We start from the raw sequence: 144,179 nt of genomic DNA on the forward strand, positions 1-144,179 counted from the left end.
GTGCACATGTGGTGCATGGGGAGTGTCCCTGCTTCGGCAGGGTAGCGTGTGGTCTGCTTCGGCAGTGGTGTAATTGATCTGCTCGTGCTGAGGCAGGAGTGTCGTAGCGCAATATCTGTAGGCCCAGGCAGTTACCGCTATTGACACCTCGAGGCATGGCAGCGGAGCGCCCGGGAGAGCATCCAAGTAAGACTCAAATGGAGTGAATGGTGTGCGAGCGCCCAAGTCAGTCTCGCATGGGACGAGTGCCTGTGTGAGCGATAATGAGCGAGTACGCTTAGTACTGCCATCCCCCCAGAAGTAGTACTGCGAGGTAGTTCCTGGGGGAAACGATGGTGGAGCCCAAGGGAGTTTAGTCGGTATTACCGGTATGGTCGAGTCCGACACTCCAGTACACTTCCGTGTGGTAGTTTGGCAACTACAATGCACGAAAAGTGTCTCTGCTTACGGGTCTGCCGCCTCCGTTTTTTGCCGTTCATACAGCAGTGCATTGAAAGCAGAATTGTATTTGAATCATTTGTTTGAGAAACTACTTAAGTCCATTTTACACAATTTCGATAAAACAACAAAAAACTGTTTGCAATGATTGGAAAAATTACAATAAAATAACAATTTTAAAAAATTTGGATTGCAATTTTCAAGATTTTATTTTCAAACTCAGATATCAAAATGGAATCATATGATGATTTCTAGCACATCATTTAGACATGTCATACTGCATACCTTTGAACACCCCTCGACATGTCTTTTATTTACTTTGCTTGCCTTTTGTGACACCGCGGCGCTAATGTGTTGTCTTTCCAAATCAGCCAGAGTGGACTATATTGGTAATAGAGTATATTTGGTCGCATGCAGAGCAAGACTCAAGCCAGAATGATGGATAACTGTACATATACACATACTTTTAAAAAATTCCTTCAGAAATTGTTTTAACAATTCCTCTGAAACTTTTCCAGGTATTCCATAAAACATTTCATTCCCTCGGTAATTCTTCTAGTAATTCTTTCGGAATTTTCTCCACCATTTCCTTCCAAAATTCTAGAACAAATTTTAGGATATCAGATATAATTTCCTAAGGAATTACCGACATTCTTAAATTATTTCAAGATTTTTTGTGGACATTCCTCCTGAATTTTCTCCAGGGATTCCTCCAGAAAATCCACCAAAAATTACTACGAAGATGGATCCAGAAATTCCTCAAGGCTCCAAGCAATTTCTTTAGGTTCATTCCTTCAGAACTTTCTCCAAGACTTCCTTCGGAAAATATTTCAAGTAAACCCACAAATTTATTTGGGTATTGTTTAGCAAAATATAGTATTGCGTATTTATTTATTAGTCTGTTGGAGTACACTGTTGAAAGTAGATTTTCTCTATCCCTCGTGCTTCGCGTAAGCGTCTGTACTCTGTAATTTTCTCCGCCATTTGCTTCCAAAATTCTATGAATTGATGAATTCAAAAATTCCAAAATTCTATGATGTATGAATTCCTAAAGCAATTTCCAAGAGAACTCCTCAAGAAATTCCCGACATTCTTGAATTTCTTCAAGAATTTTGTTGGACATTCCTCCAAGAATTCCTTCAGAAAAACATTCAGAAATTACTACGGGAATAAATCGAAAAATTCCTCAAAACTCTAAGAATTTTCTTCAATTATTCCTTCAGAACTTCCTCCAGGATGTCATTTGGACATTATTTAAGAAAAACCAAGAAATTTCTTTGAGTATTTTTTATCAAAATAAATTAAACCCGTTTTTTTAGAGCAATTCTAGCAATTTAAGAACAAAGAGGAGTGAAGGATATGTTTAATTTGATGGGTCACGTGTCCTATCGTGCTCCAGCTCCAGAAGCCAAGTTACCATTTTTGTATTCGCATATCACGAGGCAATCACATTGATACTCCATGCTCAGAGAAGTTTAAAAAATCCTACCAGACTGGGAATCTAAATCCAACTTTCATAGTGTCGACTTGTAACTAGCCGCGAATATATACTAAATCAGCACTTAATCAATTAAGATATTCAAACCTTTAAAGAGATGATGAACCACCCAATGCGACCAGAATGAGATTATTCCACATGAAGTTACATATGAGATTGGAAGTTCATCACTACGCTCGTTGATTTGTAGGTCTGTTGCCAAGAAGTTCTTGAATGACCTCGCATTTAACACGCCAATGCCGGTAAAAGTAACAGAGATAAAAACAAATCTGCTAAAGATATAACAGCTATTTAATTAATGCCTGATAGGTTGCCTTGGTTCGGTAGATGCAAACACACTATATACTGTGATTTTTGTGTTGGCCAATCATCGGCGTGAAATACGAAATTCGGCGGCGTGGAGCCAATCGGCGTATGGCGCGCCGCCGACACCTTCACCGGCGTCGGCGTACGTCAATAAGTGTCGGCGGCGGCGGCGTGGCGCGGCGGCGCACAGGTCTACATCGCGTTTCGTACATAACACATGGTAAAACATTCATTTTTACTACTAAAATATGTATTTTAAAATTATGCAGCCAGGTTGCCTATTATGGCCACCCCCGGGTCCATAATACGCAACATCGAGTTTGTTTACATACGTATAATGGTCCCCCCATTTGATTTACATGTTCCATTTCCACATGTTCCTGTTGCCTATTATGGACCCCCCCTTCTGTGCTAGTAATGGACCCTCTAGCGCGTTTACATTCATAAATTAGTTAATATAACTAAATTTTAGTCTCCCAGTGCAAAACAATTGTATGGAACTACTACCCTGATAAGTGAAGCAACTTTATCCTATGGAAGTTTGCAGGAAATTGTAGATTCAAGCGTAAACTCTCGGTTTTTGTTCAAGGGGTCCATTATACGCACGGGGTCCATTACTAGCACTCACTCCCTATTATGTACAATACAAAGTCTTGGATTATAAATTTATACAATTATTAAAACTTTACCAATAGTTTTTTATTGGAATTGTTATATGTCCGTCATTACGCATTTTCGTCTGAGGTACCCACTGGGGTCAGCGAAGGTACCCCCGGGGGTACATGTACCCCAGGTTGAGAACCGCTGATGTAAACGATAAAATCGTTGGTGTCTCGCTCGATTTAGTATGACCTAATTTTACTAGCGTCTAACGGAAACCTTGTTCTGCGAGTACGTGGCTGTTAAAACAAATTCCATTCCATTTTATGCAAACCGCAGCTGGTGCTTATTTTATTCATATAAACAATCAAATAGATATATTCGAATGTCCCAACTACCGACAAAGTGACTATATCATCGATATAACTTAATCTTTTCAAGCATTTCGACGAGAAATCGATGATGCATTCAGCATACCTACTGAGTCTGAAACATTTTGATGAAGAATAACTGAATCACCAGAATGCTTAACCTGTTACACTTTGATCAAATCGCTTTCACGAAGTGGAAATGCCGGAGTGGCGTACGAGATGGTCTCTCACTCTGCGGACCAAAGTTCGATTCTCCATGCTGACTCGATTTTTTTTTTCATTTTCCATTAATAATATGAACTTGAAAATTACAGTGAAAATTTAAATTAACCTATAAGGGCCCATTCACAAATTACATAACGCTTTAGGGGGTGGGAGGGTGTCTGTCCGAGCGTTACGCCCCATACAAATTTTAGAACCCTTCCATACAAACACGTTACGAGGGGGTTGAAAATGATCTATTTTAGCGTTATGTAATTTGTGAATGAACCCTAACTTTATGTTATGTTGTATAACACGGAAGTCAATTTATTACATCTACTTGAACGAAAACTAGCAGGTTTTGATCGAACTGTGCTAGAAAGGTCGAGTACTCATTTAATATGTAGGGGAACTGTTCCGTTTCCATCTCACTAAACATTGAACATATATTCATCTCATCGCAAAACAAAGAAATTCAGCACCAATCTAGTCGCTTCCTTTTGCTAACACGAGTGATCAGTGGTAAAAAAAATCACAAAATAAGATACAAGCCAATTTCCTTTTCATTGCTTTGTTTTTGATGGGATGGAAATAGGAGCTATGGGATCAAGTGCCGAACCGTTCCCCTAGTGTTGGAATGTGCATATTTCCATTTTGTTCCTTTATTATAAAGACTTGCTCTGCTCTTTTCGAACTTAATCGTTTGGTATTATAACACTATTGGTCTACGATCCCTCCGTTCAAAAGTTGTTTTTTCAGTACAAGAAAGAAGTTTTCGTATACAATTTCTCAAATAAAGGTGATTTATTATTCTAAATGAACATATTAAAGGCATGCGAATAGGTGCAACATTCAATCAAACTTACTGTTCTTATAATGGAAATAAATTTGTCGCTTGTAAAATTTATCTAATTTAATCGAATAATAAATATTCATTTGTTGGGAATATTTGTGATTTCACATGTCGTTTAATTACCAATACTTTTTGCTGTATTTTTTCATATGGATTCCCAGAGGTTCACAATTCAGAAAAATATTCGCCCTGCCTTACGCCGTACCAATAAAATAATTCCATCGTTTAATCAGTGATATAGGGAGCGGGGACCCTCCTTAGCCGTGCGGTAAGACGCACGGCTACAAAGCAAGACCATGCTGAGGGTGGCTGGGTTCGATTCCCGGTGCCGGTCTAGGCAATTTTCGGATTGGAAATTGTCTCGACTTCCCTGGGCATAAAAGTATCATCGTGTTAGCCTCATGATATACGAATGCAAAAATGGTAAACTTGGCTTAGAAACCTCGCAGTTAATAACTGTGGAAGTGCTTAATGAACACTAAGCTGCGAGGCGGCTCTGTCCTAGTGTGGGGATGTAATGCCAATAAGAAGAAGATAGGGAGCGGGACTATTTGGGCAGCACTCCCTATTCCCGTCCGCAACGTTAATAACTCGACCGCGTTCCAACCAAATGTCTTGATTGTTTGTACATCACTAGATATCGACAGAAACTAACCATGTACTAAAAAACAAGTAATCCGGTTGTAATGCGCTCGAGTAATGAACGTTGCTGACGGGAATAGGGGGTGCTGCCCAAATGGTTCTCTACCCTACTTTAAAAAAAGCTTTTGATGGAGAATTAGTTAAAAATGAAGATGGTACAAATATGCGATTATATGCAAATGCAATTAAGCAATTTTCAATGTTATATAATATCATAATTATTATGATTTGCTTTTTTCTAATTCCAAAGACGTTCTTAAATTCGTCTTTTGGAATCAGCAAAAAGCAAATCATAATGATTTTGATATTATATTACATAGTCGTTAAATCTATTGTTTAAATTCAAAATCATTTCAAAATTTAAAATCGAATTTTATTCCATCATAACATTTTCTATCACTTTCCGAATATTTCCTGAAACTCACAAAACTGAATTAATTTACAAGCAGACAACGCAAGAAACATACACCCCCCCCCCTTTGCTGCCAAGCACTTCGGCGCCAACGACACTTTTTTGGTGGTTCTTGTGACGACCGCCAGTCAGTTGTCAAAATGATCTACCATGTATGCTGTGCCAATATGGACTAGTTGCTGCATTACCAGAAAGAAGGCACTCCAGAGGATTCAAAATAAAATTTTGAAAATGATTCTGAAGTTGCCTCCGTGGTATAGTACCAATGAGCTTCATAGAATTTCTAATATTGAGACATTGCAACAAATGTCCAACAAAATAATTTCCAATTTTAGACAAAAATCGTTGCAACCTTCTATTGTAACGATTAGCTCCTTGTACCCATAGTATAAATTAGGTTAAGTTTAGTTTAAGTTAAAAACATTGTAATTCCTACATGGTTCAATCCAGCCAGAGGGAAATCCTTACTGCCAGAGGCAATTGAAATGTATTAATAATAACTAAAAATGTAACATAGCAAATAAGGATGATAGTGTTAAGAAAACACGGAACAGCTCTAAGAGATGAATGCATGTATTAGATAATTAGCAAATAAAATTAGTAAAAAAAAGAAAAAAAAGTATAATTTTTGATATACGAAAAGTATTTCGACTGCCGTTGTAAAAGTTCATACTGTTTTTTGTGTTTTGTCATTAAAATGTCAGAAGGTGTAAAAGAAGCTGAGTATGGCTCTATAGTGCTTTGTTTAGATTTCGTCATTTTCGATTTTGTACACAACCCCTATGATTTTTTTTATAGCAATCCGTCAGGTATATCATTTCCAGGAATTCACAATCAATGTTGATAAGATAAGCTTTATTGAACTAGCTAAGTTCGGCTTTCTTTACCACACATTATTGCACGAGTAATGGCCCAAACACAATGCATACGTTTGCGTGCGTTTTGACAGTTTTCCCATGGGAAAACTGTCAAACCGCACGCAAACGTATCCATATGCTAGGAGAAGAATGAATTCTGTCATCAAAAGAAAAAGTAGAATCATGAAAAAAAATTCACAGCGAGGTATGGGATGCAGCTTTCAAAATAATTTTCAAAATTTCAAGACAAAATTTATTAACAAATAATTTATAGAATGAGGTTAGAATTTTGATTATCTACATTATACATATATTAATTTGATTGTTAATGACAATGAAGTTTTTTCTTGAAATGATTCTGGAGATGGTACTACTTTTAATCTTGATTGAATTTCTAATCCCGCCTAATAAATCATTTTCAAAAAAATGTCTGTTTGTAATTTTTAAAATTATTTTCAATTCCATTGGCTATATCTTGCCGTGTTAAATTTCAGTGATTCTACTTTTCCTCTGATGACAGCGTTCACCCACTTCTCCTCGCGTATTGTGTTTGGCCCATAACTCGTTTTGTTATCTGCGCTTTTATTTCGGAACCAGTAGACCCGGCAGACGTTGTCCTGCATAGTAGGCGAGAATGCGCGTTGTGAACCGCGCATGCTACACTTCCATATGAGTTTTTATTTAATTTTTCCACGAATTCTCAATTTTATTCGTGATATTCACGATAGGAAACTATAGTATAAACCTGGGACGTCGGTAATAATAACGAACAGATTTGCTGAAGGAATGAACAAAATCAACACAGCCGTTTTCAATGTATATGCGGATACGAACATTTTTATATAGATGATGAATAAGAAGCAGAAAAGATATGCCTGAATGTCGACATGACGAATGCTTATTGCGTCAGTTCTTTGAGTGCGCTACGTGACTGAGGTTCCAGTTGAATTAAATTGAAGTTCGATTCTAACGGAGTCATCTTCGGCTTAGTCGATTAATAGCTGAAGTCCAGGATTATCTATACTGTGGTGAAACAGAAGAGAGGTAATTGCTCGTCAGCATTAGGTATAACAAGTTACGAAAAGTTAGATATAGCTGTTGTTTATACGTTTTATATTTCACAAAACTGTGAAAAGATCATTTTGCATCAAACGTGTGAGTATGAACAACAATCATTGGTTATATATTTTGGAATTTTGTTAGCTGAACAAAAAAAATTGATTGAAATTTGATGAGAATGTGTCACTATTTCAACTATACATAAAATGCTAGAAGAATAAATTTAATGTATCTGAGAGGAAGAAACATAAATTATGTGTTTGCGGCTATCGGTGCGCTCGGAGAAAACGCATGACTAAGCTTCTGCGACAGAAAGAAATTCTGTTTCTCGTTTGTCGAATTGAAATCAAGTTAGCTTAGCTTAGCTTAGACTGACTGTACCTACATAAATTGATATTATCAATGGTTACAACTCCGTAATTGATCAGAGCGGGAGGTGGTGAAATGGCACGTCGATCCAAGTGAATAGTATCTGGGGTTTACCATCAATTCTCGAAGTGTACGTTTCCGCAGCTCTTGAATGTTGATCAATGGTGGCGCCGGCTAAGTGCTTCCTGTCAGTTGGGAAATGAAGGGAATATTAGTGTGGTTATAGATGCTACTAGAGATCGAGAATACATCTGCATCTCCATAATTATTACAGGAAGGAAGTTGTGTTAGTTGGGTGGGGTAACTAGAAACATAGATTGGGATTCACCCATAGGAAGGAGAAACAGATACAAAAAATCTCTATACATTTAACTAAACTTACGGTATAAAATTATTTTTACAGAATGATACCAGTTAAAAAGATTACCGTGCTGGAATTATGCATTTAAGTGTGTATGTCAGCCGAGCCGAAATCTGGCTGTCACGAACTGTCAGTGAGCCGAAAAAAAAGCTCTCTGCTGAAATTGAAATTTGGAATTCGCTTGAATAATCTTAAAAGACAATGAAATTGCTGGTCAAACTTGAATGTTATTTGAATAAAAAATGCTGAATGCTTGGGGTAGTATACCTTGACAATGGTAGTATACCAGCGCAATGATGTAAAGCTTTTGACTTGTAATTTTTTCTTGAAATTGAATGAAATGGGTCGTAGAGCAAACGTGAACGACGATAGAGCCGCTTTTCTGCTCTCAAGCGAGTAGCGGGATATTTTGAAATCAATCCTATAAGCAGAATTATTTTGCAGTTCTCCGGCTGTCAAACATTTCCCGCTCTTCGAAATTCTCTTTCCATGCTGCATGTATGCGCACGAATGCGCGAGACTCAACATGACTTTACGATGGTTTACATACATTTCTGCTCTAATCAGCTACTGAATCTCGTGAAATTTCGTAACGAGTGCTTTTTAGTTGCATTCCTACTAATTATCCACTCGAAATATAATGTGAATATATTTGTTACAAAGAATGCAAAACTCAATCTAAGTTTATTTTTATTTTTTCCCCAAATAATAACAATACTTCTCAATATAAGATCTAAAACGAACATAACCACAATCTTCAATGTTTGGCTCCGGTACAATAGAAAATTTTGGCTTCAGTTTGACAACCAAATCGATTCTATCCGCAGCAGGTAATAAGGAATAACAGCATGAAAAGATACTACGGCATCAACAGAATACATCGATAATAACAAATGGAGAGGAGGATTTCGATCTGAACAATTAGAAATTTTTCATAAAAAAATGAGAGATTGCCAATAAAGATGTAAGGGTATAAGCAATAAACAATATTATCAAAATATAAAAACAAAAGCAAATTAAATTGGTATTAGTTACTTACTTACTTATGGATCCTGTACACCTCCGGTGGTGCAAAGGGCCGACTTGAAAGATCTCCATCCTGAGCGTTGCCCGGCTATCACTTTAACCTGTTGCCAGGTTAGATTTCGGTCGACTTCTTTTATTTCTTTATTGAGGCTTCGCCGCCATGAGCCTCTGGGTCTGCCTCTGCTGCGATGTCCCGCTGGATTCCAGTCTAATGCTTGTTTACAGATTTCGTTTCCGCCCCTACGTAGAGTGTGGCCGACCCAGCCCCAATTCCGATCCCGAATTTCTGTTGCTATCGGCCTCTGGTGACAACGACGATGGAGCTCGTTGTTTGAGATCCAGTTGTGAGGCCACCAGGCCCGAGTTATATACCGCAGGCATCTGTTAATGAACACCTGCAGTCGTTGAGTGTTCTCCACTGATACACACCATGTTTCGCTAGCGTATAACAGCACAGATTTCACGTTAGAGTTGAAAATTCGTATTTTAGTGCGTTCACTTATCTGCCTGTTTTTCCAGATATTTTTTAAACTCGCAAAGGCAGCAATTACTTTCTTGATCCGTGCTCCTATGTCGATCTTGGTACCGCCGTCTGACGCGATTTGGCTACCAAGATATTGGAAGCTTTCAACATTCTCCACTGGTTGCCCGGCTACTGTGAAACTGGAAGGAGTCACCGTGTTTACATCCAACGATTTGGTTTTGTTGACGTTGATGACTAAACCTGCCGAGGAGGAGCGCTCGGCAAGGTCGTTGAGCTTACTCTGCATATCAGAGCGCCGTTGCGCGAGGAGTGCAACGTCATCAGCCAATTCGAAGTCGTTTAGGTGCTCCATGGTTATAGGCTGTCATAACAGCCCGCGGTTTGGTTCACGGTCAATCGCATCTACCAGAATCTCATCGATTACGATGAGGAACAGTAACGGTGATAGAATACATCCTTGCCTCACACCAGCTACGACCCGGATAGGGTCGGACAAGACTCCATTGTGCAGCACTCTACACGAAAAGGCCTCGTACTGTGCCTCGATGAGGCCGATGATTTTCTCAGGAACTCCCTTGGAACCAAGTAAAGGGACTCTTGGAATTCGTTGACCTGCTCCAGAATGATGCGGAGCGTGACAATATGGTCCACACAGGATCTTCCGGCACGGAATCCGACTTGCTGCCGCCGGAGAGTCGCATCCATCTTCTCCTGAATCCGGGCTAAGATAATTTTGCACAGAACTTTGAGAACGGTACACAACAACATAATGCCTCGCCAGTTATCGCATACAGTCAGGTCACCCTTTTTGGGCACCTTCACTAAGATACCTTGCATCCAGTCGACCGGGAAAGTTGCGGTGTCCCAGATATTAGGAATTAAACGATGCAGCAGTTGAGCGGATGTCATGAGGTCAGCTTTGAGCATCTCGGCTGATATGCGGTCGACCCCTGGGGCTTTATTCGATTTCATGCTTTGAATGGCTGCTTGAATCTCTAGCAGTGGTGGAGCTTCGGTATTGACGAGTGTTATACGTCGGATCCTAGGCAGATCATGCCGAGGTGGTGATGGCCTGGCTGACACTTGAAAAAGTTGTTCGAAGTGCTCAAACCAGCGTTTCAGTTGGTCAGTTGGGTCGTTCAATAACTGATTATTCACTGCCCATGCTCGCTTGTCCCGTCGACATGAGCATTTTACTTAAGACTTTGGCTCCTCTGGTTTTCGATCGCTCTATCGCGGCTTTGGCTTCTCTTCGCGCCTCTATCTTCCTCCAGGTCTCATCGGTGATCCATTGTTTTCTCTGGGTGCGTAGTTCGCCCAGATTGTTCTCGCTGGTGGCGATGAAGGCATTCTTGATGGCGGTCCATTGGTCTTTCACGCTGCCACCTTCCGGAATATCTGCGAAAAATTCTGCGAAATAAAATTCTGCGAACAGCTCTCCGTTTTCGCTCATTTCTCCGAGACCATGGCGTCCCATAATGCCCTCATGGTTCGAGTTGTCGGATCCGATCTTCGCATTGAAGTCGCCTAAACAGAACTTGATATCACCTTTCGGAATTCTATCTACGACGGCATTGAGTTGACTGTAGAAGTTCTCTTTGTCTTGCAGATCGGCAGCATCGGTTGGCGCATAACATTGGATTATAGTAAGGTTTCGGACCCGTGTTCTAAATCTGGCAACGATTATCCTTTCACTTATAGGTTCCCACTTCATAAGCGCAGAGTGTTCCTGAGCGCTTAATAGGAAGCCAACTCCGCGATGCCGGGGAGCGTGTTCACCTCGTAAACCAGAGTATAGCAGAACTTGTCCCGACGGCGTTCTGTGGTCTCCAAAGTTTGGCCAACGGACTTTACTCAGTCCCAGGATCTCAAGCTTCATGCGACGTGCCTCATTGGCAAGTTGTGCCAATTTACCCTGCTGGGCTAGGGTTAAAACGTTCCATGTTCTTATTCGTGTCCGTTGTTTCGCGCTAAGAGTCGTCCTTGGTGGACAAACGCTCGATCAGTCGGGTCAAATTTGTTTAAAGTCCCACCCAACACCAGGACTAGGCTAGTACGCTTTGAGCGGCACACGGTCGCTTTGATAGGGCCTGCTTGGGGACACTTGCAGCTTTTTATAGAAGTTCAACAGAGCCCACTGTCGAACCCCACCACATCCTAGTCAGACCCCACAGGACGCACCCTCTCACTCTAGCTGATGTCAGAAGGAGAACAGTGCCCAGGCTGCACTACCAGCTAAGTACGCAATCCTTAGGTGGCGGTCAATTGTCATCGGAAGACCCGTGGAAGCGTGAGTATTGGAACTTGTGAGGACCAGAGCTATGTTAGGCGCCCCTTCCCGGATATCAACTCACCATTTCGCAACACCCGGTATTAGTTAGGTTCACATTAAAATGATAATTTTGTGTTTATTATCAATCGGTTTTTAAATTTGAAAAGTTATCGCCGATGACAACTCGCCTATTTTTCACACCTGAGAAGTTATCAAATGATAATTCCAATATTGTGTGTACTACGATTGTTTACTATTGAGAAAATCGCTGATGATAGTTAATCACAGTAATCTGGCAGATGAATAACAATAAAAAGAAGAACATAAATTACAAAATACTGACATTCAGGTTTTCGACTTTTCGTTTCAGTGAGACCAATGCAGGCGTTTTTCGGGCCAAGGGAGAATCTCTATTCCCACTTTCAACGTTTCACGACGGCCATATTACAGCGCAAGTTACCGGTTTTCAGAACATGTAGGGGGAGATTCCCCATCGCCGGATACCTCCCGATATCGGACACTTCTAAAAACGGCTCTTGCAGGGATCCCTCCATCATTTAATGTAGTAGGGTAAAACGACCTATTATGGAGGGGTTAAGCACCGTGTCAAAAAAAAATTGATTTGAAAAGATGTTTAAAAATTATCCGTTGGTCTTTTTCCGTATTGCAGTAGTCGAATAGGTTGCTCGTTAATTATATGTTTGTAAATATTACGTCAATTGGGCTAAACTTATGTTGTTTTGTTTTATCACAACAAAAACAAACTACCGCAATAATAGGACACGACGCGTTGCGACATTTTTGCAATGTCAGTCCTATTGTTGCGGTATTGCATGTTATTCTTATGGAAATCGATACCACAACGATAGGACCTTAGCACTACCGCAATAATAGGCTCAAAGGATTCATTTTATTAATGAAAAATGTTTACTTTTCATAATTTTGAACGGGATTTTGTCAAACAAAAGCTGTTCTAGTCGTTTATTCGAAGAGTTTTAGCGTATCCACAATTGTTTTTGATGCTATTATATCCATAATGGACTATTTTAACACTACCGCACCATTAGGACATACCACAACGATAGGACGTTTTGCCCTACAGAAGAAAGATATTGAAAAGTCCTTTACCTGCATGGAATATAAGATCCCCATGTTGTAAGCTTTGTACAAAATTTGAAATTGAACAAAAATGTGAAACATTTTCTTTAGCATTGAAGCAAGCAAAAGCGTAGCCAGAGGAGGGCAGGAAGGGGGGGAGGGCGTCGCTCCCCCCCTATATGGTGTAAAGATTGAACGGGTACTGAAATGAATACCCTTAAACATGTGCACTTTACAATCCAATCATATTCAGAAATAGTGGCTGAAATTCAAAAGATTCCCAAAAACATATTAAAGTATCTAGGATCCATAATATATGAAAGTTCAAAACAACTCGAAATAATTCGGGAATTCTCCTTAAAAGCCTTCTAGAATCTCCCCTGGGAACTTTTAAATTCCTCCGGAAAGTTATTCACAAATTCCTCTGAAAATCATTCGAAAATCCTTCTCATGTAATTGTAATTCCTCCTTATCTAGAAACCCCTCACTAATATTTTTTTTAAGAAATTCATGAGAAATTTCCTTAAAAATTTTCTTTCTTTTCTCAAAGTTTTACTTCTAGCCATTTCTTCGGCTATTCTTCCAGAAAAATCTCCGGCATTTCCTCTGGGAATACATTCGAGAGTTCCTTCAAGAATACATATGGAATTTCTTCCCAAAATTCCACCAGAAGTTTCTTCACGGAAATCCTCTGATTTCGCTCTATAATTTCACTTGTAAATCTAAAAGAAAATCCTTCGAAAATTATTCTAAGAACTTCTCCGGGTATTCCTCCAGGAACTCTTCCTTTAATTCCTCCGGGATAACTTCCAGGAAACTTTCTGGGAATACCTTCATGAATTCAATAGCGAAACTCTCTAGAATTTCATTCTGGAATTCTTTTCGCAATTACTTCAGAATTTCCTTCAAGAATTTCTTTAGAAATTTCTCCTGGAATTCATCCAAGTATTTCCCCGGAAATTCATACAGGTATTTTTCCGGGAATTCCTTCAGGTACTTCTCCTGGAATTCTTACGGAAGTTCATTTGGAAGTTCATCCAGGAGTTCTTACGAGAGTTCCTCCACAATTTCCTCCGGATATTCTTCCTGTAGTTCTTCAAGAAATTCTTTTAAAAGTTCCACCAGCAGTTCCTCCGAGAATTTCTCTGATAATTTCTCCGGGAATTCCTCCAGAAATTACTCTGGGAGTTCCTCCTCAGAAGAACACCCGGTGGAATTCCCGGAGGAACTGCCGGTGGAGCTCCCGTAAGAACTCCCGGAAGAATTTCAGGAGGAACTCCTAGAAGAATTCCTAGAGGACCTCCTGGAGGAACTCCCAGAGAAACTATCGGGAGGAATTTCCAGCTAAATTTCTGAAGAAAGCCTAAATGATTTCCTGAAAAAAGTCTGAATGATTTCCTGGAAGAGCTACTGGTGGAACTCCCGGAGGAATTTCTGGAGAAACTCTCGGATGAATTGCGGGTGGAATTCCCGAAGGAATTCTCGAAGGAGTTTTCGGAAGAATTTCTGAAGAAACTCCCGGGAGAATGTTCAAAAGAACCCCCGGAGGAACTGCCGGTGAATTCTACCAGAAAAATTCTCGGAAAAAATCTTGGAGAATTCATCTTATTGACAAATCTCGTCTAGCTAAAACCTTTGTAGTGGTATGTAGCTGAACCATCATCATCATCAGAGGACCTCCCGGAGAATTTCCTGAGGAGCTCTCAGAGAAATTCTCGGAAGAGCATCTGGTGGAAATTCTATATAAATTCCTGAGGAAGCCTAAATTAATTCCAATTCTGGAGAAGTTCCCGGAAGAATTTTGAGAGTAATCCCCGTAGGAACTGCCAATAGTACTACCGGAATAATTCTCGGAGGAACTCCCGGCGGAATTTTGGAATAATTGGAGGAACTGCCGATGAAACTCCTGGAAGAATTCCCGGAGGATTTTTCGAATAAACTCCTTCAGGATCTCTCAGTGGTAATCTTGAAGTTTCCACCGGAATTCTTTCAGGATTTCTTTGTTTTATTGATCTAGGAATTCGTCCGAAATTCCATAGTTGATTTCATTTTCGGTATAATTTCTGTATAAATTTTCGGTGGAATTCCTGGAAAATTTGAGATTTTCACAAGAAATTATTCGAAACTTACACGGAAAATTTTATGGAATTTACATAAGAAATTCGAAATTTTTTCGCAAAATTCTCAGGAATGTTTACTGGAAATTCTGCAAAATTTGCACGTAATATTCTCAGGAATTCCACGGTCCATTTTTTTTAGAAATTGTCATGAGAAACTGCACGAAATTATCTGAAGAATTACCTGCAGAACTTATAAAGGAGTTCGTGGAGGATTTCTTTGAGTAAATAATGGTGGAATTTTCGGATCATCCCGGCGAAATTTATGGTGGAAGAAGACATTGCTAAAGAAGCTCCTGGAGGTAATTCTAAAAAATCCCTGATAGAATGCCTGGAGCAATTGTCGAAGAAATTACTGGATAAAGCTTGTTTGTTTTTTCTGCCTGTTTTATAATAAATACTATTTCAGAGAGGATTTGTTTAGCAATTCAGATGTATGGTTCTTGTTTTCTAAAACTCATGGAAGAATGCAGGATTTTTATAATAATTGTCATAGCCGATTTCATATTCTTTCTGAATACTAATTGCATTAATAATTTTCCCACTTTATTTAAAACTATTTGATAAATCATGTATTTTTAAATTAATTATTGTTTTATTGTGCCTTGCTACAAAATTACATCTTTCGTGAACATTCTCCAAGGCTCTCATGCAGACCTTCGGACGCGGAAACTCTTCTAGTATACTGTCCCCAAAGTTCAGCTTTTTTCTGGAGGTATGTTTTTTTAGGCGACTACCTGGCGTATATTTTTCGTTGCGACCAAAAATGAGCAAAAGATTTTTTTTATGAGCGGTACAGTAATCATTATTGTTGTTAAATAAACGCACAACGCGAACGTTGCATTGTGGGCGTGAATGCGTCACGTTCATTGGCGTTGCGTTTTAGTACGAAACGCTGACTTCAACGCAACGCGCAACGCGCTATTGGGATCCAGCCTTTATTGTTGGTTGTGGATTTGGTTTCAAAGTTTTTGGAACTTTGGAAATAGTGCCAAGCACTAATATTCATGTGTTTTTTAAACTACTATAAAACTACGATTCAGAAGACCTAAAAAAGATGCCCCCCCCCTACCCGAAATCCTAACTACGCTCATGGAAGCAAATGAAAAATATTACTATTCTAAATGATGTCTTTACTCATGTAATAGGTACTTGGTCATGTTTGGGCATGATGCAATAGTGTCCGGTACTCGGGGACACTTTTCTGAACTGTGAAAATTTCCACTAAAATTCATCATTTAAATACATCGTCCAAAAACGTGTTCAAATGATCAAATATAGTTTGAATGAATCATCAATGTATATGGGATACAAGTAAACATAATCCGGATAATTAGAGAGTTTTTCGTTAAATGGCTTATGTGTCCGGCACTGGGGGATCTCCCCCTATAGTTATTATCTATACACGCAAAAAAATGTTGCTGTCGAAACTACCATTCCGAGGGTTATGCAGGGTTTTGGTAAACGGTATGCCGCATATAGCGTGTAGTTTGATCGATGAAAACAATACTAATTTTTTTTAAATGCCACACAAAGCAGAACAAAATTTCGGTGATCGGCTGATCGTTCTGCTTACCGCACAAAGCAGAACAAAACTATGATGACCGGCCGACTATTCTGCTTACTGAAGAATACATATCTAGACGCGATATTTAATTTACACACACGCACGAAGCAAAACAAAATTTCGGTTACCGGCCGATCGTTCTGCTTACCGCACAAAGCAGAACAAAATTTCGATGACCGGCCGATTGTTCTGCTTACTGTAGGAAACACGTCTGGACGCGATCTCCGATCGTTCTACGTCCAATACAAAACACGAACAAATCTGCACTGCACTGATTGTATCATTTTACAATCTACTCGCCCACACAGCAGAATCAGATATTGCGAGAACAGAAAAAACTTCTAATTTTGCGGAGCAAAGAAGAAGGAGAAGACTGAGTGTCGGAAACTTCAAATGACATGCACTGTGCGAAAAGTGTCATTTGTAGACCCTACCTTCCTTTTTAACTCCTTCCAGCTTCCAGCTTCTTTCTCCAGACCATCTATATTTTTCGAAACTCCTACTGACACTTTTCGCATTCGCTTCGAAACACACAATCAACTTATAACACTTAGAGCACCTCCACGGGAGTCCTCATCTGGGGCCCTATTGCTATTTCCAGGCCTTTTTCAGGGACCCACTTTTACACCGGAGGTATCTAAACGGAAATGTAAAATAAGAACGCAACTCAAAATTAGCCGTGGGTTTCCAAATTTAGCGCCCCATATTGGGTTGCCAAATTTCCATAAGGATTGCTGACGTTTAAACATCTTTCTCTTTCAAGCGCGTAGGCAGGATAGGATTTGTTTTCATCGGGAAACGTTTCCCGATGAAAACAAATCCTATTCTGCTTCTGTACTTGAAAGAGAAAGATGATTAAACGTCAGCAAGCTCTATACAGGGTTGCTATTTTGTGAAACGTCACTTGATAAAAAATTGCAGAAAATCTGTGTTTTCTTTTTCTGAACAATTTCGATGAAGTAATAAATTGTAGTTCTAATAGATCAGCTGTAACTAGGAGTGATGCGCACCGGCACCCGCAAAGAGACCGAAATATTCATGGATTTTTCGCAAATGAAAATTCTACTGTTTTTGTTTTGCAGGTTATTCCAAGGAGGAGGTCTTCCAGGAATCCCTCAGAATGTTCCTTTAGTAATTATTCAGTATGTTCTTCAACTAGTTCCTCCAGAGAATCTCCCGCAAGTTTCTCCTTTCTGTCGTTCATTTAAACATTTCATGTAGGATGCCTGGCAGATTTCTCCGGGAGTTCCCCGGCAATCTTTGTGTTATGTTAAGAATCTTTAGCAGTTCTCCCAGAATAGTTTTAGGACTTCTTCCAGAATCTTTCGGGATTTTTTTTATTGGGATTGCCCAATAATATCTTTGGTGATTTCAATTGAAAACCTATTTTTTTTCAAGAGAATTGTTTAGATTTTTTCGGATTTTCTTACATTTTTTTTCTCCGCGACATCCTCCAGAGAAAAAAAAAACTGTGGAAGCATTCCTGCAGGATTTTGTCAGGAGTTTCCTGTAGGAAAACTGGTGGGAACTTCAGGAGGATTTTTTTCGACTTCCAGGAGGAAGGAAGTCCAGAAGGAATAACGGTGAAAAAATTTACTACGACGGATCTCCAGCTATTCCTGCGAGCAAAAGCGTAGAATTGCCTTCCAGAGATGGCGAATTCTATTCCCGATTCGGTCAAAAGGATGTTTTCGAGTGGGCTCCTTGGGCATAGTTGTTACTCACAATACATACTCAAGCAATGGCGGGCACAGAAAAGCTTTCAATTAATAACTGAGAAAAGGCACATAGAATACTAAGTTGAGCAGCTAGCCAAGTTCCAGTTAGAATGTAGAGCCATTGAAGAAAAAAGACTACTTTTAGCAACGCGCGGTGGGAACTCAATATGTTTACAAAGTCGCTATACCTAAAACAGAAACCATCAGTGGGAAGATGGGGCGCTATCCTAAAATTTCAGGATTGCTAAATAATTTTTCAATTTTAGGAAATAAAAATGACAGAGCAAAATAAAACTTGATCAGCCTTCACAAGCGACTACTGCGATCCCACACAAGAACAAGATTTAACTGAACAAAAAAACTGTTTTTGCCTTTCTCGTGGCCTTTAACCCACTGGATGCTGCGACTACTTCTGGGGGGGGCGCCGACTGGCTTGCTGAGATCCACTGCTACGTTGTCTCGATCCCTCGGCGGTCGTGCCGCAAACTTCCTCACTCGAATCCTCCTGACTTCCCCCGGCGTCGAGGGTGATCCACCAGTTCCGGTGAAGGAAACTTCCGCACTAATGGTGCCCCGACTACCGGCGGTTATCGCAGGGGACGCTTTCGCGCATTGCGCCGACTTCGTCTTCGGGTTGCAGAGGTGGTCCGACAGTACCGGTGGTGGATAACGTCCGCACTGGCGGTGCCCTACATACCCGAAGCACTTCCTTCTTCTTTCTTCTTTCTTCAGCAGGTTGACTGATCGAGTGCCGAAGTCGGTCCGACGATTCCGGTTGGCAGAAAACTTCCGGTTCACCGGCGCCCCGACGACCCGAGGCCAAACACTGCTCACTATGCTGGATTTTCCTCCGAGCCGACGCTTGTTTGCTGCTCCCTTCTCCATCTACGCTGCAGCTCTGACAATATTTGCCTCACGACTCTGCTTACCGCATTCCACGTATCTTCATCGTGACACATTCGCTCTGCGATGTTGTCCACGCTTAGGGTAGGCATTCCTCTACGTTGTTAAAAAAAACAATACTACTTTTTAGGGTGACTTGGCCAGAAGGGCCTCGCCACCTGGGGTACCCCTGACTTCTGGTCACGGCCACGGAAGTCGTCTGGGGTGGGTTACAACCACCTCTTTTCCCAGGGCCGGCTCTTCACTATTCAGCTAATCAGGGAACAAAGAAACTCTACACCGCGATTTCACTTTTAGTAACTATTTTTATTAGACTTACTGTGTGGCGTGTCTCGTGTAAGGTGTAGGGCTGGCCAGCGATGACGGGATGCTCGAGATAGAATGGGTTGGGCGGGGGAGTACTCAGGAGGCACTGCAGACCAAACGACGTGGTCCTTTCGGCCAAGATGGCTGCCGGTGAACGATGTCGCTCTACGACGCGGTGCGATTTCCCACTAAGGGGCAAGCGTAATTGGCCGTACAGGGGACCAAATCCGGCGCTGGTGGATGAACCACACTTCTGCGATCAATAACGATGGGTCCTAATAAATGTTGGACAGGGCATTTAAAGAAGGGTGATGCTACTGGGGTTTTCTTTGGTTTCATACCTGACTCAATATATTAAGCAATGCTTAACGATTGCTCGAATGCTCTGAATGATCCCAAAAACACTGGATGTGGTTTCTACCACTGTAAAAGCAGCAAAGATGCTGTCGTTTGAAGCTCAGGGAACTTTTTAACTTTTAACTCTCGTTCGGTAGACTTGATCCGATCACTATGACGGTTGGAGTCGAAAAGAGTGATCTTCTTACCCAGCAGCTAAGACTCCTAAGACCCCTCCTTTCCTCATGCAATCTCATCCCATTCCCTTTTCCTATATCCTTTCCGCAACTCCAATGCCTTCCCAATCCTTTGTCATCCCGTAGATTATTGTATCGTGTGTTTAATGTGTGAAGTGTGCTTAACTTAATGATTACATTATTTGATTTGACGGTTGATTTATTGGGAGTGGCTAATTTAAATATTTATTACAGCGGTTTACTCTCTTTGAGTTCATACTGAACAGCAGTATGCTCTTCTGCTCTCTGCGCTTTCTTGCTCTGGACTGGGGAAATAGGGTGAACGCACCAGAATGGTAACCACACTCCCTGTAAAAATAAATTGATTCATCAATTTATTTTGAACTTTGCCTAGGACTACTATCAATTTATTTACGGAATACCATTGTACAACTGTACTCCCAGGGTCGAGTTTGCCTTTCGCAATCATCGGAATCCGAAAGAGCAAATTTTTCAACGCTAAGTCTACTAAATAGAAATACTGCCCATTTTAGACAAACAACCATTTACTAACGTCTTTACCCTTTCATGCTCAATCGATCGGAACTTTCTCTTTCCCAAAAATTTATTATTATTGAGAGGATGTTTTATATCTCGACACTACCTGTTTGGTCAGAGCTGTGCGAAATAAAGCTGAGCTCAAGAAAACTATTGGCATTCTGACTGTGGTCTGAAGAGGTGATATTTTATGTCTTCGGTTTCTGATTTTAGGTGATAACTATGGACAATTTGGAACGGACTTACCACCGAAAGTAGGAAAAATATTTGCGCATGATATCTCTCGAAGCCAAACGGAGTTGTGGCATTTACCGGTTGTGACTACATTTACCAGTTATTCTCCTATTGTGCGAACTACATCGATAGTGAAACCGCGTTACCCGATGAATGGAACTAAATAAGAATTGATAGTGTACGCAAACTATTGAAACTGATTTTTAAATTGTTTGAACTAATTGCACGAGATCGAGTGCCCAATAATTTGACCTTGAACTTTATTTCCCCCTGATGCTTTTGGCGATTGCTTTTCAAAGTTAAAGGTATAATCGGACCTAACACTATTTCAAAAATTCAATACCGTGATTCTGCAAAACGAAATCAATTAGGCTTACAGCCTAAAAATAAGCTTATAAATACAAATTTGACCTATCTATTAAATATTCTTAGTAACTATTATTCCGGGCCTCCCGGACGGAGATCTGCGGCTGAAAAGATTCCAATGTTCTTGCCTGAGCTGTCTATGAGCTCGTAAGAACTAGTGCCACGGCGGGCTATGATTGTACATGGGATGGGATGTACATGGGTCCTAGCTTAGCATTATATGCTTCAGCCGCTGATGACTGGGTAAAGTTGCGTCGGAATACCTTCTCGCCGACCTGATAAACAGGGGCTGGCTTCCTGAATCGCAAATTATAATTGCGCGTGCTTTTCTCGTGAGCCTTTGCGAGATTTTTTTGCACCGCTTCAAAAACGACTTTGTCAATTTTTAGTTTTCGACTTATTCTATTTCTATCATCCTCAGCGAGATCCTGTGTATCGGCGTCAAGTCTATGTTCGTCCCCGTTCGCCACGATCTCGTGACCGAAGAGAACTCTGTAGGGTGTGAACCCTGTGGACGAATGGCGAGTATTATTGATGGTGTACTCAATCTCTGAGATACGAGTATCCCACAATCTTTGATTCGTTTTTACATACGATCGAATACAACAGTTGATGCTGCGGTTCAGCCTCTCGACTGGGTTCGCTTGGCTGTGGTGGCGAGCGTTCGTCCAGTGCTGAATGTGATATTTATCAAGAAAGGCTTTAAAATCTTTACTGAGGAAACAGCTTGCGTTATCCGTTATAAGAACCTCCGGAACGGAATATCTTCGTAACCAGTGCTGCTCCATCAATCGGATTACGATATCGGTGGCAATTTTCTTCACGGGAAACAAGATTGTCCATTTGGAGAAGAGGTCCATGAGAACGAGAAGGTGTGTGTTCCCAGACTTACTCCGCGGTAGCGACTGGATAAAATCCATAGCGAGGATTTGGAACGGTTTAGTCGTCATACGTTGTTTACCCATTTCTGGGTGTTGGGACACATTGGAAGGCTTGATTTCTCGACATTGCTGGCAAACGTTAACGTATTTCTTTATGGTTGTAGCCATATTAGGCCAGAAATACCGCTGCCGCACTTTGTCTAGAAGCTTTCATAGCCTATGTGAAACGCATTATCGTGCTCCTTTTTAAGGATATCTCTTCGAAGACCCTCAGGCACACATAATTTCCATTCGTATCGGTAATCAAAGACTTCTGTCTTTGCCGGTACGAACTTGAACAATTTTCCTGCCTCAACTCGATAGTCCAAATATTCTTCGGGGAATTTCTCGACTTTTGTTATAAGACCTTTATACCAGTCATCCTCTGATACCTCGAGCTCTTTGACAGCTCGAGAAACCGCATCAGGGATAATGTTGTCTTTCCCCCGCCTGTGTCTAATCTCAAAGTCGTAACCTTGGAGATCAATGCTCCACCTGCTTAACCGTGACGAGGTTTTCCACTTACCCTGCATTATGTGTGTAAGAGCTGAAGCATCAGTCATTACCACAAAATGCATTCCCTCTATATATGGGCGAAATTTTTCAATAGCGGCCAGAACCGCTAAACCCTCTTTTTCGGTAGCAGCGTAAGACTGTTGAGCTGGTGTCAATTTTTGGGAAAAATATGCGACAATTTTTTCGCCGTCTGCATGCTCTTGCGTTAGCACTGCGGCTATCGCATTGTCGCTCGCATCAGATTGTATCTGAAATGGCAAGTCGAAGTTTGGATTGCGTAATATCGGAGCTGATATGAGGCTCTCTTTGAGGCGAACAAACGCCTGTTCGGCCTCGTCATTCCAGGCTAGAGATTTTGGCTTTTTCCTGAGAAGATTTGAGAGAGGCGCACTTATCTCGCTAAACGAGGCAATGAAGCGCCTATAATAATTCGCCATGCCCAAAAATCGGCGCAAGGCGCGAATAGAACTGGGTCGTTCGTAATTGAGTATTGCGTCGACTCGCTCGGGGTTGGGACGAATCCCACCGGGAGTTAACAGATACCCGAGATAAGGTAGCTCGGTTACACAGAATTTTGATTTCTGGAGATTTATGGAGAGGTTTGCGGATCTCAGCCGCTTTGCCACCTCACGAAGACTACGAAGATGAGCCTCGAATGTGTCGCTCACCACGACGATATCGTCGAGGTAGACGAACACATTCGGTTCCAGTTCACCAAAGCCTAGCACTTCGTCCATTAGCCGAGACAAGCTGGCTGGACTATTAACCAGTCCAAATGGCAATCTGGTGAACTGGAACAGTCCTCTCCCAACCACCGAGAAAGCCGTATACTTTCGTGAGCCGATGTCAAGTGGAATCTGTAGAAATGCTTTGGTCAAGTCAATTGTCGTCATATACTTGCTTGCTCCCAATCGACTCAGTATACGGTCTTGGTGGGGGAGAGGATAGGCGTCCCTTCGTGTTCGTTCGTTAAGGCGACGAGCATCCAAACACAATCTTACTTCCCCAGAATTTTTGATAACTGGTACCGTACTGAGAGACCAGTCACTCTTGCTCTTTTCTATTACCCTCTGGGCCAGGAGATTTTCAATTTCGGTGTTGATCTTTCGTTGCATCTCCGGAGATGTGGGGTACGGGTTTATCCGAATGGGTGAAGAATGTTGATATTCCTCTTTAAGCTCGATTTTGTGCGAGATCAGAGGTGTGATATCCAGGATCTCACCGTCAATCGCAATCTTAAACAATTGTTTTACCTCCTCCAGTTGAGCTCTCTGCTCATCTGTGAGATCGGATTCTGATTCTTCAGAATTTTCAACTTCGTCAATTCTAACGAACCCTTCTCCGTTTTGCAAAGTAGGTCGGATATTAAATATTCTCCAGAAATCTTCGAAGCCCAAATGAGTCTTCTCCGAAGCTCCGGAGCAACCAGTGTTGGTACAATTCGGGTTTGATTTTGGAATGTGATTGGTAGGTACACTAGACCTTTCACTAGAACATTTTTCCCTTCTGCAGTTCTCACTGAAGTAGGTGTTGGATACATTTTTAATTTCAAAAATTTTATTAACTTTTCGGAGCCCATCCCCAATACTGATCGTTGGGCACCACTGTCCAAGAGCCCCACCAAATCTATTCCTAAAATGTTAACATTTGCGTATGGTCTACCGTCCCCTTGCATATGGACAAAGATTTCGTTTAAGTGATGTTCGGAGTCGTAATCAGTTTCAGAAAATGGTTCAAAACCACACGATGTCAATTCTCTAGATAGTGGTTCGGTACTGGAAGGATTTATGAGGTTTACATCAGCCTGCCTCCTCAAGCTGATTCCTTCTTGTTTTTTGGACAGTTCGGACAAGCACTTGTATAAACGTCCGGAAATCCACATACACGACAAAATAAACGCTTTGTCTCTGAACATTCCACATAGTGATGACCATGCTTGCGGCAATTATAACAAGTTCCGATAGGTGGTCTTTGATACCGATTAGGCAGAGTTTGCGTTTGTTCTTCTAATGGTTGGTCACCAGGGATAGCCCTTACTTCTTCCCTCTTCCCTTGTTCTTTACCTACTCTGCCTTGCTGATCTTTCTTCCTTGTCCCGCAGTAATAGGTTTCGTTTGATTCTGACTGTTAATAAAAACTCTCGTATTATTTCCAGAGCTACCAGATTTTCCTTTCGTCTGCGTAGTCGTTATCTCACCCACATGATTACGGTGACGAATTGGCATTTCGGTTTGCCTTTGAACGAAACTGAAGTTTTCGTCCACTTTCCTACCATACCTTCTTAGTTTGCTTAAGGTTTTAACCTCCGCTCCTGTTAAGGCGTTTTTATAATCGTGACGCATATTGTGCCAAACTATCCTAAATTTCCTTTTCTCAGACAATTGCTTTGTCATGGATTGGAAAATCTTTTGTATCTCATGGAAATAATCTGAAAATTTTTCCCCACGGACCTGACGTCGGTTAGTAGCTTGAATTTCTAACTGAAAATCGATATCAGGAGGAAGAAATTCTCGCTTCAATTCCTTCTTTAGCTCCGACCAATTTCGGAAATCACCATTCTCTACCCCGTCAATATACCAATCTTTAGCACGTGCGGAAAATAAATGAATGGCAGATCGAAACAATTCACGATCCGAAACGTCTTCGGACCGGCATCGCATTTTCACCTCTTTTAGAAATTCTGCTATTTTCCGTCCGTCGTCTTTCCCATCATATCTTAATTTCCATTCTGCTACTGGAATTCGCTTTGTCATTCTCCTCCGATACTTCTGTTTCTTATTTTTCTTCTTTTTCCTCCTTTCCTCCTCTGTTGAGTCGGTTGAACTATCCGAGCTCAAACTGGATGATTCTGAGCTCTCTTCAGTGTCTACCGAGAGAGTTTCCTCAGACGAGCTAGATCGTAAATTACCTTTTCTTCGCTTTTTCGTTTCGGTTTTTCTTCCGCTTCGTTTTTCCTTCTTGCCACTCTTCCGTGCCCTTTCCTCTCTCTTCGAAAATTCATTTGCTTCACTAGAGCTCTCTGTTAGGCTATTCTGATATTTCATTCTATTTCTTGTGCTCATTGATGGTTTTGGATTACATAATTTCCGCGCTTCCTTTGTTCTGCTCTCCTCTTCAGATATATCTGATGGAGACGCATGGTATCTAGTCTTCTCTGACTTTGATACGTCAACATTCTGTTGCTCTAAACTCTCGTTCAATTCTGTTAATACTTTTTCCAAATTTTGTTTTCTTCTTATTCGTAATTCCATTTCTTTTTTCTTTTCTTCTGCTGCCTTAATTTCTTTTTCTCGCGTCTGCTTTTGCTGTTCAGATGTGTGAATCACAAAATTTCTGAAAGCAGGCAACAAATATTCAAAATTTATTTCTTTTCCTTGCTCGTATTCATCCAATTTTCTTAAGATTTCTTCCGTTCGTTTCTTTGAAGCTTCTATTTCCTTCTTCCTATTGTCGATTAAATCTGATTGAACTCCCCCTACCGCCTCATCTAACTTATCCCCCTCATCACCACTCTCGAGATTCGCAACCGTGTCATTTAAGGTTGCGATCTCGGTGCGTACCTCTTGTAAAGCTGCTGTAATTTTATCACCTATTGGTTTCGTTTTGCTAGTTCTGGTATGTGTGTTGGGCGGTTTCGTAAAATGAGTTACTATAATCAGATCGATTTGATCTTCGATTTCTGTTATCTGTTGTAAATAATCATGTGCATCAGTGGCTCTCGCCAACTGACCTATTCTCACCCGATAATGCACGATGCGCGTTCTCATTTTTTCCTTTTGCCTGGCATCGGTTTTTGGATTCGCAAGTATCCCACCGATAATTTTGATGTGAGATCTGATAATTCTGATCTCTTCTTTCGCCGTTCGCCAAGTTCTGGCAAAGGCAGTAGGATTAACCCCAATACTTTTTTCCTCTTTCATTCTGTCTTTTAACTTACGACGTTTAACACTATCGTGATCATCGAAATGAAAAAGCAAATTTCTGATTAACAGCTCGTGTTCTACTTCATCTATCGCGAGATGAGATACATCTAAGTGCCTGTATTCAGCCTGTAAATCCATCGCCAAACCACAGTAAAAATCACAACAGATCAATCTCAATTTTAAATTTTACGCTAACTTATTGCTCGGGCAAAATCAATTCAACAATTAAATGTGTTTTCCTGAGTCAGAACCCATCGATCGAGAATGAAAATTAAATTAAAAAACCTACAATTTATTCGCGTGCCCTATTTAGCACAATTTTCGTTTAATAAATTTGCTCTTGTCGACGTACGCGCACTAGTAAAAGCACAGCTCTCGCAATAGCATCCGCAGAGAATGTGTACGCACTATGCAAGTCCAATTCGTTACCCTATTTATTAGTCCGAGCGCATTTAATTTATTCCTAATTCTTGAATCTGGTTTTCTGAAAACCTCAAAATCTAACCTTCACCACTCCCCTTTGAACTCTGATCAGCTCAGCTTTTTTTAGTATGGGCGCCAATTGTTAAAAAACAATACTTCTTTTTAGGGTGACTTGGCCAGAAGGGCCTCGCCACCTGGGGTACCCCTGACTTCTGGTCACGGCCACGGAAGTCGTCTGGGGTGGGTTACAACCACCTCTTTTCCCAGGGCCGGCTCTTCACTATTCAGCTAATCAGGGAACAAAGAAACTCTACACCGCGATTTCACTTTTAGTAACTATTTTTATTAGACTTACTGTGTGGCGTGTCTCGTGTAAGGTGTAGGGCTGGCCAGCGATGACGGGATGCTCGAGATAGAATGGGTTGGGCGGGCGGAGTACTCGGGAGGCACTGCAGACCAAACGACGTGGTCCTTTCGGCCAAGATGGCTGCCGGTGAACGATGTCGCTCTACGACGCGGTGCGATTTCCCACTAAGGGGCAAGCGTAATTGGCCGTACGGGGACCAAATCCGGCGCTGGTGGATGAACCACACTTCTGCGATCAATAACGATGGGTCCTAATAAATGTTGGACAGGGCATTTAAAGAAGGGTGATGCTACTGGGGTTTTCTTTGGTTTCATACCTGACTCAAATATATTAAGCAATGCTTAATGATTGCTCGAATGCTCTGAATGATCCCAAAAACACTGGATGTGGTATCTACCACTCTTAAAGCAGCAAAGATGCTGTCGTTTGAAGCTCAGGGAACTTTTTAACTTTTAACTCTCGTTCGGTAGACTTGATCCGATCACTATGACGGTTGGAGTTGAAAAGAGTGATCTTCTTACCCAGCAGCTAAGACTCCTAAGACCCCTCCTTTCCTCATGCAATCTCATCCCATTCCCTTTTCCTATATCCTTTCCGCAACTCCAATGCCTTCCCAATCCTTTGTCATCCTTTGTCATCCCAATCCTTTGTCATTTAATGTGTGAAGTGTGCTTAACTTAATGATTACATTATTTGATTTGACGGTTGATTTATTGGGAGTGGCTAATTTAAATATTTATTACAGCGGTTTACTCTCTTTGAGTTCATACTGAACAGCAGTATGCTCTTCTGCTCTCTGCGCTTTCTTGCTCTGGACTGGGAAAATAGGGTGAACGCACCAGAATGGTAACAACGTGCTTCCGTAAACCTCGGACAATCGAATAACACGTGCTCTGGAGCATGGCCACATCGGTGCAGATATTGGCGGAAACAACCGTGTCCGGATAGAAACTGAGTGAGGTGAAAGTTCACCTCTCCATGCTCCCTGTTCACCCACGTCAACACATTGGGGATGAGCCGGTGGGTCCACCTTCCACTGTCTGCACCATTGAGTCCAGTCTCATCGTCTCCCTCACATTTCTGGCACCTCTCCGTTGGTAGCACTCGATATCCTCTGCTAAGGTTATGCAGATTGGAATCATCCCTGCGATAACGCAAACTGCCTCTGACGAAATTGTTCGGTACGCACTCGCCACTCGAATGGCCATTAGGCGAAACACGCTATTCAACTTCCTGCGATTACGTTTCGTCTTGAGCGCAGCTCCCCAGGCTGGAACGCCGTACCTAAGTATTGAGGATGATACGGTCGCCAGAAGACGCCTACAGCTGCCTCTCGGTCCGCCAACGTTCGGCATGATCCTAGCAAGCGCACTGAACATCTTTGCCGCCTTCTCGCAGGAATAGTCGACATGGGTGTTGAAATTCAAACGGTCGTCGATCATCACTCCTAGATGTCTCAAACCCGCACGGACGGTATGTCGTGCTCTCCGACGAAAATCTGCATTCGCTGTATGATTCGGCAGTTGCTGACCAGCATCACTTCTGTTTTGTGGTGAGCAAGCTGCAGCTTGACCCCATTCATCCAGTTTTCAACTGCGTCGGTCGTCTCCGCCACCAGCATATCTACCTCTTCCAGCGACTCTCCGGTTATCGTTAGAACGACATCATCCGCGAATCCGAAGATCTGCACGCCTTTGGGCAACTTCAGCTTTAGCACTCCGTTGTACATGACGTTCCACAGCATTGGGCCAAGTATGGAGCCTTGCGGAACACCCGCCGTAACCCTAATCGACTTCTGCCCCGAGTTCGTATCGTAGACCAGAATCCGGTTTTCGAAGTAGCTCTTAAGGATTCTACACAAATAGCCAGGAACCCGCATTCCATGCAGCGCTACGGCGATGGCCTCCCAGCTGGCACTGTTGAACGCGTTTTTAACGTCAATTGTTACTACGGCGCAGAACCGATTGCCGCACCTCTTTTTCTTGGATGCTTTCTCTGCAACTTCAACGACCGCCTTAATTGCATCCACCGTCGATCTGTCTTTTCGGAATCCAAACTGCTTCTCCGACAAGCCGATCTCGCCCTCCGTGAACTGCGTCAGCCTGTTAAGGATAATCCTTTCCAGAAGCTTCCCCAGTGTATCCAGCAGGCATATGGGCCTATACGAAGCTGGACTCCCCAACGGTTTTCCTGGTTTCGGCAGTAACACCAGTTTCTGAATCTTCCACTTATTCGGAAAGTAACCATCTGCTAGGCATTTCTGCAGCACCATCCTGAACAAATCTGGAAACGCCAGTATCGCAGTTTTTAAAGCCACGTTTGGAATTCCATCCGGACCCGGAGCTTTCTTCTTCTTCAGACCTTTCGCCACTGATGACAGCTCGTCGTTGGAGACTTGCATACCTACAATGGTGACACGGTCTTCATCTTCGTACGGTGCAGGCGGCCACATCGTAGAATCATGCTGCGGGAAAAGACCGTCCACGATGATCTTCAGCTTGTCCGGACACATCTCCGCTGGCGTCGCTGGACCCTTGATTTTCGTTATTGCCACCCGATAAGCATTGCCCCAAGGATCAGCGTCAGCTTCTTGGCACAACTGCTTGAAGCAGTTGGACTTGCTGACTTTGATCTCCCGTTTGAAAGCCGCTCTAGCTTCCCGGAAAACTATCTTACGTTCTTCTCTTACCGTTTCAGACCTTGCCCTCTGAAAACGTCTCCTGGCCCTGAGACAGGCAGCACGAAGATTGGCAAGAGATTCGTTCCACCAGTAATTTGGGCGTCGGCTGTCCAATGGCTCCAGTTTTCTTGGCATCGACGCATCGCAAGCCCTCGCTAACGTTTCCGTCAGTTCATCTGCTTCCAGATTTGTTGCGCCGCTGTCAACTCGAAGTGCTTCGATGAAAAGCTCCTTGTCAAAGTCCTTCGTTTTCCATCTTCGCCCAGTAGTCCTTATCCCTCTCCGCGTCGTCGGTAGCCGTGTTCCAACACTATACCGGATAGCTTGGTGATCACTATGAGTGTAGTCCTCACAAACTCTCCAGTTCATGTTTCTCACCAGCGACGGGCTGCAAAACGTTACGTCAATGATGGACTCCCTGCTGTCTCTGCGAAATGTACTAACGGTACCTTCGTTGCACAGTCTGACTTCCAGCTTTGCAAGCGCCTCCAGCAAACTGTGACCTCTGGCGTTGGTCAGCCTGCTCCCCCAATCCACTGCCCAAGCATTGAAGTCGCCTCCGATGATTGCGGGTTTAAGGCCGATCAGCTTCTCCGTGAGTGCATCCAGCATCCGGTTATACTGCTCTAAAGTCCACCGTGGGGTGCGTAGCAGCTACACACGAAGATCCCGTTGATTTTGGCGACAACAAAACCTTCGTTAGAGCTGTCTACCACCTCTTGGATAGGGAATCTGCCCATCACTTGGATAGCCGCAATCCCCGTAGCATCCGCCACCCAGTTGCCGTTGTCAGAAGGGATCCGGTACGGCTCAGCAATAATTGCCACGTCGCACATTGCTTCTGTTGTCGACTGCCACAACAGCTGCTGTGCGGTGTCGCAATGATTGAGATTCAACTGGATGATCTCCATTAATCCCGGCCCGCCATCGCCTTCTTGTATGCAGGGCATTGGAAGCCACCCGTCGTATGGTCGTTTCCATCCTCCGGTTTGCAGAACAGGCATCGCGGTTGCTTCGTACAGTCCCTAGCAACGTGTCCTTCTTCGCCACATTTTCTACATAGACCGGATCTATCCGGACCTTTGCAGTTTCGTGCCTGGTGTCCAAACGCCATGCATTTGAAGCATCTCTCCATCTCTCTGGTGATCCGCGGAGTGAGTCTCAACGGGCACACCGACCATCCGACTTTCACCTTGCCCACCTCCACCATTTTGTTGGCAGCAACTGCTGGTAATCGTATCGCTGCTACTTGTGTACCACCGTACGCTTTCCTCAGCCGGATCGTCATCTGCACCTCACTCAGCATACATTGTGAGACAAGAGCCTCCCTCAGTTCGTCTTCCGACGTAATCTCGTCCAGGTCTCTGCACTCGACTACTGCCTCCTGTGTAAGAGCTTTTACGTTTGCTTCACTGCCCAAGGAATTGGCAACGAGCTCCCGGAAGGCCGAGCTTTTGATTGTTGGATCTTTCTTCAGCTCGAACAGCAACTCCCCCTTCTGGGTACGCCTAGTCCTCACTACTTTCTCTCCCAAGTCCTTGAGATCCGGGTTTTCTCTCACTTTCCTTAGGATTGCTGCATACGTCGTCCTGTCGCTCGCTTCGATGATCAGGGCGTCGACCTTGACCCTCTCCTGAGGAGATCGACGTTTTTCGTTCTTCTTCTGTTCCTTCTTCTTTTCCACAGTCACCTTCTGCTTCTTCCTTTTCTCTCGCTGGCTTTCTGCGGTTTGCCATTCACCGTTCTTGGCGCCATCCTTTAGTACGTTAGCACAATCGTGCACGTTCCGCTGCTTCTTCGGGACTTCCTGCTCCCCTGGCGAGTCCCTGCTTCGCTTCTCCGTGCGAGTATTGTGGATGCTCATTGGTGTCTGCTGTATGCTCCGCTCCCTCTCTCAGCGTTTTTTCAGCTGCCTCAGCTCTTTTTGAGCGCGTTCTGTTCGTGCTCGGCAGCTTTAACGGCGGATTTGATGCTCGTCACTAGAACCTTTATCTTAGCGTGGACATTGTGTTTGTCCTTCACGAAGTCATAAAGCTCGTTGACTCGCTTCCGCACTTCCATCAGGTTGGACCTCCCAAGTTGTAGTTCCTCCTGAATAACACTACTTGCCGATTTTGGTGTGGACACCCTATTCTCGGATCCTAGCTCCTGTTGGCCTGCCTGGTTCTCAGAAGTCTTGGCCAAACTGCTGGTACTTGCTACTGCTGCCTGCGCCATCACTGGAGATCGCTGCAGCTTCCCACTCTTTGCGAAAACAATCGCTCCGCCTGCTCCTTCGTTGATTTTTGTATTCGTTCTCTACCTGTTGTAGATAGTCGCCTTTTGTGATCCCATGGGTGCCTTTGTAAACAGTGAGGTCCATGCAAGGGTTGACTCCGGTGCCTTATAGCACCGTGTTCAGAGCCGGATCGACGTAGATCAGGAATGTTACATCTGAACCTACTACCCACCAGTCTAGGTGACAGGTGTTGAGCGTTACCGGAGGCCTGCCAGGTTGTTTACCGGGACGGAGGCAGTCGAACCATTAGCCTGCCTGCCGTTTCAAAAAGATGTCACTCTTTTTTACTCAGGAAACAAAATAGCTCAACTGTCAGCCCATATAGCCTAATCCTATCCAAAAACCGAGAATCGTCCAATGTCGTTTGCCGTGACCAGTATACCATAATCAGGATCTTACTGGTATGAATCCTGATGTGCCAGTTGGCACTCCTCTTGGGCTTGTGTGCTTTGAGCGGCGCACGGTCGCTGTGATAGGGCCTGCTTGCAGACACATGCAGCTTTTTATAGAGGTTCAACAGAGCCCACTGTCAAACCCCACCACATCCTAGACAGGCCCCCTAACTCGCAGTGGCCATGGGGAGGGGTCGTCAAGCCCTTGGACAAAGTCCCTGCTGCCCCTCTGTATGTGTGTATGTGTGTGTGTGTGTGTGTGTGTGTGTGTGTGTGTGTGTGTGTGTGTGTGTGTGTGTGTGTGTGTGTGTGTGTGTTTTTTTTTTTTTTTTTTTTTTTGTGTGTGTGTGTGTGTGTGTGTGTGTGTGTGTGTGTGTGTACAAAAATGTGAGACACACTTTTTGGTACTTAGCATTATTCGATTTGTTCGCAACAAGTTGCAGTCGACGGGGATTGCGATCTAGTTGTTTCCTATTGAAAATTGGCCCGATCGGTCATTGCGTTCCAAAGTTATTGAAAAAACATTGTTTTTCTACCAAGGGTCCCCCCTTGGGAAAAAAAATTTCAAAACGAAAATTTTTTTTTCAAAAATTGTAGCAATGCATTCAAATGACCGCAAATGCATATGAATTGACGGAAAAAGTAAAATCTATCCCCCTAAAGTGCTATTTCGACCTGTCTTATGTATTTTCTTATTCTTCAATGCGCGAGAAAGGCACCACCAACGCTAGTTGGATTGATCTTGGTTTTTTCATTTTTTTTTCAGATACGCAATGGCCGCTAAAAATGTGAAAGTGAAGACCACCTACAAGAGTATTGACGACGCAGGAGAACATGGCTTTATATATCAACGTTTCCTTGCGTATGGAATATACTTAAGGCTGATTCGTCTCAACCGTGGCTTCAGTTTCTACACCGAATGGAAAGACGCGGGCAAATTCGACGATATTGCGTTTGAAATCAAACGAGGAAACACCATAGAGCAGGGTTTCTATATACAGGTGAAGCATACCGCTGAACCGACGATAATCGATCACATCCAATTGTTTCCCAACGATGAAAAACAGAAACGTGATGGTGATTTTAGTATATACAAATATGTGAAATCTTATTTCATTTTGCGAAGGACAAATCAAAATAAGAAAAAAATGATCATATTCACAAATCGGGGTTTTCAAGAAAATACTGAGCTGCTGAAATTAGTGTCAATTGCCACTGACAAGACTGAAACAATAATGGATGAAGTTCTATTGGGTTCAGATACATCTGGAAAAAGCGTGACATTCGAACCAACTGAATATGGCTACAGTCAACTTTCGGATTATATTAATAACGATTTTCTGTCCCTGAAGGATGCCATAGGCAATCTCTTCAAGTATGGCATAGTTTCTGATATACTGAGCACTCACAAATACCTTTTACGTAAAATTCTCAAACAAACGACAAAATATATAACCTTCAAGGATGGGTTCAACGAGCACAACCCAAATCAAGGAATAGTTAAACTATTTCGAACAATCGAATCAGCATTAGAAGTTAAGAGTGCGAGTGTTTTACCAAAAATTGAACTTTTCAAAACGTGGCCCCATGCAGACGACTTAATTCCGATTAAAAATGCTATCGTTAAGTTAATCCAGACTGGAAATGTGCCTGACATATTGAGGGACTATAAAACTGTTTTGATGAAAATCATTGAAAAATCAGGACAGGAGCTGTGTTTTGCGAAATCATTTATTGAAAATAGTAAGCTGTGCACGATGTTGGAAAAAGAGTTGAATTCATTGGAAGATGTTGTAATTACACCAGACAAGATGTTTCTTGAAGAGAAAAGGATCAATCATAAAAGTTTGCCCACGGAAGAGAAGGATTTTCAAACTCTATTAGATGCTTTATTAGAGCTTTGTAGGGAAGGAACTGTGAATGATGTTTTAAAACAATACAAACTTCCATTGTGTAAAGTTCTGGAGAAAACAGAGGGCAATAAATACAAGTTTAAAGAAAGTTTTATCGTATCAGATATATTGTGTAATAAATTAACGCAAGAACTTGGAGATGTAAGCAAAATGACAATAACTATCAAGGAGACCTTTTTAGATAATCGTAATTCAAAGTTCAATATTCATAAAGAAGACATACAACTGCTGGTAAACGACATCGTTGAACTTTTTCGGACAGGAACTATTACTGAAATACTAAAACATCACAAATTTGCATTGAACAATATTTTTGCTGAACGCGAAGGTATTGAACAGTTTAGATTCGCAAAATCCTTCTATGAACATTATGAACTGTCGAAAGTATCAGAGAACTTAACTCAAGTCGAGGTTACACCGAAAGAAATGTTCCTGGATAAATGTTTGCCAGCAGAAGGTGAGGATGAACAATTGCCGTCAGATAGCAAAGAATTTGAGGGTTTAAAAGAAGCTTTAAGGGATCTATTCGAAACAGGAACGGTGGCTGATGTTTTGAAGGAATATAAAGTGCCACTCAGAAAAATCCTTGAAAAAACCGCAGATGGGAAAAAACTCAGATTCAAAACTAATAAGAACGCCGTTTTATGCAAACTGCTAGAGAATGATCTGGGAGATTTGAATACAGTTAAGATCGAGTTGCCGTCAATGCTGTTCGATACTAAAAATTCAAAATTTAAAAATTTTCCAATAGCTGACAACAATATTCTTCCACTTAAAACTGCCATTCAAAATTTATGGAAGAATGGTGTAGTTGATAAAGTTTTGCTCAAGTATCAAACTCCTTTGCAGGAAATTTTGGTGAAAAATGATGACGGAACAATGAAGTTCGCCCCGAGTTTTGATGATCGAAACAAAAATTATTGCATCCGGATATTGTACGAGCTGTTGAAAGCGGATTCTGTCGATATGAGCTCGGTAATAAAACCAGAAAGACTAATATTCAAAACTTTTGCGCTGCCTTGTTTTGACAGCGAAGTAGGGCAGCTTAAACATTCTCTCACAAAATTGTTCACGACATACGATGTGGACGATGTGCTGATCGATTACCAAGTCGCATTGAAAGATATTCTGCAGCCATGCTACAAAATTGAATTTTCAGAATCTTTCACGGAAACCAGTGAAGAGTTTAACATTGGATTGCTTTGCAAGAAGCTGAAGGAAGACAACATTAACTGCTCGGATAAGCAATTGTCAATTTATGTGAAAAAACAGATATTAGACGATGACAATTCCGGGGTAAGACATATGCCATTTTTTGTGGATAAAACAGATATACAATCCTTTTTCGAAAAATTCGTCCTGTTGCACAGTCAACCGCATGGTTTGTATCCGTTGGTGGTTAGTGAGCTTCACTTGCATATGAAAACCTGGATGAGAACTGACATTTTTGGGAACTTGAGAGACAAGGACAGCAAGCTAGCATTCGACGTATTCGAAGAAAGTTTCAACAAAGCATTGAAAGATGGGACAATAAAAAATGAGAAAAACGTTCTACATGAGAGATCGCTTGATGATTTGAAAGGGCAGTTACAAATTGAGTTTGAATCAAAATATCCGGAGTTGAGGAAACAGTTGTACATCAATAGACAGATTAGGTGTGGCATTCCGAGTTCCCCAGAGCACGATTTAGAGAAGAGAAGTGATCAGATATTGGAGACACATAAAAATCGTAATGGAGAAACTGCACTTCCAGTTTCAATGAAGTATGTGAATATATCTGATCAACAACTGGCCATTGATTTGAAAGATAAGTTCGAGGGCTATCCGTGCTTTATTTTGACTGCTGACCCTGGAATGGGAAAAACGATGCTGCTACATTATATAGCTCTTGAAATGCAGATTCTTGGCATGGGAACGGTTCATTTAGTTCATTTGGATAAAATACAGAAATCATTGAAGGGAATAGCAAAACACCAAGTGCTGAATATACTCCAACCAATTTTATCTCCTGGCAACTTCCAACGTATTCTGGATGTCACTACTTCAAAGAGAGATGAACCAATCACGATATTGTTTGATGCGTTCGATGAAATTCACGCCGGTAACAAGGGTATTGTAATTGAACTTTTCAAAGTTCTTTTGCGAGCGAAAAGTTTACGGCTAATAATCAGTGGTAGGAAGCACGTTGAACAGCCTCTGTTAGATGCTTTCAAAGCCAAGGCTTTTGATTTGAAACCAGTTATGCTATTGATGTGTCCTTTGGCAGATGGCAGCCAAAAACAAATAATGAAAAGCGTTTGGAGTGGGCTCGATTATCAAGAAGAACAGTTTAACAACTATTCCAATAGATTGCTAGGCAAAATTGAAGTAGTTATTCCACTGGTGGTCAAACTGTTGGCTGAGCTCTTTGAAGAGAGATTTAAGTGTTTTTGCAGAAAAAACGTAGAAGATCAGAAAATAGAATTGGGCAAACTCGAACGAAATCGGTTTGAACAAGTAAAAATTTATGAAATGTTTTTGAGCACTATTTTTAGAACGAACGGAGCAGTTGCACAATTTGATGAAACTTTCTGTTTGTATGATGATGCTGTTCGAGGAAAATTGCACGAACATTTGATGCTGGCAATAAAAACACTTGACGTGAAAGAATTGAGTAATATTTTTGGAAATTATGGAAATAGACTAATGTATAATATGTTTTGCCAAAAGTGCCTCCAGACATCTGGGAAGTCCATTCTCATTGAAATTGTTGACGGAGAAATCAAATTTACTCACCAATCTTTTGGGGAATTTTTAATTGCTAGACATTTATACGACAATCTTAGCGATCACAAGGCAACTCTATCAAATATGTTACAACGAAACGAGAATATTAAAAAAAATGTTTTAATGATGATTGAAAACCGTTATGTGGAAGCTAATGATGAAGATGAACAAATGTGGTTCCAACAACATCTTGAGGAAGCATTCGAAGAATGTAACGAATTAGCATTATTCGCGTGTGAAAGCAGATGTGCAGAGTTAGTGAACTTTTTTCTCAGTAAAAAAAACGAAGAACAGCTAAAGAGTTTGAAAGGCTATGATAATATGCTCCATGTCGCGACGACAAATGAAAGTATCGAAATTTGTTCCCTTTTGATAAATGTTTACAAGTTCGATGTCAACAAGTCATACAAAGCTACTTCTGCTATCTGTATTGCGGCTGAAAAGGGACATACAGAGATTGTTAAGTTGCTTCTATCCAAGGGAGCTAAAACCAATGCACTAAATGAGAAATGGTGGACACCTCTGCTTATTGCTGCTTCCGGAGGTCACAGCGAAATAGTGATTTCGTTGATTGATGCAGGAGCTAATATCGAACTACCAGAGCATATATTTGGTGAAACGGCAGTGCATGTTGCTGCCTTGTATGGAAAAGTGGATGTTTTGCGCATTTTGATTGAAAAAAAGGCCGAAATTGACGTTCGTAATTCATTCGGTAATACACCTCTTTATTTTGCTGCTTCAAACGGTCACACCGATGTTGTGGATCTATTGATTGAAAAAGGAGCAGATACCGAACTTACGGTCCAAAGTAACGGAACGGCAATGCATGCTGCTGCCTTTTATGGAGAAGTGGAAGTTCTGAATGCTTTGATTGCCAAAAAGGCCAACATTCATGCTAAAGATGAATATGGTTGGACGCCTCTTCACACCGCTGCTGAACGAGGCCACTTAGATGCAGTGAATTTGTTGATTGAAAAAGGAGCAGATACCGAACGATCGACTGAAAGTGACGGGACGGCAATGCATGTTGCTGCTTCAAAGGGAAGAGTGGATGTTCTGAACACTTTGATTGCCAAAGATGCCAAAATTAATGCTCAAAATAATAAAGGTTGGACGCCTCTCCACTCTGCTGCTGAAAACGGTCACATCGATGCACTGATTCTGTTGATCGATAAAGGAGCAGATACCGAACTGTCAAAAAAAAGTAGCGGAACGGCAATGCATGTTGCTGCGTCTAATGGAAACGTTGATGTTTTGAGCACTTTGATTGACAAAAAAGCCAAAATTGATGCACAAGATTATTATGGTTGGACGCCTCTCCACGATGCTGTTCAAATCGGTCACATCGATTCAGTGAATCTATTGATTGGTAAAGGAGCAAATATGGAACTATCGATGAAATGTGGTCGAACGGCAATGCATGTTGCTGCCTTATATGGAAGGGTGGAAGTTTTGAGTGCTCTGATTGCCAAAAAGGCCGAAATTGATGCTCGAGATAATTATGGCTGCACGCCTCTTCACTGTGCTGCTCAAAACGGTCACATCGAGGAAGTAGTTCTGTTGATTGATAAAGGAGCTAATATTGAACTGTTTAACAAAAGTGGCAAAACGGCTATGCATTTTGCTGCCTCAAACGGAAGACTGGACGTTTTGAGAACCTTGATTGAAAAAAATGCCAAAGTTGATGCTCAAGATAAATATGGTTTGACGCCTTTCCACTCTGCTGCCCAAAACGGTCACATTGATGCAGTGGTTCTATTGATTAATGAAGGAGCTAAATTCGAACTACCGGAAAAATGTAACAAAACGGCAGTACATTTTGCCGCTTCAACAGGAAGAGTGGATGTTTTGAACATATTGATTTCCAAAGAGGCCAAAATTAATGTTCAAGATAAATATGGATGGACACCTCTTCATTATGCTGCTCAAAACGATCACATCGATGTGGTGGTTATGTTGATTGATAATGGAGCTGATATTAACCTTTCGAAAAATTGTGGCAAAACGGCAATGCATTTAGCTGCCTCAAATGGAAGAGTAAATGTTTTGAGGACTTTGATTGCCAGGGAGGCCAGAATTGATGCTCAAGATAAGAAAGGTTGGACGCCTCTTCACTATGCTGCTCAAAACGGTCATAACGAAGCAGTGGTATTGTTGACTGAGAAAAGAAAAAATATCGAATTATCGGGGGAAGTGGCAACATAGCAACAAATTTCGCTGCCCCATATGTAACAGAGGATGTTTTGAGCACTTCGATTTACAATGTTATGAAAACTCATATGTGAATATGTACGTTATGTGTAAGATATTGACTTGGAAAATGTATTGGAGGTAACCACTTTCCCTTCGATGGGACTCGAACCCATGACCCTACAGAGCTTGACGAGCGCACTTTGATTGCCAATTTGAAAAAGTAGTATTGGATAAAAGAGGAAAAACAGCAATGCATTTCGCAGTCTTGAATGAAAAAGCGGACACAGAAAAAAAATAATGTAAAGTAAACAGCGCCTTGAACTTGATGTGCGGAAATTTACGCTCTTTTACGATTAAATTACCGACTTTCCATCATGATCATCAATATAATAATTTTGACCGATATTTATTTTGAATGCCAGTTAGTTGCTAACAATTAACTGGAAAAGTGAAGTTGATAGCAAGGGAGAAAGAAGTTTGCTGCTCTTGTAAACTCTCATTAATCATTCTAACACGAAAACGAATAATTAGTACAAAATTGTGTAAATAATTCATTATTTATCTGATGTTTCCATCAGAGATTACAAATGATACGACAAAAGGAAAATCATGAGTCCAAACCGATAATTGAAGCAAGTTTTTCATTCATGAAAGACATTGGCGTAAATATGGGGGGCCGGAGGGGGCCTGGCCCCCTCCAGACCTACTTGTGGCCCCCCCCAGAAAATTTTGAAAAGTAATTCCAACTTAGTCAGTTTTTATTTCATTTACATATTTCCTACATATTTCTTAATTTTGATTATGAATTCTATAAACATATTTTTGCCTTTCTCGTACAACTAAGTTGTACCGAAAGGCTATCATTTCACTCCGAAAACGAACTTTTTATAGGAGCCTCTGAGACCCATAGTATTATATACCAATCGACTTAGCTCGACGAGCTGAGCACATGTATGTCTGTCCGTGTGTATGTATGTGGGTATGTGTGTGTGTATGTTTGTGTGTATGTGTGTGCACAAAAGCTATAAAAAACATTAAACAACTTTTCGTATAGTAATCCTTAACCGATTTTCTCGCAACAAGTTTCATTCGAAAGGGGACAAAGCCTTGTTGATCACTATTGAATTTTATAACGATCGGTCATTACGTTTAAAAGTTATGAAGAAAATGGTACATCGGATCATATAAACCCCATATAAGGTTGGTGTCTTAACTAAATGCGAGAAAGGCACCACCAACGCTAGGTGGATTAATCTGGGTTTTTGTTGCGTTATCACATCTATGACCATTTGTTCAGCAAAGCATCGAAATATTTAAGTTGGACCCCCGGGAACATTTTCTCGATTTTTAAGCTAAAATCAATGCCGCTTCTAATTCAGTTGCTAGCTTAAAATAATAAATTTGTTTGACTAGTATTCTGGTCGCAGAAACATAAAAACATAATTGTATTAAGATATACATATTTCTGTTCAATTAAACTACCATCCGCTGCAAAAAAGACTGAAGCAACTACATCAAAATGAGCACATGTACACAAATCCGGTCAATGAAATTTCGAACGACCATTCTTTCGAAAATCTTCGAGTTAATTGCAAGGTATGCCGCAAAACAGTTGATCAAATTCCTATGGAGCTTTTTGCTCTCGCTATATAATTCTGGCACAGAAAGATATAAAATTATAAAACTTAAGAATCTTTGTTACAATGACAGAAAAATCAACAACGCATTCCATTGAAAGTATTAGGACAAAACATAGGCAACCTTCGCACTCACAACAGAGATTGCATTAAAGAAATATTTTTATAATCCTCTAAAGATTTTGTACCATTTAATTTTTTGGCGATTTCATAAGGATCATCGGAAAACTCTTTTGTGCCTGCTTTAGTTAGAATTTGCTTTTTAGGATAAAAAATAAATTAGATTTAGAAACCAGTTCGTATCAGAAAACATTTCTTTTGCAGCACAATTCAGATCGATTTGGTTGCTTCTCAAGTCTCTTTGATTTTTGCAGAGAAATCTATCACCTATTTAGAAAACCATAATAAAGCCTCGTCCTAACGTCAGTAACTACAAAAACCCTATGTTATTCTGGAAATTGATTTATGACTCATAATTGTATGACTCATGGAATTTATGACTCATGAAAAACACTTTAGGATTCCAAATTTGTGTTCTTCGGTACGTAACTATTTCAACACATAGCATACATTTTGAAGTTGCATGAATACTTAAATTGATTATGACAAAATTTCGTGGAATTTATTCCACATCTAAAGAGTTTCAAAAATTTCAAGTTTCAAAAAAATCGAGATCTTTATGCATTAAGTAATCATGGAAATGCTTGAAAACTTTCAGAAATATACTCATATCGAATTTTATTTATAGATATTTCGAAAAATATTCTTGAATCTTAGATTACACACTTATCCACATTTAGTAACATGGAGAAGACAAGTTGACACAGACACAGCGTTTTGAAGCAATCACAGCATCATTGGAAATCAATTGTATTATTCGCGATTTTTTTATGTTGGTTCTAGGACGAATGAGCGATAAACTTAGTCAAACAATTTCTATTGCAATCCATACGCACAGTGCTTTAAATCGCCTTTGAAAATTACATCCCACCAGCTGGTGCCATGGCCCCCCCTAGACCGAGACTCTAGTTACGCCTATGATGAAAGAACAGATACCTTGGATTGTAATTGTAAAAATTATGATTTAAATAAGATTATTGAAAATACATTAAACCAGGAGCAGGGAAGTATGAATCATTTGTTGAGTAATAAAGCGGATATTGAGATAAAATAAATGCACCAGCTTTAAGTGTTGAGAAACTCCCTCAAAAATAGGGTGACCATATGGTATCCTAAAGAAGGACATGTCCTCCTTTTTCAACAAAAATTGCTTGTCCTCCTTTTGACTAAAATGTCCTCCTTTTTCGATATTTTGAGAACAGTGTGTAAATGAATCCAGTGTGAAATTTTTTTCTATTTCACAAAAAAAAGAAATGATACTCTTATTTCTAGATAACACTTCCATATCTAACAAGCAACAGATATTTTTCAGTTTTCGCGTATCAATACTATAAGAATTATGATTCCTGTCCTGTAAATCAGCGGTTCTCAACCTTTTTCATAAGAGGTACCCCTTCCAACTTTTGCATACTTTGAGGTACCCCCCCCCCTTTTATGGTATAAATGAAAATAAGTATAAATAAGGTATATGAAAAATGGACCTGAAAACTAACAGGATGTATAACTCTTCATAAAGTTGGTTGATATTTTCATTAGTACGTGAAATGATTTTTATTAGGCTTTTACATTCCTACAGGATTTGTCTCCTAAAAAAAAGCTTCTGCGCATCTTGAAAAGAGCCTTCCGAGCTTCTTGAAGGGAGGCTTCCGAAAGGCGACTTTAAAGCCCTTGAAAGGGGGCTTCCGAGCTTCTTGATGGGAGCCTTCCGAAGAAGGCTTCCACGCCTCTTGAAAGGTGATTTTCGAGCCGCTTTCAAAATGCTTCTGAGCCTCATGAAAGTAGGCTTCCAGAATTCCAGAAAGAAGAATTTCAAGCCTCTTAAAAAAAGCTTTCAAGCCTCTAGAAAGGAGGCTTCCGAACCTCTTAAAAAGGGGTTTCCCGAGCCTCTTGAAGGAGCCTTCCGAGTATCATGAAAGAAGCTTTCCGAGTCTTCTGAAGGTAGCCTTCCGATCTTTTCGAAGGGAGGCTTCCGACCCACCTAAATAGAAGCTTCAGGGCATCTTGAAAGGACGCCACGGAGCCTCTTCAAAGTAGGCTTCCGCGATTCTTGAAAAGAGTCTTCCGAGCCCATTGAAGGGAGGATTCCGAGCCTCTTGATTTGAACCTTCCAACCCTAGTAGCACATTTGTTCCGTATGGGTTACTGCAACTCATATGTGACCAGATTTAGTCACAATGAAGTTGCTGAAACCATTTTTGTCTAACTTGTACTGCTCGAGAAACTTTTGAAAGGCGGCTTCCGATGCTTTGAAAAGAAGGCTTCTGATCATCTTGAAAATACACTTCTGAATCTTTTGAAAGGAAATTCCGAGCCTCTTGAAGGAAAGTTTCCAAAGCTTACGAGTCTCTTTAGAGGATCCTTCCGAGCATATTGAAAGAGGATCCTTCCAAGCATTTTGGATGGAGCCTCTCGAACTTTTTGAAAGGAGCATCCCGAGCCCCTTGAAAGAGCCTTCCGAGCCTCTTCAAAGGAGCCTCCCAAACCTCTTGAAAGGAGGACTCCGAATCTCTTTAAAAGAGGACTCTCAGCCTCTTCAAATTAAGCTTCCGAACCTCTTGAAAAGAATCCCTAGAGTCTCTGGGAAGGTGGCTTTAAAAGAGGCTTCCGATTCTCTTGCAACTAAGCAACTGAGCATTTCGGAAAAAAACCCTTCATGCCTCTTCGTACCTTCAAACTCAAGATTTTAGTTACAAAGCATATATAATCCAATATTTTGTTTTTATGCAAGATTAGAAAATTTTCAAAATTTATTCAGTAGACGTTTTCTCCTTTTGATTTTTTGTCGCACTGCCCTTCATACACTGTGCTGGTTGTGGAGGGCAGGAGTTTCGATTTACTGATAGCTATGCATATATGTACAAGACAAAGTTTAAAAATAAAAATAAATTACCCAATTATTAAAACTTTATCAGTAAGCTTTAAATGAAATTGTAATACATCCACCATTACGCTTTGTTGTTCGAGGTACCCCTTGGGACCAGCGAAGGTACCCCCAGGGGTACATGTACCCCAGATTGAGAACCGCTGCTTTAAATGATTAATAATATATCAATTATTGATCTCCACACTTTATCTAAAGGTGATGATTCCTATCCACAAACTTTTGACGAATGACACAATTCAACACAACTAGGAGGAATGACGGCTTTGGCAGATTTTGTTCTATTATTGTCAGGGGGGTTTTCTATAACTAATTATGCTCAAATTTAGCTTAAACATTCTTTGCATAAAATTTGGTCAACAAAAACCCCCCTGACATAATAGAATAAAACCTGCCAAAGCCGTCATTTCCGCTATTCGAAGTTTGTATTGTAAAGACTCGTAATCAAATTGCACAAGTTAAAGATAATTACTTGAAGAGTCTTACTCGACAAATCTTCCAGCATGTTAAGTTTTTATCGCGAACAACCAGCGATATTTTGTTTGAATTTATTATGCTGAAAAAAATTAGAAGATTGTCGCTTCGGTTCCCTTTGTTCTGCTGTCCGGAACATGTTGGGAACCAAGCTGTCAAATCGTATGGATTTTCCTTCTTTGACATTTAGCTCCCCTATCCTCGCCAGCAAAAGATGTTCCGGACAGAGACGACAGCGACAATCTTTATCTAGTAACTAAAATATCTTTTGAATGTCCTCCTTTTTGTTAAGATTTTGGTAAAATGTCCTCCTTTGTGAAAATTTCATATGGTGAATAAAATCCTCATTTCAGTACTTCTCAGTTTTCTTGTGAATAATCACGCAAGATGAATTTTGGCCTAAACGAGTTTTGCGAATACAAAAGAGATACTTTGTCTTACTTCTTCTTCTTCTTTCCTCTTCAATGGCTCTACATTTCAACTGGAACTTGGCCTGCTTTTCAGTATTCTATTAGCATTTCCTGAGTTATTACTTGAAAGCTTGTCTTACTATCGTTTCCTTCAAAATAAAAATGCCTAAGTTTTGAAGAACTCTTGGTTATAAATGAGAACCGTAGCACACCGGCCCTCCTTGGCCGTGCGGTATGACGCGCGGCTACAAAGCAAGACCATGCTGAGGGTGGCTGGGTTCGATTCCCGGGGTGTCAGGCCATTAGGCCGAAGGCCATTTGGCCGAAGGTCATTAGGCCGAATGGACATTAGGCCGAACGGTCATTAGGCCGAATGGCCATTAGGCCGAATTTGCAGAAAGAAGCAAGAAGTGAAAAATGAGAAGTTCTCTCTTCACCTTACCTCTTCTTACTTCTCCCTTCTTGCATCTTCCTTCTTCTTTCTTCCTTCTTCTTTCTTCCTTCTTCTTTTCTCTTTCTTCCTTATTCCTTCTTCCTTATTCCTTATTCCTTATTTCTTCTTCCTTTTTTCTTCTTCTTTTTTCCTTCTTCCTTCTTTCTTCTTCTCTTTTCCCTTTCTACCTTCTTTCTTCCTCCTTTTTTATTCTTTCTTCTTCCGTTTTCTTCCTTCTTCCTTCTTCCTTCTTTTTTCTTTCTTCTGTCTTCTTCCTTCTTCCTCCTTCCCTCATTCCTTCTTCCTTATTCTTTCTTCTTATTTCCTTTTTCCTTCTTCTTTCTTCTTTCTTCCTTCTTCCCTCTTCCTTGTTCCTTCTTCTTTCTTCCTTCTTCTTTCCTCCTTCTTCCTTATTCCTTCTTCTTTATTTTTCCTTCTTCCTTCTTCTTTTTTCCTTCTTCCTTCTTTCTTCTTCCCTTTTCCCTTTCTGCTTTCTTTCTTCCTCCTTTTTTATTCTTTCTTCCGTTTTCTTCTTTCTTCCTTCTTCCTTCTTCCCTCTTTCTTATTCTTTCTTCTTTCTTCTTTCTTCCTTCTTCTTTCTTCCTTCTTCCTTCTTTCTTCTTCCTTCTTCTTCCTCCTTTCTTCTTCCTTCTTCCTTTTTCCTTTTTCCGTTTTCCATCTTCTTTTTTCCTTCTTTCTTCTTCTTCCTTCTTCCTTCTTCTTCCTTCTTCCTTCTTCTATCTTTCATCTTCCTTTTTCCTTCTTCCTTCTTCCTTCTTCCGTATTCCTTCTTCCTTATCCCTCATTCCATCTTCCTTCTTCTTTCTTCCCTCTTCTTTCTTTTTTCCTCTTGCTTCTTTCTTCCTTCTTCTTTCTCCTTTCTTACTTCTTCCTTCTTCCTCCTCCCTTCTTCCGTATTCCTTCTTCCTTATTCTCCATTCCTTCTACCTTCTTCTTTCTTCCTGCTTCCTTTTTCCTTCTTCCTTATTCTTTCTTTCTTTTTTTTATCTCCCTTCTTCTTTCTTCCTTCTTCCTTCTTTCATATTCCTTCTTCCTTCTTCCTTCTTCCTCCTTCCCTCATTCTTCTTCCTTCTTTTTTCCTTCTTCCTTCATCTTTCTTCTTTCTTCCTTCTTCCCTCTTCCTTCTTCCTTCTCCCTTCTTCCATATTCCTTCTTCCTCATTCCTCCTTCCTTCTTTTTGCTTCCTTTTTCCTTTTTACTTCTTCCCTTTTCTTTCTTCTTACTTCCTTCTTCCTTCTTCCTTCTTCTATCTTCCATCTTCCTTCTTCTTTCTTCCTTCTTCGTTCTTCGTTCTTCGTTCTTCGTTCTTCCTTCTTCCTTCTTCCATCTTCCTTCTTCCTTATTTCTTCTTTCTTCTTCCTTCTTCCTTCTTCCTTCCTCCTTCTTCATTCTTCATTTTTCCTTCTTTCTTCTTCCTTCTTCTTTCTTGCCTTTTCCTTCTTCCTTCTCCCTTCTTACTTCTTCCTCCTTTTTCCTTCTTCCTTTCTACTTCTTCCTCATTGCGCACTACTCACTTCTCACTCCTAGTTCTCATTCGGCCTAACGGCCATTCGGCCTAATGACCGTTCGGTCTAATGACCATTCGGCCTAATGGCCTTCGGCCTAATGACCTTCGGCCTAACGGCCTTTGGCCTAATGACCCAGCATCGATTCCCGGTGCCGGTCTAGGCAATTTTCAGATTGGAAATTGTCTCGACTTCCCTGGGCATAAAAGTATTATCGTGTTAGCCTCATGTTATACGAATGCAAAAATGGTAACTTGGCTTAGAAACCAGTTAGTAACTGTGGAAGTGCTTAATGAACACTAAGCCGCGAGGCGGCTCTGTCCCAGTGTGGGGATGTAATGCTAATAAGAAGAAGGAGAAGAAGAAGAAGAAGAAGTTTGTCATTGGCCAGACCGCATCGTGCTTTCGTGCTGTGCGGTTCTATTTTCTCTCTTTGCGAAAGGATGTTTTTAATACTAACCGAAGCTATTTTAATTTCAACAGCGCCTTCGTTTTACGTTGGATCCGTTTGCGGAAGTAAAATTCCGACAAGCGGTGGTAATCCTTCAGGGACACCGTTCTGGGAAAAAACTCTTAGAAGGTCACGTCTTCACGCTCAGCAATGAGCATTAACAAAAACAAGAGGAAGGGGGAATCTCGGAATTCTCCACTTCCATCAAAGAAACAAGGTTCAAGACAGCCCAAGCGCGGAAAAAATGTAAGGAAGCTAGTGATATTCCTTCTAACTCTAACGTTGACATTATTTCTTCTCCTATCGAACTGAGCAATCAGTTCGATTTGATTAATGACGAATTTGAGAAAATCGAATCTACCTCTAGCCCAGGTGATTCGATTCATGCGAAAAAGCAAAGGATTCCGCCAATTGTGGTATCTGTTGCCGAGTTTTCTGGCTTCCGGAATGAGATTTTGAGTAACCTTCAGGGGATCAAGGTTTCATTTCAGATTGCTAGGAAGGGTGACTGCCGCGTTTTGCCGGGATCCTTTGACGATCGCAAACGTCTTCTTCAGTATTCCAAAACCCCACCCAGTGCCGTAAGTGCCAAAAGTGGGGTCATGGAACCAAACTTTAGTCTATGCTGTTAAAATGACTAAATACTGTGATTGGTTAGCTCGGGAATGTATGTCGGACATGTTCTGCCCGTAATGGAACTTTTTCTAATCAGTCTAGGAATTATTCGCCCTTCCGGAACCGGCTATAAGGGATCTATATCCCGTGATGGCCAATTTGGAAAGGAAATTCCAAATAAGGCTTGCGACACATCATATGTCATAATTTTGCGATCAGGAGCTCGAAAATGACCTCCAGGAATTGATATGGCCAAACCTGGCCACATTGACATGGTCTTGGGCACCCGGAATCCGGTCCCGGTGGACCACTTTTGGGAAAATTCCAAATATGGCTTGCGACACATCATATGAAATAATTTTGTGATCAGGGGCTCAAGAGTGACCTCCGGGAATTGATATGGCTACCCCACGTATCGAACATAAATTATTTTCTTCGTTCGAAGCCAAAGTTTTTGAAACCTTGGGAGTTTCTGTTGAAACAAATTTTGGACAATTTTCCTTCATTGCAGCCTACTTGCCTTTTTAATGCAAGGGGCAGCTAAAGAATTGGTTGAAAGCTGATCTTCAAATTCTGACTCGCAACAAATCTAAATTCTTCGTAATTGGTGACTTCAATGCCAAACACCGTTCATGGAATAATGCCCAAAGCAATTCCAACGGCAACATTTTATTTGAAGATTGCTCTGCGGGATATTATACTATTCAATATCCCAAGTTGGGCTTGTTTTCCATCCACTCGAAATCCTTCGACAATTGATTTGGTTTTAACTGATTCAAGTCAGCTGTGTGGCCAATTGGTAACTCATGCTGACTTTGACTTAATCACCTTCCTCTGACATTTGAAATCTCACAAGAAGCCATTTATAATCCAATCAGCTCTACTTTTAATTATCATAGAGCTGATTGGGATTTATATAAAACGTATATCGATAGGAATTTTGATGTTTATATTCCTTTGGATACCAAAAGTGAAATGGACAATGCGCTCGTATCTTTGACAAATTTAATTGTCGAAGCCAGAGGCATTGCAATTCCTAAATGTGAAATTAAATTCAACTCCATTATTATTGACGACGATCTTCAGCTACTGATCCGTCTTAACAATGTTAAGCGAAGGCAATACCAAAGAACTCGCGATACCGCGTTGAAAGTTATTTGGCGAGATTTGCAAAATGAAATTAAAAAACGTTTCGCTATTCTGAGAAATACCAACTTTGAGAATAATGTCTTGAAGTTGGATCCCAGTTCGAAACCCTTTTGGAAATTAACAAAAATTCTTAAAAAACCTCAAAAGCCAATTCCAGCGCTTAAAGAGGGAAATCAAATTTTATTAACAAATGGCGAAAAGGCTCAAAAACTTGCTCAGCAGTTCGAGAGTGCCCATAATTTTAGTCTAGGTCTCACTAGTCCAATTGAGGATCAGGTTACACGGAGCTTCGAAGACATTCTCAATCAAGAGAATGTTTTTGACCCTTCGTTGGGAACTAATTTGGATGAAGTGAGATCTATTACTAGAAAATTTAAAAATATGAAAGCCCCGGGTGATGATGGTATTTTCTACATACTTATCAAAAAACTTCCTGAGAGCTCTTTATCCTTTTTGGTTAATTTATTTAACAAATGTTTTCAATTGGCATACTTCCCAGATAAATGAAAAAACGCTAAAGTTGTTCCTATTTTGAAGCCGGACAAAAATCCAGCTGAGGCTTCTAGTTATCGCCCAATCAGTTTACTTTCTTCAATAAGCAAACTGTTTGAAAAGATTATTTTAAATAGAATGATGGTTCATATTAATGACAATTCTATTTTTGCTGATGAGCAATTTGTTTTTCGCCATGGGCATTCAACCACCCATCAGTTATTAAGAGTATCGAATTTAATTCGACTCAACAAATCTGAAGGATATTCGACTGAAGTTGTTCTTCTTGATATAGAGAAAGCATTTGACAGTGTTTGGCATGAAGGTTTGATTGTAAAATTGATGAATTTTAATTTTCCTCTGTACATCATTAAACTGATCCAAAATTATTTATAAGATCGCTCACTGCAGGTAAACTATCAGAATTCTAAATCTGATAGATTACCTGTAAGGGCTGGTGTCCCCCAAGGCAGCATACTGGGGCCCATATTGTATAACATTTTTACTTCGGGCTTACCTGATTTACCACCAGGGTGTCAAAAATCTTTGTTTGCAGATGACACAGGTCTCTCAGCCAAAGGGCGAAGCCTTCGTGTCATTTGTAGTAGATTGCAAAAAAGTTTGGATATTTTCTCCACTTACTTGCAAAATGGAACATTTCCCCGAATGCTTCCAAAACTCAGCTTATTATTTTCCCACATAAGCCGAGAGCTTCTTATTTGAAACCTTCTAGCAGACATATTGTCACTATGAATGGGGTTCCAATTAATTGGTCTAGCGAAGCTAAATATTTAGGACTTCTGCTAGATCAAAAATTAACTTTTAAAAATCACATTGAAGGCCTTCAAGCCAAATGTAACAAATATATTAAGTGTCTATATCCACTTATAAACAGAAAATCAAAACTTTGTCTTACGAACAAACTTTTGATTTACAATCAAATTTTTAGACCTGCCATGTTGTATGCTGTGCCAATATGGACTAGTTGCTGCAATACCAAAAAGAAGGCACTTCAAAGGATTCAAAATAAAATTTTGAAAATGATTCTGAAGTTGCCTCCGTGGTATAGTACCAATGAACTTCATAGAGTTTCAAATATTGAGACTTTGCAACAAATGTCCAACAAAATAACGTCCAATTTTGGACAAAAATCGTTGCAATCTTCTATTGTACCTTGTACCCTTAGTATAAATTAGGTTAAGTTTAGCTTAAGTTGAAAACATTGTAATTCCTACATGGTTCAAATCAACCAGAGGAAAAATCCTAACTGCCAGAGGCAATTGAAATGTATTAATAATAACTAAAAATATGACATAGCAAATAAGGATGATAGTGTTAAGAAAACACGGAACACCTAGTCTAAGAGATGAATGCATGTATTAGATAATTAGCAAATAAAACCAGTTAAAAAAAAAAAAAAAAAAAAAATCAACATGTTTGTAGTTCACTGCTAAAATTTCAGCTCAATCGGGGTCATCGGGGAACAAAGTTACAGCTTGTCAAAGTGACCATTTTGTATGAAAATCGCCCTCCTCTGCTATTATTCGAAACACAGGTGTACGTACCCTACCCTCTTTGTTGGCGGATAACAGGCGGTAAAATACAACGCGATACCGGGTTGTTAGCAGCACATGAAGACACATACGATTTTGTGATGCGGTGCAGCTCTTGATTGTTTACACAGTAGCAGAGCATGAAATATTCACTTTCATGAAGCACATTCACTCCGACTTTTGACATTCGTGTTGTGATTATTCAAAACATAGAATGACTTACTCAGTTTACTTCTTCATAAATTGATTACCACTGAGTATGGTAACTGCGCGCGAAAAAAACAAAATTAGCCTTGACTATATTGACATTTGGCGCTAAAAATGCCCCTCAATTGAACGTCGGGATTAGACCTATGCGTGTATTTATTTAAATCATCAAACATGTGTTCAGTTTAACGACTATTTAATAATTTGTGATATTCAAATAAATACTCACTGACCCATATTCATTCTGAAAATTGATGGTGCAAAGCCAAATATTAATATGTTTAGAAGTGAAGTGACAAAGAAGGCCGATGGGCTTCATAAAAATAATCGAAAATTTAAAGCTCTGCACAGTAGTAGTTATAGTTACACTTTCGGTGTTTCAACCAGCCCTATACTTCCTGCTCTCCTGACAAATATTTCACTGATAAGGTCGGTTAAGTTGTAACCTCACTTTCTACTGTAAATAGTATGATTTTCATTAGATTTTACAATACACGGTATCTTCGATTGAGACTCTTACTTCATTATTTAGAGTATCAATATAGTAGATTAAATGTATGATAATACCCACAGTAGGCAATTGAAATCAATTATAGTTAATTTATGGTAGACACAAATTATTCCTCCACACGTTATCCATGATAAACGATTTATACCCTTCGCTGTCACCTATTTATTTGGATTATTATTATTATAGAGTTTTGGCACTTCCTCAGCAAGCGTGCTGGGAATTTTCACCTACCCCGGGCAATCTGAATGCCAAAGGGGATTAGGCTCTGTGGATCTCATTCGCCGGTTGACTTAAAATCCTATAATAAACGTTTGCACCGGATGTATTAGTTATGGTGGTTCAGGAATCTTCTTACGATGCTGCAAGTTCCAAGAACCACTGTCTTTTGGATGCTATGGAGGTTATGAGATAGTTCCAGCTCTCCTAAGGATCTCAGAAGAGATTTCAGGACGATTCCGGTTGCTGAGATAACAACCGGAATTATACGCACGTCCTCCAGGTGCCACATCTGCTTCAACTCCTCCGCCAAGTCGTGGTACTTCGTTATCTTGTTGGAGAATGTTGTTTGGACATTATGGTCTAGCGGTACAGCAATGTCGATGAGGGTTACCTGCTTCATCCTTTGTCGTAGACCACAATATCGGGCCGATTGGCACGAATGAGGACATCCGTTATGATCTCGCGATCCCAGTACAGCTTCACGAAACTATTTTCCAGAACCGGGACAGGCACATATTTGTAGTAGGCGACAAACTGGTTAACCAAGTTGTGCTTTAAAGCAAGCTGTTGGTGCACAATCTTGGCTACTTCGTTATGACGACCGAGATAGGCTGAATCAGCTAAGGCTGAACACCCGGACACGATATGTTCGATCGTCTCTCCTACTGAATTGCACTTCCTGCAGCGGTCCTCCACGTTTTCGTGCAATATATAGTGCCGATAGTTCTTCGTCGCAATTACCCGGTCCTGGATGGCTACCATGAATCCTTCTGTTTCCGAGAAGAGTTCACCCCGCACCAGCCACGTATTCGACGCCGCTTTGTCGATATATTCCAGCTCCAGTTGATGGGGGTGCGTCCCATGTAACTCCTTCTGCTTCCACGATGCGATCATCTCGTCGACAGATTTGATGTCGCAATTCAGCTGATAGTCCTCCTGCGCCAGATGCAGGGCACTGAATCCGTGGTCAGCTTCACACACAGCGCGATAGATTTCGTGGCGGTTCTGGCTTTCCACGAAGTATCTTCGCAACTGCTGGATCTGGGAAACACATAGTGTTTGTATATCGGTGACACCTCTTCCTCCTACTGTACGTGGCAGGGTGACTCTCTCAATGGACGATTTTGGATGGCGCATGCGATGCTTAGTGAACGCCACTCGTACTGCTCGTTCTAACGCCTCCAAGTCAGTCTTGGTCCACTTCACCACCCCGAAACTGTATGTCAACAAGGGCACAGCAAACGTGTTTATCGCCTTCACCTTGTTGCCGGCCGACAAGAGGCTCTTCAAAATACCGTTGACACGATGCAAGAACTTTTCCTGCAGCTCTTTCTTGATCGTTGTATGGCGAATTCCTTTCAGTTGCAGGAAACCTAGGAACTTGTACGTTTCGCCTTCAACCATGTTTCGAATCTCCTCCTGTTCGTTGACGCGGAAACTGTCGGCATCCACCAGGTGACCCCGGTGTAGATGTATGGATCGACATTTATCGATACCAAACTCCATCCGGATGTCGTTGCTGAATACCGTTACAAGCCGCAGAAATTGGTGCAGCTTCTCCACAGATTCCGCAAACAGCTTCAAGTCGTCCATAAAGAAGGTGTGGGTAATGTTTGTACTCCTTTCCCCACCCTTCAAATGATAGCCATAGTTGTGTTGGTTGAGTGCTCTGCTAAGAGGGTTCATGGCAAGGCAAAACCATAGAGGACTAAAGGTATCGCCTTGGAATATGCCCCTCCTGATGCTGAGAGTCCTGGACCGTAACACCTTTTCTCCGTCGGTAATGTGTAGGGATGTGCTCCACATCCCCATAGCGTGCTGCATTAGCCTGATGACGTTACCGTCTATCTTATACAACTGCAGTACCTTAAGAAGGTACGAGTGAGGTACTGAGTCGTATGCCTTTTTATAGTCGATATACGCCATGCTCAGGTTTCTTTGCTTGTGGGTGGCCTGCCCAACAACGACTGCATCAATGATGACCTGATCCTTGCAGCCTCGTGTGTTACGTCGACAACCTTTTTGTTCCTCGGTCATTAGGTTGTTGACGTCGCAATGGTTCTGCACCCTCCTCGCTATTACCGATGACAGCACTTTGTACAGACTCGAAAGGCACGTTATTGGTCTGTACTTGGCTGGGTTCAAAGTGTTCCGATCCTTCGGCAGAAGATAAGTGACACCCCTAGTGATGAATTCCGGTAGCTGCCCGGGGTTATCTAGTACCGTGTTGAAGCATTCCGCCATCCGCCCGTGGACTGTTGTGAGTTTTCTATACCAGAAATTATGCACAAAATCGGGTCCTGGTGCAGCCCAATTCCTGGTATACCGAGTAGCTTCACGTATGTCTTGGGCGGTCACGTTGATAGCGGTCATGTCTCCAATTCCACCACAATATTGCTCTTCTTCTGCCATCCACACCCCATCGCCGTTGTGTATGACGGGGTTCTCCCATAGATTGGACCAAAACTGCGTGACTTCTCCAATCTCCGGAAGGCCCTCGCCAAAGTCGGCTTTGTCGTTTCGGATGTGGTTGTAGAACTCCCTTTCGTTGATGTTGAACATTCGATTTTGCTCCTTCCTCTTCGAACATTCTCCATAACGTCGCAGTCGTTTAGCAAGAGCACTCAACCGCTGTACATGGGTGTCGAGGATCTCAGTTATGTTCGCCTCGGTGAGATCACGGAGTTCTGTGGGTTTCACAATTTCAGCAACATTCCGAACTAGCCTGGTTGATCGATTCCCCTGCTTGTACTGTGTTAATCGACCAACCTTTGACCGCAGTGTGGCGATGCGGGTCTCCAGACGTCGCATCCACGCGGGTTTTCGTGCTTTGGGGCGTGCGCGTCCATCACTCTCACCTTGTGGGCGCGTTCGCAATCCCAACGTTCTTACAACAGCCACTGCAGCCGAATACACGATAAATTGCAGCTCCTCAAGGTTCTCCACGGTTTCCAAGTACTGTGGCAAAATATCCTGGTTAAGGATGCTTACTGTACTCGTCAACCGATAGGAGTACTGCAACTTGGGTATCCGGTGTCGGGACATGGGGTCTGTCCCACGGAACTGTGTAACTGCTGTGCCCATATGATTAGCTAGTTCGTCCTTCAATTGCTGTCGTTGCAATTCCACTGTTGGTCCTGGAGCAGCGGGTGCAATCGAATCGCGACGGTTACTTGCGATTGATGCATCCAACCCAACAGAACTCCTTCTCGACGTATCGCTCGATCTTGCCTCCTCCTCCTCTCATAGTTCCCTCTGCACTTAAAGCTTGATTTACTCTACGTCTTCTGAAGTCAGCATATTATGTGACATAATAGCTCTCTGGCGTGTGTACAACTTGTTCTGGTCAAGCTGGGGTGCAAACCGAGGAAACCTCTCATTGAACATCTCCAGCATCGCCGGTCTGCCGGACATATCCGTCTCCATCCTGGTGCAAACGTAGTAGCAACGGATCACGTACTGATTCATCTCCCTTGTCCACATGATCCGTTGCCGTCGGCGGCCCGCTAACGTGAGTGATTGACGTCGATCAACCACAGCAACATCAGCAGGTGCAGCATTGCCTTGGTGATTTCTTCTGCTGCCGTTTCTGTTTTGCCTTGTCGGCACGGGCTGAGCCCGATGACTAGAGGGTCGCTGTTGCACCTCTCCTCCTCTAGCCGCTGGCCGCTCGCTCTGTCCCCCGTTCCAGGACCAGCTCCAGTAGGGGCTCCCTCCTCGGGCAATCGCATGGGTGGTATTGTTCTTGAGCGTAACTCCATATTTGGGTGTGCTTTCATTCCCGGAAGCTACGGGTTCTGTAAAGTTATTTAATTCTTTACAGTGCTAAATAGCTAGGTTCAAGCGCCAGTGCTCGCCCGAGGGTGGTTTTTCATTGGTGCTTAGGAATTGGGCCTTCAGCTCCCACCTACTCGAAATGGTGGTTTTTCATGGACGCCCAGGGTATTTCACCTGAGCTCCCACCTATTTATTATTATTATTATTATTATTATTATGTATTTATGACACTTTACCATTTTCATGACATTCGTGTCGGGATTTATTTGGATTGGTGGTTGGCACTCGTGAGAGTTCAAGGCAGTATACATTTCAATACATCTCGGAGCGTTTGCAGTGCTCCCAGCGGCAACATACTGCCCCCCGTTAACACTGGCCATTTGGTCCAGTTTTACCATCACCATCTACCTCCAATATTGCCAACTTAGCCACAGGCTTTCGTATAAACCCCCTCGCAGTTTCAACTATAGCCTGACGGCATCTCCCATCTCTCCCCGTAATCACTTCGTGTATACGGCCTCGTTCCCAGTTATTTCTGGTAGTCTCGTCGATGATCACCACCAAGTCACCTACGGCTACAGCTTTCACATCTCCAAACCACTTCGTACGCCTGGTCAGGGTTGGAAGGTACTCTCTGATCCATCTCCTCCAGAAAGTATCTAAGTGGAGTTGGATTTGATCCCATGATGTCCGCAAAACGGCCACTACGTTGCCATCTGCTGACTGATGTACTCAGCTTGAACTGCCCAGCAGAAAATGATTCGGGGTCAATGTTTCGCTTTCTTCGGAAGTGATCGGCAGGTACGTCAGCGGACGGCGGTTCACTAATGCTTCGCTTCTACCACTAGCGTTACTAACGTTTCGTCGTCCAGCTGTCCATGACTGTTGAACGCAGCATCCATGGCTGTTTTGATTGAGCGTTCCATTCGCTCCCAGGCACCACCCATGTGGGGTTTGCCGGGAGGAATGAAGATCCATTTTTTTGTAGTGCTGGTGAAGGTGGCTGCTAGTTGTTCAATCTGCTCCTCCAGGAGGCGATTTGCTCCTCGGAAATTGGTCCCGTTGTCAGAGTAGATCGTCGCTGGTGACCCACGGCGGACAACGAACCTACGGATGGCTTTGATGCAAGACTCTGTACTGAGACTGTGTACCACCTCAACGTGGACATCACGAATGGTGAGGCAGGTGAATACAGCAACCCACCGCTTCGCCGTACCCCTACCAATTTTCATCAACAATGGTCCGAAGAGATCGAGGCCCGTGTGGGTAAGTGGCCTCTGGAACGATGCTAATCGTGCCGATGGTAGCGTAGCCATTCTTGGCATATTCGGTTTTGCCTTATAGATTCTACACCATTGACAGGCTTTTGCGACCTGTTTTACTGCGACCCTTAGTTGAGGTACATAGTATTGTTGGCGCACCTCATTTACCACGGTTTCCATGTTGCAATGGCGAAATCTTCGATGGTAATCGTCCAGCAGAAGAAAGGTGAATCGATGTTTCTTGGGAAGAATGATAGGAAACTTGGTACTCTCAGTTACGTTCGAAGTTGCTGTGATGCGTCCATCAATTCTGAGTATCCCGAATTCATCCAACATTGATGACAGCCTGTACAGAAGGCTCGATTTTTCTAACTGCACTTGTTGCTCCTCCGACCTTTGTTGATTTCGCGTGAGGAGAACCATTTCATCCGGGAAAGCTTGCCATTGCGTTAGGCGGATAATCGTCCGTAAACCATTTCGCAGTTCGTCCGACTTCAAGTACTCAGTGATCGATTCTTCACCCTTTGGCTTTCGCCTCCAATTAATGATGCTGCGATGGATGTATGCCGCCGACCTAATTAGCCGCGGTAAGCGAGAAAATCGCTCCAACTCAAATATCATAACTGGCATAGTCACTATGTGATGCGTATGACACGGACGCAGATCTTCAGCTGTAGACAGCAAAGTGGTTTTCTGTTTTGGCCATTCATATTCCGGATTCTTCAGGAATTCTGGTCCGCTGAACCAAGCGCCATTCACATCTTGAGCGTAACCTTTACCCCATTTAGTGTCCAAATCTGCTGGATTAAGTTTTGATTGCACCCATTGCCATTCGCGAACTTCGGATGCTGTCAGCAACTCGCCTACACGACACGCCACGAACTGTTTATATTTCCGAGGATCAGCACGTAACCAAGCTAGAACAGTTGCTGAATCACTCCAAACAAAACGTTGCTGAATCTTCACGGTGTGACTTTCTTCGACGAACTGCATTAAACGGATTCCCAATACTGCTGCTTGTAGCTCTAATCTAGGTACCGATAACGGTTTTAGTGGTGCCACCTTAGTCTTTGCCGCAACTAGATTGCATTCCACAACCCCGTCCGGATTCGTTATACGGAAATACGATACAGCTGCGTAGGCCACCTCACTGGCGTCGACGAACGTGTGCAGCTGAAGCTTCTGATAGTGCTTTATGGTCGCGTTCTCAAAGTAGCATCGAGGAATCCGGTTCTCGCTGATGGTTGGGATCAAGCCTGTCCACTTTTTCCAGCGCTCAAATGCTGCATCATCAATTTGTTCATCCCATTGTGTTCCATTCCGCCAGATATCTTGCAACAACACTTTTCCGTGAACAAGAAAAACACTCCACAAGCCTAGGGGATCAAAGAAACCCATTAAGCACTTCAACACTTGCCTTTTCGTGGGTCTTTTCACCTCATCGATTAATTTTTGAATTGGTTCTTGTACTGATGTAGCTAAGCAAAGTTCATCTTTCTTGGTCATCCACAGCAACCCCAGTATACGTTCAAACTCCTTATTGTCTGGACCGATGTTCTTATCAACGAATGGCTTTATTTCACCTAGACTACGCAGCACTTCTTCCTTGTTCGACAGCCAGTTCCTCAACTCGAAACCTCCGTTTTGATGAATCATCCGCATTTCTTCCGACACACGTATGGCTTCGGCCACACTACTGTAGCTCTCCAACGAGTCGTCAACGTAGTGGTTGTTAACGATACCTTCAACTGCTCGCGGATACTGGTCGTCAAACTGTTTCGCATTCTTGTTCTTCACGAACTGAGCGGATGCTGGAGAACACGTTGCTCCGAAGATAGCCACGTTCATAACATAGATTCCTGGCATGTCTATAGGGTTATTCCGCCAGAGAAACCTTAATGAGTGACGATCTTTCTCACGGATACGTATTTGGTGGAACATTTCGCGTATGTCCGCTGAAACTGCTACTCCAAACTGCCTGAAACGCATCAGGACGGCTGGTAACGATGTCAGTTGATCTGGTCCTTTAAGTAATAGCGAGTTCAGAGCTATACTTCCCACTTTTGCTGCTGCGTCCCATACCAAGCGGACCTTTTCTGGTTTTCGCGTGTTTATTACCACTCCCAGGGGTAGATACCAAATCCTATCTCTCTCTGCGTTTGCTAGTTCTGCTTTTGTGGCCCTATGCGTATATCCCTTTTGCTGGTATTCTAGTGTAGCCGGCACGGAGCGATCCGTATCAAAAAGCATGTGGCTTAAGCGCCACTCCACAAGGGAGACCACGGCCCAATTTAATTTGCCCGGATGAGACTCTCTCAAGGTGAGTCCATTGAAATTTTCCCGATAAGGATTTATGGATCGGTCCAGACAGCAACAACGAAACGTGCAAAATTGGGTCCACCCTCACTTCCATCCATACTTTACAGTCACATCACACACTCAAAGAATCGGTGAGAGTCCACCAGAACCTAATACACTCTACACACCCGTTTCAAATCACTCAGAGACTGAGTGAAATTGTATTGCCGTCTCTTTTTTTCTCACTGAAAAGTTACTCAATTTTCGTAAAAAGTGGAACTACTCAAAATTTGAGTAGTTCCACTTTTTACGAAAATTGAGTAACTTTTCAGTGGGAAAAAAGATACGGCAATACAATTTCACTCCGTCTCTGAGTGATTTGTAACGGGCGTGTAAGCTTGAGTGCCGCTCTCATCATCGGCGGACTCTCTCCTCTCACCCACAACCATCAATGAGTTGGAAGCAACATAACATAACAAACCACAGTCAAACTCGCAAAGAGAACGGGACACGGAAAAACAACAAACAATATCGCGCTGTGACGTTAAACACAATAATTATTAATCAACAGGGAGACAAATAGAACTTTTATTGAGGCTAACACATAGCATATTTATTAACTTAATACTAACAGGGGCACATGTTTGTTCGGGGTTTGTGTTTTGTTCGTTTTAGTGTTTGTGTTCGTTCATAACTTCTTACTCCCTAGCTTGTGTGCGGTTTTCTCTTTCCTATCTATTTCTACTCTACTCTCACTCTCATGTGCTCTGTGCTTTACGTTTTAACGTGACGTCACGGATCAGCGGAAACTCTGGATCGTCTGCACTCCTGCTACTTGACAGTACTTGGGTGGCGGCGGAACGGCTCACGCACGCATTTTCACGGGTCCGTGATGGCGGACCCAAGCGATAGTCGGCAGGCTTTCCGACTCGCGAAAAATGGTTTGGCTTTAGCAGCACATTTGGGTCATCAGTCTACGACTGGCACAAAAAACGTTTCCTCCGCGGCGCCTTCCTCGGACGCCGCACTCCAATCAAAAAAAGATGGGAGACTCACCGTATCGATGGGTCGATGACCGTTGGGCGGGGTCGATGCTCCCCGGGCAGGCAACGCTTGGCGATTGCTTCTCAATGAAGCGTGTTGTGAATCGCGATGGCGGTTTGCCGACGGGGTCACTTGATTGCCGGTAGCTTGACGGACCGGCTGGTGGATTCCGTCCACTTAGAGGTCCCCTGGCCTCCTCGGACCGATATAGTGACGGATCGTCCGCTTCTGGCCGGTTGGCGACTGCCAGGAATCTTTCGTCCGTAGGGGATAAAGCGCGCGCTTGGGTGCGCGGAATTCGCTGCGGGTGAAATATAAAGCCAATCTGGCAGAACAACACATAATGAGCACAAGCACCGTTTCGCACATCTAGAGCACATTTTTACCTTTTACCACTTTAATTACTACAACCGCACACGAATAACACGCACACTTGATTTGCCTACAGCAACTAGAGAACGAACAAATAATTTATTAATTAACTGTATTTAACGCCACTTTAAATTATCCTACTTGTAACAAACGAAACACTAACAACAAACGCGTACTTCCAACTCCTTGGAGAATCACGGACGAAATGATCGAGTCTGTGAATCCTCAGATTAAGGAAGGTGGGACTCGGACACAACCGGAAGTACGTCATTTCCCGACCCCTTTGTGTACAATCGTGGCTTTATCGGCACGATTGATAACTTGACCAGATAGTCGCGCTGCTATCCCTTTCCCACTTTAGCCAGGAAACAAATGGCCTCGACCTTGGAAAGCTTGGCTGCTTGATTAATGCTCGCTTGCCTATAACAAGGGAACATTATATTTAAGTTTATTGGCGATTGATAGATTTGTATACTTACAATCTAATTTATTTACAAAATCTATTTACAAACTATATACAAAATTACTGAATGCTACACTAGTAGCTGGCGTTGAAGTTTGTCCCGCAACTTAGGATCTCTATTCATTCGCTTCTCAAGGCACTGTAACCGACGCAGAGCCATGGGGAAACTGTCTGGTAGCTGGATTTGATCGCATTTCCATAGTAGCCCCGTCTCGAATCGGTTTCTGTTTCTAATGGTTGTATCCTCCAAAATCCGTTGCGCGCGTTTCTCTTCTTCTGAAAACATTTCTACCTTCAATGTAGTGGCGACTTCCTCCATTGTGAAGTAGGGACACGGCAGGTATTTCCGTCCATCGTCGTAGGGGCCAAAACCAACGAAAGCAACCTACATTTGCTAGAACTCCACTATAGCAGAACGTTTCTCCTGAGCTTACGATTTGCTACGCATTAGTTTTTCAAAAAAGCGTCTTTTTCATTGGTTTTCGAGACTATGACGAACAGACGAAAATACCTGCCGTGTCCCTATAGTTTCACCGTGTTGTGCAGATCTTCATCGCTGGTACACCCACACGTGTGGAAGTTTAGTGGTCGGGCTACGGTCCTTTCTGCATGTCCTCCGTATACACACCAACCCAATCTTGTTTTTGCCGCAACTGGTTCACGACGATTACCTTCCTTCACTTTTACTGGCAGAATCAAGTTCAGATTGTTCACTCCTATGAGAAACCGAGAAACGATATCTACATAGCTCTCCACTCCTAAAAACATGCCAGGACCTACCAAATAATCCAGCAAAGTTTATTAGACCCTAAGTTATGTGTGTGTGTATGTCATCCTCTATCCCTCACCCAACTGGGGGTGTTGGTCAAGTAGTACTACGAATAATTTGATCAGATCTCATGCTCCGTAATGGTGCCCTTTTTGTTACAAAGACTAGTACTACAAAAAGGATTCACTTCTGAAGTAAGAAAGGTTTATTCAGAAAGTGTAGGGTATGGGATGTACTAGTTGTTCGTAACAGGTACAGCAAAACTTCACAAGGACGCCCTTATTCGTACTAACTACTTAGGGAGTAGAAGGCCGAGAAGAGCCACCGTTGCCAACTAAAGCGTGAACCGAATACCTGGGACTCCCACAATATCCGCGGCAATAGCAGCAAACGATGCCCTGTACGTATTTAATGGTATATTTTATAAATTTATAAAGCAATTAAACAATTATAGTAAAAAGTTATTAATTGGAACGTGCTCACCGGTTTATTTCCTCCACTATCGACATAACTTCTGTTTTGAACAAGCGAAAATCCCAATCGAGTCTATCAATATTATTTCGCTCTTTGGTAAAAAATCACCATCTTGAATAACGCTCTCTACAAGTAAATAAAAATTGAGTTTATCAGTGATTTTGAATAATTTACGAACGATCATGTTACACTTTTTTGGCAGCAAAAGCAAAATTGAAAATAGAGCTTGGTATCAGTCTCGATTATGGAGCTCAACAGGGAATGGTTATGCGACTTCATTGCTACTAAAGTCTAATTAAACGATGCATGCAACGAAATCAGATTAAAGCGTATTAGATTTATATAAAAATTTGGAATTAATTTCATATCAATGACGGATGCAGAACAAGTGATAATAGAACTTTATTAATAACTCGAATTCCATGAAGATAGAGAGTATGTAGGTAGTTTGGGAAAGATTGTTAAGAAATAACGATTGGAAACATCTCACGAAATTCTGGATCTGTCGTCTTAGGCTCTGTTGCTTTAACACATCGTTTGGTTGTCGTAAATTATTTGGAAAATTATACATAAAAGTTTTCTATCAACAGATTTTACTATTATTTGCTACTGTTTTGTTTTCATACGGAATTTTATTTATGTCTTTATTATCGAGACTTTCAGCCCAAGGCTGGCTCGTCTCGATTATGCGGAATCTACTTCTAACCTAACCTACTTCGAACTAGGAATCTAGTTTATACTAGATTTACTCATGTGTGGATCTGTTTCATAATATTCCTTAAATTATAATAGATGAATCAAAATAAATAATAGTTTGCACAAACGAAAGAAATAATAGATTAAATATAACAAAAATAATAATAATCAATAATATAAAATGTCGATGTTCCAACTATGAAAGTAGAAGTTCCATGAGATGAACCGCTATTTTTTGGAACTGGGGTATATTCACACACTGACGTGTCTGATCCACGATGAACTTCCTTCAAAAGCAATATAAAATAAAAGAAATATAATACAATCCATAAAACAAATAATAAGCAATACAAGGCAGAATAAATTCTATAAAAAAATGACTTATTAAAGTTTTTCATAAATCGACTCAACTACTATTTGCTACTTTTTATTGTTTCCATGTGGAATTTAATTCAAACCTGGAATTTAAAAGTTAGTTTTATAATTAGATTTCCTCATGTGTATATTTAATCATAATTTTCCTGAAAATATAATTGATTGATACAAATTCCGAGAATCTAAAAATATCCATGAAATTATGATAAATTATTTTGATTATAATGGAAGTAAATGGAAGAATTGTAAAGCTTCATAACAGTATAACTGCATCATATTATATAACAATAATAATAATAGTTAAGATCAACTTACTTAAAACTGAGAATCGCAATATTTGTTGGGCTTCCAAGGGATAAAAATTATATATTAAATATATAGTTTCATTGAAGAAGGGTGCGAAAACCCCGTTACAATAATAGGAGGAAAAGAACTAATTTGTGTCGATATTACAATATAGATTGTCCTCGACTCTGGCCGTTCATTATAAAAGCCATAATGAGCAATATAAAATATTACGATGTGCTATGATAACTTTGATAATTTTTGTAAATTTCAGCCTATATATAACAGGTTGTGTTGAAGCATAACTTTATGAACCAGTTATGAGCATAACAATATTATGAACATGATAAAAAAGAACATAGAATGAAAATAAAACCATAGTAAAAATAATTATTTTAACTAAGTAATTAATATAAGTGATCAGTATTTTAAATATGGTAATGCTCATATAGTACAGTACCTCATGGTACTTCTACGTTAATCGAAATGTTGTCAAATTTCTCTAATCCTCTATTCACCTGTATAATGCGATCAAATAAGGATACTTTACATGGAAATGCAAATATTGCGGACTACCAGTTAGTGGGTTTAATTAAATAGAATGAAGGTCCATATATGTTTCTGAAACAATTAAAGTCAATATCATTCTTTGATGTAGAACCAACTTCATCATCCACACTTGACCAAACAGAAACAATGATTCATATTGAATTCTGGTAGGTAAGTTATGCCTCACTCCAATATAGTCCCAGATTTAAATTAATAAGGATGAATCAATAATAGTAGAATCCCTATATATAATGAATATAATATGAGCTTGACTATCCGTAATTTATTGCATAACTGCAAAAAAATATGTTGATTCAGAAGATGACGATTGAATTTAATGATGAGTTATCCCACAAACATAATAAAAATAGATAATACAGTTTCCACAGACATCACGTGTCTCCATTTTATCTCACCATTTTAGTTTTAATAAAACTTTCATAAGCTATCGTTATATGTATAATTGCAATCTCATATACATGAGAATCCCATAAAGTATGGGTAAAGATTGTAAAGAATTTGAAGAAATATTCTATAGATATGATATGGAATTTATGATATATGTAAAGTATGGGTGAAAAAGGAGCCTAAGATTTTTTCGTAATTCGTAAGTATTTTGCCTGCTTGAAAGAGAAAATTAGACTTTTAATGATTATTTATTTAAAATTAGTCTCATCAACCGAACGCAATACAAAAGATAAGAAAATTTAGTTACACTTGAATCCCACGCAATGGATGAGTAATGCAAAAAATATATGGATCTACAAACAAAAGCGTAAAACCTCTTCCCGCTACGTCAAATTCATTTGATCCGCGTTTGACTCCTTTTTTATGGACGATTTTAAAGCAAAGGGAATCTGTATAGTTGTTGATCTTTATATCACTCATAATAGACACATTTTTTTTGTCGAAAACCCCACATGTTCAACTACGACATTGTTAGTATCTAATACAAATTCAATTTACTTACCAATATAAAACCATCGGTAAAATGTGGCTGGCGAAAAATATCTGTCGCGCAATTTCAACAACACACGACCACAGGATCCTCTAATGAAGTTACCTAATTGTACCTTCAAAGTGTTTTTAACGTCAATTTACGCAAAGACTCGACGGCAGCAATCCTATTGGCCGAATGCCAATGCCTCAGTACCGCTTCCCTTAATAATGCTGCCGGAATTATGAGCGCTGATAATTGCTGCCCTCTCGACCAGGTGGATTGTCGTTTTCTGATTTTCCTCGCTTAGATTAGAATTTTTTGAGAGATTCTTGTAGTCAGCGTTCCCGCTTGACATACGCCCCGTGGAATTTTGGAAGTGGAGTGGAATCATTGTGCGTTGGTTTCCCTCACAGTTCTATCAGATTCGTCAAATTTGAATCTTTGTTTACAAAAGCAGATAAGTCGTCCAACTGTCTAAGGCTAACTGATCGACTTGGTACACTGGTCAAAGTACTGCCCTATTGATGACGGTATGCAAATCATTGTACGAACTCTGAGAGAAAGCATGGCGCCATTTAACAAAACAATGGTAGAACATTGGCATGGCATGGCCCTCTGGTTCGGTAAATTCTGCTGCATAACATCGTGTGCGGGCCGAACCCTACATGGATTGGATAGATCGTAATGGAACACATATCACCGTTGGGTGGGAGTGTACCAAAACTGCAATCACTGTGCACTTTCCATCCATCCTTCGACGCGCGTATCATTAAGTTCCAATTAGTGGGAAACAGGGTTACCCAGTTCTTGGCGTTCCGATGACAACAGTAATCACATCGTAGATGTGACCCGTTGCAGTTCGCTGGTCAAATCAAGTGCAGTCGAATGCATCCAATTGAACAAGAGCTGATAGTTAGGCTAGCGCGCAGTACCAGTGGTCAATATAAAACGATCCGGATCAGCCTTTGGCGCCAACAGTTTGCATTGAAACGGTGACCATGTGCGGTTGCTGAAAGGGTTCCGGCAAAATGAGACAACTTCAGCTGATTCTCGTAGTTTTGTTGTTCCAATTCGGTGGTGTAGTGTTGGGAGGCTCGTTTTGGAAAAGCACATTCAGACAGTTGGTCTGGGAAGCGAAAGATCTGTACAAAATATGTTCGACGAAAAATGATTCTCGGTGGGAGTGCTTGAGAGACGAAAGCTTAGCTGCGGTGGACGAGTTTGCAAGTCGTGGGAGGATACCGCTGGTGGATGGTATCAACTTGGTTCGAGTGACAAGTGATAATGAAAAGTGAGTGACACTGAAAGGAGGGGGTGCTCTGATATGTGAATGTTTAGCAATGAATCTTCCCCGTTTGTTTCCATCAGATCGAAAACAATGGCACAGGATGCATCGAACAGCACGGAAGCTACCAATAGCCATGGCATGTCATTCAATCATGATGCTGAACAAGATTACAGGAGCGGGCTCCCTTCGAGCTCGAGTAAATCATGGACCACACGCGTCTTGAGAGCCCTGGATCACATGTTTCAAACGCATGTGCTGCAGATTGATTTATTAAATCCTGTTGACGGTGGGAAGCAGTGGATAAGCAAGAAGGACGCCAACTGGCTGTGGAAGTATTACCGGAAGTTGAATAATCAGTCTGTCGTTGAAGGTGAGCGGTTATTATCAATAGTTAGGTGGGATAAGGCATAAGCGTATTAGAAAAAAATCGTTGGAATTGTGGAGAGATTAACGCTTTAGTACACGCTGGTGTTGTAATCCGTTGAGACGTGTAGTATCTTAAGTATATGGCAAATTACTAGAATTTCAGTTTTATTTCGAAAACAGTTGTTCCTACTGATTGCGAGAAATGCGTCATCATCATTCAAATTATGTATACTAAATTTTAAGGAGGATGCTTTTAGCATTTCTTGATCTTTCAGGGATCTTTGAGGATTTAGTGGAAAATCCATTCAAGAATTTAGGCAAAATCCTTTCAAGCTGTCAAGTTTATTCTTGCAGGATTACGTGGAGACAACATCTTTGACAGTTCGTGTTAAAATTTTCTTACAATTTCGAACCTCCTTCAAGATTTTGTTGAAAAGCTAAATTTCCAGGATATCTTAGAATATTCGGGATTTTTAAATACAATCCATCCAAAGTCTATGTATTCAAGCAAAATCCTTTCAAGTGGTCGAATAGAATAATTTCAAAATATTATTGAAAATCTTTTAAGGATTACAGTGGAAATCCTTTTAGTTGTTTCGAAATTTTCACCATGAGCTCATGGAAGAATGGTAGTTGGAAATCGATAAAATGTATGGGAAAACCAGGTATTTCGGAAATTTATGAAAAATTGTAATGTTTTAGAAGAAAGTAGTGATAAAGAATGCAGTATGAGGTAAAAAGATGATCTCCTACACTTAGTTTGCACTGATTAGTAGTTTTATAGTGATGACATTGTGATTTTACTACCACTGTATTAACGCCATCTCTTGCATTGAACGTTTCAACTGGTACCTTATTGCTGCAGGAATTGAAATGAGAAATGCTTAAAGAATTTTTGGAAGAGTTTCTAACGGAAATGTCGAAGGAATTTCCAGATGAAATTTCCGACGGAACTCTTGAAGTAATTTCTGAATGATTCCTTAAAGAATTTCTAAAGGAATATTCGAAAGCCTTAAGGAATTTCTAATTATATTTCCGTGGGAATTTTTAATTAATTTTCTCAAGAATTCCTGGGTGAAATTATGAAGGTACAGTCTAACCTCCATGAGTCGATATTGAAGGGACCATCGGCTCTTGGAAATATCGAGATGTGGAATAGAAAATCCTTGGAAAGCTCTTTGGAGAGACCATCACAGTAACCCAGACAATATTTTTTAATATGGAATAATTTGCTTCCATGAGTCGATATCGAGTCATAGAACATCGACTCATGGAGGTTTTACTATATTCCAAGTAGGAATTTCCCTAGAGTTTCGGGAGGGATTACTGAAAGAATTTGTTCTAGAAAATCCTGGAATACCGTGGGGCATCGAAATCCGTACATTTAAGCAGCTTATTATATGAAAAAGTCACTAGAAAATAAGAATCGAATGCAAATGAAACGTTTGTCATTGACACAGGTGCTTCCATTTTTGAAGTGTTTCACATTTTATCATTATAAACTACGAAAAACATGATAAAATAATCAACTACTCCTGAATCGAAATCCGACCACCGTCAAAATCCGAACAGCTATTTTATAACTAAAAATTTAAATTGACATAATGACGTTTGACGTTTGACGTTTTTATGACGTTTGTCATAATTTTGGTCGGCGGCAGCGGCGTTTTCGGCGTCACGCCGATAGCCATTTCAGCCGGCGGCACCGGCGGCGTGGCGTTTTTTATTGCGATTGTTTCTTTAATATTTTGTTTTTGGTTTTTCCGGACCATTTTCAAGACATTATCGGGAGAATCTTTTGAATTTCGTCGAAAAATATGATGAACTTTTCTTAGTTTTCTCTCTTAGTTTTTCAATATTATTATTTAGGAAACTATTTTTAGATTTTCTATAGGAACTACATGGAAGTTGTCACGAGAAATTATGCCGTTTGGCCGAATAGTTGAAATACGTTTCCTCACGTTTCCTTATGAAGTGAGAATTGAGTAGTGAGAAGCAAGAAGGAAGAAAGAAGAAGGAAAAAGAAAGAAGAAAGAAGGAAGAAGGAAGAAAGTAGATGGAAGAAGGAGGAAGGAAGAAAGATGAAGGAAGAAAGAAGTAGGGTGAAGGAAGACGGAAGAGAGAAGGAAGAAAAAGAAAGGAAGAAGAAGGAAGAAGGAAAAAGGGAGGATGAAGAAGGAAGAAGGAAAAAGGAAGTAGGAAGAAGAAAGAAGAAGAAGGAAGAAGGGTGAAGGAAGAAGGCAGAAAGAAGAAGGAAGAAGGATGAAAGAAGGAGTAGGAAGAAGGGCTAAGGAAGAAGGAAGAAGGAAAAGGGAAGAAAAAAGATGGAAGAAGGAAGAAGGAAGAGGGAAGAGGGATGAAGGAAAAAAATAAAGAAGAAGGAAAAAGGGAGAATGAAGAAGGAAGAAAGAAGAAGGAAGAAGGAAGTAAGAAGTAGGAAGAAGGAAGATGAAAGAAAGAAGAAGGAAGAGGGAAGAAGAAAAAAGAAAGAAAGAAAAAGGAAAAAGGGAGAATGAAGAAGGAAAAAGGGAGAATGAAGAAGGAAGAAACAATAATGAAGAAGAAAAAAGGAAGAAGGAAGAAGAAAGAAGAAAGAAGGAAGAAGGAAGAAGGAAGAAGGAAGAAGGAAGAAGGAAGAAGGAAGAAGGAAGAAGGAAGAAGCAAAAAGGAAGAAGGAAGAAGGTTGAAGGTTGAAGGTTGAAGGAAGAAGGAAGAAGGAAGAAGGAAGAAAGAAGAAAGAAAAAGGAAAAGGACGAAGGAAGAAAAGAAAAGGAAGAAGGGAAAAGTTAGAAGGAAGAAGGAATATGGAAGAAGGAAGGAGGAAGAAGGAAGAATGAAGAAGGAAGAAGAATGAAGGAAGAAGGAAGAAGGTTGAAGGAAGAAGGAAGAAGGAAGAAGGAAGAAGGAAGAAGGAAGAAGGAAGAAGGAAGAAGGAAGAAAAAGAAGGGAGAAGGAAGAAGGAAGAAGGAAGATGGAAGAAGGAAGAAGGAAGAAGGAAGAAGGAAGAAGGAAGAAGGAAGAAGGAAGAAGGAAGAAGGAAGAAGGAAGAAGGAAGAAGGAAGAAGGAAGAAGGAAGAAGGAAGAAGGAAGAAGGAAGAAGGAAGAAGGAAGGAAGAAGGAAGAAGGAAGAAGGAAGAAGGAAGAAGGAAGAAGGAGGAAGGAAGAAGGAAGAAGAAAGAATGAAGAAGAAGGAAGAAGGAAGAAGAAAGAAGGAAGAAGGAAGAAGGAAGAAGGAAGAACGAAGAAGGAAGAACGAAGAAAGAAGAAGGAAGAAGAAGAAAAGGAAAAGGAAGAAGGAAGAAAAGAAAAGGAAGAAGGGAAAAGTTAGAAGGAAGAAGGAAGAAGGAAGAAGGAAGGAGGAAGAAGGAAGAATGAAGAAGGAAGAAGAATGAAGGAAGAAGGAAGAAGGTTGAAGGAAGAAGGAAGAAGGAAGAAGGAAGAAGGAAGAAGGAAGAAGGAAGAAAAAGAAGGGAGAAGGAAGAAGGAACAAGGAAGATGGAAGAAGGAAGAAGGACGAAAAAGAAGATGAAGAAGGAAGAAGGAAGAAGGAAGAAGGAAGAAGGAAGAAGGAAGAAGGAAGAAGGAAGAAGGAAGAAGGAAGAAGGAAGAAGGAAGAAGGAAGAAGGAAGAAGGAAGAAGGAAGAAGGAAGAAGGAAGAAGGAAGAAGGAAGAAGGAAGAAGGAAGAAGGAAGAAGGAAGAAGGAAGAAGGAAGAAGGAAGAAGGAAGAAGGAAGAAGGAAGAAGGAAGAAGGAAGAAGGAAGAAGGAAGAAGGAAGAAGGAAGAAGGAAGAAGGAAGAAGGAAGAAAGAAGGTTGAAGGTTGAATGAAGAAGGAAGAAGGAAGAAGGAAGAAGGAAGAAAGAAGAAGGAAAAGGAAAAGGAAGAAGGAAGAAGGAAGAAGGAAGAAGGAAGAAGGAAGAAGGAAGAAGGAAGAAGGAAGAAGGAAGAAGGAAGAAGGAAGAAGGAAGAAGGAGAAGAAAGAAGGAAGAAGGAAGAAGGAAGAAGGAAGAAGGAAGAAGGAAGAAGGAAGAAGGAAGAAGGAAGAAGGAAGAAGGAAGAAGGAAGAAGGAAGAAGGAAGAAGGAAGAAGGAAGAAGGAAGAAGGAAGAAGGAAGAAGGAAGAAGGAAGAAGGAAGAAGGAAGAAGGAAGAAGGAAGAAGGAAGAAGGAAGAAGAAAAAGGAAGAAGGAAGAAGAAAGAAGAAAGAAGGAAGAAGGAAGAAGGAAGAAGGAAGAAGGAAGAAGGAAGAAGGAAGAAGGAAGAAGGAAGAAGGAAGAAGGAAGAAGGAAGAAAGAAGAAAGAAAAAGGAAAAGGACGAAGGAAGAAAAGAAAAGGAAGAAGGGAAAAGTTAGAAGGAAGAAGGAATAAGGAAGAAGGAAGGAGGAAGAAGGAAGAATGAAGAAGGAAGAAGAATGAAGGAAGAAGGAAGAAGGTTGAAGGAAGAAGGAAGAAGGAAGAAGGAAGAAGGAAGAAGGAAGAAGGAAGAAAAAGAAGGGAGAAGGAAGAAGGAAGAAGGAAGAAGGAAGAAGGAAGAAGGAAGAAGGAAGAAGGAAGAAGGAAGAAGGAAGAAGGAAGTAGGAAGAACGAAGAAGGAAGAAGGAAGAAGGAAGAAGGAAGAAGGAGGAAGAGGGAAGAGGGAAGAAGGAAGAAGAAAGATGGAAGGCGAAAAAAGAAGAAGGAAGAAGAAAGAAGGAAGAAGGAATAAGGAAGAAGGAAGGAGGAAGAAGGAAGAATGAAGAAGGAAGAAGAATGAAGGAAGAAGGAAGAAGGTTGAAGGAAGAAGGAAGAAGGAAGAAGGTAGAAGGAAGAAGGAAGAAGGAAGAAGAAAGAAGGAAGAAGGAAGAAGGAAGAAGGAAGAAGGAAGAAAAAGAAGGGAGAAGGAAGAAGGAAGAAGGAAGATGGAAGAAGGAAGAAGGAAGAAGGAAGAAGGAAGAAGGAAGAAGGAAGAAGGAAGAAGGAAGAAGGAAGAAGGAAGAAGGAAGAAGGAAGAAGGAAGAAGGAAGAAGGAAGAAGGAAGAAGGAAGAAGGAAGAAGGAAGAAGGAAGAAGGAAGAAGGAAGAAGGAAGAAGGAAGAAGGAAGAAGGAAGAAGGTTGAAGGTTGAAGGTTGAAGGAAGAAGGAAGAAGGAAGAAGGAAGAAAGAAGAAAGAAAAAGAAAGGAAGAAGGAAGAAAAGAAAAGGAAGAAGGAAAAAGTTAGACTGAAGAAGGAATAAGGAAGAAGGAAGGAGGAAGAAGGAAGAATGAAGAAGGAAGAAGGAAGAAGGTTGAAGGAAGAAGGAAGAAGGAAGAAGGAAGAAGGAAGAAGGAAGAAGGAAGAAGGAAGAAGGAAGAAGGAAGAAGGAAGAAGGAAGAAGGAAGAAAAAGAAGGAAGAAGGAAGAAGGAAGAAGGAAGAAGGAAGAAGGAAGATGGAAGAAGGAAGAAGGAAGAAGGAAGAAGGAAGAAAGAAGAAGGAAGAAGGAAGAAGGAAGGAAGTAAGAAGTAGGAAGAAGGAAGATGAAAGAAAGAAGAAGGAAGAGGGAAGAAGAAAAAAGAAAGAAAGAAAAAGGAAAAAGGGAGAATGAAGAAGGAAAAAGGGAGAATAAAGAAGGAAGAAACAATAATGAAGAAGAAAAAAGGAAGAAGGAAGAAGAAAGAAGAAAGAAGGAAGAAGGAAGAAGGAAGAAGGAAGAAGGAAGAAGGAAGAAGGAAGAAGGAAGAAGGAAGAAGGAAGAAGGAAGAAGGAAGAAGGAAGAAGGAAGAAGGAAGAAGGAAGAAGGAAGAAGGAAGAAGGAAGAAGGAAGAAGGAAGAAGGTTGAAGGTTGAAGGTTGAAGGATGAAGGAAGAAGGAAGAAGGAAGAAAGAAGAAAGAAAAAGGAAAAGGAAGAAGGAAGAAAAGAAAAGGAAGAAGGAAAAAGTTAGAAGGAAGAAGGAATAAGGAAGAAGGAAGGAGGAAGAAGGAAGAATGAAGAAGGAAGAAGAATGAAGGAAGAAGGAAGAAGGTTGAAGGAAGAAGGAAGAAGGAAGAAGGAAGAAGGAAGAAGGAAGAAGGAAGATGGAAGAAGGAAGAAGGAAGAAGGAAGAAGGAAGAAGGAAGAAGGAAGAAGGAAGAAGGAAGAAGGAAGAAGGAAGAAGGAAGAAGGAAGAAGGAAGAAGGAAGAAGGAAGAAGGAAGAAGGAAGAAGGAAGAAGGAAGAAGGAAGAAGGAAGAAGGAAGAAGGAAGAAGGAAGAAGGAAGAAGGAAGAAGGAAGAAGGAAGAAGGAAGAATGAAGAAGGAAGAAGGAAGAAGGAAGAAGGTTGAAGGTTGAAGGTTGAAGGAAGAAGGAAGAAGGAAGAAGGAAAAAGTTAGAAGGAGGAAAGAATAAGGAAGAAGGAAGGAGGAAGAAGGAAGAATGAAGAAGGAAGAAGAAAGAAGGAAGAAGGAAGAAGGTTGAAGGAAGAAGGAAGAAGGAAGAAGGAAGAAGGAAGAAGGAAGAAGGAAGAAGGAAGAAGGAAGAAGGAAGAAGGAAGAAGGAAGAAGGAAGAAGGAAGAAGGAAGAAAAAGAAGGGAGAAGGAAGAAGGAAGAAGGAAGATGGAAGAAGGAAGAAGGAAGATGGAAGAAGGAAGAAGGAAGAAGGAAGAAGGAAGAAGGAAGAAGGAAGAAGGAAGAAGGAAGAAGGAAGAAGGAAGAAGGAAGAAGGAAGAAGGAAGAAGGAAGAAGGAAGAAGGAAGAAGGAAGAAGGAAGAAGGAAGAAGGAAGAAGGAAGAAGAAAGAAAGAAGAAGGAAGTAAGAAGTAGGAAGAAGGAAGAAGAAAGAAAGAAGAAGGAAGAGGGAAGAAGAAAAAAGAAAGAAAGAAAAAGGAAAAAGGGAGAATGAAGAAGGAAAAAGGGAGAATAAAGAAGGAAGAAAAAAGAAGAAGGAAAAAGGAAGAAGGAAGAAGAAAGAAGAAAGAAGGAAGAAGGAAGAAGGAAGAAGGAAGAAGGAAGAAGGAAGAAGGAAGAAGGAAGAAGGAAGAAGGAAGAAGGAAGAAGGAAGAAGGAAGAAGGTTGAAGGTTGAAGGAAGAAGGAAGAAGGAAGAAGGAAGAAAGAAGAAAGAAAAAGGAAAAGGAAGAAGGAAGAAAAGAAAAGGAAGAAGGAAAAAGTTAGAATGAAGAAGGAATAAGGAAGAAGGAAGGAGGAATAAGGAAGAATGAAGAAGGAAGAAGAATGAAGGAAGAAGGAAGAAGGTTGAAGGAAGAAGGAAGAAGGAAGAAGGAAGAAGGAAGAAGGAAGAAGGAAGAAGGAAGAAGGAAGAAGGAAGAAGGAAGAAGGAAGAAGGAAGAAGGAAGAAAAAAAGAAGGAAGAAGGAAGTAGGAAGATGGAAGAAGGAAGAAGGAAGAAGGAAGAAGGAAGAAGGAAGAAGGAAGAAGGGAGAAGGAAGATGGAAGGAGGAAGAAGGAAGATAAAAGGAGGATAAAAGAAGAAGGAAGAAGGAAGAAGGAAGAAGGAAGAAGAAAAAAGGAAGAAGGAAGAAGGAAGAAGGAAGAAGGAAGAAGGAAGAAGGTTGAAGGTTGAAGGTTGAAGGTTGAAGGTTGAAGGAAGAAGGAAGAAGGAAGAAGGAAGAAAGAAGAAAGAAAAAGGAAAAGGAAGAAGGAAAAAAAGAAAAGGAAGAAGGAAAAAGTTAGAAGGAAGAAGGAATAAGGAAGAAGGAAGGAGGAAGAAGGAAGAATGAAGAAGGAAGAAGAATGAAGGAAGAAGGAAGAAGGTTGAAGGAAGAAGGAAGAAGGAAGAAGGAAGAAGGAAGAAGGAAGAAGGAAGAAGGAAGAAGGAAGAAGGAAGAAGGAAGAAGGAAGAAGGAAGAAGGAAGAAGGAAGAAGGAAGAAAAAGAAGGGAGAAGGAAGAAGGAAGATGGAAGAAGGAAGAAGGAAGAAGGAAGAAGGAAGAAGGAAGAAGGAAGAAGGAAGAAGGAAGAAGGAAGAAGGAAGAAGGAAGAAGGAAGAAGGAAGAAGGAAGAAGGAAGAAGGAAGAAGGAAGAAGGAAGAAGGAAGAAGGAAGAAAGAAGAAGGAAGTAAGAAGAAGGAAGAAGGAAGATGAAAGAAAGAAGAAGGAAGAGTGAAGAAGAAAAAAGAAAGAAAGAAAAAGGAAAAAGGGAGAATGAAGAAGGAAAAAGGGAGAATGAAGAAGGAAGAAACAAGAATGAAGAAGGAAGAAGGAAGAAGGAAGAAGAAAGAAGAAAGAAGAAAGAAGGAAGAAGGAAGAAGGAAGAAGGAAGAAGGAAGAAGGAAGAAGGAAGAAGGAAGAAGGAAGAAGGAAGAAGGAAGAAGGAAGAAGGAAGAAGGAAGAAGGAAGAAGGAAGAAGGAAGAAGGAAGAAGGAAGAAGGAAGAAGGTTGAAGGTTGAAGGTTGAAGGATGAAGGAAGAAGGAAGAAAGAAGAAAGAAAAAGGAAAAGGAAGAAGGAAAAAGTTAGAAGGAAGAAGGAATAAGGAAGAAGGAAGGAGGAATAAGGAAGAATGAAGAAGAATGAAGGAAGAAGGAAGAAGGTTGAAGGAAGAAGGAAGAAGGAAGAAGGAAGAAGGAAGAAGGAAGAAGGAAGAAGGAAGAAGGAAGAAGGAAGAAGGAAGAAGGAAGAAGGAAGAAGGAAGAAGGAAGAAAAAGAAGGGAGAAGGAAGAAGGAAGAAAAAGAAGGGAGAAGGAAGAAGGAAGAAGGAAGATGGAAGAAGGAAGAAGGAAGAAGGAAGAAGGAAGAAGGAAGAAGGAAGAAGGAAGAAGGAAGAAGGAAGAAGGAAGAAGAAGGAAGAAGGAAGAAGGAAGAAGGAAGAAGGAAGAAGGAAGAAGGAAGAAGGAAGAAGGAAGAAGGAAGAAGGAAGAAGGAAGAAGGAAGAAGGAAGAAGGAAGAAGGAAGAAGGAAGAAGGAAGAAGGAAGAAGGAAGAAGGAAGAAGGAAGAAGGAAGAAGGAAGAAGGAAGAAGGAAGAAGGAAGAAGGAAGAAGGAAGAAGGAAGAAGGAAGAAGGAAGAAGGAAGAAGGAAGAAGGAAGAAGGAAGAAGGAAGAAGGAAGAAGGAAGAAGGAAGAAGGAAGAAGGAAGAAGGAAGAAGGAAGAAGGAAGAAGGAAGAAGAAGGAAGAAGGAAGAAGGAAGAAGGAAGAAGGAAGAAGGAAGAAGGAAGAAGGAAGAAGGAAGAAGGAAGAAGGAAGAATGAAGATGGAAGAAGGAAGAAGGAAGAATTAAAAAGGAAGAAGGAAGAAGGAAGAAAGAAGAAAAAAGGAGAAATGAGATCAATTTTTTTTAACTATTCGGCCAAACGACCCGTTCGGCCAAATGGCCTGACACCGAAAATTTATTAGCTTCGGTAACTTCTGCAGCCATTGGAAGTGAAATTTTATCTTCGGAATCTTCTTCTTCTTCGTTGGCATTACATCCCCCACTGGGACATTGCCGCCTCGCAGCTTAGTGTTCATTAAGCACTTCCACAGTTATTAACCGCGAGGTTTCTAAGCCAAGTTACCATTTCTGCATACGTATATCATGAGGCTAGCACGATGATACTTTTATGCCCAGGGAAGTCGAGACAATTTCCAAGCCGAAAATTATCTAGACCGGCACCGGGAATCGAACCCAGCCACCCTCAGCATGGTCTTGCTTTGTAGCCGCGCATCTTACCGCACGGCTAAGGAGGGCCCCTAACCAATATCTTCGGAATCCGAGAATCATTATTTGGTTGCTGTTAGTAGTTGTGAAGGCGCATCAAGACGCGTATATCGGTTCCTTTTATGAAACCCATTATAAATGGAAGATAGTTAATTGGAGACGAATTCATTCAGAATTCCTCATGAATTCATTTTGAATGCCCCCAGGAATTTATTTTGAATGCCCTCAGGAATTCATTCTGAATTACCCCAGTAATTTATTCTGAATTCCCCCAGGAATTCATTTTGAATGCCCCCAGGAATTCATTTTGAATGTCCCCAGGAATTCATTCTGAATTCCCCCAGGAATTCATTCTGAATGCCCCCAGGAATTCATTTTGAATGTCCCCAGGAATTCATTCTGAATTCCCCCAGGAATTAATTCTGAATTCCCCCAGGAATTCATTCTGAATTCCCCCAGGAATTCATTATGAATTCCCAATTCATTCTGATTCCCCGGGAATTCATTCTGACTTCTGGGAATTCATTCTGATTTCGGGAATTCATTCTGATTTCCCCTGAATTCATTCTGAATTTCCCCGGAATTCATTCTGATTTCCCGAATTCATTCTGATTTCTGGAATTCATTCTGAATTCCCCGAATTCATTCTGAATTTCAGGAATTCATTCTGAATTTCCAGGAATTCATTCTGAATTCCTGCCAGGAATTCATTCTGATTCCACCAGGAATTCATTCTGATTCCACCAGGAATTCATTCTGATTCCCCCAGGAATTCATTCTGAATTCCCCCAGGAATTCATTCTGAATTCTCCCAGGAATTCATTCTGAATTCCACCAGGAATTCATTCTGAATTCCACCAGGAATTCATTCTGAATTCCACCAGGAATTCATTCTGAATTCCACCAGGAATTCATTCTGAATTCCACCAGGAATTCATTTTGAATTCCCCCAGGAATTCATTCTGAATTCCCCCAGGAATTCATTCTGAATTCCCCCAGGAATTCATTCTGAATTCCCCCAGGAATTCATTCTGAATTCCCCCAGGAATTCATTCTGAATTCCCCCAGGAATTCATTCTGAATTCCTCAAGGAACTATCAATTCTATACTTTCGCCTCTAATTCTATCATGATCATGTACGTCTCAGTTTGGAAGATGATATTAGCATTTCCATATCATTAAAAAATATTTATTTTGTTAATTTTTTTGTAATTGGTTATTGAATCGATTTATTTATGAAAATTAGTTTCTTTACTTGAAATTTTTTTTGAATTGCAATTGAAAAATTTGAATTGCAATTTTTGCTTTTAAAAATGCTAATTTATTTTAGTTTTAAGGAAAATTCTCAATTATTTATGGGAATTTTACATTATTTGTGAAATTTCTATATTTATTAATTGCTCATACCCTGATTTCTTTATTGACATTTTCCCATTTTTTTATGGAAAATTTCTAATTCTTCATAGAAGAAATTTCATTTTGCTGCCGAGTTTGCTCTCGTGCCATAAGAGGCGGAAATTTTCAACATAATAATTTCGCGTGATATCTGATATAAAGTTCCGTTTCTCCCCTTCACGTTGCACACACGAAACACTCAAACACACGACGTTATTATTTGAAATTTACATTTCATAAATCATCCAATTTCGGTATGAGAATACATTATTTATTTTTCTTGCTATTTTTTTACAAACTGGATTTCTAGAAACTCATAATGTTAATTCTTATTTAGCATAAATTGTTGGATGGTTTCAATTCGAATGGCTTTCATACAAACAGTGCGGTACGAATTGCAAGCTACATATTGCGACTTGTAAGTGCTGCAAAAAACGTGGAACGGAATATTCCAGCTGGTTCTCAGCGGTCAACGCTTGGATTTACTAAAGAATCCTGATATCCTAAAGATTGTAACTGGAAAGAATCATGACAATTGGACCAAGAACACCTGAGATATATCAAGGCAAAGTTGCCGTTTCACGCTTTCTGCAGGAGTTGCTACTTCCAGTGCTAAAAGTTAGTCCAACACTCTACCAATTCCCGTAATGAGATAATTTTCCAGACTGATTAATGTCATGAATTCTCGAACAGCCGGCTCTCTGTTGGCATTTTTGAGACAGTTTTGTACTTATCTGAAGCTAAATGAGAATGATTGACATTTGTTTTCGGTTGCGTCTGTGGTTTTTCCAACTTTTGATTCGGCATGCCAGTGCCGAGTGTGACGCCGGTCAAAGCAACGCATTTGACATTAAAATAATTGCATTGCAACATGGTATCAATTTTGGCGACAAGTTCAGATGCCGTGTTTCGCGATGTGTTAAATTATTATTACTACTGCTGACGTTGATTACGTTCGGCGCGCAAATACCCCTTGGCGACATAGAAATTCAATTAATGGGAAATCGTTATTATGTATTCGCTAATTTGATGTGCCCCTGTCCATCCATCGATATGGCGCTGATGGTGTTTGCCGGTCGTTCAAATTTAGGGGATACAATGTTTTGATGGACTTTGGACATTGCGAGAAAGCTATGCAAACTGTTTTAATTCTAAAATAAAGAAAAAACATGTTGGCATTTGACCCATTTATCATGAAGACATATTTAACTTATTCGGTGTCAGTCAGCCCTTCTCTCCCTTAGGCTTTCTTTGAATTCAATTATGAATGGAGGGCAAGGGGCAAGCTGTAACAAGTATTGTCTTCGTTATAAGATTGCTTAGCTAGAGGTCGAAGATTGGCTTCAAATTGAAAAGTTCTTCTACTAAATCGGTTAAGGTTGCAGCCAGCGTGAATTAGAAATGGTTTGCTCGTGGATTGAAAATTATTTGAACGGTCACCCTTGAAGAAGTTAGTAAGAGTCAGTTGTGCCGCTCGTATTTGGATTCTTTAAAGTTTTTCCTTAAGATTATCGAGCAATGGAAAGCATGGGATAAACGATGCAACATTAATTATGCAACGTTCAAAGTGATCTGAGCAGAAAGTGTTATGAATAGTCATTTTCCCTTGCCGAGCTGGTGCGTGGAGAAGATTACCCATCAGCGTGCGATGATCTACATATATTTTTCCAACTCATGAAAGTTGCATCTGTTTCCCATCCATTCCACCCGCAGGGCGCCATCGCCGCCATCGGCACCAGATGATACCGATGATGATATTCGGTGTGACGGTGTTCGGCATGTTTGCGATTCCGATGGGATTCCAGTTCCTGGCAGCGCTCAGCGGAAAAGCGTTCCTGATGGCGAAGCTCGCCCTGCTGCTGGCATCAATCAACGGACTGAAAAGGGTAAGCCTTGCGTAAGTATGTCTCCTGAGTACGTATGCGAAATCTGCGATATTTTATTGCATTCCTAAATGGGAGGGGAAAACATGTGTGGAAGGAAATCAACGTCGAAGCACACATGTGTTGCTTATGGGGTGCAAGCTAATGAAAACATTACTTGAAAGTACATTTTTTCACATTTATGTCGGTTAGAAGAGTGTTCAAAATAATAATATAATCTATAGACAAAAAAGCTTTTAGTATTTACTGCAGATGGATGTAATATCTTCCACATCGTTGTATTACTTTGGCTTTTTTTTGTTTTTATTTTGTCTGCTTTTTGCCTTTCAAAAATGATTTTATTTACGTTTGTCTTCTGTATCTAATTTGTTCTCGGCATACATTTTAACTTGAGTTATGAGTTTTTTTTTAATTTTTCTCCATAGTTGTGTGTATCCTCAGACGCCTTAGTTTTTATTATATTTTTTTTTACAAATCTTTACTTTTTTTCGGTTTGTTTTCAATGAGCAGTTTGGCGGTCGGCCCAGCAAATTAAACAATTTTTATATTTTCCATCATTACAGGTAGCAGCAACTGGCGTTCACTACGGCTTTCACACCGTAGATCCTCACCACCTACACCACGCGCAGTCGGTCTTGTACGATCGCGATTCCACATACGGACCTCGCCTTTTACCTCCTATTGAATAGCAGCTAAGATTCAAACGTAGAGTAGGAAGAAATTTGTTCGGTCTATCCAGCTCATCTTCGCACAACGAAAAGGATCAAACCCATCAACCGGTGATGACCACAATGATGGTTCAACAACCGACCACAACAATGACCCCAGCTCCACAATTTTATCACCTGTGGAATGCAGCTGGTCATGGTCCCCCGGTACAGCCCCCACCACCACCGGCATTGCCACATCCTTACCATCAACAGTTCTACCCTCCACCGATTTCTGGACATCTGACCGTTGCAGTGCCGCCGCCCCCTCCTCCTCCGTTGTGGACACCGGTTTCACACTATCTGGCGTTCATGTCCACCACGATGTCGTCGAGCTTCCATATGTACATGAACTTCATTAGAAGCATCTACGCCAGCTGTCGGTACTTCATGTCCGAACTGTTCTGGTCCAACGTGCAAACGCTGATGCCGTACTTCTCGCCACCCTGGATGACGCTTTGGTTCAATGGGAATGGCGCGCAACATCTGCCCCCACCTCATCATCCTGCTCCTCCACCCCACCACCCAGGGCACCCGGAGCACATTCATTCGCAATTTGCCGGCTACTGAACCCGAGCAACAGTTCTAGTTTTATGATAGCTCTGATGACCTTGATTGGATTTAAGGGGTTGCGATTGGATGGATTTAAGGATTAGTGTAAAGCCAATATGAAATAGGAACGTTTCTAGGAAGATGAACTGGAGACACCTTCTCAAAGATTTGATGAATTACGCTCGATATTACGGCTATTGTTTGAGTTGATAAATTTACTATATTTTTGATATACAGATTTGGTAGATTATGACAATCTTCAAACGTTAGTAGAAGTGCGCAGTATTCTGCTGGATGTATTATGTAGCTGACTACAATAAACAAATACGTTAGTAACTCCTTCGTAACAATTCGTAACGAGGAATGAAAATCACAATAATAGATAAACAGCCCACAAAAATAGAAGAATTCAAAAGAGTTAGCTGAATGTTCATTAATGAAAGATTCAGAGATCTCTTTTACAACTTTCCATAAATGGAGAGAGAACTTTTGAAATTGTCAGCAGAAAAGAACAGATGTTCCACTGTTGGGTAGGTTGGAAATGACTTTGCATTTGGTGACACTTTTCGAATATGTTGTCTAAAGAAACCCTGATTGATCCACCCAGCGGTGTTTGTGCCTTACTCGTACATCAGATATACTAAAAAAAATTGTGTGAGAATTTCTTAGCGTATTTTTTTTGTATATAAATCGTATTTTGGCCATAACTTTTGATTTTTTGGGGCATTTGAAAAAAAAAATGAATTGACCTTTCCCGTCAGAAATTATGTCTCGTTTTGTTATCTCAGTCGATTATCTGGCCTATTTAAGGTCAACTATCCCGAAGAACCCATATTTTTTAAAGTCTTAAACTATTTTGAAAATCGAAATCAAAAATCTAAAAAGGGCTGCACGTGTGAACCAGTCTGGAAAAATCACCCGATATTCGTTCAAAGTGGGGCATATGTTGGGCTAATCTTGAAAAACAGCGATTTCAATTTCTCGTTTTAAATTATTTTAAAAATACTTAGAGGCGTAAAAAATATGGGTATTGTGGGAAAGTCGACCTTAAATAAAATAAAGAAGCGATTAAGCGAATAAAATTGTTTGACGGGTATGGTGGTAAATTATGGTTTATGAATGAACTTATTTTTTAAACCTAAGTTATTTTTTTAATTAGTCAAACCTCCATGAGTCGATATTGAAGGGACCATCGACTCATGGAAATATCGAGATGTAGAATAGAAAATCCTTGGAAAGCTGTTCGAAGGGACCATCACAGTAACCCAAAAAATATTTTTATTATAGCATAATTTGCTTCCATGAGTCGATATCGGGTCAAAGAACATCGAATCATGGAGGTTTGACAGGGTTTTTTTTATTATTCCTTTCTTTATTTGTTCAGGCTTTTGTGTTACTTAACCGCTACTGTGCTGAGATCTACTGTGATATTCTGCTGTACAGAATCCACACAGAGTCTATTTTTAGATTTCCACTACTCATTATCGTTGTCGTTGCCAGTCCATCTCATCGTGTGTCCATTGTGTCCGTTTGTCCATGTCGTGTATCCAATGATCGTTATATTGTTCGATTGCCATTTATCCGGGTAACGTTGGAGGAATGCCTCCGAGAAGAACAAGTTGTCAGTCGTCATCAGGCAGCCGTCACGGTAAGGCGCGCCACCCAAACGCAACCGTATAGGCTGCGGATCCGGCGACTGACGATGGTTTGGTGGAGGGGCTGGGCATCGAACCCATGGCCATCCGCTTGTAAGGCGAACGAGTAGCCAACTACGCTACAAGGTTTGACTGTATATTGAGTTTATTACTGATAAAACCGAACAGATTCAACAAAGAAGGTGATCAGTAAAAGTTGCCTAAGTCCAGATCTGAGGTGTTTCATAGTTCAAAATGATTTCTTATTTATCGTAGTATGGTAGTAGGTATTCGCATTGGTGTTTGGGATTCATGTAGAAAACATGTGCCGTAGATCTTTAGTAACAGGTATGTAATTTGTTTCCTATGATTCATTGAAAGTGTTATTTAAAAAAATAATTTTAATATATTTCTCTAATAAGTATTTGTTGGAAACCAATGTCAAGTAAAGATAGAACTCAAATACATTATAATCAATGCATTTCTCAGTTGTTCTTTTTTCCTAGTTGTAGTTATGCTATCGTTGATGATTAAAATGAAACTTATAGTAATACTATTGCTTTGAAACAATGATTAGTTTAACGATGATTTGCAACTTTCTGTATGCTGCATTTGAATAAAATAACAAATTATTGAACTTCATGATTTCTTCAATGATTTAAATGTGAAAGAAATTTCTCTCATAGTCGATTCACTTCTCTTTTAATTTTTCGCTTCACATTTATCACTTCTCACTGTCTCATTTCTCATATCTCATTTTTCACCTAAAACTTTTTCAAAGAAATTTTTCCCAAAGTCGACTCATTTCTCACTTTTCATGTTTTGCTTCACATTTATCACTTCTTATGTCTCATTTCTCACTTCAAACTTCTTACTTTTCATAGTCACGTGAGAATTGAAAAGGGATATGTCTTACATTGAGAAATGAGAAAAGGGATGTTAGAGATAAGTGAGATATCTCACTTCTCACTCCCTATAAGAAGTTGGAAATTAGATAAGAGGTGTAAGAAATGAAAAGTTCAACTTCTCATTCCGCATTTATCGTTTCTCAATTCTCATTTCTCACTTCTCCCTTTTTACAGTGAAAAGTGGAAATTAGGAGTGCAAAGTGAGATGTCCTCCCATTTCTTACTTCTCATTTCTGAAATCACAAATCACTTTACACTTTTCACTTTCACTTTTTTTTTCATATGGTCTATTTGGTCAAACGGAACTCACGATTTGAATGCCCCATACCTATTTTCAAAGAAAAGATTCATTGCCTCAATCCGGGTAAATGCCTACAAGGATTAATCACATTCACTATTGCCTTATAATAGGAAAGAACCTAAAAAGGGGTTACATGTACCGTTGCCTTAATCCGGGCAGACGTCTACCTAAAAAAGGGATAACATCTCCCATTGCCTTATTCTATTGTCTCCTCAGTTTTCATATGCCACCGGGCGTGCATGTGCATTTAACTTTTTTCTCGTCGCGAGACAGCGAGGGTAATTGAAGTGTTTTATCCCATCCCATAGATCGCATCGCATACCGGAGTGAATCCAGATAAATTATCCTTTCTACCTAAAACGATACCCTATCCCAAGAGAAGATGCAGAGGTATGCTCGGTATCTAGTAGCAACGTGGTGGCGTGGTGGACCTCTTTTCCCGAGCAACTCGTGGGACCAAAATGGAAAACCAAGGCAATTCTTCAACTAGTGGTAGTAGTGTAGGCGACAACCTATTCGCAAGAGGTGGGTTGTTCAGGTCTCCGCCTAGGAGGCCAGAGGCGATAGTCGGCAGCTCAGTGCGCAGCGCCATCGTGGGTCACTTAACCTTCCTCTCGGCTAAAATAACGCACGTAGGAGGTTATTGACGGCCCATGGCTTGTGGAGGCGATGAACCGCAAACGCGATGGGCTTTCGGCCTTCGAGGTGGCGACGGAACAGCTGGACGCCATCATCGACTTTGCGTCATTGAAGCATAATATCAGTAAGGACCTCAAGAGGAGCTTCCTGAAACTTCGAAAGTCGATGTTGGACGCCAAGCTGGAAACGGCGGTCGGGACGGCCAAGTGCGAACCCGTGAAATCCGTGGAGTCGAGGTCTACCCAGACTGAGGCCCAAGAATTCGCGCATTTGGGCAAGGTCGAATCGACCGAGGGCGTGCCAGCGAAGACGGTGGTGCCAAAGTCTACCCAGACTGAGGCTCAAGTAGTCGCGGGCACGTCGGGGGTGACAGCTCCAACGGAGCAGACACAAAAACGGGGGAGACTGTCTCCAGGGGATGAGCTCCCTGGGGGCCGCTCCAAAACGCGGAGGGTTACTACCCCGAATAAGGGTAGTGGGGCTGGGAGGCTGAACCCCGGCCAGGTACCTCCAAAACCGGGGGAGGAAGGACCTGGAAAGGTCCGTCCACCCTGGAAAGACGGTGGTAAGGGGTTACGGCAGGCTGAGAGCTCTCAGCCGCCCCAGACCAGGGAAATAGAGGGGGATGACGCCTCCTGGACCCTGGTCAAGAACAAGAGGAAACTGGAGACGTCAAGGGCCGAAAAGAAGGCCCAGGCGAATGAGGGTAGCAAGAAGTCTAGGGTAGGTGCCAATCGCTCCAGGGGCGATGCCCTAGTCATCAAAACGGACGAGGCTAAGTACTCGGACGTCTTGAAGATGATGAGGAGTGACGTCAAGCTCGGTGAACTCGGCGCCGACGTACGTCGAATAAGATGTACTCGGATGGGCGAGATGATCCTTGAGCTAAAGCGGGGCGTCTCGCAAAAGGGCGCCGCCTACAAGAAGTTGGCAGAGGAAGTCCTAGGCGAGACGTTCAAGGTGAGGGCACTCACGACGGAGGTGAATCTAAGGGTTAAAGACCTGGACGAGATCACCGAAGTCGAAGAGCTCATCACGGCACTGCGGCGACAGTGTGATGGAGGCGTCCACCGCAGCCATTCGGCTATGGAAAGGTCTGGCACAGGTCTGACACAGGTAGCATTGGTTCGGCTACCTGCAGCGGACGCCTCCAAGGTAGTCAAGTTAGGGAGCGTCAAGGTGGGGTGGTCGGTATGCCCTGTTGGCATATATGAGCAACCCGAAGTTTGCTTCAAGTGCCTGGAACCGGGGCACAAGCAATGGGACTGCAAAGGCCCTGACAGAAGCAAGCTCTGTCGACGCTGCGGATTGGAGGGACATTAGGCACAATGCTGCACGAACCCTCCCAACTATTTGATCTGTTCCAGCAAAGCTGCGAACAGCAAGCACCCCATGGGGGGTTTGAAGTGCCCGGCGTTTAAGCGTGCTGCAAAATCACAGTGCAGGTAACGCAGCTAAACCTGAACCACTGTGATGCAGCCCAGTAACAGTTGTGTCAGACAGTTGCTGAATGGGGGACGGATATCGCCATCATAGCAGATCCCTACCGGGTACCCGGCAGGAACGGTAATTGGGTCACCGATGGGTCTGAAATGGCGACGATATGGACAACGGGGAAATACCCAGTCCAAGAGTTGGTGTCTTCGACACACGAGGGTCGATCGAGCAGTTCGGTCGAACGCTAGATTGTTTGACGGCTAACTTGATGGGGCGTAGGCCGGTGGTGATAGCGGGAGACTTCAACGCTTGGGCCGTGGAATGGGGAAGCCGATCCACGAATCAACGGGGGCAGATCCTACTGGTATCACTGGCCATGTTGGATGTGGACTTTGCTAATGTCGGCACCAAAAGTACCTACAGCTGGAACGGTGCCGAGTCGATTATTGACGTTACGTTCTGGAGCCCAGGCCAAACGAGTAGTTCGAACAGGAGGGTAGATGATGGCTACACTCACAGCGACCACCTGGCGGTTCGCTACAGTATCGACTATACGACCAGCATTCAGCGGACGGAAGAAGGGGCGAGGCCGAGTCCTCGTATGTGGAAGACATCATACTTCGACGACGAGGTGTTTAAGGAAGCGCTCCGCCGCGAGCACAATACTCTCGGTCTGAGCGGCGAGCAGCTGGTAACAGTACTCTCGCGTGCATGCGATGCCACCATGCCTAGGAAAGTCCACCCTAGGAATGGGAGACCACCGGCTTACTGGGGGACTCAAGCAATTGCGAACCTGCGCCGCGCCTGCCTACGGGCAAGGAAGCGGATGCAGCGAGCATGCACAGAAGAGGAGCGTGTTGAACGACGGGTGGCGTTCGTGGCTGCTAGAGCCGCTCTGAAGACTGAGATTAGATCAAGCAAAAAAGCCTGCTTCGAGGGCCTGTGTCAAAGTGCCAACGCGAATCCATGGGGTGACGCCTCTAGGGTCGTAATGGCCAAGACACGTGGGGCGATGGCCCCTACAGAGAGGTCTCCAGAGATGCAGGAGAGGATCATCGCGGGGCTCTTCCCACGTCACGACCCAAGTCCCTGGCCTCCCTTTGTGGAGCTGCCGCGGGCCAGGGTGGCCGACGAGGGAAGAGTAACTGTGGCGGAACTTGTGGGGATTGCACAGTCCCTTCGTGTAGGTAAGGCGCCAGGACCGGATGGTATTCTGAACCTGGCCATCAAAGCGGCCATTGCCGAGGCTCCCGAGATGTTCAGATCTGTCATGCATAGATGCCTGGACGAGGGAGTCTTCCCTGAAGCATGGAAAAGGCAGAGCTTGGTCCTATTGCCAAAGGCGGAAAACCACCAGGATCCGTCGGCATATAGACCAATATGCCTGCTTGATACGGCGGGGAAGATACTCGAGAAGATCATCCTCAACAGGTTGTTGATACGCACGGAGGGTGCGGATGGTCTATCGAGTAACCAGTTTGGCTTCCGAAAGGGTAAGTCGACCGTAGACGCTATCTTGTCGGTTACCAAATCCGCAGAGATAACTATCCAGCGTAAGAGAAGGGGAGTTCGCTATTGTGCAGTAGTGACTCTCGACGTGGGGAATGCTTTCAATAGTGCCAGTTGGGCAGCTATTGCAGATGCGCTCCTGCATCTTGGAATTCCCGAGTACCTGTACAAGAATCTCGGAAGCTACTTCCAGAATCGAGTACTGGTATACGACACGGAGGCGGGTCGGAAGTGCGTTGACATAACCTCAGGGGTTCGGCAAGGTTCCATACTGGGTCCGGCGTTATGGAACGTCATGTACGACGGTGTCTTGGGGTTGAAGTTCCCGGTGGGCGTGGTAATCGTCGGCTTCGCTGACGATATTACGCTGGAGGTCTACGGCGAATCGATCGAAGAGGTGGAGTTGACTGCAGCCCACTCGATCGCAATTGTGGAGGAGTGGATGAGTTCCAGGAAGTTAGAACTGGCTCACCACAAGACTGAGGTGGTTGTTGTTAACAACCGAAAGTCGGAGCAACAAGCGATGATAAGGGCAGGCAACTGCACGGTCACCTCTGAACGCTCCATCAAACTCTTGGGGGTAATGATCGACGATAAGCTCACCTTTGGTAGCCACGTCAATTACGCCTGCAAGCGTGCCTCCACAGCTATAGTGGCATTGTCCCGGATGATGTCCAATAGCTCTGCGGCTTATGCCAGCAAGCTTCTGGCTAGCGTTGCTCTGTCCATACTGAGGTATGGGGGGCCAGCTTGGGGCACGGCCCTGCGTATTAACTGCTACAGAACGAAGTTAGAAAGTACGCATAGGCTCATGTGCCTAAGAGTTGCTAGCGCGTACCGTACCGTGTCGCACGATGCACTTTGCGTCATCACCGGTATGATGCCTATTGACATCGTTATCGGTGAAGACATAGAGTGCTTCGAAATGCGCGGCACGAGAGGCATCCGTAGGACTGTCAGGTTGGTCTCAATGGTCAAATGGTAGCGTGCATGGGACAGTTCCACTAAGGGTAGATGGACATATAGGTTGATACCGGAGATAGGTACGTGGGTCAAGAGGCGCCATAGGGAAATCACTTTCCACCTGACCCAGGTTCTTACAGGCCATGGTTGCTTCAGACAGTACCTACACCGGTTCGGACACTCGGCCTCGCCCGAGTATCCGGTGTGCGTAGGCTTAGAGGAAACGGCGGAACACGTGTTGTTGCCACATGTGGTCTGGACACTACCCCGAACAACCTAGTCCGGAGGATGTGTAAAGATGAAGTTGGCTGGAACGCCGTTTTATCGGCTATCGTCCAAATCGTCTCGGAGCTACACAGAAGGTGGCGCGTGGACTCGAGGAATGGCTAGTTCAGGCGCAAATAAGAGGTGGTCCAAGGGTTCGGAGTCGGCTTCATGGGTCATACCGGTGCCCTGTGGTCGAACTCGATTCTTTTATCGAACAAGTGGCCGCGTGAAGAACAACATGGTATCGTCGCTTTCGCGGCGTCGGTCAACCGGGCGGGTTCCGAGCCCGAGGACGGAAAGGGGTCCTCGTCAAGGCTGGGGCAAGCGTAGGCACCGCGTCGGCAAGTCCCTCTGTGTGCTAGCGAATAGGCCCTATCGCAGAGAGGTCAATTTGGGGTGCACGCGGCATCATCATTCTTGATACCAGTCGTGCAGAGGGAAGCAGGCGCGAAGTCGACCCTTCCCACCCTCCGAGGACATAGGGCGTGGTAAGGCCACCTGGAAAGCCGGCAATGCGCTGGCACGATACCATGGTGTTCTTCTAAAAAAGCGAGTCACGATGTTTGATGCTGCAAGGACACGCAGCTAACCTCGAGGGTGCGTTATGCATTGGCCCCCCTTTGAAGCATTACTTTCTGGTTGTACCGAAGGGACGATGTGCTTGGCGACAATGGAAACGGTTTAGCGGGTCGGGGATGCAGTCCTGCCTCCCTCGTTGGAGGTGGCCTCTAACCCCGCACTTCCTGGACAACCCAGGATGTCTGTTGAGCAGATTCCCTTTCCATTATTTAGGAAGAAAAAAAAACACTCAGTCTTCTCCTTCTTCTTTGCTCCGCAAAATTAGAAGTTTTCTCTGTTCTCGCAATAAAGCGAGAATATGAATAAGCGCGACTATCACAAATAGACAGGGTTGCCATATGCATTTTGATCAGTACTGTACTGTACAGTTCTTATTATATTATGAAATATCGGAAACTTTTCGATTTGAGCGTACAAAGTTTAGTAAAGAAATATTAAAAAAGAAAGAAATTCCTGTTAAAGCAAACATTTCTTTAGAAACCATGGCATGCAATCAACAAAATAAGCTTTCCTCTATCTGATAGAATCTGTCAGATAAGGGAACTATGTAATTATGAACCAAAACGTTTATATTCTGCGGAACTGACAAAACTATGCTTGTTTACAAATTAATATACGTCCAAATCGCAAACATTACATTCCTGTTCCTAGGAACTGTGGCTTAGGTGCTATTGGTCGTTAGGAATAGGTTTCCCGAAACATGTGTGTTGAGAATAGGATGGTTACTTCATCTGAAACAGCCGCATGTCGAGTATTACATTGTAAGTGAGAAATTATCAAAATCATAATTAACAACCATGCATAATCAAGCTAGATGGTAATAGGGTAGAGCCACTATATAACGTTTGTCTTAAAAATTGCCACAAAATGCAAAACATTCTAAATTTCTGTAGATTTTATTTTTTTATTTCTATTTCATAGAAACATGCCGTTTAAGTTGCAAGAATTTTTAATTTAATTTTCGCCAGACGTTTTAAATTTTTGCCACCCCCGCAGGGTTTGCAGAAATCGCTCTCAATAGATAACGAACAACGATAAAAGAAAGGCAAAAACTGTTCCGAATCATAACAAGCCATGATAACAAATTTATCAAACTTGTATAGAAGTGCGAAAAAACAGAATCGGATAGGAAGCCCCTGTCGGATTTCATTTTTTCTTTTCTTCACAAACAACACTAAAAACACCATTTAGAACAAATATATTTTATATTTTTTTTTCAATTCTTTTTTTTTACACTTTCCACACCCGTTCTCCATAACTATCGTCACAAAACTGAGCTACCTTATTTATTCTACCTCTATGATCAAGTCAAGCGAATTTCTCGCTCCGCTCAAATACCTTTGTTTCTCTGGGCTCTCTTGGAGTAACACTCTAATAACTTTTCAAACATCATAATATAGACAGAATTATTAAACTTTTTCTTTTCGCGCATATCATGATTTTTCATTATTATTTCCATTTCAATTAACTAATAACCGAATAATCTAAATTTCTATTTTGTTATTCCAATCTATTTTTTTTATTACTGTACTGATCTCTACAGCCCCCAAGATTTTTTTATGTACAGGTTATCCGACTTGTTAATATCCCCAACTCAGTTATCTTGGATTTTTGTATAGAATTTATGCTCGTTTGTTTACGTTTTGCACTGAAAATGTATGTTTCCCCCCGCGCTGGTTATTCCCATCTACCGACGAAGTCGGATAACCTGTACATAAAAAAAATCTTGGGAAGCCCCCACCGAAAAATGGTGATTCTCGCTTTGTTTTCGCTCATTTCGTGTTGGTTACAGCACAGCTGTGTAGAACAAGTTAAATTGCATCATCAGAGATAGCGTATATTGGTTCTAAGTTTCAGGGTTCGATCAATTTTCCAGCATTTGTTAAATATAGAGAGGTAAAATATTGCGCAAAATCTCTAAAAAAAATCTATTTGTTTTACCAGGGTGGCGAAACATAGTACATCTACCCTACTTTCCTGTAATGTAGGAAAATAATTATATACATTCTTGCATTTGACCTCAATATTAGTTATGGCATAGCACATGAGGAGGAGTATATTAACAGCTAATATAGAAGTCCAGTAAATAGCTCGAGGTACTGTACGGAAGAAAATAGTACCATCTGAAGCTACTCACAAAGTATCAAGAACCAATAAAAATCCATTTCACGTTATCATTCGGTAACCCGCAAAACGAAAACGACTAATAAATGCTCCCGAGACGTGCAATGCGTACGTAAGCAGTCTGGAGTAATCATTTCTCCAGCTAGGATGAAAGTTTCGGATGCACTTTTTTCTTGTAGGGTGTATGGCTCATTGAAAATTTAGTCTCACTTCCTATCTATGTTCATAGCTAGTGGGAAGAAGCCGTGCAGTTCTTCCACCCAAGAACCAAATAACCGGAATCCACAGTAAGCTGCCACTTTGTATATGTTGATCCAACTATAAAATCCTGCTATTAATAAGCTTGACACACAATCCAATTTGGAAGCTGGATGACCAGTGAATGAAAGACCATCGTAGATGGAGAGAAAACTTTTCAGAAACAACCCATTCCCACTTGCTCGGCGTTATGATTCATTTTAGTAACACTTTTTAAGCTGTTCGCCATAAAATTTACTTTAATTTCTGCACCATTGGGTTACTCGTTCAAAGCACTGAAAAGGGAAGCTCAATTAGAATGATCGTCCCATATTTGCTCGATTCACGTTCGGCCGAATTTTAAATGTGTTATCGCAATAGATTAGTTAGATTAGTTTTGTTGAAAAAGTAAAGGAGAAAAATAAGAAGCGCGCAATTGGCGTAGGTTCCGATCCTATGCAAATAGCAAATTCCCAAAAAAAATAAAGATGGGTAAACTCTAGGGGTATGTGGCATTTTCATCAATCAATTGGAATGGAAACGATTACATTATGTATGCTTTTTTGCTATCCTATAAACAAAATTTAGTAAGGTGAAATAAAAACTAGTTTCGTAAAAATGAGCAGTTTGTATGGATGTTTAAAACATCACATTTTTAATGAATTATCTAATATATTCTAATTCTTTTAGAAGTTTTATAAATATTACCGCGAAACTTTTACACTCCAATTTAAGCAAAAAATTTGAATCATCAAGCTCTAACAGCTCACAAAACTGTTGGCATATCGAATATCCCTTAAAAAGACGCGCTTGCAAAAAAAAACTTCTAACACATGATGTCCTTTTCCTTCGAATCCTTACTCGCTGGTTAACGATAACGGTCACGTCCATGACTACAATGACCGGCGGGAGCCTTTTGATTGAAGAAGTTTAATTTTAGCACCGATCCCACGCTGGAGTACGATTTCGTTTGCAGTCGGGGAGGACTTTCCTAATTTTATAGCACCTTGTTGGAATTTGCTCCCCCGCTATTTCTTTGCCGGAAATCATCGCGGGCGGAAGAGTTAATTGGAGTTGACCGAATATAACGAGGCAGATTAGAACCTATCGTTAATACTTGCTTTTGTGTTCGGAATGGTATAATGTACTGGCGTATAATCATGAGTAGAGCTTTTTCTCAACATGGGCGACATGCGATTTACTTTATGGTCTCTTCTTCATTGGCATTACATCCCCACACTGGGACATTGCCGCCTCGCAGCTTAGTGTTCATTAAGCACTTCCACAGTTATTAACTGCGAGGTTTCTAAGCCAGGATACCATTTCTGCATTCGTATATCATGAGGCTAACACGATGATACTTTTATGTCCAGGGTAGTCGAGACAATTTCCAATCCGAAAATTGCCTAGACCGGCACCGGGAATCGAACCCAGCCACCCTCAGCATGGTCTTGCTTTGTAGCCGCGCATCTTACCGCACGGCTAAGGAGGGCCCTCAATTTACTTTATGGTGTTGATCTGCTATTTAATTTTCAGTTATAAACCTATATTTAGTTTTACTCAGTTAGAAACTCAACCTGATATGCCTCTTGTCATCTATCTACGCTCAAGTCCATGGCGACAAACTCTGAAAGTGCGCTTTGATCTTTCACGGAAAAATATTCTATCACGTAAAAGTCTTCCCTGTCTATCCATGCCATGGTTTCCCCCTCGAAGCGACCGGGTTGGATATCGTTCCGCAGCTATCTACCGGACTGCAGCGGGCAGATGGATCACAGTTGTCAGATGAACATTTAGCTTTCCTGTGCTATTTTAACTGTGTTGAGACAAACTCAATACATTCATCTATCAAAAAATTTAGAGAATTTTTAATCGAAAAGAGCTGCGTTAAGCGGTAATAAGAAGTTCATCCTACAGTTAACTAAATTTACAAGAATGCCTATATTGTGCCGTCAACGGTGCACCCTGCACCGCCGTCCCTTGCTTGAAAGTACTTCACGACGAAAGAAAAACATTTGAACTACAAAGAAAACATTCCAACAAAGTCATTTGGGCTAATGCGGAATGAAGCTCGAAGTGGTGATATGAATGAAAGCGTGGGGCAAACTTTTCCGCGTGAGTGCAGGATTGGGGGAGGATTTCGTTCGGTCTATCCCGGCTGAATGTCGACTGTAATTCGTTGAGTCACCTTTATTTTCACTTTCTATTTCCACGCGCGGGGCTTATTGCCATAAAATAACTTATTTATGAAGTTTACAATTTGGAATAAGCTGAACGACGAAGAGTGGACGTGATACAGGATGAAGTGAGCTTAGTGAATGATTTGATTTGTGTAGAGATTTTGATGGATATACATATTTTTATATAACAGAGGGAGCTCTTGATGGAATTTTTAAGAGCTTTGAGTAATTTTTCTCTTGATTGGGGCAAGCTGTGATAGTATTAACCACTGGAGGTGCGCGTCACCGGCAGCTGGAAATTCAAAATTTTGTATTAGAACAAATTTTTCTACGCGGTTTTTGGAATTGAAGTGGTTCCATATACGTGGTTTTTTGAAAAGTCCACGGAAACCAATTTTCGTTGAAGTAATTTACACGTGGTTTTTTTTAGATTTCAGTAAAAATGGACTTCAGCTTAAAAATGTTGATTTATTTTCATTATTATTTACATGCAGAGATTCTTGGAAGCTTAAAAGACGCGTTTCCGTTGGAATATTTTCTAAAATTTTCAAGGTAAATAAATATTTAAAATCAATTTACATGTATCCATAGATATAAGAATTGGAAGTGATTTAAATGCATTTCTAGAAATCAAATAAACAAACTATTCTCTTTCAACTTTTACATACTTCCCATAGTAGATACATTTTTCTTATCTTATTGATTCATATTGCGAAATGTCAAACGAAGAATGCGCCGATTAACCATCTTTCTATAGTACATCAAAGCGTGCAATAATCACCGTTTAGATCAGGCCTGCCCAACCTTTTCACATCACGGGCCAATTTTTAGAATTCACACTTGCTAGCGGGCCAGAAAATATTCGGTACATAACTTTTTTTTTTAATTTCAAAATCATCAGTGTTTTTTTTTTCATTATCTAAAAAACTAAACTCGATTGTTGCATGAGGAATCCATTTGAAACATTTCAAGAAAATTATTCAAATCGGTAAACGGTGTTGATAAAATGGGAATTTAGTTACTTTACCAGCATATTTGCATGAACTGTTTTCAACGGGATGAGAGAAATGTACCAGATTTCAGCAACCCACTGTGCCAAAGTGCTTCATGTTCAAGTCATTGAGATGTTTGGCGATATCTGCTAGAAAAGCCAAGTCACTCATCTATTCAGGATCATTCAGCTCGAGTAGTGGTTTTCCTTTATCTTGTAAAAATAGTTCCATTTTCCTTTCGAAAAAAAATCTCTCAAGCATGGTACCAAGGCGTAGTTAATGAACTTCGCAATAATACAGGAAGTCTTCGTATTCGTCATTTCCGTCAACATAATTTATAATTTGCTGGGGTCCTCCTTAGCCGTGCGGTAAGACGCGCGGCTACAAAGCAAGACCATGCTGAGGGTGGCTGGGTTCGATTCCCGGTGCCGGTCTAGGCAATTTTCGTATTGGAAATTATCTCGACTTCCCTGGGCATAAAAGTATCATCATGTTAGCCTCATGATATACGAATGCAAAAATGGTAACCTAGCTTAGAAACCTCGCAGTTAATAACTGTGGAAGTGCTTAATGAACGTTAAGCTGCGAGGCGGCTCTGTCCCAGTGTGGGGATGTAATGCCAATAAGAAGAAGAAGAAGAAGGTGGTTAAGATCCCTAACGTTGATAAAGTTGATTGTCTTAATAACAAACGTCAATACTTGAGGAATATTGATAGTTTTCGCATATCGATTCTATTGGTGAATATGCGGTATGGCATATAATTGTTGCACAGACTGTAACTTAAAGTAGTAACCTTAACCTATTTTTAAACGTAGTCTTACTAATATTAAAATCGAAACAGTCGCTCACCATATCTTTGTGATTGCTTTTCCATGCTTAGAATTGTCACAACGCCATTGTTATTTCCTGTCATTGGTTGCTGGTGCTGCATCAATCGTAAGGGCACTTAAGTTTTCCAAGGAGATAGTTCATTCGCACAGGTCTTATCAGCCCTCAGTGTTTCTCTTTAGTTGTTCCCTGCATAGGGTTCGAAGCTGCCAATTTCTCTGTCATTCGGAAATGACCATCAATTCCTCTCATGAACACAGCCAATTTTGCAACGTTTCTTTTTTATCTTTATTAGAGAAGCTTGCAGCCCTGGGCTGGCTCACCTCTATGCCACGTTTTTCACGTCAGTATTTTCATCGTTTGCGAGAGAATTTCACGTAACGTAGCTTTCAAATCTTCTGCAAATCGTAGCTTTCAAAACTTTCACTCTTCACCGTGTTCCGCGCAAACTAATGCTTCTGAAGGAGGCTATTTCCTTGAGTCTTTTATAGCCTATTCAGATTACGCCATTAATGACATAATAATTGGCGTTTCAGGGTAAATACGCTTTATGATGTCATTATTTACGTAATATTCCATACATTTTGCGCTGTCAAAAGATACCCGCTAAAAAGAGTCATGAAGAATTTATTACGAACAATTATTACGAGAGAGCTTTCGTTCTAACTGGGAAGCAGGGAGAAATTCAACAAAACAAAACTGCCAAGCGTCACACTCTCTTTGCCAGAGAGAAAATTCTCTCTGTTTTCATTTCGTTTTGTAGTTGACAGTCATGCTCTTTCTGTCGCAGCAGGGTCGACAGGGTCTGAAGAATAACTCGGATTGTGATGGTTTTGTGGAAAGCATTTTATATGATGAAAAATAATGATGATAATTATTTATTCTCCACTTATTCAACATGAATTGTTTAAAAAACAGATGCTCTCTAGAATTAACATGAAGTATTTAACTTAAACCTACACTCAGGAAAATCGACACATACTTTATGGCAAAAATCCATGTATTTTGAAATATGCATATCATGTGTCGGCACATACTTAATTGCATATAAATTCACACATGAATACTATGACCCACATGGATAATATGTGTGAACACTTATGCAATGCATGTGGGCGCATGTAATATATGTGTCGAAACTATGGAATCCATTTGACTACCCCCATTGCAAAAATCCATGTGTGAACTCATGAATATAATGCGGAGTTTTTTGTGAGTGTAGATTTAATAGAACAAATCGAATAAATTTTCAAAGTTCAAGGGCCAATGCGGAAGACAATTTAAAACGTAGGAATGGTTGTAAAACGAATATATTTGATGAATAAACATGATTTCATAAACTGTTTCAATTCTGCTCCTTGAATGGCTTAATATACTTTGGATTTCAACATTTTTCACGTGGGACAACTGTACGATTTGAATGGGATGTATTTATAAAGTAGAATAACCTTAAATAAACCATGGATTGGTAATGCATTAATTCATCCAAAATCCAGTTTAAATTATATCACATTCACACGATTCGATTTTGTTAGAAGCTGTATCATTGATTGTCGAGTAGAACGCATTGGTTCAGTTTCCATTTTTGAAAAAAAAAAACTAAATTGCTGAGTTGCCCGTCATACATGGAGATACTGGTGGAAATACATTTTAGTTCGATAATATTTCTTGAGAATTGGTCCAATCGTCCTTTTTTATTTATTTGTGAGAATTCCCAAAAGTATCTAAATTTTTCTATCAAATCTACGTTCGATCATAGTACAGAATCATAGTTTGATTCCCCGAAGAACGGCGCACCCAACTAATGAATGTAGCTTCGCTCATTATCCTTAATGAGAGCTTCAAATATTCTTCGAAAATCCCTTTTCATATTTTTTTAATATTTTTTTTTCGTAGAAACTTTGTTCAGAAAAAAATGTTCGATTGTCGTCACACAAATGCTTGATTTCGCAAATTAAATTTTAAAACTCTCCTTGAATTCAACCCTGTATTAGCGTGCAAATGAGGAACATGGAAACGTCAAGATATATTATCTTGCTGCAGTCTGAACACCTCGTAATAATTGGATACCCTCTCACTTAACAAAGTCATAAATAGCCCAATCTGAATAGGCTATTAACGATGTTGTAAACAACAACCTAAATGCTTTCCTTAACAAGCTCTCCGTCCTGGAAAAATTTCATCCGTTTTGCCAAAACCCTACTAACAGCAAAACTGGCCCGTACTGCATTTTCTGACTTCGTATGTTCTTGAGTGAAGAGAGTTGTTGTTTCTATAATCCATTGTACCAATAATTTGAATCAATGAATGTAAATTTAATTTGATTGAGCGCCCTGTTCTACCAACTTGTGTTTCGTACCTCAAATATCATATTTCATAGAATGCTTGGATTCAGATTTTATTCTTTCAATATAGCAAAACTTTCTGAACAAATTGAGCAAACCGGTCTTCCTTTTTTCAACGTGAACGTAAACTACTCGTGACAAACTTTATTGGAAACGTTTCAAGCTTTGATTAAAAACTTACGTATTAAATAATTAATAATAAAAAAGAACTTCCCGAGCCAGCTAGAAAAACTGGTGGGCCGAATCTGAGTTTATTTTTCTTACGCGCCGCGGGCCACAAAAAATGGAGCCGAGGGCCCGCGGGCCGTACGTTGGGCAGCCCTGGTTTAGATCTTGAAAACCATGCCGAAGCAAAACCGAAAAAGTGCAGTTAGAGTGCTGCTCTGTGCACGACTCTTTGAGAGCCCCGAACACGACCCGCACTTACTCGCCTCTTTCAATCTGAACGGGCTTGCTCCTAACAACGCGTGCTGCACGCAAAGAGTTTCGTGCCGCACCATATTCCTGGCACACCTACATCCTGTAATCGTCGGGGGAAGGATCGTCAGTTGGCTAGTTTTATATGGACGAAAATTGCACACGTATATCGCGCATGAACAATTTTATTGCTGTTTTTCTCATAAATGTGAGTGATGACGAATCATGAATGCAGACAATATTTCTACAGACGTTCTAGATTTTCCAAACCATTCTGGATTTCACGGCCTTGGTCTACCAGGTCAATTACGCTTGGTACGGAACCAATAGCAACCCGTGGTGCCTATACAGGCCCTTAGAGGCCATGCGCATAATTTATGATCTAGATATGTCCAAACCAGATGTTCTCCAAATCATTCTGGAGTTCAGACGAATTGATCTACCAATATTACAGGGCTCGATATCGAGCTAATAACAACACATACAGGGCTTATAGGTCTTGTGCATCATTTACCATCTAGATATGTCCAAACCGTATGTTCCAAGTTCTCCAAACCATTGAGATGGATCAATCTAACTTGTCAACTGCGCTCAATTCAAAGACAATATCAACTCAAAGTGTCTATACAGTCCGTTAGAGGTATGTTCAAACCAGATGTTATAAGTTCTCCAAATCTAACCAGTTCGAGTTCGAACCAGTTGGTCTACCATGCCAACTGGGCTCAATATAAAGTCAATAGCAACCCATGGTGGTCATCCAGACTCTTAGAGGCCATGTGCATGATTTACGATCTAGATATGTCCGAACCGGATGTTCTGAGTACTCCAAACCATTCTGGAGTTTAGACGAATTTTCAAAAATTGACAATGGGAGTTAAGACAAATTTTCAAAAATTGTACAATTAGTGTAATATTTTCAATTATCGCACCCCTTGACTATCGTTTTCAGGCGTTAGTCAACTTTTGTGACGCAAGATGGTGTGAATGTGCTGTCGCTTGCCTAATATATTGGGATTCACGAAGTGGACTATATTGTTAATATACTATATTTGCCATGGTGTCTATAAATGCCGTTAGAGGCTATGTGCATGATTTACGATCTAGATATGTTCAAACCAGATGTTCTAAGTTCTCCAAATTTATCTGAAGTTCGAACCAGCTGGTCTACCAAGCTTACTGGGCTCAATACAAAGTCAATAGCAACCCATGGCGTCCATACAGGCCTTTAGATCCCATGTGCATGATTCACGATCTAGATATGTCCAAATTATTCTGGAGCTCAGACCAATTGGTCTACCAAGACAACTGAGGTCGTGCACATGATTTGCGATCTAGATATGTCTGAACTGTCGGGGGCAGCAGGGACTATGTCCAAGGGCTTGACGATCCCTCCCCAGGCCATCTGCGAGTTGTGGGGCTTGCCTAGGAGGTTGTGGGATTTGACAGTGGGCCCTGTTAAATTCCTATAAAAAGCTGCATGTATCCGCAAGCAGGCCCCACCAAAGCGACCGTCTGTCATTCAAAGGGCACAAGCCCAAGTCCAGGTGTCAGTTGGAACACAAAACAGACCTGACACGATGGACCTCCGACGAGACAGGAGGTTTGCGCAGTCCCAATAAGCCGCCTGGAAAACCATTAATTACGAGCAATATAAGATATAATACGACTCGATATAATTCGCAAAGACCTAGGCGACGAATAAAGGATCACGATTGGAAGCTTGGAACTTGGAACTGCAAGTCGCTAGGTTTCGCAGGTTGCGACAGGATGATCTACGATGAATTACATCCCCGCAACTTCGACGTCGTGGCGCTGCAGGAGATTTGCTGGACAGGACAGAAAGTGTGGAAAAGCGGGCATCTACCATAGCTGTGGCACCACCAACGAACTGCGAACCGGCTTCATAGTGCTGGGTAAGATGCGCCAACGTGTGATTGGGTGGCAGCCAATCAACTCAAGGATGTGCAAGCTGAGGATAAAAGGCCGTTTCTTCAACTATAGCATCATCAACGTGCACTGCCCACACGAAGGGAGATCCGACGACGAGAAAGAAGCGTTCTATGCGCAGCTGGAGCAGACATACGATGGATACCCACTGCGGGACGTCAAAATCGTCATCGGTGTCATGAACGCACTGGTAGGAAGGGAGGAAATGTATAGACCGGTCATTGGACCGGATAGTCTGCACACCGTATCGAATGACAACGGCCAACGATGCATAAACTTCGCAGCCTCCCGCGGAATGGTAGTCCGAAGCACCTTCTTTCCCCGCAAAAATATTCACAAGGCCACATGGAGATCACCTAACCAAGAAACGGAAAACCAAATCGACCACGTTCTAATCGACGGTAAATCCTTCTCCGACATCACGAATATCCGCACTTACCGCAGTGCGAATACAACACGCGTCGAAGACGGACGCCGCGGCTTAACATTGGGCGGCTACAAGACGGTAGACTAGCCCAAGAATACGCGCAGCAGCTGGAAGGTACTCCCAACGGAAGAGTAGCTAGGCGCAGCGTCTCTTGAAGATGGCTGGAGAGATATTTTATCCGCCATTGGTAGCACCGCAACCGCTGCACTTGGAACGGTGCCCCCGGATCAGAGAAACGACTGGTATGACGGCGAATGTGAGCAGTTAGTGGAAGAGAAGAATGCAGCATGGGCGAGATTGCTGCAACACCGCACGAGGGCGAACGAGGCACGATATAAACAGGCGCGGAACAGACAAAACTCGATTTTCCGGAGGAAAAAGCGCCAACAGGAAGATCGAGATCGTGAAGAGACGGAGCAACTGTACCGCGCTAATAACACACGAAAGTTCTATGAGAAGTTAAACCGTTCACGTAAGGACCACGTGCCACAGCCTGATATGTGTAAGGACACAAACGGGAACCTTCTTACGAACGAGCGTGAGGTGATCCAAAGGTGGCGGCAGCACTACGAAGAACACCTGAATGGTGACGTGGAAGATGAAGATGGCAGTATGGTGATGGACCTGGGAGAACGCGCGCAGGACATAATTTTACCGGCTCCGGATCTCCAGTAAATCCATGATGAGATTGGCCGGCTGAAGAACAACAAAGCCCCTGGGGTTGAACAACTAGCAGGAGAGTTATTTAAACACGGTGGTGACGCACTGGCTAGAGCGCTGCACTGGGTCATTACCAAGATTTGGGAGGAGGGAGTTTTGCCGCAGGAGTGGATGGAAGGTATCGTGTGTCCCATCTACAAAAAGGGCGATAACTGGATTTTAGCAACTACCGCGCAATTACATTGCTGAACGCCGCCTACAAGCTACTCTCCCAATTTTTATGTCGCCGACTAACACCAATTGCAAGTGAGTTCGTGGGGCAGTGTCAGGCGGGTTTTATGGGTGAGCGCTCTACCACAGATCAAGTGTTTGCCGTACGTCAGGCATTGCAGAAATACCGCGAATACAACGTGCCCACACATCATCTATTTATCGACTTCAAAGCCGCATATGATATAATCGATCGGGACCAGCTATGGCAGCTAATGTACGAAAACGGATTTCCGGATAAACTGACATGGTTGATCAAGGCGACGATGGATCGTGTGATGTGCGTAGTTCGAGTTTCAGGGGCATTCTCAAATCCCTTCGAAACGCGTAGAGGATCTCATTTCATTTCATTTATTTAGTTTACATCTAAACAGATAACACTGAATCAACAATTTGACGCCACAATACACGGTTCGAGGCCGCATCTCTCCATCTTCGATTGCGCCCCACGCTCGTCAAGTCGTTTTGTACCGGTCTGCCCACCTCGCTCACTGCGCTCCACGCCGTCTCACACCTGCCGGATCGGAAGCGAACATTATCTTTGCAGGGTTGCTGTCCGGCATTCTTGCAACATGTCCTGCCCATCGTACCCTTCCGGCTTTAGCTATCTTCTGGATACTGGGTTCTCCGTAGAGCTGGGCGAGCTCGTGATACATTCTTCGCCGTCACACACCGTCTTCTTGCACACCGCAAAAGATGGTCCTAAGCACCCGTCTCTCGAATACTCCGAGTGCTTGCAAGTCCTGCTCGAACATTGTCCATGTTTCATGTCCGTAGAGGACAACCGGTCTTATTAGCGTCTTGTACATGACACATTTGCTGCGGTGGCGAATCTTTTTTGACTGCAGTTTCTTCTGGAGCCTGTAGTAGGCCCGACTCCCACATATGATGCGCCTTCGTATTTCACGACTAACATTGTTATTAGCCGTTAGCAAGGATCCGAGGTAGACGAATTTCTCGACCACCTCGAAGGTATCCCCGTCTATCGTAACACTGCTTCCCAGGCGGCCCTGTCGCGCTCGGTTCCGTCCACAAGCATGTACTTTGTCTTTGACGCATTCACCACCAGTCCAACTTTTGTTGCTTCACGTTTCAGGCGGGTGTACAATTCTGCCACCTTTGCAAATGTTCGGCCGACAATGTCCATGTCATCCGCGAAACTTGAGTCTACTGAACACCGCAACATCTTGCTCGAGGGACAGTTTGGTTTCCGATATGCCAGAGCTCCCATAGAATACAACGGTAGAGTGAACCTAACAGTGATCAGAGCGGTAGTGGCTAAACTCCAACGAGGCCTGGATGCTCTGACAGAGTACATCACCAGCTGGAAGATCTGTATCAACGCGGCAAAGACCCAGGTAATCATTTTCCCCCACTCTAAATCCCCTAAACATGTTCCACCTGGGGACTATAAAATCATCCTCAATGGCACGACTGTAGAATGGGTCAATGAGGCCGACTACATTGGCTTGACCCTCGACAGCAAGCTTATTATTATTGTTAAAACTACTGTACCCTTTGATCAACCGTCGGTCGTCATTGTCCCTGAAAAATAAGCTTGCTGTCTACAAGCAAATCATCCTCCCTGTGATTGAATACGGCAACAAATTCCTGTGGATGATCCTCAACACCCCTCCCAGGACTAGAACATCCGAGGTCCACTGTCTGGCCGGGATAGAAACCTTACATGAACGTTTTGGTAAGTGTAAAGAAAAGTTTATGGTCCGTTGCTTGCATTTGGATCAGGCTCCAATTAGGACGCTAGTTCCAATCTAGGTTACCAAATTATAGTGTAAATAGGTAACCTAATAAAATTCAAGCTCCAAGAAATTTCGAACAAATAATGCCTTGATTAGACTACCATGTAGGATTTTGCTATAATGAACAAAAAAAGAAACAAGAACAAATTTTAAATTAAATACATTATAACAAAGATGAAGGGCATACGGCCAACCACTTGACCTGTAATATTAATGTATCAAACGCAAATTAATGTGAATAAATTAGGGTAAAATGCCCAATAGTGGACCCCCTAGTAGCGGAATTTTGCTCTTCCTGTCATAAGGAGTAGAAATTTTCTACATAATAATTCTGCTTAATATCTAATAACCAGTTCTGCATCTCCTCTTTATGATACATACATAAAACACTCAAACACACGACGTTTTTCGTTGAAATTAACATTTTAAAGTCTGACTGAATTTGCCCTATAGTAGACCCCCTGGGGGTCCATAATAGGAAATTGCTTCCCTATAGTCGACACTTCATTTGATTTTCATGTTTCGTTTCGGGACGTTCTTCTTCCCTATTATCAAATATATTATATTAACAATATGGTTCACTTCGAGCTTTTCCATACAACGAAATGGCGAATCATTTTCCAGTGATAACAACATCATCTAGCGAGCAAAGAGGACTCTAAATATGTTTTCTTATTGTTTATTCTAGAAAATCTTCCTGCTAATTTACAGTGACAGTCGTGCTGGGGAAAAGTTATCATACGACAGTGCAGGGATGTCCATACTTTTCTGAATAAATCGATCATCAAAAGATCGATTTTTTTTATTTTACACGTATTTCGATGATATAGAGAAAAATTAATTGTGATCCGACTGCTCCAACAGAAGCTGTTCCGCATACAAGAAAATGCTTGCGGCGCGTTAGAAAATATTGATTCAATTTCTTTCGGGTGGAAAATAATTGAAGGCATTAGTTAGTTTTTCGCAAGATTTTTTTATCCACAATTGCCAGCATCCAGGTGCTAACATATATGTGCGGAAAGCAAGGTGTTTACTAAACGTTGCACCAACAATTTGCATGGCGAAAGCATTACACGGGGGTTTCCTTAACAGTTCGTACTTTTCTTGAAAAAAGTATTTGATGTTAGTTAAGCAGGAAAGTATTCACAACTTTACCTACCAAATATGTTTTGAAAAATTTGTTAGATTTTAATAATAAAATTAATATATTTTCTTGAACATTGATTCCAGAACAAATATTTCTAGTGCTCTTCATTTAAATGCATCAACATTCGTTTTGAGTTAGAATTTCAGTTTTATATCTATGAATTTGTATCCATGCTTTCACGGAAAGCAAAATTAATAAAAATTAGTCGAGCTTTTCTCTGCATCCTCTGCAGTGATTTGACCGATTTGCAAGATTGTTTGCGAATAATTTGTCACAGGCCTAGGGGCTTCCTAATCATCAATTAGTGATATGCACCAGCCCGAAAATCGTCGGCATTTCAAATTCACAACTTGTTTTCTACCTAAAGATCCAAAAGCCAAAATCTGACCTTATAATAGTTGTAGAGTGCTGCATTTTAAGTCGATTGTTCAGTATAAGTAATTGAAAAATCTGTCATTGTTTCATTGTTATGTGCTTTATAGTTCGTCAGCTTGTGCTCTTGAAAAAGTACAGGAAAAGAACATGGTTTCCAAGATAACCTATTTTAGCTTCGTTGTATAATCACATTGGACAGTGTCAAAAGGGCGACGTCTTACGTCAGTTCTTCAAATTACATCTCCAACCCCACGGACCAAACTTTGTTTAAATAAAAAACAATCTAAAATACAATTTCCTATTCTATGCCATATTTTTATTTTAAGCATATGACGATGCAGAGGGAAATTCAACAAGAATGCAACTAAAAATCTGGATTGTCTTCGGTATACAGTACTCTGAACATACATTTTCCAAAACTAGATGAGTTTTCTTTTCGAACCCTGGCAGAACAAAAGAAAACGGTTGATATTTCACAGAGTTATAATCCTTAGGATTTTGATACAGTGATGGCTGTCCCGATCATTTTGTCCAACCCCATGTATGGCATTAAGAAATGCAGTTTTTTTCCACTGGTTGAACAATTGGTATCTTTTGAATTAAATTACTATTATAATGAGATCAGGTGCACAATATGGCATACCACAACAAAAGGTTGTTATAACTTTTTTATTTTGACGAAGTGAACAAATTAAAAGAAAACATATGGGCTCAATGGCTAAAATTATTGTCATTTATTGCATTATTTAATGAAGAATATAACTTCTGTTGTAAAATTTTTCGACGATGCAGAATAAATACTCGTATTCATTTGCAAAACCCAGTCCCAACCAGATTGCATTATTTGTTATATAAAAACACATCTTCTAGCTTTCCTCTATACGCCTTTTATATATGATGAAAATGGATTTCAATTTCATAATATTCCTTGAAAATTGAGTTAATATGGCCAATAACAGTGTGGTATCCTACAATGATGTGTAGTGTATCAAAATCAATTTGATTTATTCACGAATTCTTCCAGAAGTACTTGAAGTATTTTCGTGCTACGTTCGTTTATGTTTGAACCGTGTGATCAATTTGGCTAACTGCAAACTGAATTGCTAGTTCCGAATTTTAGCGCGTTTCAGATCTAGCCTCGTTAGTTTCATGAACCCGTCTTTACTTAAAATTTTCATTTAGGTTTTACTGTCCCACTGTCAAATTTCAGCTGGATTACTGTCACATTCTATAGAAATTTGAGTGCGATTGTGTTGCTTTTTCATGGCTGTTGTATTTTGTCGTGTTCATATCCTACCTTGACTCAATCAACAAAACAATCTTTGAAATGTGAGTTAAATAGTGACAAGGGTTATTTCAAATGGTTTTGTGGATGAACAGATGAATAAATAGATTCAAAATGTTTCATATTTGTAAATTTATTAAGTATTTTCAGACCGTGAGATCATTGTTTCTCAATAAAAAGTAATAAATCATAATTATTTTATTAGCTTGTTACTAACTTAACCAAAATGTTCATCGGGAGTTGATAAACGGATGATAAGCCGGGCAGACCACATGTTATTCAACTATCTTGATAACACTACCTTTGTCAGAAGTTTTCGTTTTGTTTTCGACACGTGAAATGTCAGCAGGGAAATACAAAGACATGCTACAAGCTCGTAATCGGAACTAAATGCTCGCAAAGTCCATACACATATAAACAGTAAAAATGCGTGAACTCCTGTGTGTATAAAAGTGGCTTTTTCAAATTGATACTTTCCAAAAGTATAACCTTGTTTTTTTTTGTCTCAGTCGATTCTTTGACTAATCTATTGTCAAATTTCCGAGAGAATCATATTATTTAATGCCTCTAAATATTTTTAAAATATATAAAAAAAAAATTAAAAATTAAATGAGCTTCAGAGTTGGCCCAATGTAGGATGAAAACCGGCAAACAGTAAAGAAGTGTGAGAACACAGAGCGAGTATAAAGCGAGATGTGAATGAAGAATATTTTCAACGTGTTTCAACGTCTATCATTTTCGATAAGGTGCACACGTGTGTAAAATCGTGCAAAATCAAATTTATTATACATATTAGCAAAAACATGTCTACTAAAATTTTGCCAAACATTTGATTTTCCTTTGGCATTCGATTGACTTTAATAGATTATGTGCACAAAAAACATCAGGCGTCCCTTTTTTTTGAAATGACATTTTGAAGTGTGTGTGTTTAACGATCCTCATATTTTGGGTTGTTTCGTTTCAGCTTGTATCGATCCTTTTGGGCACGGATGGCGCCACATGCGGGGTCGCCAAAATATCGTGAGAGTGAATCATATTGTTAATATAGTATATTTGCTTTCATGCTCTGATATTTTCGAGAATACGATGATAATTTGACTATGATTACATAGTTAGATTCTCGAATATTTCCATAAAAGCAGAAACTATGATAGCTTAAAACCGAGATTTGCTGTAGAGATAATGCAAAATAACGGGATGAAAAGGTAGCAATAAAATTGTCTTCTTTTTTGTTGCTGACAAAAAAAAAATCGGATCTTTGTCATTATTATTATTATTAAAGTTTTGTCGTTGGTTTCGCAAGCGCATCCAAGAAAAATTGATTCCCTGATTATACATATTAGCAAAAACATGTTTACTACAATTTTGCTGAACATTTGATTTTCCGTTGGCATTCGATTAACTTTAATCGATTATGTGTACGAAAAAACATCAGGCATCCCTAGTTTTTTTCTGATGACATTTTGAAGTGTGTGTGTTTAACGATCCTCATATTTTGGGTAGTTTCGTTTCAGTGTGTATCGGTCCTTTTGGGCACGGATGGCGCCACATGCGGTGTCGCCAAAATTTCGTGAGAGTGAATCATATTGTTAATATAGTATATTTGCTATTATGGACCCCACAAATTATTCCTATAATGGACATTCCGTGTTTATTTTTTATAGAATTGTAAAAAATCATCTAATTTTACTTTACATAGCATTTCCAATGCATTTTTATTTTTGAAAATCGAACAGACAAACTAAACAATAACAAAAATAAGTGTAACAAAACATAACAATATTCATTAAATATGGACTCAAAAAGTATTCGGTTACTCAGATTTTGCGCACTTTTCCAACGGAAACAAGAGTTGTTGAATGGAATTCAATATATAGTTGGATTTCCCTGTGTATCTCTGACGGCTTGTAGTCTTTTTGACATGGAACTGGCCAAATTAGCCGTGACGGGAGACCGGATTTTCTCCCATCCTTCTCTCAATGCTTATTTCTATTCGTTGTTGTTGGTAATGTGACTTTCACGAATTTTGTCGTTCAGCACATTTCAATGGTGCTCAATTGGTTTTATATCTGGACTCTGTGGAGGCGTTTTGAATTGATTGGGGCATTATAGAGTAGCTACAGTTTGCTATTTTGTACTATGTGCTTGGGATAATTATCATGCCGAAAGATTTATACTTCTTGTAAGCCTAATTTCTCAGCTTTGGCGTTCACATTTTCGTTCAAAATGCGGATGAACATTTTGTGATCCATAATTCCTTCAATAATATGAAATTTTCCCACACTGGTTGCGCTCATGCACCTTTCAGATCATGCCGGAGCCCCCACCATGCTTTACTGTTGAAAAGGGGTTCTGCCGCTGTACCTCAGTATTGATTTTTCACCATATCATACATCAGATATTTGATCTAAATGTGCTGTATTTGCTTTCGTCAGAAAATATGACTTGATTCCGAAAGTACTCCTTCTTCCAGCGATATGTTTTTGGTGAAATCGAGCCGTTTTTGATAATTTGATGGTTCACTTAAAATTTCTTCCGTGATACTCGCCCATTATACCCATACTTTCCACATGTATTTCTGTTTGTATTAATTCATATCTTAGCACCTCTTCTCTCCAACTCACTTCCGTACATGGGTGCACCCGTTTTAAAGTTTTCATTTTGACATTCCGCACAATAAATCACTCATCATTATCGGTTTACCCTTGCGGACGATCACTTCGTTATTTGTTTTGAAAGGTTTTTGTGGCGCTATTGCGATCAATCGTCGATTGAATGGTCGAATGGAGACTACCCACAACTCTTGCAAACTCGTAAAACTCAATTTGCACTAATTATGTAGGCCTAGGATGAGTTTTCTTTCATTGGGACTCATCTCTTTACCTTTTCGACACATGGTGCCTCTTTTTACCACGCCAAGATCGAACAAAACAATAACATTGTGTAATATGTCATTGAGTATTGAAAAAAATATTGCTAGATACCACTAGAGTGTGCTACTGTCACTACATGCGAATAAGAATATTATACTCTATTACTCTACTCTATACTCTAACTATTATACGCTTTTTAAATAGACGAATACTTTTTTAGCGAGCAAAATTAATGGAATTTAAATGTTTTCTACATGACAACAAAAGTAATTAAAATTTCTTTTTGTTTTTGAGTAGTAATTATGTACTGATAAGTTTTCTATCACCCTTAGAAGAAAGTTTCTTGATATCGCTTCTATCACGCCTAAGTTTTATATTTTACTAACAAATATGCAGCTAGACGAATACTTTTTGGACCCACTGTATATTTTAACTGATCGGTCCTCGACTCCGAGACCGACTGCCACAGCAGCTGCTGGGCAGTTGCACAGTGGTTAAGAATCAGCTGTGTTACTTGCACGGCTTCTTCTTGTTGGTCTCTCCGATGGGACACGAAGGTCCACCGTGGATACAGGCTTGCTTTTTGCTGACGCAGATGAAACACTTTGGTGCCTTATCACATTCATGCGCTTTGTGCTTTTCCTCATTACAACGACGCACATAGGAGTAAATAAGCCAATTCTTGGCCAAAACTATTTTTTGCGGTTATTTGGGCATGATATTCCTAGGACGAAGTAATAATTGCCAATTATGCAGGAAAATGCATTTTTTTTTTTGGATAAATCTATCCACCTAACAGTGTAAAACCAGATAAAAATGTCACAGCACATATGTTTTCAAATAAAACCTCGCGTTTTATGTAAAATCTCTTGCTTTCGCTACGCTAACGATTCTAAAATGACTATATTCCACAAAGTTGCATGAAACCCGTAGATAAAGCTGTATCCTTAGATGGATTTTCTAACATTCACATAGGAAAAAAACATCTAACTTATTTTAACCCATGCCCAAGATCCCAAAAGAAAAATGGTTGTATAAATTCGTATGTACAAAAGTAAACACTGTTTTTTGATTGAACACTCTTCTCTCCTTAACTTAAACCTTAACCTTAAAAATTAGGGTCTGAAAAGGTGAAGCCTGTAGTAAGAAATATAAATCACCTGTATTCTATATACCATGGCTCGAAACAACAACGATTACCATGTCCGAATCGAAGCCCACAAGATATCATAGCTAGCCATGACGAAACTATCATAATAAGGCACCGTTCATAAATTATGATCACTTCAATGAAAACGGGTTCATCCTAAATCTAGGTAGTAACAGATTTCTCTACAATGCAGAAGTTATAGATAAGCGATTTCAATATAAGGTTTTCAAAAAGATATCAACGCAACTCATGGGAGACCCATTATTCTATTTGTGTCTTGACAAAATGCATGCTAAATAGCATGCATTTTACATTTTTTCCTGGATTATATGTGGTAATTTATGAACAAATGTTAAAATTTTGTTTGAAAATGATGAAAAATCGCATTTTATTCAAATAGCTCAGAATCTAATTTGCGGACGTTTGCGGACGAGTTTTCGCGTGGAATGCTTAGTCCATATCTTGAAGTTACACCCAAGTGATTTATCTTTGCCGGATCTTGCCGTATAGATTAACTTTACCTCTGAAGAAAAACACAAAAAATCGAAAAAATTGTGATTTTCAAGTGGTCATCACCTGTGAAACATAAAATTTATAATTTGACCATAAACATGAACAAAATGGAGACATACAACTATATTCTGCTCATTGTGTACTAATAATAGCTTGTTGATAACATTTATGTTGTGTAAAAATCAGATTTTCCAAATACTCAACATATAAAGTAGGTAAAATCCAATCCAATACCTCATTTTTGAGCCCTAATTATATTTTTTTACGAAATTTTGGGTCGTTTCTGAAATAGCCATAGTATGCAAAATGTTTTGAAGTATCTAAAAAAAATATAAGAATGTATAAATGTTGAAATCTTTTTTTTGGGTTTTGTCCACGAATTTGTTCTAGTTACTCTTCTGTGCGACGGCACAGTTTGCTACGATCTGGGCCCCTACAGTTGTAGGATTTGTGCTCCGACTCTAAGCAGCTATAGCACCTGTTCACTGAAGGCGGCTGGAGTTTGCTTACTGGGCATACACACCAGCCGATCATCAACTACCCTCGCTCCATTATCTTTTTGGCTTCCGCAACCGGTAACCTAAGGTAGGCTACCTGCGTGCCACAGAGACCGCCTCTTAGGCGTACTTCTCAACCTCTGTACCACACTCTGGTCTGGTCTCTGACGCCAGGGACGACATCGTCCGCGTTTAAGAACCAAGATCATCTCACCGGTCTTAGTACGTCTGACGCTTCGCACGTCCTGACCCAGCCCCGAAAGCTTTCCGGTCGCTCGCATCGATTTAGGGACTTCAACGTACTTTTCTTTACCAGTTTTCACCAACAAGGCCTCGCTTCTGCCTCGGGTTCTTTGCGGGTCGAAATGCGTTCGACTTCCGCTTTGCCCTACTGACCAGCTGCCAGGGATCTTTGGTTCCTTGTGCTGGTGGCACCGGTCGGCTGGTACCTTCTTGCGGCTGGTTGGTGCCTTTCGCCTTTTTGGGCCGAGAAGTCGTCTTCCCGGGTAGAGGCCCTTCGGACTCCTTTGCACCCCGATCTGCTCTGTCCAGACGTCGTTTGGCTTTGCACTGAGCGCATTCGCCGGATTGCTGCCTGAGCCGTTTCGGGTTTCTTCATTGGCCGTCAGGACAAAATCGATCGCCTCTTGGGCGTGGTACCAGGATTGTACAGCGTGCTACAAGGCCCGCCACGGTTTTGGGGGACGGAAGACAGCCTAGCCATTAGTCCACTCGCCATTTCGAGTCAGTGTCACCTGGCTCTACTAAGAGAGTAGAATGTCAGACTACCAGCCCTCGCTTTCACAATATTACGATGTCCAAGACAAGGTCCGTTAACATGCGGCCAGAACACAGAGAACAGACGTTCATCTTATGTCACAAAGTTGTGTAAACCTCTGTACTGTTTATTTTGAAATATGTTGTTCTTTCCTAGTTGTCACTAGATGGCAGCATCACCTTGTTTACGTAGTGTAAGCCAACTGAGAAGCTTTACATTCGTTTTGTATGATCCTCTATGTCTGTTCTCTGTGGCCAGAATGCCAAAATCAGAATCTCACTGGTATTGATCCTGATGTGCCAATTGGCACACCCTGGGGTGATGATGATATGATGATGATGCTCCCGCCACATACCCCTACAAAGGTTTGAGCTAGACGATCCTATGCGCTTTTAACGGCACACGGTTGCATTGATAGGGCTTGCTTGCGGACACATGCAGCTTTTTGTAGAGGTTTAGCAAGGCCCACTGCCAAGCCCAACCACGTCCTAGGCAGGCCCCCTAACTCGCAGAGGCAATTTGGAGGGGTCGTAAAGCCTGGATTTACCGGTGGTTTCCCTAGTTTCGGCAGCAGCACCAGTTTTTGGACCGTCCACTTATCTGGAAAGTAACCATCCACTAAACACTACTACAGCACCATCCTGAACAATTCCGGAAACGAGCATATCGCTGTTTTCAGTGCCACATTTGAAATTTCGTCCGGACCCGGAATTTTCTTCATCAGCTTGTTTGGTCACATTTCCGCTGACGTTGGTTTCACCAGAGGATCAGCGTCAGCTTCTCGGCACAACTCCATGATGGAGTTAGACTTGCTGGTTCCAATCTTCTGACCTTGTCCTCTGGAAGTGTCTTCTGGATCTGAGACAGGCAGCACGAAGGCTGGCAAGAGGTTCGTTCCACCAGTAATTTAGTCGCTGGCTGTTCGTTGACTCCAGTTTCTTCGACATGTTCGTGTTCCAACACTATACCAGATCGCCTGATAATCGCTAAAGGTATAGTCTTCACAAACTCTCAATTTGTAACTAGGGTTGGGTGCATTTTGACGTGTACAAGTTAGGGTTTGTTCACAAATTACGTAACGCAAAATTCGGAGTTTTTTATCCCCTCCCCCCTTGTAAAAAAGTAACCTTTTTTGATACCCCCCCTCCCTCATGTAACGCGTTACTGTGAACATTTTTAAGGCAGATTTTTTTCTTTTTTATGCCGCATATGAGTTTTTGTATGATCTCAACACATGATCAAAAACCAAACTGGTAAGAATATTATTCTATTCCATTGCAATGCAGCTAGTTGGAACATGATAGGTAAAATTCCATTTCCAAGAGATGTCCGGAAGCCGAACAGCCTGTCGCGAATATATGTTGGTTTGTTATGTGCCATGAAATCCAAATCCTGAAAGCCAATATTTGAAAAACATATAGGAAAGAATCCGACGATTTCTTCTATCAGATGAGGGTATTAGCTCTGATGAAAAACGTTTGTGAGGTCCAGAACCTTCCATTGATGGATTCAACCGTTAGGCTATTTAGGAACATTTTCTAACAAAACTTATAATAATACTCTTTTAATTAAAATTTCCCCATTTTCCATTCGGAAATAGAATTTGCAATCATGATTATTCAAATAGTTTAGTTGGACAGTTCTGCTGAGAAATACAATATTCGTTTGGTATTCACGTGTTTTTAAAACTTTACGAAAAATTTACATAAAAATAGACACCTCTGAGATAAAAAGGTACTATTTTTTATGCTCATTGAATTTTCAATCTCGTAAAATAAACCATCTAAAAAAAATCAGCTCGCAATTTTTTAAATTATTTTGAATTCTCTATACCTTGCCGTGGTAAATTTTTGTGATTCTACTTTTTCTCTAATGGTAGCATTCATCCGGTTTTCTTAGACAATTGACAATCATTCAGTTTTACATTCACTATTACTAATGAACTTACTAAGCGTTACAAGTTCGTCATACATCGTGAATTGAAATTGAGCTTATGATAAGTTCTCCGCAAATTAGTCGAATGACACGAAATGGCATGTCCTAACATCTTGGTGAATAAGTATAGCAAAGTCTTGCTGAGAATAAAAATGCGCGGGAAATTCGTTCGGCTTTCATCCCATGTCGGTTTTCTCCGTACACTCTCAACGTCCACCGTTCGTGCTCTTATCAATCATCACCCACAAACCACCCGCAATGTGCACGAGAACGCACGTGGAGCAACAGGCTTCCTCCCTATTCATGTTGTTGTTTTCCCGATCCTGCGTTCATTCATCGCATCCGGTAAAGCGCCGCTCCTCGGTCGGGTTGTGAAGCTTCCCGTTGATTTCCGATTACTTTGCCAACGTGCGGTATGGTGTATCCAATATAAAAACGGACCAGCTACCATCAGACACCACCATTCGACGTTGTTCAGCAAAGGGTTGATGTTTGCAGATGGTCTTAGGCTTGTGATCACCCCGGTTGAGATTTCCACTCCAGGAAAAGCAGGAACGTTGAGCATACGGTGCAGCATCAAGTGAGTTTCCTTTTATAAGCAACCAAGTGAGATTCCTTTTATCTGTTGCCGACTGCTTCGAGTTGAAGTGAATATATTCATGTGGGACCGGAAGCACTACAAATGAATGGATCCGATGGTTTGCGAAAATGACTCATTGAAGGATTAATAATAAGGTGCTTTTCCCATTCTGGTGAAGAAGATAGTGAAGAATTTTAAATCCGAGAACGTGAGCTACTGCGAAAAGTGATTCCGAATAAAAAAGTGATATTCATGCAAAGACTGTTTGCAAAGTGAAAAAAGTAATTTAATTTGTGACAAAGGTTTGCGGAAAACTGATAACAAAATGCCAGGTGAATCGTGTAGGCATTCAAGCGCGAAAATTGATACCAGATGCACAAGTGACTATGTTGTCTACCACAGTGTTGACGCTATAAATTAATTTTGAGCGTAGTTATAGAAGCGGATTTTTTGTACAGTCAAAGGAGGGTGAGTATCAGTGCTTTTTTTTAAATTTGAATGGTAAACGGCATAATGTCGAATGCAAAATGATCTCCGATTAGCAGTTTTCGAAAGCATCCAACTGCAAAGATATATATGGTAGTAAGCATATGCGGTATTTCGAAAAATTTCGTTTTAGGGCATTCCAAACGAAATTCCTCGGAATTCCGTGGAATTTGAGTATGGCGAAATCTGGTATTTTGATTTCGTTTCGTATCGTTAAATTTCAAAAATTTCGGCTGAAAAATTATACTTTTAACGAAATTAAACGGAATTTCGCGGAATTTCGAAATGAATTTTTAATAATTAAAATTTTCATATCATAAAAAAATTCGGCTGCGCCGCTGAATACAGCTTTCAAACTCTATTCAAAAAATTATACATATAAATTCCTTCACTAAATCTCATTACGTACACTATGTGGGTCACTTTGTAACAATTATTAGTCACTCCATTTTGCACGCTGATCAAACCATATTAGTGTGTGACATGATTGTGTCGTTAGTGTAATACAATTCTGTATCTTCAACAGAAATACAAATACAGATTTCCAGAAAATTTCTTCAATGTTTTTAACTAAACGTAGTGGAATAAATGGAAAGTACTAAACTCGTCTTGCTGTAAAAAGTGAGTACTACACACTTCGCGCTCCTCAATTTTTACAGTGAGAAGTTAGAAACGAAGAATGAGAACTACTCCTAATTTCTCATTTTTTAAATGATCCTTTCGTGCAAATGACCCTTTCGGTTAAATGACCCTTTTCGGCCTAATGACTCCTTCGGCCAAATTACCCGTTCGGCGTAATGACTCCTTCGGCCAAATGACCCTTTCGGCCAATGACGACTAATGACTCTTTCGGCCAAATGACCTTTTCGGCCAATCGACCCTTTCGGCCAAATGATCCTTTCGGCCAATCGACTCTTTTGGCTAAATGACCCTTTCGGCCAAACGACCCTTTCGGCCAAATGACCCTTTCGGCCAAATGACCCTTTCGGTCCTAATGGTCTGTTCGGCCAAATGTTACATTCGGCCAAACAACTTTCGGTCGAGTGGCATTTGGCCAAACGACCCTTCCCCCTAGCTTTCAGCAAACACGTACCGTTTTGATTCAATTTTCGAACATGACTCATATTCCGAACACTCGCTTTCAAATGGCTATTTTGGCTATATTTATGGAATCTCCACCATATGAGCTTGAATTCTTTTGTTATCTAAATCCTTAGTACAAAAAACCAATGGAAACTTTAGCTTACGGCGCTAAAATGCCAGTGTTCGGAATCTAAGTCATGTTCGGAATCTGAGTCAAAACGTTTTTTTGCCGAGAACTATGACGTTTTATTGCTAAAACACAGCAAATATTTACAGGGAATCAGCAAATAAATAATAATAGATTTTTTTACGGGAGTTACGGAAGTTGCTGAGCTGTCTTTATCTTATAACTTCAGTAGACCCTCAAGACTCTCAACTTCAAAGCTCCTATATTCTCTTAATTTTTTAAATCTGTTACAGATTTCTTTTTATATTGCATTTCCGATGGAATGGATTCAATCCCCAGGCCTTACAGATTCATCATGAAATGCGGAACGTTTTCCGGGACGCCAGGAAATGCGAGGCAAATAGGTTGAACGCGGAACTGTCCCGCATAATCCTGGACGTTTGGCCACTGTAACCTAATGCCTGATAGCGTGATGGTGTTGCTAAAGTAAACGCATCCCATGGCTATTATTATTAAGGTTCGACTCGCAACACAGCGTACCATAAAATTTATTTTGTTGTTTTCACAAAAAGTGAGTGAGAGGTGAAATGATGAACCGGTAAAAGGTTTTTATCGAGCAGTAACGATTTTCGTTCATATATAAATTCCCCTCACCATAACTAAAAAAATGCTCGCTCAATATTTGCAACAGACCTCAGTAAAAATAAAAAATGCCGATTTTTTAACAGCAATCAACAGCTTTCATACTGCTAAGATCTGTTGGAAAGACCATTTTCATGAATTTTGTTGACAATTTGCCTGGAGACTTCATTCAAGATGGTAATAGAAATGGAGGGGTGGCACATTGAATCTGTTGATTGCTGTTAAAAAATCATTTTTTTAATTTTTACTGAGGTCTGTTGGAAATATTAAGCGATGAATATTTTTTCGTTGTTTATGGTAAGGGGCATACTTTTGAAAATGTTTAACAGGTTCAAAGCTGATCTGTTACTAATGTCCTTTTGTAAAATTAAGCTACATTCTCCCCATAGATAAATTAATAATAAAATTGGTTATCTCCGCGGATTTTTTATTCGTTTTTGCCTTATGTATATAATGCAAAAAAAACTATTCAACAAAATTTCCGCGAAAAAAAATTAAATTTCGTTTCGTTTCGAAAAAATTCGAATAAAATGGACCTCGATTTCGTTCCGTTTCGAAATCTCGGAAGTAAATCTGAATTTCGTTTCGTTTCGAACTAACAATTTTATTTCTAATTTCGTTTCGTTTCGTTTCGTCAGAAAAAATGTGTTATCGCATACCCTTATCTGGTAGTGGGTTTGATATTTGAGAATGATTATTATGGGATGCAGGATTACTGCCTGAATTTTCGAATGACGAAGTGCCCAACATAGCAAAGTTTGTTCAATTTGAAAAAGCGATTCAAACGAACGGATGCATTACGGGGTGGCTTGGTGTGTGTACACCTGATTAAAAAAAAACTATTTAAATAAAAACTTATATACTTTTTACTTCTTGAAACTGAAAATTATATGTAATGCAAAGCATTACAGAAATACAATTCTGCTGAAATGTGTCAGTTTCAAGATTCAATATCCCGCATAGGTGAGAACATGTCAATATAGCGATATAGCGAACCAAAAACAGGAGCGCGTGATCGTATAGTTAAGTATTGTACATAATTATTGTTACATGCTTCATAAAACTTTAGACTTTTTTTTTTAAATTTAGTGCCGTTTGCCAAACATGCCCTGTTAGAAAACTTAACTTCAAAATGACATTTTCCAGTAAACCAAACGTCGCATAGAACCGTTATCCAGTGCACATTTTCCCAGAATTTACCAATATGTCGTGTAACGGGAGGTAATGTTAGCCTTGGGTGTAACGTTGGCTCATCACGCAAATTAATCAATAGCTCAGCGATAATGCATCGTCTGCTTGAGAGATTTTTATCACTGCTTAAAAAGTGTTTCAAGCATATGTCAGGGCTGGTAGCGATCAATGCTGCTCGAAATAGTGACTTTAGTGACCAACACTGGCGAAAAAAAGGGACCAAATAGTGACTTTTATCTGCAGACAAAGTGACCAAATAGTGACTTTAATTTCATTTGCAGTGACAGAAATGGACTTATATTTGAAGTTAATAAGGCTGAAACGAATAATTTTCAAAAATTACTAATATCTTTTGGTCGAAAATTTTAATTTGAATGGGCAATAAATTCCAACATGAATTGCCAAAACATTATTCAACAAATCTGATGAAAAGGAAATTGACAAGTGAAATTTAATAAGTTTGTTTTATTTTATTCTTTTTATATTTTATAAAAAAATTTCCACCCTTTTCACCTCTGGAAAAGCGTAGAGACAAGTCATACAGAATAATGTGCAATAATGTTTATTATGGATTCGAACTTATTCCGAAAATCTGCGCTTGTTTTCAAAAATAGCACTTTTTTATGGCAGAAATTTATAAATAATTTATATAATTAATTTTTAGACATAGATTTAATTCAACTCACATAGTTTATAAATCTGAAACCCAAGAATTATTTCAAAACCTAAAGAATTTTTTCAGGACTTTAAAAAGCATAAACAAGAAGTTCGAACTACCAACCAATAAATTACCGATTTTCCTCGAAGGGATATCCAAAGTTTATGCAGTTTCAAATGTTTAAATCAGAATGTATTTGGAAAAATTCTTAGTATTTATTTGAGCAGATATCGAGAGTCCATTCATTTTGCTCCTTACGGAAACATTAATCTTTCTATGGGGATAAGGCCTGGATAAGAGAAACGTGGATAGAAAATATGACTCTGCCAACACTGTATTCAATCTTCTTCATCAAAGAACAACACATGAAAAGGAAGAAATGGTTTATGTAGATAAAATCTAACAATCCGATATTTAATGTGTCCACAACACATAACAATATAATCCAATAAACAATTAAATGACTTGCATATATAATTGCAAAGTAATGTAAAATGCATTCAAATTTGTTTATTTAAAAATGGCATAAAATCGAATTTAGCCGTTTTCAGTATTTGAGCCAACATTTTGGCTGCTTGACAGGTCTCCTGCTCGATTGGCTGCTGTTTTTTGACGGTTCGATTGGCGGCACATACCTATCCGCGTTTCTCTTATCCAGGCCTCTATTACACACTAAGTTTTTATTTCTGCAGCTCGGCAAAAATCCGCGCAGCCGCGTGCCCAGCAAAATACGTACTGATATCACGGCAATAATGATGTTATTTTCAGCAACTTTGACAGAAATCTAAGCAAGTCTATTGCAGTAGCAAATTTCTCCATTTTGATTCAAAAATGAATATTTTTATTTTATTTTCAAAATATATAAGTGTTTGTTATAAAAAAAATATGAATAATGAATATATTTAGATCCTCAATCCGCTGTGCTTCCATTACTATATATCCAACCATAAACTGTGACACAAAACCTCTTCAATTAATCACTGTTGAAAATCTAATGACAACACCGAGATTCACAGCGAATCTGGAGTCACGATGAAGTTCCGAACAGCGTTCGGGCCAAAAAGTACTATGTGGTTATTTTTTTTAAATTCGTCGTGAATAAAGCATCTTTCGACGGATAAAGTTTAAAAAATTTTCAATAGTGTTTCTCATTACACAACGATACTCACGGAACATAGTAGAAAATTTCTAAATAGTTAGTGACTTTTTCCGAGAAAAAGTGACTTTAGTGACATGAGGCCGAAAAATAGACTTTTTAGTGACTGACCCGAAAAAAGTGACCAAGTCACTAAAAAGTGACCCACTACCAGGCCTGATATGTTGATTACATTACGCTAGATTCAAACACTTCTTCAACTGATAAACGCAATTAACTTACGTGAAAAATTACTTTGACTTGGTTTTTTAGCAGCCACTTAAACATTGGAGTCCATTTTGACCCAAGCACACCCAAAACAACGCTTTAACTTTTCGATGCTACACGGGACAAAAATTTTATAAATTCTTACTTTTCCTAGTTTTGGAAATTTAAGATTCTAATTGGAAAATCCGCTTCCAGCGACTTCTGGAGAGAGGCGCTATCAGAAAAGAGACACATTGTGCATTGGTGTCCATTTTGACCCAAGATTTCTTCATGATGACAAAAACTCAAATTTCAACTAATTTTCGATTTGATAGCACTTGTCGAAAGCTGTAGGGTTCTCGAATGAGGGCCGTTGGTGATTTATCCAAATTGACATCTCTAGTTATATTGGCGAATTGTGTGTGCAAACAAAAATTTGTGGGCAGCAGGGACTATGTCCAAGGGCTTGACGATCCCTCCCCAGGCCATCTGTGAGCTGTGACGCCTGCCTAGGATGTGGTGGGGCTTGACAGTGGGCCCTGTTAAACCTCTATAAAAAGCTGCATGTATCCGCAAGTAGGCTGCGCCAAAGCGATCGTGTGCCGCTCAAAGCGCACAAGCCCAAGTCCTGGTGTTAGGTGGGACGCTAAACAGCCCTGATACGACGGCCCTCCGACGAGACAGGAGGTTTGCGCAGGCCCAATAAGCCGCCTTTAAAACAACCATTACGAACGACATAGAAGATAATACGACTCGATACAATCGGCAACGACCTAGGCGACGAATAAAGGGTCACGATTGAAAGCTTGGAACATGGAACTGCAAGTCACTAGGCTTCGCAGGTTGCGACAGGATAATCTACGATGAATCACATTCCCGCAACTTCGACACCGAGCTGGGAACCGGCTTCATTGTGCTGGGTAAGATGCGCCAACGCGTGATTGGGTGGCAGCCAATCAACGCAAGGATGTGCAAGCTGAGGATTAAAGGCCGTTTCTTCAACTATAGCATCATCAACGTGCACTGCCCACACGAAGGGAGACCCGACGACGAGAAAGAAGCGTTCAACGCAGAGCTGGAGCAGACATACGATGGATGCCCACTGCGGGACGTCAAAATCGTCATCGGTGACATGAACGCACAGGTAGGAAGGGAGGAAATGTATAGACCGGTTATCGGACCGGATAGTCTGCACACCATATCGAATGACAACGACCAACAATGCATAAACTTCGCAACCTCCCGCGAAATGGTAGTCCGAAGCACTTTCTTTCCCCGCAAAAATATCCACAAGGCCACATGGAGATCACCTAACAAAGTTCCAATTCCACGTTCCCATTCCAATTCTTCTCCGACATCACGAACGTCCGCACTTACCGCAGTGCGAATATTGAATCCGACCACTACCTCGTTGCAGTATGCCTGCGCTCAAAACTCTCGACGGTGTACAACACGCATCGATGTCGGACGCCGCGGCTTAACATTGCGCGGCTACAAGACGGTAGACTAGCCCAAGAATACGCGCAGCAGCTGGAAGTGGCACTCCCAACGAAGGAGCAGCTAGGCGCAGCGTCTCTTGAAGATGGCTGGAGAGATATTCGATCCGCCATTGGTAGCACCGCAACCGCTGCACTTGGCACGGTGCCCCCAGATCAGAGAAACGACTGGTATGACGGCGAATGTGAGCAGTTAGTAGAAGAGAAGAATGCAGCATGGGCGAGATTGCTGCAATATCGCACGATGGCGAACGAGGCACGATATAAACAGGCACGGAACAGACAAAACTCGATTTTCCGGAGGAAAAAACGTCAGCAGGAGGATCGAGACCGCGAAGAGACGGACCAACTGTACCGCGCTAATAACACACGGAAGTTCTATGAGAAGTTAAACCGTTCACGTAAGGGCCATCTACAAAAAAATGTTCGCCGTACGTCAGCTATTGTAGAAATGCCGCAAATACAACGTGCCCACACATCATCTATTCATCGACTTCAAAGCCGCATATGATACAATCAATCGGGACCAGCTATATAGCTGCCATATGGCAGCGAACACAGATTTCTGGATAAATTGATACGCTTGATCATGGATGGACATTCTCGAGTCCCTTTGAAATGCGCAGAGGGTTACGGCAAGGTGATGGCCTTTCGTGTCTACTATTCAACATCGCTTTGGAAGGGGTAATACGAAGAGCGGGGATTAACACAGGTGGTACAATTTTCAATAAGTCCGTCCAGCTATTTGGCTTCGTCGACGACATAGATATTGTTGAGTGCTAGATGTCGTCCAATAGGCACGGCAAATGCTGGGTAAAGCGTACCATTGGTACTTCGCGTACCTGAAGGAATAAAATAGACCCCATCTCGCGGTCCTTAACCTCTTACCCAGCAACTCCTATCCCTACTTCCCGCGGTGCTGGCCGGGATACGATCAACCTTAGGGAAGATCGGGTAACCAACCCCGGTGGGAACTATGGTCGTATGCTGACAGGGAAAGGGGGGGGGGGTTTGCTCCTCTCTGGAGGTGCAAATCTTATTAAGCGTCTGTTCTCCATGTCAGGATCGGCTCACAACAGCGTCTGTTCTCCATGTTAGGGGCGGCTGATCATCGTCCGAGTGCCAGCGAGGGACTCTAAGTGAAACTGTGCACCATGGTCCACCGGAAATAAGGAGGAATGGTCCTCCGGAAATTTAGGGGGTTTGGTGTCAGGCCCTGCAAGCCAGCCTTTAAAAATCATAAGCAACGAACAATCAACAAGAGAGTACGGACCGGAACCATCGGCGAAGACCACTGCGACGAAAAGGGACTAGCGATTGGAAACTCGGTTCGTGGAACTGCAAATCTCTCAACTTCATCGGGAGCAGACGCATACTCGCCGATGTGCTCAAGGACCGTGGATTCGGCATCGTAGCGCTGCAGGAGGTTTGTTGGAAGGGATCAATGGTGCGAACGTTTAGAGGTAATCAAACCATCTACCAGAGCTGCGGCAATACACACGAGCTGGGAACAGCTTTCATAGTGATGGGCGATATGCAAAGGCGCGTGATCGGGTGGTGGCCGATCAATGAAAGAATGTGCAGGTTGAGGATCAAAGGCCGGTTCTTCAACTTCAGCATAATCAACGTCCATAGCCCACACCCCGGAAGCACTGATGATGATAAGGACGCATTCTACGCGCAGCTGGAACGTGAGTACGACAGCTGCCCAAGCCACGACGTCAAAATCATCATAGGAGATTTGAACGCTCAGGTTGGCCAAGAGGAGGAGTTTAGACCGACTATTGGAAAGTTCAGCGCTCACCGGCTGACGAACGAAAACGGCCTACGACTAATTGATTTCGCCGCCTCCAAGAATATGGCCATTCGCAGCACCTACTTCCAACACAGCCTCCCGTATCGGTACACCTGGAGATCACCACTGCAGACAGAATCACAAATCGACCACGTTCTGATTGATGGACGGCACTTCTCCGACATTATCGACGTCAGGGCATATCGTGGCGCTAACATCGACTCTGACCACTATCTCGTGATGGTTAAACTGCGCCCAAAACTATCCGTCATCAACAATGTTCGGTACCGACGACCGCCGCGGTACGACCTAGAGCGACTGAAGCAACCTGATGTCGCCACTGCATACGCGCAGCATCTCGAGGCAGCGTTGCCGGAAGAGGGTGAGCTCGATGGGGCCCCTCTTGAGGACTGCTGGAATACAGTCAAAGCAGCCATTAACGACGCAGCGGAGAACAACGTCGGGTATATGGGTCGAAGTCGACGGAACGATTGGTTCGACGAAGAGTGCAGACAGATTCTGGAGGAGAAGGACGCAGCGAGGGCGGTCGCGCTGCAGCAAGGTACCCGGCAGAACGTGGAACGTTATAGACGGAAGCGGAGACAGCAGACCCGCCTCTTTCAGGAGAAGAAACGCCGCCTGGAAGAAGCGGAGTGCGAGGAGATGGAACAGCTGTGCCGTTCTCAAGAAACACGCAAGTTCTACCAGAAGCTCAACGCATCCCGCAAAGGCTTCGTGCCGCGAGCCGAAATGTGCCGGGATAAGGATGGGAGCATCTTGACGGACGAACGTGTGGTGATCGAAAGGTGGAAGCAGCACTACGAGGAACATCTGAATGGCGCTGAGAGTACAGGCAGTGAAAGTCAAGGCAGCGGAGGAGATGACTACGTCAGTTCAGCGGACGATGGAAGCCAACCTCCGGCTCGAGGAGGACTTACAAGCACTCGGAGTATTCGAGAGACGGGTGCTTAGGACCATCTTTGGCGGTGTGCAAGAAGACGGTGTGTGGCGGCGAAGAATGAACCATGAGCTCGCCCAACTCTACGGCGAACCCAGTATCCAGAAGGTAGCTAAAGCCGGAAGGGTACGATGGGCAGGACATGTTGCAAGAATGCCGGACAGCAACCCTGCAAAGATGGTGTTCGCTTCCGATCCGGCAGGTACGAGACGGCGTGGAGCGCAACGAGCGAGATGGGCAGACCAGGTGCAGAACGACTTGGCGAGCGTGGGGCGTATCCGAGGATGGAGAGATGCGGCCTCGAACCGTGCATTGTGGCGTCAAATTGTTGATTCAGTGTTATCTGTTTAGATGTTAACTAAATAAATGAAAAATGAATGTCGTCCAATATATACATGTAGTCACTATTATAAAAATCGATGTTTTTTGTGTAGAGTTTCTCCAAAGAAAATTTCTATATTTGCTCTGAGTGTGTTATATGTATGTGCTGACCCGAACTGATCGAGATGATTTGAGAATAAATAGCGATACGGTCCTTTCATTAACAGCAGTCGGATCTTTTTCTTTTCATTATTAACAGTGTTCGAGTACCCCAGTTTTCCGTGGCCACAGTCTACGCCGTGTGTGGAGTTAAGCGAAGAGTGAACAGATATTATGGCACGTAACTCTGAGAAGATGGAGGAAGCCTACATCAGACTAAGGAGGGAAGCTAAGTGGATCGGACTAGTCATTTACACCTCGAAGACGAAATATATGATAGGAAGAGATTCAAGAGAAGACAATGTGAGCCACCCGCCGCGAGTTTGCACGGTGGTGACTGCCGAAAATGATCAGAAATGGTCAGAAAGATGAAGAGCCTCTCTATCGCTCAACGAAGTGGACAGAGTTGATAATAGCAAGCAACCAGCATGCTTTAGCTTAGTTCCGACGTTCTCAGGTGCGAATTTCAATGCGTTAGATACGGAGAATAACACCCTTGGAGAGCAAAATAGACAGAGTGTCGTTCTCCAAATTGTTATTATAATCCGTGATTTTCGCAACCACATTCATGGGAACCACTGTCAAAAATATTGAAAACAATGTACTTCTAAATACAATTCGGCGTCCCGATAATCCAAAATTACAATATGGTCATATTGTCAGGTCCACTGATAGTCTATTAAATATCTACCAACAATCATACGATAACTCCAATGTTATTAGGATATCATGCCTTGACATGCCTTGCCTTGACCAACCGAATCATTTTATCCGGAAACCCGTGTCACAGCTGGTCTCGATTGATTGTATCATATGTGGGTTTGAAGTCGACGAACAGATGATGTGAGGTCACGCTGTATTCGCGGCATTTCTTAGATACCAGGCGTTGGACGAACACCTGGTCCGTGATAAAATGTTCGCCTGTTAATCTCGCCTGGAGCTGCCCTACGAACTCTCTTGCAATTGGTGCTTGTCGATGGTAAAACATTTTAGAGAACAACTTGTAGGAAGCTTTCCACATGTGATTGCCTGGTAGTTGCTACAATTGACTTTATCGCCCTTTTTATATAAAGAAATATTTTATAAGACCAAAAAGAAAAAGAACATTGTTTGAAGTTTGCAGTTTACTCCTTAATTAATTATTTCGGATATTCTTATAGCCTCTGAGTGGATTTCAAATATACCTTAGTCGATTCGACTCAAAAATACAAAAACCAATCGATTTTGGCAACATAAAGGTAATCTTTCCGAACGTGTTGTCAAAATATTGAGTAACGGTGAACAAACCGTTCTGTACCTATCTTTTTCCTGATTGCCGAGTTTGTCTACGGAATGAGACTTATTGTGCATAATTTTCATTAGTAGGTTGAGAAATGCAATAATTCTTAGCGGTTTATTTAATCTGAGAGATTCGTCTTGATTAATCTTAGGTATTCATAAATAACCCACGCACCTGTTTGGCCGGTTATTCTAATAATAATATCATATGCAATATAGTAATGAAAACAAAATATGCTATTTCATCCAAATCCAATCCCATTACATCAACACAGCTAAATCCACACACAGTTGTTTGCGTAAAGTACAACCGACCGACCTGATTTCCTTCCTTTTATTCCGTAAGTTATGAGTCCAGGAGTGTGCACATACTTCAACGTTTGCCGTTTTTTCTTCTTTTCTCTGTTGGCAGCCCAAACTACTGCGCGTAGCCATGTGTAAGGACACTAAAGCCATGACAATGATAACGATGACAACGAATGCCCCGCGGTCGAGTTCCTAGATCAACACTAGAAGCATTTCGGGGTCTGCCGTGGAAGAAATAACGACCGCGCAAAACAATCCAAGCAGCAACGGTCCAAGAGGCATAGCCAACCGGGACAAATTAGTGACCGAGTGTGGGAAACTCATTCTCGCTGCGGAACCGAAGGTTTCATTTCCTCGTCCGGTCGGGGCACAAACATTCAGCCGCTTAACCCTGGTGTTACAGCAGGATTGTTGTCACATCGAACGTAGTTCAGTTTCAATCGAACGGGGGACGGTTAACCGTTGCAATGAAGGGCGTACTGATACTGTGCTTCCATGTTCTGATGCTTAGCTTTCGGGCCAAGGTAAGTACCTAGTGCTTGAATTACAAATTGTCTGATTGGATTATCTAACAACAAATACAAAAAAACTGTGTTTAAAATTGGTGGACGGATGCAATAATTTCAAAAGATCCAGTCAAGTGTGCAACAAGGTTCAAAATGATAATTTGATAGACATGACATATGGCAACCTGACGTTCATAAGTTGATGTGCAAATGCGAACTTTTGCATAATTAGAAGTGATGGCATGAACGGCATTTATGTTGCCAGGTTTATTTATTGTGGCACGAAATGCAGTAAGCCTTTTCTATGCATGTGTCTGCTGACACATTTTCCTGCTCAACTTGTGTATGCTAATGGAGATGACTCTTGCCATTCGCATAATGTAATCGGAGGAGATAATCAGCATGCTGAATTGAGGTGCAGGAATTAGCTTAACTTCATTGCGGATTTTGTATGTGTTGGAATGATCGCTTGAAGGAAATGAGCAGTTTATTAGTTCCGAGTTGTCGGAAATTACTGACGCGACCAAAAAGGCGAAGAAAACAAAACATAGATGAAGAAAAGATGAAAAAAGGCGAAAAAACTAATACTAGGCAACCATGTCAAAGACAATGAAAAGACATAACAAAGACAAATTTGGGAGAAAAAAACAAAGGAAACATAGAAGACACAGCCTAAGACAAAGAAGACAAAGAAGACAAAGAAGACAAAGAAGACAAAGAAGACAAAGAAGACAAAGAAGACAAAGAAGACAAAGAAGACAAAGAAGACAAAGAAGACAAAGAAGACAAAGAAGACAAAGAAGACAAAGAAGACAAAGAAGACAAAGAAGACAAAGAAGACAAAGAAGACAAAGAAGACAAAGAAGACAAAGAAGACAAAGAAGACAAAGAAGACAAAGAAGACAAAGAAGACAAAGAAGAAAAGAAGAAGACAAAGAAGACAAAGAAGACAAAGAAGACAAAGAAGACAAAGAAGACAAAGAAGACAAAGAAGACAAAGAAGACAAAGAAGACAAAGAAGACAAAGAAGACAAAGAAGACAAAGAAGACAAAGAAGACAAAGAAGACAAAGAAGACAAAGAAGACAAAGAAGACAAAGAAGACAAAGAAGACAAAGAAGACAAAGAAGACAAAGAAGACAAAGAAGACAAAGAAGACAAAGAAGACAAAGAAGACAAAGAAGACAAAGAAGACAAAGAAGACAAAGAAGACAAAGAAGACAAAGCAAAGACAAATGAACACAAAGCAATAAAGTGATGACAAAACAAGGACAAAAAAGGGAAGACAAAGATGAAATATAGATGAAAAAACATATTATAAGTTCCTCCAGGAATTCCTCCGGAAGTTCCTCCAGGAATTCCTCCGGAAGTTCCTCCAGGAATTCCTCCGGAAGTTCCTCCAGGAATTCCTCCGGAAGTTCCTCCAGGAATTCCTCCGGAAGTTCCTCCAGGAATTCCTCCGGAAGTTCCTCCAGGAATTCCTCCGGAAGTTCCTCCAGGAATTCCTCCAGAAATTCTTACAGGAATTCCTCCAGAAGTTCCTCCACGAATTCCTCCAGAAGTTCCTCCAGCAATTCTCCGGAAGTTCTTCCAGGAGTTCCTCTAGAACAGAGCTTCCCAAACTTTTGGGTATGCGACCCACCTAGCAAAATTATATATGTCTCGCAACCCCCCTTTGAAAAAATGCATTTTACCAAGTAGTATTAAGCATTAATTGAATCAGAATGTCTTCTTTTTCGGCTTCTTCCACATAAAAAATATTCACCTTACCTTACATTAGACTGGCCCAGCTTAGTATGGGGAAAAAAATATTGTCAAATTTCACGGGGCACACAATCCTGGGTCTTTTTGTAAGAAAATCAATCTCTGAAAATTTCAGGTCAATCGCTTGTTGCGTAAGCTGGCGCATTTGATTTGAATTTTGTATGGGGATTTCAGTTAAAATATATAGGAAAATACACCTCCGACACTTATTCGATCTGGAAATTGGTGCTGATTGCTCGATTGAGCTCAGAATTGCAAAAACGGCTGTTGGCATGAAACAGAACAATTCCACAGAACATTGCACGATGATTAAATGAACTTTTATGGAGTTGTTGCGACCGTTCATGAGAGTTGGGGCCCACCCTGGTTCGATCTTGAAGGCCCTTTCCGGCGAGGCTCTAGTGTTGGACACGTGGACGGTAGCTGAGGGTCACAGTTTTTCTTCCCATCCGCGAGAAGCGCCGCCAGCAGGCGGAAGCGTTGGACACGAGGTCACGGGCTAACCTGTTTTTGGGATTTCTTCCGGCTTCGCCAGATAGGCAGCCGCCAAGGCTGTAGTGTTCCGCTGGTGGATGGTAGCTTCGACAATCGTTGGAACTTGTTCCCTAGCTTCGCGATCCATGCAATTCACACCAGGGTTTTCCCTATGGAAATTATCCCTTTCAAAGGCTAGAAGCCGTCCACTGATCAGACCCTGGACTATTCGGGGCCTTCACTAGCACACACACCTTTCACCACACTGAATTGGGCTGCGAAATGGTGAGTTGACATCTGGGAAGGAGCGACCTACATAGCTCTGGTCCTCACAAGTCCCAATCTCACGCTTCCACGGGTCTTCCGATGACAATCGACCGCCAGCTAAGGGTTTTGTACTTAGCTGGTAGTGCAGCCTGGGCACTCTTTTCCTTCTGACATCAGCTAGAGTGAGTGGGTGCGACCAAGGGGACCGTCGTCCCTAACCCCTAATCCCAAGGCGTTAAGCGACCCGTGCCGAGGGGATGCATGGCCAGGGGGGGTGAAATAATGAGCTAGGCCTTTAACGGAGCTTTTGGGGTACCTGGGCACCCTCCACAGTAATTGTCCCTTACCGCGTCATGGTGGGCTCTGGCGTGGTGGACCTCTTTTCCCGAGCAACTCGTGGGACCAAAATGGAAAACCAAGTCAACTCTTCAATTGGTGGTAGTAGTGTAGGCGACAACTCCTTCGCAAGAGGTGGGTTGTTCAGGTCTCCGCCTAGGAGGCCAGAGGCAATAGTCGGCAGCTCAGTGCGCAGCGCCAGCGTGGGTCACTTAACCATCTCCTAGGCTACGCCGGTAGAGGTTATAAACGGTCCATGGCTTGTGAAGGCGATGAACCGCAAACGCGATGGGCTTTCGGCCTTCGAGGTGGCGATGGAACAGCTGGACGCCATCATCGACTTTGCGTCGTCGAAGTATAATATCAGTAAGGAGCTCAAGAGGAGCTTGCTGAAACTTCGAAAGTCGATGCTGGACGCCAAGCTGGAGAGGGCGGTCGAAACGGCCAAGTGTAAACCCGTGAAATCCGTGGAGTCGAGGTCTACCCAGACTGAGGCCCAAAAATTCGCGGATTCGGGCAAGGTCGAATCGACCGAGGGCGTGCCAGCGAAGACGGTGGTGCCAAAGTCTACCCAGACGAAGCAGACACAAAAACGGGGGAGACAGTCTCCAGGGGATGAGCTCCCTGGGGGCCGCTCCAAAACGCGGAGGGTTACTACCCCGAACAAGGGTAGTGGGGCTGGGAAGCTGAACCCCGGCCAGGTACCTCCAAAACCGGGGGAGGAAGGACCTGGAAAGGTCCGTCCACCCAGGAAAGACGGTGGTACGGGGTTACGGCAGGCTGAGAGCTCTCAGCCGCCCCAGACCAGGGAAATAGAGGGGGATGACGCCTCCTGGACCCTGGTCAAGAACAAGAGGAAACCAATGAGGGTAGCAAGAAGTCTAGGGTAGGCGCCAATCGCTCCAGGGGTGATGCCCTAATCAAAACGGACGAGGCTAAGTACTCGGACGTCTTGAAGGCGATGAGGAGTGACGTCAAGCTCGGTGAACTCGGCGCCGACGTACGTCGAAAAAGACGTACACGGATGGGCGAGATGATCCTCGAACTAAACCGGGGCGTCTCGCAAAAGGGCGCCGCCTACAAGAAGTTGGCGGAGGAAGTCCTAGGCGAGACGGTCAAGGTGAGGGCACTCACGACGGAGGTGAATCTAAGGGTTAAAGACCTGGACGAGATCACCGAAGTCGAAGAGCTCGTCACGGCACTGCGGCGACAGTGTGAAGTGGAGACGCCCACCGCAGCCGTTCGGCTACGGAAAGGTCCGGCAGTGACGCAGGTAGCATTGGTTCGGCTATCTGCAGCGGACGCCTCCAAGGTAGTCAAGTTAGGGAGCGTCAAGGTGGGATGGTCGGTGTGCCCTGTGAGTATATACGAACAACCCGAAGTTTGCTTCAAGTGCCTGGAACCGGGGCACAAGCAATGGGACTGCAAAGGCCCTGACAGAAGCAATTTTCATGTGGCGGCGTGCCGATTCATTTTTGACGGCGGAGGCGGCGTGAGAAAATCACATATTATCTATGTATTTTAATACTTATTTACCTTCGATTAAAATACGACGCAGATTTCATAATTGCTACACAATTATTTATTCTTTCCATTACGTAGCACGTGCACCAGTAGCGCAGCTAATAATTAAACCTCCAAAGGTCGACTTCTGACAGACCGGCCAATAATGTCATCTTGGTCTCTCATCTCTTTTTATTGTGTTCCTAAAAATAAATGAAAAAGAACATTACATAATGACGCACCTGCCCTCAATCGTCAATCCATTCCTCAGGTGTACCGTACAATTGGCGAGATCCTGAGCAGCGCCAGCGGTCGTTATCGCCGCATACAGCCCCGCCAGTACAAGTATGCGGTACCGGCGCACATATTCACCCACGAATTAGAGGTTATGAATGGCAAAAGTTGGAAAAGCGTTTTCCCCTTCCATCGTTGTCACGTGTGTGTTCGTTGATATCCACTTACCTCCACGGGTTGTTCACACGATTATGTCGGACGGAAATTTATAGCTCTATTATTTGAACGATTGTCAACATTGTTGTACGTAACAGAGGGCCATATATTCGTTCTTTGAAGTGAGGTTTCGGCAGCAATAGATATCACAAATGATGATGATAATACGATTTGAGGTGGCATATTTCATCGGGTTCTGGGTATATTTAATGATTCGCAGGATTGACGTAATTCCATTTTTTTCCCTTTTATAATGAGAAACCTTTGAAGTGTGCATTCCATCGGTAAAGGTTCATTAGGGAACTGTAGAACAAAATTTAATGACCTCATGTCTCATGGTGATAGAAGTCAGATTCATTTGAAAACTATCACCGTATCAATTCACAACTTGGTATCTGTTCTCCAGGGTGAATTTTAATTGGAATGGATTGACTGTGGGATTGCAGTTGAAAGTAATTTTAATTGATACTTCTTCATGCCACACTGTGGTACTAATGCATGAAATGAGAGTCGAAAGCAAAGTGATGCAATATATTATATAATCACGAATTTTGGAAAAATCGTCGGCTCAAAACCTTTATATCTGTGTATACACATAAAAATGCAAGCAAAAGTAGATAGAATAAAAATATCCCAGCATTCAGCAATAAAAACGAAGAGATGTTTGATCCTTTTATCAGCATGTGTACCACTGTACGTCGCGTCATAATATGAGCCTACTGGAAATAGATCACATTATATCCAATTAGTCGTCATTACTCAGTTTCATAGAATTTATTCAGTATATGAAGTTTCCAATATTTCCTGGAACTGTTAGGTCTCTCTTATATAGATTTACATTAAGCACTTCCACAGTTATTAACGGCGAGGTTTATAAGCCAAGTTACTATTTTTGCATTTTACCCTCAGCATGGTCTTGCTTTGTAGCCGCGATTCTTACCGCACGGCTAAGGAGGGCCCCTGGAACTGTTGTGTTAGGTACGGTGATATTAATTAAGCAAGACGACATGAATTATTACCATATCATCATTTCATTCGCTGATTCCCATCGGAAAGTTGAAACGATTTTTTTTTCATCAAACGTAAACACGACGTCGGATTCCACATTGCAGATCAGCTGCGAATATCTCCCGGTTGGTGAACTCGCGCACTTTTCCATTAACCTGGAATCAAACATAATGCCTCCCGCTTTCCTCCGTGGGGCTTATGAGCTCCGCGCGCGATTGGTTCCATGCCAGCTGTGAATGTTAATTAAAAGTTGCTCTGTTTCGACTCATACTAGTGGAACGATATATGCATTGGGTGCGAAGCTGAGGTTGTTAGCTTTTACCGTTGCACCTATCTATAAATAATATTTGAGCGGTTCCTGAGTACATGAGTTCGAGCAGAAATGGAGTCAGCTTCGAGACATGCCGATTGAATGATAAGCGTACGAATATGGTTGGTGACCGTTAGTTTTGGGCGCTAGGACTTGGACTTCTCTAGCAATAATATAGGAATTTACCCAGGAAATTCGTTTCGACATCCCTCCAGGCATTCCTTTGTATTTTCGGAAATTTTGTTGGAATATTTTTTTTTTAATTATTAAAGATTGAAATATGTGAAGGAATTATCGGAAGAGTTTCTAAGGGAAATTTTAAACATGAAATTTTCGAAGGAACCCTTTGAGTATTTTCCAAAAGATTCCTAAAAGAATTTCTGAATGTATTTTTGAAGACATTTCTGGAACAATTACTTAATTTTTTTTATCATAGCTGGACATATTTCGTAAGCGCACACATAAAACGCAACAAACATATAAAATATGACTGTATTCTATCTTGCTAAACCAAAGAAAGTTATTAATTGTTGACCATACAAGAGTGATAACATAAACTTGAAAGATTAAGCCTGAAATAGATTACAATACCTGAAATAAAAGCGAACAAAACATAATTTATAAATAAAGAAAGACACTAACGACTAGACTATACTAGAAAATAAAGTTAAAAAGGATGAAAATTAACAAATCTTAAGCATACCAGCTTTTTTTATTTTAAACGTGACTGATTTTACTAAATTGATGTAAATTTGATTCGAGGGCCTATTTTTTTCAAATCATTGATAGTAAGCAACAAAGTTTTTGAATTTGGCAATATTTTTATTCGACACTGTTTGATTTGTGAATGCGACTTTGCAACATTAAAATAGTGTCAAAGATATGTTTTAAAAAAACAAATAATAGAGTTTCAATCATAAACATGTTTTTTATTGTATCAGTAACAGCATTGCAACATTACAGCAATTACAAATATGGTCAACACAACTGCGTAGTCCATCAGGCGATTTAATTTTTCCGGCACGATGCTAATTTTTTGCGTAGTATTTTCGAGTTGGTAGACAGAAAAAGTTTATTTTATTTGTATTCAAAAATGACGATTTCTGTTAGTTTTCTCCCTCATTGACTGGCGAACAGTTTTGTTTTGAGCTGCCATCAGATAAATGTCAGATTTCAAGCAAAATGACTGAATTATAACTTATTTTTTGACTTATTTGGCGACTTGAGTGTGTGACTTACGAAACTTTTACGCAACTTGCTTATGATTTGTAGTTTCAGCAGAACCTACTTATAATTGATATACAACAAGTTTTGTTTATTTTTTATTTTGATGGATGTTGCAAGTGCTACTTGGGAAGCCATATCCAAAGGTCTCAAGAAATTTATTGAAATTTGAAAGAATTCCTGGATGAAGTTCAAAGGAGTTCCAAGAATTTTCTCCTAGAGTTTTGGAAGGGAATTTAAAAAAAGGGAGAAGTTCCTAAATAAAGAAAGTCATAAAAGGAATTCTGCTGAAAGAATTTTGGGGGATTTTTCTGAAACAATTTCCGTAGGTATTCTTAAAGGAGTTTCCGAAGGATTTTTGATAGATATTCCCAAAGACATTTTCGAAGCATTTCTCAAAAGAAAATTGTATTAGGATTAGGAATATAACTTGGGAGTTCTTCCAGTAATTTTTCAAATTTCTTTCCAAATTTCCCTTGATTCAGAACATCCCCTCAATTTTTCGAATTTTTTTTTTCGAAATTCCTTCCGTCATTCCTCTCGATTTTTTCAGCAATCCTTCCAGAAAATGTTTAGACCATTCGAGATTTCTTTTGAAATTTTTTCGGATTTTGATACGAGCATATTATCGGGAATCTTTTCCGAATCATTTAGAAATTCTTTCAAAAATCTTTCGGTCATTTAATTTGGAAATTCTTTTGGGAATTCTTGCGAGAAAATTTTTTTTTTCGAAATTCCGTTAGGAAATTGTACGAAATTTTCGGTTGAAGCTCCTCCGAAAATTCCTTTGAGATTTACTATTTTATTCTTCAATAATTTTCATCAAAACTCTTATATTTATATTGTTTTACTAAGGTATTTCTGGAGGAATTTCATAAATTATTCCTAGAGGAGTTCCAGAAAGATCTTTTGTATGATTTTCTAAATCATTTTTGGAAGAAATTCCTGGTGGAATTCCCAAATGTATTTCAGGAGGAAATTCCGAATGAATTCTTGAAGCAAATTTTAAAGCACAATTAAAATAGATTTTCTAGTAGAATTTTTTAGTGAATTTCTGAAGGAATTGCTTAAAAAATTATTAAAGGAATTCATGAAAGAATTTTCAATAGAATTTCCAAACAAAAACCTATTGGAATTTTCATATAAATTTCTAGATTTCTACATGAAATCCTTTTGACTCGTGCAAGAATTCCTTCAGGAACAACTGAAGAAATTCCTTCGGGAATTCTTCCATGAATTTCTCCGGGTTTTCGATCGAAAATTTCAGAACAATCGTAAAACAAAACCCTGTTTTGAATCTGAAAAAAAAAACAAAAATATCGGAATTGCAGTCGATTCTTCATCATACTTCTTCAGATATTCTCAAGAATTCCTTGTGAATTTACTTCAAGAGTTGTTTCGGAAATTTCTTAAAGTAGGGAAGTGTCTCCGGTTGTGAGCCGGGTAGCGTATTTCGCTCAAAACTTTTGTTTTTCAAGTCAACATTATGCAGTAAAATGAACACCAATGGAAAGCTACAGACTTTAGCTAACTTTTCTCTAAAGTAACTATGTTGTTTCTAACAAACGGAAAAAAGTTTTTATAGAGTGTTGATTTTTGCCCATGAATTGATGAAAAAAAGTGTATTTAGGGGAACTGTTCCGTTTTCCATCTCACTAAACATATATTCATCGCATCGAGAAACAAAGAAATTCAGCACCGAACTCGTCGCTTCGACTTGAGTCGAGTTAAGTACGAGACACTGAAGACGGCCTTACTGTTGAGGTCGAAATACGTATCTGTCAAGATACAATTAAGTGGTGGAATTCAATGGGATTGTACAAACTCGTCTTATGACAAGTTAAATACCTTTTCATTGCTTTGTTTTTCATGGGATGGAGATCGGAGCGTTGAGATGAACAAAAGTGAGTGTCTGTGGTATGGAGTGGTAGCAGAAATTTTGCTCGTGATGCATATATCTTGAAAATTCGTTCAATACTCGTTAAATACCCTCCTCGTAATGCATTAATTGATCGTATTCGTGAAAACCACAGAAGGATAGTGAAATTCGAACCGAAATAATCAAATCACTGTTAATTCGATCATCATATTTCGTCCAACCATCGGATTTATTGCTATTGCTGACGACATCGATCTTTCTATTGTACAATAAGTGAGATCCATCTGGTACTGCATCATGTCCAAGAGAGATGGTGCAGCCAACAAGCGCGGAGCGTACGTAAAGGCTAATGATACGACTAACGATGAGAACGACGATATGACCATCGCTCAGTTGGCTACCTCTATATCGGAACAACTCGTGAGCACCAAGAAGGAGATAACGAAGCAGTTGAACGATGAAGTGAGCAGCCTGAAATCAGACATTAAAACTGAACTGCAGCAAATGCGCACTGCGTTGGAGAAATCAGTCACCGAATTGAGCCGCTCAGTAGACGAAAACAAGCATAGTATACGTCGTACTGCTGAGGCTCTTTCGCGTTCTCAACAGCGAAATGATCTTGTTATTAGTAGCGTACCTTTCGTTCAGGGTGAGAATTTGATGAATTACTTCGAAAAGTGGTGGCAAACCGTGGGATTCAACAATGCCATCATGCCTAATGTGGATATTCGACGTTTGCATAAATCTTCTATGGCTGTGGGAAAATGCTACATGATTCTGGTCCAATTCGCGATAACCAATCAACGGAACGATTTCTACTTCAAATATCTTCAAACGAGATCGCTGTCATTGGATCAAATTGGATTCTCAACGAATGAAAGAATTTTTGTCAACGAAAACCTCACTGTTCCTGTCAGAGCAATCAAGAGCAAGGCTTTACTCGCCAAAAGAAATGGTAAACTGCACTCAGTGACAACGCGAGAGGGAATTGTCTACATCAAGAAGCACCCGCAGGATGAGAGTCGTCGAGTGGACACTGAAGATGAGCTGCTAGACATGCTTCAAGAAAATTAAACCTTTCCTTACTAGCTCTCTCTATCCTAGTTGAATCTGTCCTTTCAGATATCCTTTGAATCCATCCTAAAAGTTATAGTTCAAATTAGATACCTTTCCTCACAAGTGGCCTCTATCCTTCCAATCCATCCATACATTCATCCCATGTATCCGTTCCTGAAAGTAAATACTGATGTGGTTTCCGACGGGTCACTAATGCTGTTGCTGTTGTTGCGGGATCGAGCGGTGGGCGGATGGTTGCTGGAAATGCTGTTGCTGTTGATGCTGCTGTGGGCTGTTATATATTATCAGTGGTTAGAATAATAACAGAAGAACATTGTTATCTGTTTATCTCTCTTGCTATTGCTGTTCTTAGTTTAAAAAAATGTTAATACGTAAAAGCCACTAATTGTAGATTTCACTAGTGTTTGCTTCCAAGTTTATGTGCATCATTCATGTGTAGTTTGTAATGGGTATTGTTATAAATTGTGCCGTTATTCTTGACCGATTAATTACTCATAATTGCTTACTGAACACATCTATTTGTGATAATGGCTAACATGAATTCAATCAACACCTCTACGAATATGTGCATACCAGGTATTGTTGTTAAGTCGGCTCTTATTCCCAAAAAACTCTCTATTTGCTGTTTAAATATGCAGAGTATGTGTGCAAGACAAATGACCAAATTCGACGAGTTAAATCAGATTATTGATATTTCAGATGTGGACATTGCCTGTGTGTGTGAAACATGGCTTAATGAGACAAAAAATAACGACATTATCAAAATTGATGGATACCATATATTAAGAAGCGACAGAATTGGAAGAATTGGTGGTGGTTTGCTGATATATTTAAAAAAAACACTAAAATACAAATTACTGGAATCCTCATTTGTTGAGATGCATGGAAAAACTATAGAATTTATTTTTGTGGAACTCTCTATGTTCAACAATAAAATATTATTAGGACTATTCTATAATCATCCAGATTTAGATTGTTCTGATGTTATCAATGAAAAAATAATACATTATGGAACTTGCTATAACGATATTGTCTTAATCGGTGATTTTAATACAAACATGATGAAATCGAACTGTAAGTCCAACAGATTCAAAGAAGTTCTTTCATCTCTTTCTCTGCATAATATAGGTCAAGAACCCACATACTTTCACAGCACAGGTGCATCGCAACTAGACCTTCTTTTAACTGATAAACTAGATAACGTTCTCAGATTCGGACAAATCGGTGTCCCAAACATTTCGAATCACGATTTGATATTCGCATCCTTAAACTACGATACAATATGCACTGAAAATGATATTTTTTACAGAGATTACAATGCCATCGACACGGAAACTGCGATGAGCCTATTCAATGAAATTAATTGGGAGCAATTTTATACAATAAGTGACCCTGACATATTAGTCGAAGCATTAAACTATAACATAAAGTTAATTCATGATTCTAGTGTTCCATTACGAAAAGTTAAGCAAAGAAAACGAAATTCTAATCCATGGTTCGATAATGAAATACAAATAGCTATGATAGATAGAGATCGAGCATATCAAAAATGGAAGCGAACAGGTGACATAGACGATGCTCGATGTTTTAAACGATTGAGGAATATTTCGAATCGCTTAATTCGGCAAGCAAAACGAAAATTTTATAATGATAAATTCAGTGGCGAAATGACCTCAAAAGAGTTTTGGAATCGAATTCGTCAAATAGGGTTGAAGAAATCCACTACAAATATTGAATGCGACTTTAATCCTAATGCAATAAATTCATCATTCCAAAAGAATTTCTCTTTGCCATTACGCCGTATATTGGACACTACAGTAGCTAGATTGAATGGCTTTGGTTTTAGAACAGTAAGAATTTATGAAATTATCAATGCTCTTTATGAAGTTAAGTCTAATGCGGTAGGATTGGACGAAATTCCAATCAAATTTATAAAATGTTTCCTACCCTTATTGTTGACACCTTTATTGCATTTGTTCAATAACATTATAGAAAGTTGCATTTATCCTAAAGTGTGGAAAATCAGTAAGATTATTCCTTTGCGTAAAAAACCTAACATTAGCTCTATCAACAACCTACGTCCTATCAGCATACTTAGTGCGCTTTCAAAGGCTTTCGAAAGAATTTTGAAGAGTCAAATATGTTCCTATGTACATGAAAATAACATGCTTCATCCTTTGCAGTCTGGATACCGATCTGGCCATAGCACTAAAACTGCTATGTTAAAAGTATGCGACGACATAGGCGTCGTTCTAGATAAAGGTAGCAAAGTTATATTAGTTCTTCTAGACTTCTCAAAGGCATTTGACACAATTTCACATTCTCTGCTCTGTCGAAAATTGACGTATTTATATAATTTCAATATTAAATCAGTGCAGTTAATTCGTTCTTATTTAAACAATCGTCAGCAAGCTGTTTACTGTAACAATTTTTTCTCTGACTTCTTACCTGTTCATTCTGGCGTACCTCAGGGATCGGTTTTAGGTCCTATATTGTTTAGCCTGTACATTAACGATCTGCCTGATGTAATTCATTACTGTTCTATTCATATTTTTGCTGATGACGTGCAATTATATTTAGACTGCTCCAATAAAAACAGGTTAAACATTTCTAGACTTATTAATTCAGATCTGGATGCAATATTTAAATGGTCGCTTGATAATTCTCTTAAATTAAATGCAGCTAAAACAAACGCAATATGTATCAGCAGAAATCTAAGATCAGAAAAACCTGTCTTGAAAATCAACAATGAGGAAATTAAATTCGTAGATTCAGCTAATGTACTAGGATTCACTATTCAAAATGATTTTAAGTGGGATAAGTACATATTAAAACAGTGTGGCAAAATCTATTCTTACCTTCGTGTTCTATATTTCAAGTGCCGTTTACTCAATTGCTCCACGAAATTGAAATTATTTAAAAGCCTTTTGTTTCCTCACCTTATTTCATGTGATTTTTTACTAGGTGCAGCTTCCGTTCAAGTGCAGGAGAAAATGAAAGTTGCAATTAACTCATGTATTCGTTTTATTTTCAATTTAAGTAGAATGAGCCATGTTTCACACCTGCAATCAGCACTTCTGGGATGTTCATTTTATGATTTCATTAAAGCACGATGTTGCATTCTACTACACAAGATATTTATAACCAAAACACCAGCTTATCTTACTTCAAAACTACAGCTATTTTACAGCTCCAGAATTCGAAATTTCGTCATCCCTACTCATACTACATCATTTTATGGTAGAACGTTTTTTTAAGAGGTGTTGTTCTATGGAATTCACTACCGAATTATCTGAAAAATCAGGAATCTTTGTTTGTGTTCAGGCGGCAATGTAAAGAGTATTTTAATTAGTCAAGAATTATTTGGGCGTTTAGTATGTCAAAGTATTTAAATAATAAGTGATGCTTTCAAAATCTGTACCATAAAGCTATGTAGCATAAAAAGACATTAGTCTTAAGCTATCAGAGAAATATACAAATCAAATCAAATCAAATCAAGTAGCAGTAACCCTATTTAAGAAGCCTTCAGTGTTAAAAATGACAAAATAATGGGCTTAAATTGCAAAATTAAAGTAAATTAGGCCGTTATAAATATTATATTGAAATTATGGCGTTACGTACGGGCGATACGAATTACAATCCGACGCGGGTTTTCCGGGCTTTTGAATGGCTATCACCTTTACTTGCCTCCAATCATCCGGAACAATGTTGCACTCCAGTAACTGGTTGAACAAGCTCAATAGGCGCCTCTTCACGACGTCTGTGAGATTTTTGAGTAAATTGAACTTGATTCTATCCATCCCAGGAGCGGAATTGTTACATGAGAGGAGAGCAAGCGAGAATTCAATCATCGAAAAGGGACGATCTATATCATCCCTTTTAGCAAAAGCATCACGTGACACTTGCTTCACCGGCACCGAACCCGGACAAATTTTCTTTGCAAAATCGAGTATCCACCGCGACGAGCTTTCACGATCTTCGTTTACGGACGACGCGTTGCGCATTCTTCTCCCGACGGTCCACAGAGTTTTCATTGAGGTCTCGCGCGATGAACCTTCAACAAAAGTGTGCCGATATCCGCGTTCCTTCACTTTGATCAGCTTCTTGAACTGGATCTCGAGCGCGATGTACCGTTTGTGAAGAACGATCGATCCGTGTTTCCGAAATTCCTTAAACGCGATGGATTTCTCACGATAGAGCTGTGTGCACGCGTTGTCCCACCACGGACTATGTGGTTTCCTACTATCCGAAGCTCCTGGCACCGGACGGCGTTGTGCATGGGGAGCGCTGTCAATAACCAACTGAGATGGAAACTGGTACTCTTCCCGCGGTGTAAGTGTTTCTATCGACTGTATGCCATCAATGATGGCCTCCCCATATTTCCCCCAATCGATGTGCTTTGTGATGTCATATGAGAGGTCGATAGAAGCGGATTGATGTCTATTGGAAATTAAAACATCGATCGGCAAATTATCACTACTGAAGCGAGCCGAGCCTCTCTGGAGTGGCCTCAGCCATCTCCAGCTCCTAGGGAATGTGATATGGTCGGTGGAGAGAAGAACAAGCTCTACCTTAACTCTATTTTATTAATTCTAATTACGTGCTATATATACATTGTCAGGTAACTATCGAGAGGTAAATATTCATAATTATTTACCCGTCGATGAGCTGCCTGTTTTTATCATCCTAAACTACCTCGACGGGTAGTTGGTAAAGGACAATGTAGTGGTAGATCACCACACTACCATGGGGATCTTGGACCACCTTCCAAGTACAGTCCAACGATAATGAGCTCGAACAAATTGAAAGATGTAGACGGCTATCTCTTGGAGCCACTCGTGTAACTTCTCCTGTGTTCAGAATTGACATATTAAAGTCGTCGCAGAGGTCGTATATCATTGTTTAACGGTTGTCATCGTACAGTTCCCCCCTGCCTGTTCCCTGGAAGTTAAAATCTCCCAAGAGCAACCGTGGCTCGGGCATAACCGAGTAGATGTGAGAGAGATCTCTACGAGATATCGCGGTGTTTGGGGGAAGAAATATCGAGGCCATACTGAGGTGTTTTCCTCGAATAGTCACCTGACATGCGACAGCTTCGGTGCCTGACATCGGAGCGAAATCGACCCTATAGAAGGAGTGCTGTTTTTTGATCCTTAAAAGCACCCCTCCATATGGATTTGCCCGATCGCGGCGAATGATGTTAAAATCGGGAAAATGAAGGTTTACATCTGGTGTTAGCCGTGTTTCACATAAAGCATAAACATCGCATTGTAATTTGTTAACTAAATATTTAAAAATATCTAATTTTGGAAGAAAACTTGGACAGTTCCATTGTAGAATCGAAACCATATGAGTCTTATCGACGAAATTAGTCAGAAGGAATTATTAGAAGGATACGAATGACTCGATGAGAGGCATTTTTGAGGTGTCAGAATTTGAAAAACAGCTTTTGTCATGTTCTTCACGGGAACGGAAGCATCAAAAAAATTGAGGATGAGCTCCACGATGCCAGAAAGTATGAACATTGGAGCGCTCGGAGGTTGTTGTGTTCGCTCTATATGCTCTCTTTCTGGCCGAGAAATTGCAAAAATTGGGGCATCTGGGATTGTAGATGTCTCCGGAAGCGGTGGAAACTCTCGTTCATCCTGATGTGAAACCACAAAAGTTGAACGTTTTTGAGTTCCACCTGTGTTTGATTTCGCCATGTTGGAATGGGGCTCTGTTTGAGGCTGTCTTCTTGGCTCTTTCGAGGGACGCTGGCTTTGTTTTACTCGTTTCCTCGTTGAGCCTTTGAAAACAAAGGCCCCATTTCCAACTTTGGAGTCAGAGCTACCTTGATCGTCCAACGGAAGAGACAAGTAGATGGTGTCAGAAACAACTGGTGAAGCGGCCTTTCTCAGCATTTCGGCGTAGTTACGTAGAGAACGATGCTGAAGGGAGCGCTTCTGGTGGATTCGGCGCTGTATGTACGTCGGGCAAGCTTCAAGAGCATGTGGAGGGCCTTCGTTGCAATAGACACATTTCGGTGGCGTCTTGCACGCGCCATCCACATGCTTCTCTCCGCACGATGCACAGCGAGGTTTATTGCAGTGTGTGGCCCAGCTGCTTGCAATTACAGGTATACCTCGATTATATGGACCCTCGATTATATGGACCTTCGATTATATGGACTTCGATTATATGGACTTTTTACCTCGATTATATGGACTTTTTTTTCGCTCAATTTCGTTTTCGTGTCTAGAGGTTTTAAAAATCTTTCGAATATTCTTCGTCATATTTTACATTAATTCTATATTTATTAAGGTACATTAGGACAAAAAAGCCAGAAAGGGATGCTTTCGAAGTTCATCATATAAACCGCACACTGAATCAAAGGATCGGCTAACTAGATTGATTTACCAATTTCACGTTGCAAATTCCATTGCATTTGTGTATTTTTAATCAACAAATACCACGGCCACGTCCTTACAAATAGGTGTGGAACGATACCGTGTATTTGTGATGATCTCTGTTGTATTGAAACTTTATGTGAATTGCCAGTCTGAGAAGCGAGTGATGAGATGAGATGTTCATATTTAGCTGTTGGATCTTCGCTAACAAACCATTTTCTACCCTTGGTGCGTGAGTGTGTAGGGAATGGAACTGTGCAAAGGGCGGATGGCGCATTAACATCCAGCAAATTTGACCAAGACAGATTTTGTTTAGCAGTTTTCCCAGAATACTGGAAAGGC

General features: G+C 41.2%; 5 protein-coding genes and 1 pseudogene across 7 annotated transcripts in view; 5 read left to right on the forward strand and 1 right to left on the reverse strand.

Annotated features, from left to right (window-relative positions):
• The first annotated feature begins 6,778 nt into the window (after positions 1-6,778).
• Positions 6,779-42,288, forward strand: LOC134205710 (uncharacterized). 2 transcript variants are annotated; one of them, XM_062681247.1, is made up of 2 exons: positions 6,779-7,222; positions 33,394-42,288. In XM_062681247.1, exon 2 carries the CDS (start codon positions 33,401-33,403, stop codon positions 39,509-39,511), a length of 6,111 nt encoding a protein of 2,036 aa, XP_062537231.1. In that variant the 5' UTR covers positions 6,779-7,222; positions 33,394-33,400; the 3' UTR covers positions 39,512-42,288. The 2 variants fall into 2 exon arrangements, with proteins under 2 accessions (XP_062537231.1, XP_062537232.1); XM_062681248.1 differs by having other exon boundaries at positions 7,218-7,333.
• A 14,490-nt stretch (positions 42,289-56,778) lies between these two features.
• Positions 56,779-61,712, reverse strand: LOC134206944 (uncharacterized). The gene is made up of 4 exons (XM_062682688.1): positions 61,468-61,712; positions 61,287-61,350; positions 60,571-60,859; positions 56,779-59,312 (listed from the first exon to the last, which is right to left on the reverse strand). The coding sequence occupies exons 1-4, from the start codon at positions 61,710-61,712 to the stop codon at positions 56,779-56,781; spliced, it is 3,132 nt and encodes a 1,043-aa protein (XP_062538672.1).
• A 4,760-nt stretch (positions 61,713-66,472) lies between these two features.
• Positions 66,473-80,690, forward strand: LOC134210291 (uncharacterized). Of its 2 annotated transcripts, none has more exons than XM_062686341.1 (4): positions 66,473-66,772; positions 66,850-67,139; positions 79,823-79,995; positions 80,556-80,690. In XM_062686341.1, the coding sequence occupies exons 1-4, from the start codon at positions 66,510-66,512 to the stop codon at positions 80,679-80,681; spliced, it is 852 nt and encodes a 283-aa protein (XP_062542325.1). In that variant the 5' UTR covers positions 66,473-66,509; the 3' UTR covers positions 80,682-80,690. The 2 variants fall into 2 exon arrangements, with proteins under 2 accessions (XP_062542325.1, XP_062542332.1); XM_062686348.1 differs by having other exon boundaries at positions 79,823-80,006; positions 80,556-80,687.
• Positions 69,578-71,578, forward strand: LOC134210282 (trichohyalin-like; annotated as a pseudogene).
• Positions 80,691-114,707: 34,017 nt separating the features above from the next.
• Positions 114,708-144,179, forward strand: part of LOC134205714 (corticotropin-releasing factor-binding protein) — a 127,466-nt gene continuing 97,994 nt past the window's right edge. The window contains exons 1-2 of the mRNA XM_062681255.1: positions 114,708-115,277; positions 126,758-127,175. Of these exons, the coding sequence (XP_062537239.1) occupies positions 127,119-127,175 (57 nt within the window). The 5' untranslated portion in view covers positions 114,708-115,277; positions 126,758-127,118. The remainder of the gene's footprint in view (positions 115,278-126,757; positions 127,176-144,179) is intronic.
• LOC134210306 (uncharacterized) lies at positions 136,411-138,667 on the forward strand. The gene is made up of 2 exons (XM_062686357.1): positions 136,411-137,738; positions 138,148-138,667. Exon 1 carries the CDS (start codon positions 136,669-136,671, stop codon positions 137,443-137,445), a length of 777 nt encoding a protein of 258 aa, XP_062542341.1. The 5' UTR covers positions 136,411-136,668; the 3' UTR covers positions 137,446-137,738; positions 138,148-138,667.

Source organism: Armigeres subalbatus, chromosome 1 (genome assembly GCF_024139115.2).
Source record: "Armigeres subalbatus isolate Guangzhou_Male chromosome 1, GZ_Asu_2, whole genome shotgun sequence".
Taxonomy (NCBI): domain Eukaryota; kingdom Metazoa; phylum Arthropoda; class Insecta; order Diptera; family Culicidae; genus Armigeres; species Armigeres subalbatus.

Bases quoted from the DNA above. Each gene is read 5' to 3' on its own strand.
- LOC134210306 (XM_062686357.1), top strand. From the start codon at position 136,669: ATGTCCAAGAGAGATGGTGCAGCCAACAAGCGCGGAGCGTACGTAAAG.
- LOC134205710 (XM_062681247.1), top strand. From the start codon at position 33,401: ATGGCCGCTAAAAATGTGAAAGTGAAGACCACCTACAAGAGTATTGAC.
- LOC134206944 (XM_062682688.1), bottom strand. From the start codon at position 61,712: ATGGAGGAAGTCGCCACTACATTGAAGGTAGAAATGTTTTCAGAAGAA. The intron at 61,351-61,467 runs GTAGCATTCAGT...CCCTTGTTATAG, and splicing joins CTTCAACGCCAGCTACTAGT to GCAAGCGAGCATTAATCAAG. The intron at 59,313-60,570 runs GTGAGTCTCCCA...CGCGAAAACCAG, and splicing joins GTCATCGACCCATCGATACG to AAAAGGTCCGCTTGGTATGG.
- LOC134210291 (XM_062686341.1), top strand. From the start codon at position 66,510: ATGAGACAACTTCAGCTGATTCTCGTAGTTTTGTTGTTCCAATTCGGT. The intron at 66,773-66,849 runs GTGAGTGACACT...TGTTTCCATCAG, and splicing joins GTGACAAGTGATAATGAAAA to ATCGAAAACAATGGCACAGG. The intron at 67,140-79,822 runs GTGAGCGGTTAT...TTCCACCCGCAG, and splicing joins TAATCAGTCTGTCGTTGAAG to GGCGCCATCGCCGCCATCGG.